This window comes from Megascapheus bottae, chromosome 12 (genome assembly GCF_031878675.1).
Source record: "Megascapheus bottae isolate mThoBot1 chromosome 12, mThoBot2.hap1, whole genome shotgun sequence".
In the NCBI taxonomy this organism is placed as follows: Eukaryota; Metazoa; Chordata; class Mammalia; order Rodentia; family Geomyidae; genus Megascapheus; species Megascapheus bottae.
Window position 1 is genome coordinate 22685145 of NC_143520.1, and position 143433 is coordinate 22828577.

A 143433-nucleotide genomic window follows, 5' to 3' on the forward strand; every position below is an offset into this window, starting at 1 on the left:
TATTTTATTTTTTCCCAGTCGTGGGCTTGAACTCGGGGCCTGAGTACTATCTTTGGGCTTTCTCAAGGCTAGAGTTCTACCACTTGAGCCACAGCACCACTTCTGGCTTTTTTCTATGTATATGGTTCTGAGGAATTGAACCTGGGTTTTTGTGCATGCTAGGCAAGCACTCTATCACTAGGCCAAACTCCCAGCCCCTGTCCTTGGGCTTTCTTAAGACTAGGGCTCTACCTCTTGAGCCACATCACCACTTCAGAATTTTTCTGTGTATGTGGTACTGAGGAATCAAACCCAGGGCTTTGTGCATGCTAGGCAAGCACTCTACCATTAGGCCAAACTCTTTGCCCTAGGAAAACATTTATTTATTTATTTATTTATTATTTTATTTTATTTTATTTTTGGGGTAATGTATAGATATTCATCAGGCAGTGGGTGTGTTACTTCTTGAACACTGATACCCCTTCCCATGTTTTGTCCCCCTTCCTTCCCCTTACCCCTCCCAGTCATCCTTATTTCCCCCTTTCCTTCCCTTCAAATAAACAAATAGACATAATACAATACAGCAGGTGACAAAGTTACATGCAGTAACTAAATGAGATTAACCCTAAGGGGAAAAAAGAGAAAAGAAAACTTCACAGACTTAGAAAAAAATCATATTAAGTGAAGTAAGCTAAACTCAAAGGAACATAGGCTCAATGTTTTCCCTCATTTGTCATAATCAGTAGAAACCTGGGCTCTCCCAGCAGAGATTTACAATAGAGTAAAACCTTGATACAGAAGGCCATATAGTAGGACACTAAATGAAAGGATCTCTAGGATATAGAAACAAAAGCCATATAATGAGTGATTGTTGTCCTTAATGTACTATGTTATCTCTCATCTCTTTTGCTGTCCCTTGGTTATCTCATATTGTTATAGTATTTCACCTTGTTATCTGATATATTGTACATATGCATATTTGGTTTTTTGAAATAGGATAGGGAAGGGGGAAAAACAAGATGAGGGGTGGGGGTGGGGGAAGGGAAATGGGAACCAAGACATGAGAAAGGGTATCAATGTATGTGAAGTAATGCACCTTTTATCTGGTGAATACAATGTAACCCTTCTAATAATTACAATAAAAATATACAAAAAAAGAAATAACTTTACATAGTACATTGACAAAAACAATCACAAAGATAAACCTCCTGTTTAAGAAAACATTTTTAAGCAGAAGATTTTATTAGCAATTTGCAAATGTGAATAATTAAGTAGGAAAAATAAGAGTTTTACTATGGTGGCACTTAAAAAAATTTGATACCCCCTCGTTATTCATGTCCCCCCGAATGGGTTGGTTACTATGAAACTTGAGCCATGAGATAGGCTCAGTGAGAATGCTGGTTGAAATCTGTGTCAGTTAATCAGAAAAGAAGTGCAACTCAGTTTCTCATTGGCAGGATTGGTGGAATTAAACATGAGGTGAATGGGAATGATAGTGCCATGAATTTCTACCAGGTGATGAAAGGTTAGAGAAAGAAAACTCCAGAAAATGAGGAAAGATGAGACCTTGTTAGAGCATGGCAAACTAGTGTAGGGGCTTCCTCACCCTATGTTCACTCATGTTCCAAGACAAGTTGAGAAATTAATATGCAAAACAATGGAGTTTCTGGAAAGGATAATAATATAAGAAACTTGTAAGAAAAACTATCCAAACAATTGGGTGTTGGTGGTTCATGCCTGAAATCCTAGCTACTCAGGAGGCTGAGCTTTGAGGATCACAGCTGATAGCAAAATTGGGTAAGAGAGTTCAAAGGACCATTATCGTTAATTAATGGCCAGAAATGTGGAAGTAGAACTGTGGTTCAAATGGATGAGCATGAGCCTTGAGCTTAAAGTTCAGGGACAGTACTCAGGCCTTGAGTCCAAGCTCTAATTCACATACAAAGAATGTTTAAACAACTAAACTCAATAAGTAGTCCTTTTTGAAGTTTAGATACACACACACGCACACACACATGTCTGTTTATTAATTAGTGATTTCTGCAAATGTTTTATATCCTTACAGTTTAAAGTTCATATATTTTCCTCTCTTGCAAAGTTACTCACACAGTCTGTTTTGCTGAGAGGTTATGAACCCTTCACTTATATCCTTGTTTTCTTCTGGGTATGAGAATACAGAAATCATGGTATTCTGTTGCTATGGCAATAGATACATACAAGTAGATGGTTAAGAGAAGGGGGATGTTAAATCTTGAGAAACATATTTGCATGTAAATTTCTTCCTAGTGAAATGGAAAAATCTTGCAGATTTTTTGATTGTTTACGAAAATATGAAAGACATGTTATATTACATCTTGAATGATATGTTTCTGTTGCTTATATTAAATACTAGGGGGAGCTCAGTACTTTACGAGGAGTATTTTCTTAAGGAAAGTTTAGTTTTAAAGGGTGTTGGAGTACGAGTGGATTACTATTGTAAAGGCATGCATATGTGTGTAAAAATATATTTAAGGGTCTTTCTTGTTTATCATGAAGATAACATTAGGATGGAACTATACCAGAAGTATTAATAATTTACCAGCTTTGGGGATCCAGTACACTGAGAGTAGTTAGCATTTTACTTCAAAACATTCATAGAACTGACTTTGGAACAGACATAAAAGGATGAGAAATATGACATTTGAAGATCTGTTCAGAATTATTTATAAATAAATAATGTTGACATGTAAACTTCTGCATTGTGTTACAGAACTTTGCACCAAGAATTCAGAATTCCTGACTTCTTCATTGGCTGAAGTAATTGCTATCTTCATTTGTGGCAGCAAGACAAGACACCTAACTCCTTTAAAAAACAACAAAAAAACCCCAAAACAACAACAAAAAAACAACAAAAACCTGGACGCCAGTGACTCATGCCTGTAATCGAAACTACTGGAAGGCTGAGATCTGAGAATCAAGGTGCAAAGCCAAAGATGACCACGAGACTCTTATATCCAATTAGCCACTAGAAAACCAGAAGTGTTTCTGTGGCTCAAGTGATAGAATGCTGACCTTGAGCTAAAGTGCTCAGAGACAGCACCCAGGCCCAGAGTTCAAACCCCATAACTGACAAAAATAAATAAATAATAACATTATAGTCTTAAGAAAAAAATACCTTTTAACATCTAATAGGAATTCTTTAGGAGTATCCAAATTACACATGTGAGGGATATATGTAATTTGCAAGTTTGTTGTAGTACATAATGCACTATAGCAATATAGATATTATATCATATATTAGATATATATTAATAGGTTATAATTGTATATATTTTTCATATATTATATGTTAAAGGTATATTATATTTATGATATATAGAAATATATAATTTATATATATTTATGATATATCAATATAGAGTACACACACATATATAACATGTTACAATACAGTGAAAAACAATGTGCCATCACTACAACAAATATAACAACACTTTCTTTTAGAATATCTGTGGGAGGACCTGCCAGAAGTGGTTTCAATTAGCTCTCATTTATATGTAAGTATATGTAAATAGAAGGTGTATTTTAAAGATAATAAGAGTATTACTAGACTATATAATTGTACTTGTTTTGCTTCTATGTAGCTAGTAGTGTATAGGCTTATTTATACCAGCATCATACCATAAGTGAGTGGTGCATTGTGCTATAATATTGCAATATGATATTATTAGCTAATAGGAAGTTTTCAGTTCCTTTATAATCTTCAGGAACCGCTGTCATGAGGTCCATCATTGACTGAAATGCTGTTACACTAAAATCAAGCGAATGAGCTTTCGTACAAGCTGTCCCATCATTTCATTTTGATTTGGAAGCAATATAAAAATTGATAATGATATATTTCTCATTTTTGTACTGTGTCTATGAACTCTGGTATGTAGTTGACATTTGCAGCACGTGTTGCCAGGTTGGTGCTGATGCATTTACAAGCGCTTACTATGCACATGTAGCTAATGGATGCTAATGAAAATGCACCACTAGACTAAGCAGAGATCACTGAGTTGGTTCAGAATATTGAGGGTGTTCAACACTAGATTTCCTGGGATAATAATCTTGCTTTCTTGGAAAACAAGAGCTTCCTTATCTGTGACAGATGTTGCTTTCTCTATTCAGGACAAGATAATCATGGGACTAGTGAATACCTGGCATTAGTTTAATGCCTATGATTTAATAGTACTCTCACATACCATACCCTTTTGATTTGATCATAGTTCTGAGAAATTAGAATGAAGTTCTAATGTTCAGAAAAAGACCCAGGAGCGCATTCAAGTTCTAAGTCTCATGATCCAAATGCAGATTACCAAGAGCAAGCCAAGACAGCTCAAGTATTATATTGCCTGGCACTTTCCTGGCTTGTTAAAAAAAAAAATCTCTTTTGTGGACGTATGGAAGGGCTCAGAGAATGAGCCCTTCTATTATTCATTTGAATCAAATTCATATGAATCATAATCAAATATTGATTCATTCAAGGTGTTGGAGGAAGGGAAGAGAGTTTCTGGACTGATACCTTCGTGCCTCAAAGTCTTATGACCATCTTATTTTAACAATCTCTCTCTCTCTCTCTCTCTCTCTCTCTCTCTCTCTCTCTCTCTCTCTCTCTCTCTTACACATACACACACACACACACACACACACACACACACACACACACACACACACACACACACAGAGGTACAGAGACTGAGACAGAGAAGGGAGAGATCCCATGACAGTAAGAGATAGAAAGGGATTATTTGATGGTAAGGATATTTCACCATAGGGCATTTGCAGACTATGGAATGAATACTAGTTATATAGTGCTGAGTAAGTCATCTCTTTAAGGAAATTAATTTGTATCACTCACTTTTTAGAGAACCTACTAATACAGTATCAGTATTCTTTCTTGCTCTCCCCCTCCTTCTTCTCTCCCTCTCTCCATCCCCCCCACCCCAGCTCTCCTCCCCTTGCACCGTGTTGCTCAGGTGAAAATAATTCCAGTTATGATCAGTCATCATGAGTGAATTGGGTTTAGGCTAATCCCTGTTCATTGGCGACGATGTCCTTATGTTTTGAATCACAGTCTAGGCAGCATTTGACAATCCATCTCTAGGAATATAAATAGTACTCCAACAAGTGTCTGTGACTTTAATAGTCCTTCCCCTCTGCTCAAGCATGCGTAGGATCCCTTTCTCCTTCTCCCTAGGTTTTCAATTGCTGTAACTGTAGCTGTGGAAACATCCTCCATTGGTCTGAATCTTTACCCACTTTACTCTTTGCAGATGGTCTGGTCTCCTGTCTCAGGTGGTTCGGCTTTGTGTAGAGGGGGATAGTAAGGCATCCTGTTCAGGAATGAAGTTTGTTAAGGCAACACTTTAGGTCGTGAAGGCCTTGGGACAATTGGTGGTTCCCAGAGATGGACAGAGAGGGCGCATGTCGGGTTCTCAGGAGCTGGAACAGCCAGGGTGTTGAGGAATAACGCGGTGTATGCTCACAGAGTAGGGGAAAATACCTAGTAATCTACAAAGATGCATCATTGGCTGGAAGCTGTAGAATAGATCGCCAGCAGGCAGTTTTAAGTTTCCCTAAGGTGTCTTGTCCCGACCCTCTGGTCGTCTTGGGGCTCCCTGCCATGCTCCATGTCACTTTGCGTCTTCGCCCCCGCTCTGGGCCACGTCACGGCCCAGCCATCGTGCCTCCTTTGCCCGTCTGCCCCACAGCCCCAGCGCCCTGGGCTGGGTAGCTGGCAGCGGGCGTAGGGGTGGAGGCGCGGCAGGGGCGGGCTCTGTCCCCCTCCCCCTTCCAGCCTGCGGCAGGGGCCAGTGGCAGGAGCGCAGCGCACCGCCCGCCCGCCGTGGGGGGCGTGGGATGGGGGCCGCCGAAGTGCCGAGCGCCCGCCCCGACTAGAGCCAAGCGCACACTTGGAGAGGGTGTCAGGCTGCGCTCCCCTCCCCGCGCCCCGGGAACTTCCAGAGCGGGTTCACACTGCCCTGGCTGTCCCGCTGAGCTCCAGGGCCTGGCTGAGCCTCGGCGTGGCCGCCTGGTGGCCATGAACCTGATGCTCTGCTCAGCGCTACGCCACGCTTTCCTGCTGTTTGCCTTGGCCGCCAAGCTCTCGGCAGGTAGAGTGGGTGTTTCTCCACCTGCGCTCTGGAGGGTGGGAGTTGGCGATCATCTGTGGGTGAGCCAGGAGGTGGGCGGGAGAGAGGCAAGGGAAAGAGAGTGCTCAGAAGACCCTGGCTGTCCACCAGGCGGAGGGTGCCGCGCCAGTTGGGTAGAGGGGGCTTGGGAGAGCGCGCAGCGCAGCGTGGGCACCTGACGTCTGGCAGATGTAGGACTAGACAGGTGTTCTGTGGACGAAACCACCGGGAGGAAGGGGGAAGGAGACGGAATGGTGGGGGTATGGATTGCTGGGAGGAGGTGGGTGAGTAATTTAGGGCACTTTGCCGCTGAGGGAGAATTTGGTGGTGCTTGCTTGGCTGGGATGGGGTAGCTTCGCGAGTTCACCTTGCAGAGACTTGCTGAGCTGCAGGTGCACTTTGGGGTCTCTGTGCCAAGCCCCTGAGAGCTGCTCAAGGACAGTGGCTTGGTGGTGACCAGGAGGTGGGGTCTTAGTCTGAGTTTCAGAAGGTTCCCTGTATCTCAGAGGCCTTATGATGGTGTCAGCCTAGCTAGGTATGAGTGGGAAGCTTAAATCTGCGTGTTTTGCCATGCACATTGCTTTCGAGGTACGATCTTTACTCTGAGTTTCAGGAAAAAATAATTCTGTCAAGCGCTCCAACGTTAATAACAGGTCTGTGCCTTGATAAGCTGAATAGAGCCCTCAAACAAAGCTAGAATCCACAAGTTCTTTATTATGTTTACTAGAAACTGGGGCAAATGGGCCTTTGGTAAAATCATATCCAGCTATGAGTAAAAACCTGTAGCTCTGAAACTGTTTTCATTACATGGTCCTGGATTCCATAGACCAGGAACTGCCTCCTTGTTCTCTGGTTCCTTAAACATTTCAACCAGACTTTGAAGACATTTGTTCATAAAACCTGGTGTTTTTCCATAGAGCTGTGCTTTGTCCGAAGCTGATTTTGATGCATTTTTATTTTCCCAGATGACAATCTGTTTGACATTAATAGCCATACTTGGGTGGGGGTAGTTTTCCTCCCTGGTGACATGTGCAGGGGACTGTTTTGAATAGTATGATTGCTGGCATGTGTAGGTATCTGTGTTTCAGATGATCTCCGGGAGTCACTAAGTAAATATTCAAGGAAAAATTGCATTGAAGAGGGCTAGTGAATAAGGTCTGATGAATAAAGCATTCCAATTTTTTTTTAAGAAAATTGATTACTCGGAGATTGCAAAAAGAAAAAAAATGGGAAGATGGGGGAAGTGACATATGTGCATGTAGCATGAGAGAATTCATCAATGAAAAGAAATAACTGTGAGAGTCTTTATGAAAAATAGCAAAAAATCCTGCCAGCTTTGTATAGTGAAGGTAATTCTGTCCATTTAATAGACTCTACCCCAGAACCACAGGTCTCTAAAAATAGTCTTCCAGACTGCCTCCATAGGTTGACTGTAACCCTATTTATTTTGGGGTGCTGTACACATTGGAAAAAAGAAACCAACATTCTTTTTATATAGGCTTGAAAGGTATGTTTTGCCTTGCAACAGAATCTTTAGAAAGTACCAGAAGCCCTGGGCATACCAACATAACGAAACATATATCATTATGTTGATAATGTTCCAAACACTAAAATGTGGGGGCGGGGGCAGGAGAGAAACACACACACACACACACACACACACACACACACACACACACCCCAGGATGAACTTTTCAGTCCGAATGTGTCCTCAAAATGTGGAATCTAGAAAAAATACTTATGGAACCCATGTGTCAACAAAGCAGAGATGTAGTTATTAAAGTTGTTCTATGAACTTTTCTGTCAGAAATTATTCTCGAATTTTCTTATGTACCAAATAAATAATGACTATTATCAGCTAAATTATTTGCTCTCAAGTGTTACACATATTTTTTGTATGTGTATCTAGTAAAGGCATTCGAGATAGCCTCACTCCCTGTCTTTTAAATTGGTTTTCTCTTGTAGTTATCTGACCACATTTTGACCAGGCTACTTTTATAAATCCTATCATTAAACACATCGGCCACTTATGAATATGTACTTACCATTGTCACAATGCTGTCACAATGACACAGACAGTGAACATGACAGAAAGTGTTAATGTCTCACTTGGCTCAACTGCCAGGGCCAGGACCTTCAACACATGAATACATGGTAAACCAGTTAACCCTTTCGTGTTTAGTCACTCTCCTTCAGCATTTCTCATCTTCTAGGTATATATTAACCACCACACAGAGATCATTGCCCTTAGTTGAGACTCTCAGAAAGTAACAACTGCTAGAAACTTGGAAAGATTATTTATTGGTATGAAGTAGGTGAAGAAAATTAGGCTGCCTGGTCTGAGTGTCTCTAATATCTAGGTTTTGGATTTCTTGATGATATTTGATAACACATGGCCTCACAAGGAAGAACTGGCAGAAAATATCATAAGACTCTCTACTCTGAAGTTGTGCTTTGAATATTATATGGAATTACATATTGTGCATTTTTTAAATAATTTCATGATATTGTCTTTGGTCAGGGAAGATTTATTGAGTCTAGAGAGTGATATGATATGCTTTACTAAAAAGTGGAAATAGAGAGGATTCCCTTAATAGAGAATGGAAGTGGGGATTTTAGCAACAATTAGCAGTTCTCAAGAAGAGTTTCAGATGGTCTTCAGTTGGAAGTGAAAGTATAAGACTGGTGCTAACTAGAAGAGATGTTGTCACCTTTACCCTTCTTTAAACGCAGTCATTTATTGGTTAATTAGTGGAAATGGACCACTAGCCACCATGATTCCAAGAAAGATACTTCTAGCATTGTAGAAACTGTTGACACTCCTGGGGAGCTTACTCATTGCCTCTGTTGTCCAAGCCAACTATCCAGCTGCAAACCTACAGGCATGTGTAATGGAGAGTTTTTCTGAATCAATAAACTTATAGGAAAAAAATTAAGAGTGTGCCCTGGGAACATAGCCTAGTGGTAGAGTGCTCAGCTAGCATGCCCCAAGCCCTGGGTTCAATTCCTTGGCACCATATCCAGAAGTGGCACTGTGGCTCAAGTGGCAGAGCACTAGCCTTAAGGAAAAGTGTCCAAGAACAATACCCAGGGCCTGGGTTCAAGCCCCATGACTGGCAAATAACTAACTAAATAAATAAAAATATAAATAATAGAATAAAAGTTAAGAGTGTGAGTGGGGAGAAAAAGTGAGTTATTACAGTTGGCATTACATTTTTGATCCAAGCAATAGATGAGTGAGACTTTAATTAGTGTAACACAGAGTGCAAAAGGTGCTGTTCTGGGAGAGGAAAGAGCTGGTGGAAGATAGCAGCTCAGTTGGGCATTGAGTTAACTCAAATGAGTTGAAAATGTCCATAAGCCACAAGTGGAGTCCTCAAGGAAGCCATTGATTTTATAGGTCTGGAGTTCAAGAGAGATGTCTAGGCTGAAGGTTAAAGAAAGAAAGAAAAAAAACCAGCAGCAGCAAGACAGCATTAACAGCTGATTTTGAAAGATGCATCAAATCGCCACTCAGATTTAGCAAGTAGAGCACAGAATGTTCATTTACATTGAATTACAGGCAAAGAGTGATACTATTTTTTAAAGTATGTGTGTCCAGAATATGACAAAGAAGGGACACACACACACACACACATACACACACACAGAGTGCTGGCTAATTCAATTTAACTCCATGTGGAAAAACCACCATTCTGAAATGAGCTGTTCCTGATGCAGCATGCATCCATTTCCACCTCATGTCTATCAGAACTTCTGTGTTAGCTCTGCTGCTGTTGCCACAAGAAATGTATTCCAAGCTTTTTGAATAGGAAATCTCACTGTGTAAACCAGAGCCCACTTAGTCCTTCTCAACACAACATGAAATTGTATGTAAGGGCTATGAAGAGCTCAATAAGTCTCTTTGTATGCTGGAAGCAATTATATGACATAAAGTCCACCCCACCTCAAATTGGTGAAGTGATTGTTATTTACAGATACATGTTGAAAGTATTTTCCTTTTAAATAAAATTTCAATGTTCCTCTCTTAGGGGAAATACTTCCAGGTAATATGGACCCACTTTTATTCTCCTCAGTAGTGCTTTCAGATAAGAGGAGGGGCAATAGGGCAGAGTCATAGTTGGGTGGCTGTGGGTTCCTACAAGATCTGCTAATCAGATACAATTCCTAGCTTTGGAGTCTGACATCAAGGGAGTGATTATGAGTCTCTTGAGAAAGGGACTGACCGGCATAAAGGTCAGCCAAAAGCAGTTCAGTCCCTGCCCTAGTTTAGTCTTCTTGAATTTGCTGTTACCAGCTATTTGGTATCATCTTCATCTTGCGGTTTGAAGGAGAAAATGTGAATCAATGGACATTGGTAATCATAGATCTTTAATGAGCTCTTAGAGATTTGTTCACAGTACATAGGTAAGTTGAAACAGATAATCAAATGACAGAACCGATTTTCAAATTTTCACAACTAAGCAGAAAAAGAGTAAAAATTTCTAACCTTGTGCCCTGAGCTCTTCAGCTCAAGGCTACCACTTGAGCCACAGTGCCACTTTTAGTTTTCTGGTGGTTGATTGGACATGAGAGTCTCAAGGACTTTAGTGCCTGACCTGGCATTGAACTGTGATCCTCAGATCTCAGCCTCCTGAGTAGCTAGGATTACAGATGTGAGCCATCAGCGCCTGGCTATTTTTTATTTTATTTTATTTTTATGTACTTAATTTCTTTCACATCTGAAATTTTATTCTGGGTTTTCCATAAACCCAAAAACTTCAGTCAATAGAAAATATATATTTAAATATTGTATTGGCTTAGTCATGGTTAAGAAATATCTAGAAAAAGGAGGTAAAGCAATACAAAGGGGTTTCTGGTTAACTGGTATTTTGCTACTCAATTACATAGCAGAACTCTAATACACTTCACTCCCTTAAACCCTAACTAACTAAATAGGCACAGATAAATGAAATAACTGTCCTGATAAGTCAGAATTCTGATACTATACTATAGAAAAGCCATTAAATGCCTGACAGAATGGAGCCAGAGAGACAGCAGAACATGAAATATTTCCCCTCTAAATCCTATATTAGTCTACCTCTCATGGAAATCTCATTTAGGAGGTAATTTTAGAGGTGTCTGCTAAGTGTAGAAAATATAGAGAATGCATGGAAAGAAATGGCTGGATCTTCTCTGAGGATGAAGGTCTTACCATCCCTTACATCATGGAAAGGAGGTAGAAGATAAGGCCCAGATCATGAACTTTGTACCTTTCTCCTTTAAAAGTTGAAGAAGGGGAACATAATGTGTGAGAAGCAATGCACCTTCTATCTGGCGAATATAACTGTAACCCCTTTATATATTACAATAAAAATTTTCAAAAAAGAAGTTGGATTTCTGAGATGTGGGCAATTTGGACACTAAAATCTGTTCAATACCAATCACTACTCCCATACCTAGGGATCTAAGAAAAGCTTTAGGTGAGAGGTGGCGAATATGAGTATGTAACAGACAAGGAAGACTTTTCATAAAAGCTCACACTGCTGCTTCCCATCATGCTTCTCTTTAGTTCACTGGCTCCATTTAGCCAAACACTCTATAAAGGTTCTACGATACATTGATTCTTCATTTGGTTTCCCTCTATAATAACTTCTTTTTTCTGTTGTTTTCCTGTCTTTAAGAGAGTGGGCATATGAAGATATTGTTTCTTTAGAGATGTTTTAAATTAATCCCCTCAAGAATTCATGGGTGAATCATTCAGTATGACTCAAAAGCTTGCTTATTATTTTTTAAAACAATTTAAATTCACAATGACTTAAATATCTCAAATTAGATCAATCCATTTTTATCAAACTTTTCACATCAAGAAAAATAATTAGGATGCTCAATTTTTTGAAAGTGAAACACCATTTTCCCATTCAATCTGTTTTGTCATCTTTAACTCAGGGCAAGGTACAAGGACTGTATGTTGATTAAATATCCTATAATTATGTGCAATTCCATAATTTATTGAACTAAAGTCTCCATAGACAAAAAATTGGGATTAGAAAATATCCAATCTATCAGGGCTGGAATAGTGATTATTTTAATTTAAAATATTAAGTTTTATAAACACATGCATGTCCTAGAGATGTTAACACAGAGTGATAATCTAGATTAACACAGTCTTTAAGAAAGCAGATTGTTTTAAAACAGAGCCAGAATATATTAAAGAGTATTAACTCATCACATCTCACAATTTTACCAGATGACATTTTCTTGGCCTGCTCCCCTAGAAATGTTTCTTTTCCCCTTTTCTCTTTTACCATCTCTCTTATCATTCTCCATGAGTAAGTATTCTACTCTGTGAACATTTGCCTGCTTTGATAGTCATAGTATGATTGAGCTCTCACTTAAATTTCACTTACAATCTGTAGTGTGTATTTCCAGAAAGGAGACAATACACTTATCTTGAGAGAGTGGAAGAATAGTTACATAATTAGAAGATTTCTTAAGATAATAAATGTGTAATTGAATGAAACTCTTAAAAAATCTTTATTTCCTGTGGCTGTTCTCTAGCTGTATTATATGAATAGGCATCACATTTTGTAGAATGAAGAAAGTTGACTTAAAATAGACAACTGGCCCGTTTAAAAGATTTACAAGTTGTGCGAGTTCAAGATGAAGATGCTCTTACATGATTCCTTCTACCACACTATGCTTGAAATATTGCCACTAACACTGTACAGAGTTTTTCATAGTACTCCCTTACTTTTTTTTTTAATCTGTTGGTGTATAAGGGATGCCCCTTTATATTGCTAACTTTGGAAGTTTGATTTTTTTCCTTTTCTTTATTAGTCAGTTTAACTGTAGCTTAATGAATTGTATTAATATTTTTCCATAACTCGCTGTGTATCTTACTGATTTCAGCTTATTTTCTCCTTTTAGCTTCATCATTTTCTTTCCCTAATTTGGGCTTAATTTATTCACTTTTCATTGTAGCTTTTTCAGATGGTACCATAGATTGAGCACTGGCAAATTTTCTTGAAAGGTCAGATAGTATATTTCATACTTGACAACAAGGGAGTATCTTTTGCGTCTAACTAATTCTGACTTTGTCTTATAAAAGTAGTTTGATGAGGGCCGGGAGGTTGGCCTAGTTGTAGAGTGCTTGCCTAGCATGCACGAAGACCTGGGTTTGATTTCTCGGTAACACATACATAGAAAAAAAGTCAGAAGTGGTGCTGATAGTATATTCAACCTTTTTTTCCCCCAGTCATGGGGCTTGAACTCAAGGCCTGAGCACTGTACTTTCTAAAGGTTAGAGCTCTACCTCTTGAGCCACAGCACCATTTCTGGCTTTTTTTTCTATCTATGTGGTACCGAGAAATCAAATTTGGGTCTTCGTGCATGCTAGGTAAGCACTTTACCACTAGGCCAAATTCCTGTCCCTGATAATATATTAGAAAATAATGTGTATTTTGGTTTTGATAGGTCCAGTGTTCCATTATTTAAAAATTTGTTATTGTAAAGTTGAAATACAGAGGGTTATAGTTACATGAATCGAGTAATCCGTACAATTCTTTTTGAACCATGTCTTCCCTTCCCTGGCTCCCAGGTTTTTCCTCCTGTTCCCATCCTGGGGATATACAGTCATTTTCAACAGTGTCTAGTGAGTACATCTTTTGCACTTGTTTACCCTTTGCTCTATCTTTTCTGTGCCCTAACCCTTTATCCACCAAAATACAAACAAAGAAACAAGGGAACTGGATTGATTCTCTGTCTTGGCTGTGATACACAATGCTGTAATGAACATGGTTGTGCTGGTAGCTTTAGTGTGGCATTATATGTGTTCTATTGGATAGATGCTCAAGAGTGGGATTGTTGGGTCACAGTGTAGCTCTATGTTTAATCTTTGCTGTGAGTGTGTGCCAGTCCTTGAACTCAGGGCCTGAACACTGTCCTTGGGCTTTTCCCTCAAAGCTAGCACTCTGCCACTTGGGCCACAGCACCACTTCTGGCTTTTTCTATGTATGTGGTACTAAAAAATTGAACCCAGGTCTTTGTGCATGCTAGGAAAGCACTCTACCACTAGGCCAAACTCCCCACCCCATATGTTTAGTCTTTTAAGTAACCTCCATACTACTTTCCAGAGCAGTTGAACAAGTTTCTATTCCCCCCATAGGGTACTAGACTTCCCTTTTGGCCGCATGCTGCCTAACATTGGGTATGGTTAGTTTGGTGAAACTGTTCTGGAAAGTTTTAACTGTACTTTTGTTTTTCTCCATAGAACCTTATGATTGGCACTCATATCTACTAGTATCATTTAATGACATTTGGGTAGTAATCAATTTATTCCTCTGACCATATATATATGTATATATATACATATCTTTAATTAATGGTACAAAGTACCATTTAACATAGAAATTTATGAATACAATGTATATCAATGAGTGCCACTCCCTTCAATATTCTCACCTCCCTTCAATTTACCCCTTAATACATTCTATTTCTTATAAATTTCTTCTCTCTCTCCCCCTTTCTTTCTCTCCTTTCTTTCTCTTTCCCTCTCTCCTTTCCCTTCCTTCCTTGCTTCCTTCCTTGCTTCCTTCCTTCCTTCCTTCCTTCCTTCCTTGTTACTAGCCATGAGGCTTAAACTCAGAGACTGTCTATTGTCCCTGAGTTTTTTTGCTCAAGACTAGCACTCTATCAATTGAGCTATAGCACCTCTTCTGGCCTTTTACCCTAGTCATTTCTCAGTGCTAGCTATTTGTGCATACAGTTTTGTAAATAGCAATTTGGTGAAACTTGGGCACTTTCCTACTCAGATTGTACTTTTACTAAGGGAGAATATTGAAAATTCCAACTTTGCTTGTGGATTTGTTTGATTTTCATTTAACCTGCCAGTTTTTATTTCATGTATTTTGAGATTCTCCTAAATTAGGGACATACATAGTTATAATGTGCTCTTGATAGAATGAGCATTTATTATTAAAAGATAATCATTTTATCTAAGTTATGGTCATTAACTTGGATTCTATTGTCTAATATTACTAAAGCTCTATTAACTTTATAATACTTAATATCTTTTTTCATATATTTTTTATTGTAATTAATAGAAGGGTTACATGATATTTGCCAGATAGATAGTGCATTAATTCCCATACATTGATACCCTTTCACATGTCTTGGTCCCTATTTCCCTCCCCCCACCTGTACCCCTCATCTTGTTTTCCCCCCTTCCTTATCCAATTTCAAATAATCAAATACAAATATATCTGATATATCAGGTAACAAAGTGAGATACTGTAACAATATGAGATAACCAAGGGATAGCAAAAGAGATGAGAGATAACATAGTACCTTAAAAAGAACAATCATTCATTATATGGCTTATGTTTCTATATCCTAGAGATACTTTCATTTAGCGTCCTACTATATGGCCTTCTGTATCAAGGTTTTGCTCTATTGCAAATCTCTGCTAGGAGAGCCCAAGGTTTCTACTGATTATGACAAATGAGGGAAACTGTTGAGCCTAAGTTCCTTTGAGTCTGGCTTACATCACTTAATATGATCTTTCCTGTCTTTCCATTTCCTAACAAATGGGGCAATGTCATTCTTTCTGACAGCAGCATAGAATTCCATTGTGTACAAATACCACATCTTGTTGATCCACTCATCAACTGAGGGACATCTAGGTTGGTTCCATATCTTTGCTATGGTAAATAGTGCTGCAATGAACATCATTGTGCTAGTGGATTTAGTATGTCCTTGTTTCTGGACGATTGGGTAAATGCCAAGTAGTGGAATTGCTGGGTCATAGGGGCACTCTATGTTTAGTCTTTTGAGGAACTGCCATACTGCTTTCCATAGTGGTTGTACAAGTTTGCACTCCCACCAACAGTGTAGTAGTGATCCCTCCTGGCCACATCCTCTCCAGCATCTGTTCTTATTAGTTTTCTTGATCCTGGCCATTCTAACTGGAGCGAGGTGGAATCTTAGAGTTGTTTTGATTTGCATTTCTTTTATGACCGGAGATGTTGAGCATTTCTTCATGTGTCTATAGGCCATTTTTGTTTCTTCTTCAGAGAAGATTCTCTTTAAGTCTTTGGCCCATCTTTTAATGGGATGGTTGTTACTTTGGAGATTAGTTTTGGATTGATTCAATTTTTTGAGATGTTGATATTAAACCACAGACCTATGGCCACCTAATCTTTGACAAGGGAGCCAAAAAAATAGAACGGAAGAAAGATAGCCTCTTCAACAAGTGGTGCTGGCAGAACTGGTTAAGCACCTGCAGAAAACTAAAGTTGGATCTTTCTTTGTCACCCTATACTAGAATTAACTCCAAATGGATCAAAGACTTCATGGTAAAAGCCAACACACTGAAAACTTTACAAGAAAGAATAGGAGATACACTAGGCCTCCTTGGCACAGGTTGAAACTTTCTTAATAAGGACAAAGAATCACAACAAATCAGAGAAAGGCTGGATAAGTGGGACTGCATTAAACTGCAGAGCTTTTGTATGGCAAAGGACATAGCTAGTAAATTAATTAGGAAGCCTACAGAGTGGGAGAAGATCTTCACCAACCATATAACGGACAATCCTTAATATCTCAATCTATATTTTCTCCATCTTTTTATTTACAACCTGTAAATTTTTTATTGGAATTACATCTTTTGTATATAGTATATAGTTGACTCTTTGTTTTTGTTCTTTAGTAGTATATCTGTAGTTGCCTTAATTACCATAATTTGCTCATTTATATTCAGTCTAATAATTGATGGGATTTTAAGCCACTCATTTGTTTTTGTGTTATTTATTTTTATTTTTATTTTTTTGCCAGTCCTGGGCTTGAGCTCAGGGCCTGAGCACTGTCCTTGGACTTTCTCAAGGCTAGAGCTCTACCACTTGAGCCTCAGCACCACTTCCGGCTTTTTTCTATGTATGTGGTACTGAGGAATTGAACCCGGGTCTTCATGCATGCTAGGCAAGCACTTTAACCACTATGCCAAACTCCTGGCCCTGTTTTTGTGTTATTTTTGCCATTCTTTTTGCCTTTCTTTGGCTAGTCATTTTTTTTATTTCCTTATTTTATCCTTTTATTGATTGCTTAATCTACCATTTATTTTTTTAATAGTTGTTCTTAGCCTAATTCTATTCTTTCTTAATGTTTATTTTGGGTCAGTATTGGAGTATTTCATGTCTTTCTCTTTTCATTGAACATCATATTCAAATGTAAAAACCTTATGATAGCATAATTAACTTATGAGGTGCTTATTTACATCAGAACAAAAGTTATAAAACACAATCAAGAAAGTGACTTTCAGTTTTAAGAGACTAGATAATTGATTTAAATATGTTGGAAATGTTATAATTTTAGGTAGTTAATAAAAATATGTGTTGTAGAAGAAATGGGAAATATGCATGATCAAATGTCACGTCTCAAAAATATGAAATATAAGGAAGAGATAAATGGAAATGCTAGATCTGAAAAAATAGGAAACAAACACTTCTGATGTGCCTACTATTAGACTTGACCAGCCCAAGAAAGAATCATGAATTTGAGACTGATCAGTAGAAACAACCTATAGAACAATTTTTATACTATTATACAATCATAAACAGAATATTCAAGAGATGTGGTGCAATATCAAGTGGTATATTTGTATAAATATTTAATAGAATTATAGTATATTATCAGAAATCACTCAAAACTGAAATTGATTAAATGATAACTTTATAAGGCAGCAATTAAAATTGTCAACTAAATGTTTTTATTACATGAATTTGTCTTTTAAAATGAAGAAAGACAAAATTTTAGATTACTAACAAGCAAGAGAATTCTTGCACTGAATGAAAATTTCAATAAACTTTTTAAGACAAAATATATACAATATTACATAGAATCCTGAATCTACCCAGAGAAATAAAGATATATAGAATGGCTAACATGGAGGTAAATTACATGACTTTCTTAAATTTAATAATTGTCAAAGGACATTGGCTATAGCAAAAATAATAGTGAATTTACAACATTACATAGTTAAAACTGAGGCCTTAAGCACTAAAGATGAGGAGAAATTTGGAGTATACAAATTCAGGTTTCTTGTATCACATATGAAATACTCTAATATTATCTGAAGGCATGTTTGGTATACTGTGATTCACTGAAGATGAATATTTTATTTACAAGGACAACCTACCATATTTCAAATGAGATCAACAAGTAATGTACATAAATAGAATAAAAATAATTGAATTAGCTTGAAAGCAATATGACAAAATGGCAAAGTCACCTAAAACTGCTGGAGAAGATAGAAAGAAGTTAAAAATGGGCAACCACAATAACAACTATAAGTAGTTTTAAATATGGCAATTGAACAAGTCAGATTGTCAGATTGAGTAAAAAAAGAGACTCAAACATATATTGTTGTAAGAGCTCCACTATCATTATATGAAATGCATTTTCTGTATAAGTAATAAATAGGTTAAAAGTGTCAAGTATAATTTTAGGCTAACAATTATTTTTTAAAAAAAAGTTGGATTCAAGGACCAGTAGCTCACACCTGTTATGTTAGCTACTCAGGAGGTCAAGATCTGAGGATCAAGGTTCAAAGCCAGCTCAGGCACAAAAGAACCTGAGACTCTTATCATCAATAAACCTCTAGAAAACAGAATGTGGGGCTGGGCTCAAGGACAGAGCAGTAGCCTTGAACTGAAGACCTCGGAGACAATGCCTAAGCCCAGATTTAGGGTGATGGTCTTGAGCTGAAGACCTCAGGGATAGCACCCAGGCTGAGTTCAAGCCCCATGACCCACAAAACTACAACAGCAACAACAACAACAAACACATAAAGTAAAAGTGCTAAAACCAATAAAGAAAGCATAGAAACCTATAATTAAAATTATAATTCTATTGAGTGTTCACGAGGTAAATAAAATTTTAGAAGATATGAAAAAATGTTTATTACAAGATCTGAAAAATAGTCTTAGTGAACTTGACCAAGTGGACTTTAATGCACATAAACAATATTAATTACCACTACACCATGCACTATTATGGTATTATTTTAATGTGCAAATCAAATCTTAACAGATAGGCCATATTGTGCCATAGAGAAAGCAAACATTTAAAACAGTTTGAAGTATACAGAGGTATGCTTTGAATAGAGTGGAAACAGACTAGAAATCAGTACTAATAGTTTAGCTGAAAAATCCTCAGTGAGCAGAAAACTTCTAAATACTTGTAACATAAAAAAGAAGTAAAAAATATTAGAAAAAGCATTTTGAATTCAAGGCCTGTAATTGCTACCAAAGCACACTACCACCTCAACAGAAAAAGGCCAAAATTCCACATATAATAGTTTTCACTTTTATCTTCCAGTGCTGCATTTATTTTATAGTGTAACTAAATGTTTTTCAAAAGTGGTTTCTTTGAAAAACTGATGATTTCTTTATTTTTAAATTTTCATTTATTTATTTATTTTTGTGGGTCATGGGGCTTGAACTCAGCCTGAGCACTGTCTTTGAGCTCTTCAGCTCAAGGCTACTACCCTACCCTGGAGCCAAACTGCACTTCCTGTTTCCTAGAGGTTAATTGGAGATAAGATTTTCAGGTTCTTTTATGCCCAGGCTGGCTTTGAACCTCGATTCTCAGATCTCAGCTTCCTGAGTAGCTAGGATTACAGGTGTTAGCCACCTCATCTGGCAAAACTGGTGATTTCTAAAGCTGCCTTTTTTTGTTGTTGTTGTTAATGCACACTGATAAGCACTCAGATATGCAGTAGCAGAGACATTTAAGGATTTCCATGTGTGAGTAGGCTAATATTTGTAATTTGTGCTTTCTTTCTGAATAATGTTGATTTTAAGATTTTTTTCATGATTACCTCTTATTCTCTTCATGCAAACATTTAATATTTTGTGTTCAAATACAATTAGAAAATCTGAGTGTCCATTACATCCTACAGTTTTAATACATGCTTACTCAATATTTCTTGATAATTATATTTTTACATGTGCATTCTAGAAATGTATATGGACTTTCACTATAAGTATTTTAGGGCTACCATTTCATGGCTTCTTGCATTTTTATCTCCTTTAGAGTCTTCTGTAATATGAATATTAATATTTTGCCAAGGAATTATATGACATGTTATTGTGGCATTCTTTCCCCCCATATTAAATAGCCATTTTGCTACTTTCCAGCAGTACCATATTATTGCAATGTAGAAGTGACATATGTTGGCATAGTAGAACTTACTAAAACTACATAATTTTTCCATAAATTATTTCAAACATGTATATTTTTTTAATTTAAGGAATATTTTTTGCCATGTATATTCAAATATCATTTTCTTGATGTTATAGAATTATTCCTTTCAGTAGAAAACTGGATATGGTAGACTCAGCAGGTCCTGTGACACATACATAATTATCTAGACCTGGACAATTATATGTGTCACATGGCTCTTTGGCTAGTTCAAAGTCACATTTAAACTTCACCCTATTTTTCTTTAACACTAAATTCAGTATCTTTAGAGAGGAATGCATGAGGTCTGGTGGTAACTACACTAAATATGGACTATGGGAACCAAAACAAGTCCTGTTATGTGAAACCTTCTTTCATTTAATAAGTTCATTGTTTTATTTTCTACCAATATTTATTTATTTATTTTATTTATTGCCAGTTCTGGAGCTTGAACTCAGGTCCTGAGCACTGTCCTTGGGCTTTCTCAAGGCTAGCCATCTACCACTTGAGCCATACCAATATTTTTAAATATACATCAGTGCATCTTGTCAGATAAACCTTACCTTTTGAGTAAGCTAAATAATGCAAAGTACATTTCTTTTAGCTTATTTTACTAGTATGGAGCTTTGATAAGTCACTAATCAACTTCTGTAATGGACAAAGGATCCATGTATCATGTGTGTGTCTTTTCAGATTTTCAAATTTTTAAGATGTCAGGCTGAGAGTTCAGCCTTGTGGTAGAGTGCTTGCCTAGCATGCACAAAGGCCTAGGTTCAATTCCTATTACCACATACACAGAAAAAGCCAGAAGTGGTACTATTGCTGAAATGGTAGAGCTCTACCCTTGAGAAAGCCTAAGGACATTGCTCAGGCCCTGAGTTCAAGCCCCAGGACTGGCAAAAATTTTTAAATGCTAAATATTTTCATGGTTACTAGTAGTAATCCTGAAAATATTCGAAGAGGTTTTGAAAGCCAGAGGTGTTTAACAACCTCAACTTGTGCATCCATGATGTATAATAAAGAATTTCAAACAGAAAATACTCTAATCCAATATTGCTTTACTGGGAAATTCAATTAAAAATTGGGGGTAGGTCTGGTCTACACAACATTTTGTAGAATTTGGAAGCAGAAAGAAGACCTTTCTGCTTGTGTTATAAAGGCCATTGTTAGCCAGAAACCAAAATTAAGCAAACATACTATAATAAAATAAAACATTAGCTAATATTTTTCATAGAAATGCAAAGTTATTAGCAAAATATTATGCAATTTAAATAATAACCTAAAAAATAAGTCATAATCAGTAGCTTACCCTGGAAATTCAAGGCTGTCTAAACATTAAAAAATTTTATATATAAATTAACCATTGCAATAGGCTAAAAGAAGAAAAACTAGCCAGGCTTAGTGTCTCATGTTTGTAACACTAGCTACTCGGGAGGCTGAGATCTGGGGATCCTGATTCTAAGTCAGCCTGGGCACTAAACACTGTAAGACTTTACCTTCAACTAACAACTAGAAAACCGGAAGTGGCTGTGTGGCTATAGGAGTAGGGCCATAACCTTGGTCTGAAGAGCTCAGGGACAGCATCTAGGCCCAGAGTTCAAGCCCCACAACAGAAAAACAAAAACAAAACAAACAAAACCAGAAAACAGAAAAACAAAGCAAACAAAAACAAACAAAAAAGAGCAATGATGACAATATCAGTAAATGCATACTTAGCTGCAAAACTCAGTTGAAAGAAGGTAAAAATCAAAATAAAGAAATTATTATATTTGCACAACTGAAGGTTCAACTAAACAGGTTTAGCCTGTTTGAGACAGAGTCTCATTCTCTAGCTCAATCTGACTTTGAATTCACTATGTCATCCAGATTAACCTCCAACTCTTTTTTTTCTTGTCTCAATATTAATAGTGCTGAGAATACAGGCAAACAGCAACATTTGTGTTAATTATTTAATTGTTTCTGAAATGGCCTATAAAATTAATGTAATTATAAATTCCTAAAATAAATTTGTGCTGAATTTGACAAACTGATTCTAAAATTTATATAAAAAGGCAAAGGATTTAGTATAATTACATTCTGGAGGAAAATGTTCACAGTGATCCTATTTCAAGACCTTTAACTTTATAGTAATATTTATGAGGATGTAATTCAATGGTAGAGCACTTGCTTTGCATGACCAAGGATCTTTGTTCAGTCCTCAGTACTGTGAAGATAAACTGAACACCAACAAGCAAAAAGCTACAGTTATTGAAACATTTTGGTATTGGCCAACGGAAAGCCACACTGGTAACTGGAATAGAAGAGAAGCCAGGGAAGAATCATACATGCATGTCAATTGCTTTTTGATGAAGATATAACATAATGGGAAATGATTAAATTTTTCAATAAATGATAGTGGAAATTGGGTGTTCTTAAGCAATCAAAATAAAACACAACAAATTCTTTAAACCAGGTATTATTACATGCCTGTAAAAGTTAACTCAGGAGAGACAATGGACCTAAAAGTAAAATCTAAAACTACAAATAAAAACAGAAACAAATCTTCAAAGACAATCTTTTGATTTTAGGTTAGGCATTATTTCTAGAATTTCAAAAATTACCATTCACTACTTTGTTAAATGGCACCTCCTTTGCAAAACTGCTTAAAGATAATTAAAAATAAAATAAAATTAGATTTCATCAAAATTAAAAAGTCTTGGGCTCTGATGATACTATTCACAGAAGGAAGGAACCATCATAGCTAGGGACAGGACTTGTGAACTATGTGCCTGATAAACCATGTACATACAAAATGTATAGAGATCTCTCAGAACTAAAAGACATGAACAACTGAATAAGAAATTACAAAGGGTAAAAGTAACTGAAACTGTCATGCGTGTCTGTGAGAATATAAAACAGTTTGGCAATCTGATCTAAAGTTGAACATATACCTTCTATACAACATATTTAACATGAATTCCATTCATAGATACTTTTCAAAGAGAAATGAAACTTATTTCACCTAAATATCTGTATACTAATGTGTTTATTATTGTTCTGTTAATACCAAAACTCCTTTAATTGAATAATGAATGGATAGTTATACATTCATTCAAAAAACTACTGAGGTAGAAAGCATAAATAAATCTCAGATGACTTAAGCCAAATGAAATAAGGCTGGACTTTAAGGGTGTATTTGCCTTTCCAGAAGATGAAAGTGTAGAAACAAAATTTTAGTGCTTGCCTGCAGCTTGGTGGGAATGGAGTTGCATGAAATTTTATAAATAGATTGATCCAGTCTGATGACCTTGCCATAACATTTCTATAACATTTCTCATCTTTTAGTTTCCTTGGGAGAGTGTTAAAACACATGGCAAGTTTCCCTACATTCAGAAGGCAGTCATGAATCAGTATGAGGAGGTCTGTGGGGAGGAATGATTGAACAGTGGTACCCAAACCCTATACAAGTAGGTATTAAAAGGGATGAATGTTTCAAATGTATATTTGATATCAATAAACTTGACTCTTCTCTTCCAATTGGAGGTTATGTTAACTTCTAAATTTCATTATATAAGCAACAAAATTAGCAGACATTGTTTCAAATGGTTAATCAAGAGCAGTTATATATATTTACTGTTCTTAACCCAAGATAATATTCTAAAAAATGACAACCAAAATAAGTAAAAGTGAGTGCCTTTGGAAAAGAAGACTAGGAAAATATTGGTCACTAGAAAGATGCTTTATATTTTAATTTTTCCTGTCTTTGCCCTATACTATTTTCTAGTGTATTTCTTCTGATACACACATTTATGAGCTTGATTAAATAAAATACTTAAAAATTAAAAAATTGATTTGCCTTTTTATAAAACTGTTTAAGCAAGGAATTTCTATACATGTGAAAAGATTTCTCTATATGTACCACCTTCAATCTGTAATATGGCATGAAACAGGTAGAGATAAAATTAGAATATGTTAGGTTCTGTTTAACTTGTTAGTATGGCATACTTAGCTACCTTAGCAAAGGAAATTGCAACTCAGGGACATAACTAATATACATCGATAAAGCTCATTGTAAATGCAACATTGCTCACTGGCTCATTTGAAGGTGAAAGTACTTGCTTCAACTTGAAAGGCCATTTGTCACCTACCAGGGAGCACTTATGAGCTATTTAGGTTCCTTTGCTGTAGCATTAAGCTGCTATGGGTGATTTTGCTTGTGTCTGCAGTCTCTACATTGGCTCATTAATGCCTTTAACAAACCTCAATTTGCTGAGTCAGATTTAGAGGGGCTCCTTGTTCAATGTAGGAACATCACATAGTGGGCAGTCAGCAATTTTGTGCCTTTCTTCTACGGTCAGAGAAAATTATTATGTCTGCTCTTACCCTCTCCCAAGGTAATTCAAAGATGTGAGGGACTGTAAAGATCAAGCAGGCAAAGTCAATGGTTAATTTAATCAGGTAAGTTTCTATATAGAATTGGAATTACTTGTGATAGCCATATATGTGCATTTTTAAGGACAGTCTCACTTTTTAATACATTAATTTCATTTTAGATCAACTCCAGCTTTCGCACTTGAACACAAGGCTGGCATGACTGTGACACAGTTCTGTAGGGGTTCTGTACTTTCCATTCAGAGGACTTTGCAAAATGGTGGGACTGAAGAGATTCTAAAGAATTGCTTCCCTTTCTGAGAATTAAAGACTTTAACAGAGCAAAAAATGACTAACAAAATAATATTCACTTCTGATAACACAATTAATATATATATATATTTAGTATAGGAAATAACAAAAATTCTGAAAATGTAAAAACCATTTCAAGCCCTATTTTTCAGGACTATTCTTTTGATATATTTACTAGTCTTTAAAAAACACATGTATACATTAAGCTCATATCATAGATCTTATTCCTACACTTTTTCATTTAACACAGTGAGCAATATCCATTCAATTAAATGCCAATAATGAGCGAGATTATACAACACGATAGCACTAAATTTATTTGAATATTATGATATTGAGATGCCTAACCCGTTTCCATTTTTTTATTTTGATAAGTAAGTACAGTAGGAATTTTAAACAATTCTGTGTGTGAGAGTAAAAGAGGTGACGATGATGGGAGAAGGGGACATACAGATATAAAGATAATAAATATTTTTAGGACTCTTGAGGAAAATATTTCAGATTGCTTTTCTAAAAGTTTGTGCTTACTGATATTCAACTGTGTATGAAGAGGAATTTTCATTGATCATTGGGAGAGTTTTCCCAATTTCTGTGTGTTGTAATTTTAAAGAGGTTTCGAATTGGTCAAATAAAAATTACTTTATATTTTTTCCCTTGGAAACATTAGTGAGATTAAAACTTTTCATATTTATTGGTAGATTTTCTTTTTGAGTAGGTTTTGTTTACTTCTTTGAAATACTGTTCATTTTATTTTATTTTTACTTATCACAGTAGTCACAGCAAAACACTAAATAGGCTGCCTTAGACTCTTTCTTTTTATTTTTGCTAATGCTTTGACATCTCTCAGAGCTCCAGTTACTTTCTTGTATTTCTCATTTCAGCTTTGGCATATATTTTTGTAGCTGCAAAGGGGACAATTACTCTGTATAATAATGCCTTGATAGACAAAGGAATCAGGAGAGGTGGTGCAACTTTTCTTTGAAAGGAGCCAAAATAATTTCTACCAGGCAGAGAATTATAATTTTCAAACTAATTTTTAAATTGTGGATTTGAGGAAGTTATCACTCACTCATCATCTCTTTTGAAAGAGAAGGGCAGAAGATTCTTCCCCTTTCTTTTGCACAGTACAAATCAATCATATTATCTACGGTAAGTCTTTGAACATAGGTCAATGCTGGGAAAAGGCACAGCTGTTATCAGTCTTGCCATACACGTGCACACATGCGCGCACATGCGCGTGCGCACACACACACATACACACACACACACGCGCGCATATACACACACACTTCCAAATCACTTGTCCTCCTCTTTCTTTTTCAATTCCTCATTTGCCACTCTTTTTTTCCATGTATTTTATATTGTAATTAATAGAAGGATTACATTATATTCATCTGCTGTCAAAAAGAACAACATCACTCCATTTATAAGGAAATGGAAAGACGTAGAAAAAATCATATTAAGTGAAGTAAGCTAGACTCAAAGGAACATAGGCTCAATGGTTTTCCTCATTTGTCTTTGGCTCTCCTAGCAGAGATTTACAGTAGATACATAAAGCCATATAGAATGATGCTAAATGAAAGGACCTCCAGGATATAGAAACAAAAGCCACTCTATTTTTATATAGATTAGTTTCTTACTTTAGGTAGTATCCGTTTATTTCTAGATTGAGAATAGTCTATTTTTTCATATATTTTTATTGTAATTAATGGAAGGGTTACATGATATTTGCCAGATAGATGGTGCATTAATTCCCATACATTGATATCCTTTCACCTGTCTTGGTCCCTATTTCCCTCCCCCCCCACCCCTCATCTTGTTTTCCCCCCTTCCCTATCCAATTTCAAATAACCAAATACAAATATATCCAATATATCAGATAGCAAAGTGAGATACTGTAACAATGTGAGATAACCAAGGGACAGCAAAAGAGATGAACAACTATCATTCATTATATGGCTTATGTTTCTATATCCTAGAGATACTTTCATTTAGCGTCCTACTATATGGCCTTTTGTATCAAGGTTTTGCTCTATTGCAAATCTCTGCTAGGAGAGCCCAAGGTTTCTACTGATTATGTCAAATGAGGGAAACCATTGAGCCTAAGTTCCTTTGAGTCTGGCTTACTTCACTTAATATGATCTTTTCTAAGTCTTTCCATTTCCTAACAAACGGGGCAATGTCATTCTTTCTGACAAATCAAAACAACTATAAGATTCCACCTTGTTCCAGTTAGAATGGCCAGGATCAAGAAAACTAATAACAACAGATGCTGGAGGGGATGTGGCCAGGAGGGATCACTACTACACTGTTGGTGGGAGTGCAAACTCATTCAACTACTATGGAAAGCAGTATGGCAGTTCCTCAAAAGACTAAACATAGAGCTCCCCTATGACCCAGCAATTCCACTACTTGGCATTTACCCAATCGTCCAGAAACAAGGACCTACTAAATCCACTAGCACAATGATGTTCATTGCAGCACTATTTACCATAGCAAAGATATGGAACCAACCTAGATGTCCCTCAGTTGATGAGTGGATCAACAAGATGTGGTATTTGTACACAAGAGAATAGTCTATTTTTTAACCATATCTGATCATATTAACATATAAATGTGTGATGGTGGATTGTGATAAAAAATTTGACTGAACTCTTGAGAACTTCAGCTTTACAATTTACTTTGCTACTAAGCTTGAGAAAATTTTTCCTATGTATTCTATTATTCCCATAGTTTGGCTATTTCATTATAGATGACTCTTTTTAAAAATTGCTTTAAACAAGACACAATTTTTGGTTTCTTTCAAAAATTAGCTTTTTTTTGGCTATTAACTTTCAGTGTCTGGTGCCCCAGATGATCAAATACACTGCAAGCAATATTCTCCTCTTGCAACTAAACTCTCTGTGATATTTTTCTATTTAGTATTTTTTCTGGACTTTAGTGGAGATTGAAAAACTCAACACTATAGTCCTACAACTTAAAAGACCTCCAAAGAAATTATTAGTTCTTATTGTTAGCTCCAGGCTGTAGTAAAGTAAATTTCTGAACCATTTCTTCCTAAACTGTGCTCCAGGATTACAGCATCCTATCTCTCTGGAGAGTCAATCACGCACACGGCTCTTACTTCATGGTTCTTTATACTAATTAGAGATTGTGCAGTTGAATTATTTCTGGGGCAAATCAGTTGAAAACACAAGTCTCAAAGGCCATGTACCAAGAACAAAGGTTAGAACTACCAATCTCATGAACTTTTATCCATAAATGTTCTAGATAAATCAAAACTCTAGCAATGCTTTTATTTTTTTAACCTAATTTTAATTCTCCTTATAAAAGAAGTAGCAATTGTTCCTTATCACAATCTGCTGCTGCTGCTGAGTATTATATCCAGAAGTTGGTTGTAGTGTCTGATTGTTCTCTGGAAACAATGTTACAATTGTATTATATGTTACCCATTAAGAGTTTATAGTAAATTAAATCAGATATGATAAAATATAAGCTGATAAGATATGTTGGGAGTGTGGCCTAGTGGTAGAGTTCCTGCTTAGAACTCTGGGTTCAATTCCTCAGTATCACATAAACAGAAAAATGCTGGAAGTGGTGCTGTGACTCAAGTGGTAGAGTTCTAGGCCTTTGAGAAAGCTCAAGGATGATGCCAAGTCTGTGAGGTCAAGTCCCAAGACTGGCAAATAAAATAAAACAAAATTCACAGATATACTGTTAAGATCTGTGCTCCAGGGCCGATATTGACTTTAATAACTGAATTTCTGTCACATAACTATATGCATAGAACAGTGTCATTGATCCAGGCAAGTCTAACAACTGCCTGGAACAAGGCAGTCCCCTTGTTTGCCCAATATCCAGTCAGTCACTATTAGATTTCTTTGTACATTAGCATGAATGTTTATTATTTATCATTATCATTTTATTGGCTTCTTAGACCATTTCATATGGAATGAAAATTGTGCCATAGTCAATTGTTACTTCTATTTGGCATACTGTTTTCATGTGGAGTATGCCTTTGAAGGTGAACCAAACACTTCTTAGATACTGAAGCTACACTTTCTGACACAGCAACCTAAGATTTGCCACTTATACTAGAAAAAGGCAATCAAAAGAAAAATAAAATGTTAAAATAAAAAATTTAATAACATTTATCTCAAAAAGATATTCTTTATCATGGAAAATCCAGTTCTCAACTCAAAGTGATATGTTCCATTAATATAATAATAATTGCTCTATCTTTGTTTTTCTCTCTCTTCTTTCTCCCTCCCTCTGCTTCTCTTTTCCCTCCTTTCTCTGTTCTTTCCTGTCTTCCTTCCCTCCTTCCTTCTCTTTTCCCTCTTATTTTCTTTTGAGCTATTCTTTTTTTAAATTAACATTATTTTAAATTAATACAACATAATTATAATCATTCATGGTATGCAATGTAATGCTTCGGTATATGTATATAATTTATATTGATTAAACCAAATTAAATAACCATTTTTGTAGTACTGAGGATTGAACTCAGGGCCTTGCACTTGCTAGGAAGATCTTCACTGCTTGAGCTATGCCTACAGTCCACTCTTACATTGGTTATTGTTGAGATAGATCTCTTTTTATGCCTAGGCCTTGGTAGGCCATGATCTTCCTCTGTCCCTAGAACGACAGACCTGTACCAGTGTAACTCAGATATCATGCTTCCCCATAGCTGGAAGAAGAGTTATGTGCCACTGATCCCAGTCATCATTTGAGATTAAGTGTCTTGTATACACTGACAGTTTATGCCTTCAACCAGGAACTCCTTTTCTCTGTGTCCCCAGGAGCTAGGATTTGAAGATTGAGCTAGATGTCTGGCTAAAAGATGATAACCAACTCCCTCAGGTACCATTTTATGTGAGCAAAACTGTAATAGGTATATAGTTTCTATGATGATGGAATCTAAAGGAACAAATAAACCATAGCAAGTGTTATGATTTAAATATTAGTTTTTCTCTTCTTCGTATAAGTTACAAAGACTTTACTATCAATATTTCCATAGCTAGGATCTTTGATACTATCCAGAAATCTCTCTGTCTTAAATACCTGTCCAGCAAGCAAAGCAAGAAAGCTTTCAAAGCATCTTTCTAGGAGCACAACGGGATTTTCAAGAGCATTAGAGTACCCGTGTGGAGGAGGGGACAGTGCAGTTCTTTTCCAATTGGAAAAACATATTCAAGTCATGACTATTGAGTTGATAGGTTTCTAGATGAGGAATTTGACTCAAATTTCAGGTAACAGAAAGCTGAAAGTGTTAGGCTATTTTCTTTGAGGAGAAATGGCAAATGCCTACTGCCTGCCTCTCCTGTAACTAGATGGTACCTAAGTGCGTCTGGAATCATTCAGGGGAACATGGCTCCATCCGTGTTGGAGTTACCTGAGCAGATGGACATGTGACCTGGAGAAGTTGGCGGGCAGAAGTCATTCTTAATAAATCTAGATTTGAACTAAGCTTCCCTGTGACCGCAGGGATCTGGAAATCGATCAGGAAGCAGACGTTCCTAGTTCCTGGACCTGTTGTTGGGCAGTGAGACCCAACCTTAATTTACAAAGGTAACAGAATGGCTGACCCCTCTGCATAGTCCACAGTCCCTCAGGGAAATGGCTGGGATGAGGAGGTGCTTGTGGGGGTGGGCAGTGGGCTGGATGCTGGGATTGGAGTTGCAGCTGGAAGGTAGGTGTGACAGATGCCTTTGGCAAAGTGAGGGCAGGTTACTGCCCATATAGCAGCAGGAGCTGTACTCAGCCTCTCCACAGGAGATACTTCCACACTGCCTGGTAGGCAAGATTGCCATTGATTCCCCATGTGCTGGATGCTGGTTGGATGGTGTTTGGACTGCTGAGAGCGAGCTCTGGACTGGCCGGGTAAATTAGAACTTGCTGGATGGGGAGCAGATGTGTACCATAGCACTCCTCTCACAGAAACCTTGGGCCCTGCCCCTACCGCCCTGGCTGAAGCAGTGTCCCACTGTGCCGCGTTTTACCACACTTCTGACATCTTTTGACCTCCTGGGCAAAGGTCCCTAAAATGTGTTTTTCCTCTCTCCTTTTTCCTTCTTAACTCTGGAAGGGTGAGAATACAGTTACAGTAAAATACGCTTTGAATAATGAATTTAAATCTCCTTTTTTAACATCTAAGGGCTTAGGCAAAGTAATTCCTTCATAATCTGTCAAAGAGATTTGTGCATTTTTCTTAATATGAATAATCTAAGTCCCAATTTTATGTGAATTGAAGATATAGCTAACAGAGCTAATAATAAACTGGAGGTAAAGAACATCAAATATTTAGAAAACATCAGGATGGAGGATTTGCTAGGCTTTAAGGCAAAGTAAGAAATTATGTAGTACCAAATTTAAAGAGTTGATATTTATATTATTAGTAGGATTTCAATTAATATCTCACTATGTGAATTTATACATCAAAATTCTACAGAGAAAAATTTGCAGATACTATTAATATTAATGGTAATCATTTGAAGAATATATGTGAATAAGGACAATTCATTTTCTTTTACTTCCTTTATATTGTGTTTTACTTGATTTTATTTTGACAAGTGGAAGTTTTTTTATATTGACTAGTGGAATTATCCTTTAAAAAAAACCCCTCAAAATCAATTAGAGCATTTGCCTAGCATTTGAAAAGTAGTGGATCCATCCCCAACCCTGAGACAAACAAACAGACTGAAGATAATATGTTGAGAGGAAGCAAAATAATAGAAAAGCTTTACTTTACCAAGAGCTCTTTCAGATCGAGAAGAAACCTTAACACTTAACCCAAAGATCAATACCTTGGAAGAAAGAATTTACTTAGGAGGAAAGATGAAGAAATATTTGAGGTAAATTTAAATTGTTTTAGAATGAAAATAAAAATTAATATAAAATACAACATCTGTTATTTTATTAAGGTTTTGTTGATTCTACATAATGCTAACAAATGCATTATAAAACTTTTTTTGTATAAAACCAATGGAAATCTTAATTGTTGAAACTTCTGTAGAAAGATATCTGACAATAGCTAAGAAGAATGTCTTAGGTACTTTTAATTCTGTGATTCTAAGGCAATATCCAATATGATGTTAATTAATTGCAAAATGAAGACCTAAATGTAAGGAAATCTTCATACTGTCATTGACGACAAATAGTTACACACTATTAGATAATCAGAAAAAAGACATTTAAAACCCAGAATACAACACTGAAAAAAAAAATATATATACACATATAGTGTGTGTGGGGGGGTGAGGGTAGTCAGGGGGCTTGAACTTGGCCTGGGTGCTGTCCCTGAGCTCTTCAGCTCAAGGCTACCACCCTACCCCTGGGCCTGGGCATTGTCCCAGAGCTCTTCAGCTCAAAGCTACAGCCCTACCCTTGAGCCAAGCCCCACTTCCTGTTTTCTAGTGGTTAACTGGAGATAAGAATCTCAGGTGCTTTTGTGCACCATCTGGCTTTGAACCTTGATCCTCAGCTCTCAGCTTCCTGAATAGCTAGGATTACAGGTGTGAGCCCTGGCTTGAAAAAAATATTTTTTAAAACATTTAAAATTGTGTTTATGAGTTTAGTTTTACTATGATAAACAAATAGGAAAAGAACTTAGAGAAAATATGATGAAAATAGTTGTGGGGTTGAGTCTTTTAGTTTTGATTTTTTTTGTAATTTTCAATTTAAAAACATCTGTATGGGATTTTTACTCCACTGTTAGACTTTGTTCTAGGTGTTAGGAATATGCTCTCTTCTACACAGTAAAGGATAAAAGGATATAGAGGAAAGGGATTGAGATGAGGATGAAGGGAAAGCAGATATAGGAGGAAAGGCTTAGATTTAAAGTTTTCTTGATGGAAAAAATTAGAAAGGCAGCTTCCAGATATAGTGATAGGATATTGTATATAGTCTATAGATCAGTAGGGGAGAATAATGATTATTGAGTTTTCCACAAATTCCTAAAATTTCTTTCATGAAAAGAAAATTGCTGGAAGTTCTTGCCATCACAAAGTGTATACTATTATGGGGCCTATAAAATAAATGAACTAATTAGGAACTGAGTCAGGAAAGAGTTCTCTGAAGTGGTGACATTTGATCCAAGACCTGAAGGATTACAAAGAGAAAAGAGCAGAGACAAAGGGAATGAGAGAAGAGGCAAAGATAGAAAAAAAATTATGTTGGCACTATGAAGAAAAATCCTGCAGCGTGAAGGTCATGATAAAGAGATGAAGGTTCAAAGACAACAGGAGCTGAATCTCTTGTCTATTAAGCTATAATAACAGTTGTGAAGTTGCTTTAAATATGATTGAAACCCATTGAGCTTTACTGTCTCTTAAATGGAAGCTAATACCTCAAAAAAAAAAACCCACACAAAACTGAAGAAACGGTTTTCTGAGAAAATATTCAGGCTGTTTGTATAGAGAATGACCTTGCTTATTATATAAAAGGGTGGCCAAGGGAATGTGTCTGTGACTAGACCAGCCAGCCCTTTGCTGTGGATATGATGCTTTCAAATAGAAGGCTTCAAAAATGTCATTCTTTCTAATGTTACCACAAGGCCTGAGTGTGGCCACCGGCCCTTGGGTAGTCCCATTTTCCCTAAAGGAACAAGAATTTAAATTTCTCTGCTCTGTACATGTATACTTAACCAGGCACCTGGTTTCCACTAATACCTGACATCCTAGGGTAGGAAGGAAAAGTCTCTTATTCCCTTACCATTCTCTTCTTGCATTTTCATCTGTTCTAAGGAATAGTCTAGAGACAGGTCATCTTGTCACATCATGTTAATTACGTTATACACTTTTATGCTTGTTTTACATATATAGCACACACTGGAAGCTAATGGTATTAATAGTAATTTTAGAAAAGGCCTTTTAGAAAAGAATTTTTCAGGTAGTAACTATGATGACAAGCAAAATGCCCAAATGACCATTTTACTCTCACAAAGTTTTAAAATTGCATGGGAAAGCATTATGGTATTGTGCCATCTTAATAATCTATTCTGTATCTACCAAAATATTAAGGCCATATGAAAATAAAAATATCCCAGCCCATTTTCTTCCTTTTTATTTTATATTATCGTCGGGATAATGTATAGAGGGGTTAGAGTTACATTTGTCAAGTACTGGGTGCATTATGTCTCACACATTGATATCCCTTCTCATGTTTCTGTCTCCGTTCACCCCGCCCCTGTTCCCTCCCAATCATCCTATTTCCCCACTTCCTTTCCTTAATTCTAATAAACAAATAAATGTATGTACAATATATCAGGTAACAAAGTCAGAAATAGAAACCACATAAGATTAACCACAATGGGAAAAAATAGAGAAAGGAAATAAGAACAACAATCACAAGGATTCCCATATCCTACAGATATTTTTATTTAGTCTCATCCTATATGACTTTTATGTGCATAGATTTTGAGCTATTGTGATCCTCTGCTAGGAAAGTCCCAGATGTGTACTAATTATTAAAAATGAGGGAAACTGTTGTGCCTATGTTCCTTTGGGTATGGCTCACTTCACTTAATATGATTGTTTTTGAAGTCTTTCCATTTCCTTACTAATGGGCCGATGTCATTCTTTGCATAGAATTCCATTGTGTATAAGTACCACATCTTCTTGATCCATTCATCCACTGAGGGACATTTAGGTTGGTTCCACGTCTTAGCTATGGTATATAATGTTGCAATGAACATCATTGTGCTAGTGGTTTTAGCATGTCTTTTGTTTCTGTACATTTGGGTACATGCCAAGGACTGAGATTGCTGGGTCATAGGGGAGCTCTATGTTTAGCCTTTTGAGGAACTGCCATACTGCTTTCCAGAGTGTTTAAACTAGTTTACATTCTCAACAACAGTGTAGTAGCGATCTATCCTGACCACATCCCCACAAGCATCTGTTGTTATTAGATTTCTTGATCATGGTCATTCTAACTGGAGTGAGGTGGAATCTCAAGTTTGCTCTTTTTTAAAAAAATATTTTTATTGTCAAGATAATGTATAGAGGGGTCACAGTTACATTCGCCAGGTAGTAAGTGCTTCTCACACATCGATACCCCTTCTTATGTTTTTGTCCCTATTAAAGTTGTTTTGATTGCCATTTCTTTTATGGCCAGAAATGTCTAGCATTTCTTCATGTGTCAATATGCCATTCTTATTTCTTCTTCAGAGAAGTCTCTCTTTAAATCTTTAGCCCACTTTTTAATTGGATAGTTGTTTCTTTGAGGATTTGTTTTTGAGAGACTGTTTTTTTGTGCTGTAGATACATTTTAGATATGAGGCCCTTGTCTGTTCTATGGATAGTGGAAATCTTCTCTCACTCTGTGGGGTTTCTATTTAACATACTAGCTATGTCCTTTGCCATACAGAAGCTCTGCAGTTCAATACTGTCCCATTTGTCCAAACTTTGTTTACTTTGTTGTGTTTCTGGGTCTTTATTAAGAAAATTTCGACCTGTGCCAAGGAGTCCTAGTATATCTCCTATTCCTTCTTGGGAAGTTTTCAGGATAACTTCTTTTACCTCATGGTCTTTGATGCATTTGGAGTTAATTCTGTTGCAGGGAGACATATAAGGATCCAGCTTTAATTTTCTTCAGGTGTTTAACCAATTCTGTTAGCATCACTTGTTGAAGAGGCTATCTTTCTTCCATCCTATTTTGTTTTGGCTCCCTTATTAAAGATTATGTGGCTGTATGTCTGTGGGTTAATGTCTGGGTCCTCAGTTCTATTCCATTTGTCCCTAGGCCTGTTCTTGTCTGTTCTTGCACCAGTACCTAGCTGTTTTGGTTACTATAGCTCTGTAATAGAGTCTAAAGTTTGGTATTGATATTTCCCCAGCACCATTCTTTCTGCATAGGATTGTTTTGCTACATGGGGTCTTTTTGTTTTTGCCAGTCTTGGGCTTGAACTCAGGGCCTGAGCACTGTCCTTGGGCTTTCTCAAGGCTAGAGCTCTACCACTTGAGCCACAGCACCACTTCTGGCTTTTATCTATGTATGTAGTGGTGAGGAATCGAACCTGCGTCTTCATGCATACTAGGCCTGCAGTCTAACACTAGGCCAATCTCCCGACCCGACATGGTGTCTTTTATTATTCCATATAAATTTTTGGATTGCTTCCTCTCTTTCATTAAAGAATGAAATTGGGATATTGATGGGTATTGCATTGGATCTATGGATAGTCCTTGGCAGGATTGCCATTTTCATGGTATTAATTCTTCCAATCCAGAAGCATGGGAGGGTTTTCCACTTCCTCAGTTCTGTCTTTATTTCATTTTTCAGGCTTTTAATGTTTTCATCATAAAGGTCCTTTACATACTTAGTTAATTCCTAAGTACTGTATTTTCTTTGAGGCTAATGTAAAAGGAGTTGCTTTCCTGATTTCTGCCTTGCTCTTCTCATTGTTGGCATACAAGAAAGCAGTTGATTTTTTAGGGTTAATTTTATAGTCTGCTACTTTGCCAAAATTTTGTTTTTGCCAGTCCTGGGCTTGAGCTCAAGGCATGAGCACTGTCCTTGGACTTTCTCAAGGCTAGAGCTCTTCCACTTGAGCCTCAGCACCACTTCCGGCTTTTTTTCTATGTATGTGGTACCAAGGAATCGAACCCAGATCTTCGTGCATGCTAGGCAAGCACTCTACCACTAAGCCAAACTCCCAGCCCTTTGCCAAAATTTTGAATCAGCTCAAGCAACGTGGGAGTGGAGTCTATAGGGTTCTTTAAATCTGAATCATTTTATCTTCAAAGAGGGAAATTTTCACTTCTTCTTTCCCTATTTGGATGTTTGCTTCTTGCCTTACTGCTATGGCCAGGAATTCTAATTCTATATTAAAGAGAAGTGGAGAGAGAAGTGGAGAAAGTAGGCATGCTTGTCTTGCTCCTGATTTTAGAGAAATGGGTTTAGCTTTTTGCCATTGCTGTTTGGTTTGTCATACCCAGCCTTTATTATAATGAGGAATGTTCCATGGATTCCTAGTTCCTCCAAAACTTGTAGCATAAATGAGTGTCGGAGCTTGTCAAAAGCTTTTGGCATCAGCTGAGATAGTCACATGATACTTGTCTTTGCTCCTGTTGATGTGATGAATTATATCAATTGACCGGCATATATTGAACTACCTTTGCATCCCTGTGATGAATCCTTTTTGATCATAGTGTATAATTTTTTGAAGAGTTTTGGAAGATGATGGCTAGTAATTTGTTGAGAAGTTTTGCATCAATGTTCATTTAAAAATGGGTCTATACTTCTCTTTCTTTGATGAGTCTCTGTCTGGTTTTTGGATGAGGGTTATGCTGGCTTCATAAAATGAGTTTGGCAAAGAGCCCTCACTTTCAATTTCATTGAAGAGTTTGAGGAGTATTGGTGTGAGATTTGTTTGAAGGCCTTATAGAATTCAGCTGTGAATCCATTAGGTCCTGAGATTTTCTTGGATGGGAGGTCTCTTATTGATATTTCTATTTCATTACTTGAAATAGAAATAGTTGGTTTAGATCTTCTTGATTCTGTTTGGGTATGTCAATACTAGCTAGAAATTCATCCTCTCTTCTAGATTCTCAAATTTGTTGGCATAAAGATTTGAAAAGTATTCTGGATCTTGGAAATTTCCATCATGATATTTCCATTCTTGTCCATAATTTTGTTTATTTGGGTGTGCTTCCTTCTTTTTGTGGTAAGTTTTGCTGAGGGTCTGTCAATTTTTTTAATTTTTCAAAAAATGAACCCCTTTGTTTTTTTGATTCTTTCTATGCTTTTTAGACTCTAATTCATTCAATTCTGCTTTAATTTTAATAATTTGTTTCCTTATACTAGTATTAGGGTTGGTTTGTTGCTCTTCTTCCAAGAGCTTAAGGTGCAACAGTAAATTGCAGGTTTGCGATTTTTCCAATTTTTTAATGTAGGCACTCAGAGCTATAAATTTTCCTTTGAGTACTGCCTTTGTTGTACCCTAATGGAGCTGGTACTTTGTGTTCTCCTTTTTTAAAAATAACATAAACTGTTGAATTTTGTTCTGATCTCTTCAATGACCCACTGGTGATTCAACAATGTGTTGTTCAATCTCTGTGAGTTACAGAGTTTTCCTTGGTGGAAATTGGTGTTCAGTTCCAATTTTATACCACTGTGATCTGAGAGAATGCAGAGAATAATTTCAATATTTCTGAATTTGCACAGGTTTGCTTTATGCCCTACAATATGGCCTATTTTAGAAAATGTTGCTGAAAAATAGGAATATTCTGGTGTTTTGGGGTGGAATAATCTTCAGATGTCTGTTAGGTCTAGTTGGTCTATGCAATTATTCAATTCTTAGGTTTCTCTGTTGAGCTTTTGCCTACTTGGTCTATCCAGAGATGACAATTGTGTGTTAAAGTCACCAACAATCACTGTGTTTGGATTTATGGGTGGTTTTAGTGTAAGTGAAGTTTGTCTGATGAAGTTGGGTACTCCGACATTAGGTGTGTAGAAATTTTGGATGGTTATGTCCTCCTGAAGTAGAGAGTATGTAATAACCTTCTTTGTTTCTTCTCATTAATTTTAGTTTGAAGTCTGTTTTATCTTATATGGGGATGGCTACTCTAGCCTGTTTATGGGGGCCATTGGATTGATGGATTTTATTCCAGCCTCTCACTCTCAGAATATGTTTGTGGGGCAAGATGTGTCTCTTGAAGACAGCAGAAAGATGGATCTTGCTTTTTGATCCAGCTAGACAGTATATGTCATTGAGTTGGACAGTTAAGCCCATTGATATTGAGGGTTAGGATCGAAAAATATTTACTAGTTCCTGACATTTTTCTGTTTTGCTAGGGCCTATGATTTGTCAATTTTTGCTGTAATAAGCTGGTGTGCTTTTTAGGTGCCATTTCTCTGTCAATATCATATTTGTGCAGATTTTCAATGTGTAGAGCATCTTTGAGAATTTTCTGTAATACTGGTTTGATCTATACATACTATTTCATACCTTCCTTGATATGGAAGGTTTTTAATGTTCCCTCAGCTATGAACAAGAGCTTAGCTGGTTACTATATTCTTGGTTGGTAGTTATTCATCTTTAGGATATGATAAATATCATTCCAGGCTCTTCTTGTCTGCATGGTCTCTACTGAGAAATCTGTGGTTATTCTAACTGATTTTCCTTAGTGGGTTATTGTTCTCCTTTCCCTGGCTGCTTTAAGAATCCTTTTCTTGGCCTCTATTGGTCCTGTACAGATTATAGTGTGGTGGTTGTGATGTCCTTTTCTGGTCAGATCTCTTTGGGGTTCTAAAAGTTTCTTGTTTATGAATGGGTCTGTTCTTCTGGATATTTGGGAAGTTCTCTGAGATGATTTCCTGAAGTATATTTCCAATTCCATTAATCTTTTTCTCCAGGCCCTCCTCAATACTGATTAGCCTTGAATTAGGCTTCCTACTAGTATCTTGGAGCTCTTGAATAGATCAGTCATATTTCTTGGACTTACTTTGAATCATTTTCTATCTTCCTTTATGAATTCTAGGCTATTTTCAGCTCTGGAGATTCTCTCTTCTGCATTGTCTAACTTGCTATCAATACTTTCTACTTTGTTCTTCATATCCGTTCTTTCTAGTTGGTCATTTTTGATGGCTTGCATCACTTGTTTTAAACCTTGTATGAACTTCTTTACCTCACTGATTTTTTTTTTGCCAGTCCTGGGCTTGAGCTCAGGGCCTGAGCACTGTCCTTGGACTTTCTCAAGGTTAGAGCTCTACCACTTGAGTCTCAGCACCACTTCCAGCTTTTTCTATATATGTGGTACCAAGGAATTGAACCCGGGTCTTCGTGCATGCTAGGCAAGCACTTTAACCACTAGGCCAAGTTCCTGGCCCTACCTCACTGATTTTGATTAGAGGGCTGTGTTTAGCTCTGAGGCTTACTCTCCTCTCATTGGATTTTTGTTGGAATTCATTCAGCTTTATATTTGAAGATTCTATGAATTCCTCCATTATTCTTTGATTAGCTTCATCCGGTTCATGTTCACATTCACGTATATTCTTCTTCATACTTTCATTTTTTTTAATTTTATTTTAATGTGTAGAGAGTTTACAGTTATATTCACCAGATAGAAGGTGCATTATTTCTCACACGTTGATACCGCTTCTCATGGGTTTCTCCCCACTTCCCTCCCCTAATCTTTTTTCCTCTCCTATTTCAAATAAACAAACATATGTATAATATAACAGGTAACAAAGTCAGATACTGTAACAATATGAAATTAACCAAAGGGCAACACAAGAGAATAGAGAAAAAACAGTACATTAAGAACAACAGTCACTCGTAATTAAGCTCTTGTTTCCATGTTATTGAGGGCCATTAATTTGGCCTCATCCTCTATGGCCTTATGTATCTAGTATGACAAACCCACAGCAAGCATTATACTTAATGGTGAAAAGTTGAAGCCATGTCCTTTAAAATCAGGAATGAGACAAGGATGGCCACTCTCACTACTTCTCTTTAGCATAGTATTAGAATTACTAGCTAGAGCAATAAGGCAAGAAGGAAGCATAAAAGCGATCCTTATTCATGTTTTGAAACATTTCATTGATCATGTTTACCAGTAGCATTTGTAGAGCATTTAGAGGACTTTCCTCTAGGTTCTCCATTGACTGCTCTGTTGCCTGTTTATTTTGAGTGGGAGATGCAATTCTTTAACTTGCCATTTTTCTTGAGTTTCTTGTTTTGTCCATTTGGAAAAGGGAGCAAGACTAATAAAACTCATGATTATAATTTTAAGATAATAGCCAACCTACTTCTCTATAGCTCCCCTGACTATAGAGTTTCACAATCTTAGCCTGGTGTCTTCACTCTCTTTCTCCTTTTGTGCATTTACAAACAAACCCAAGCCCATCACCGAACACAGTTTTATGACATAAAATAAACAATAAATCACTCTGGACCTACACTGTCTGGGTCAACAACAATCAACTGTAGATGCATGAGTGAAGATAACTGTGACCTAAAATGCGAGGAAGGGAAAATAAATAAATAAAAAATTTAAAAAATTAAACTTAAAAAATGAAAAGACTAATAAAAAGCATATATAAAGAAAAAAGAAAAAATATAAAAGAGATCAATAATTTTCAAAAACTCACAATTGAGTACTTAAAGAAGAAATACAAAGATTAAAGAAACATAAGATTAAAAAAACGGGGCTGAGTCAATAAAAATATAACCTGAAACCAGTATGTACATAATGACTGAGCACATCTGCTAATTGCTATTGCTATGTTTCTAGGCTTGAACAGATCTACAAGGGAAAAAAATAGAGGGAAAAATGATGGTGAAAAAATGGCAAAAAAAGGAACAAGTAAAAATGAAAACAATGAAAAAATTGTAAAATTTAAAAAATTTTGATTAAAAACAATATTCTTCAGTTTTTTGAGGGGAAACTTATGTCTCCACTGAATCTGGACCCAGTGTATATATGAAGTCTCTTATCTCCTGTGATGATTCCTTTTCCTTGGGCTTAGTTGGTTTTTCCAATCAATTTGTTTGATTAGGCAGACAAAGTTCTGCCTTACAGACTTGAGGTCTTTGTGACTTGCCACCCAGGTTAATTTACTGGCAAGGCCATGAGCTTTATGTGTCCTGCAGGAGAAAGTTAGCTGTTTTCAGTAGCTTCAGTGTGAATGGAGGTGTATTGGGTAGTCAATAGCGAACTTCAGACTTCACTCTCATCCTGTCTGGAGCCTTAATTGTTTTTACCAATTCAGCTGAAATTGGCCTAGGGTGGAGCTTCTTCTGGCTTTGTTTACTGGGAGAGAAAAGCTGTCCTGCCCAGGGAGGAATTGTCCCCTCCAGGACAATCCTGGAGGAATTTCCCTGCTGACACCACTTCTCAGGCTCCAGTTAAAATCCAGAACTGTTGCCTAATCCTTTAATCATAATATATACATAGTCACAAAGACACCATGCAGCACCAAGACTGGTTCAAAGGAGTTGAATACTGGAGTAATCTGACTGATTACTTTGTGATGTAGAAATAAAGTGTTGAACACAATACACAGGAATATTAGTGTTTTTAGGATCTCATCATTTTTCCTCCTGTTCCCCCTAAATTGCATGATGTTGGAAAGAATGTTACATTTTCATGTGATAGATATTGGAGAAGATAAATTCTCTTTAATATTAACTGGAGAAGATTTTGCTGAGTGATAAATTAGAAGGATTTTTTCTTCACTTGAAATACTAGACTGGGTTTGAGAGTCAAACTGTCCTGTAGGCACTTATTTCCATATCTATTCCTTTCTTCTCACCTACCATAGGTAAAGTAATGCTTAAGTTACTTATACTGAGAATCTTGCCATTGGAAAGAGGAAATTCCAAGTGGTTAGAATAAATCCACAGTAAACTGTGTTCTTCCTAAATTGGATTAGAAGTTAGGACATTTCTCTTATGTTTTTCTAAGCAATGTGGTTCCATTTCTTCTTAGCTATAGAGGCAGTATGGAGGTTCTTTAAAAGACTAAACATAGAGCTTTTCTATGATCCAACAATCCCACAACTAGGCTTTTACCCAAATGTCCACAAACAAGGACACACTAAAGTTACCAGAATAACCATGAATATTTCAGCATTATTTGCCATAGCTAAGGACCAAACCAGATGCCCATCAGTACATGAACAGATCAAGATACACACACACACACACACACACACACACACACACACACACACACACACACACTTAGTGGAGTTTTATGTTTCCTCTTTAAAGAATAACATTCCTCCATTCTTAGGGAAATTGAAAGACCTGGACAAACTGTCTTCTTAAGAAGTCTGCCTGACTTTTTCCTCTCTGACTGAGCTTCTACTACAGCTTGTTGGTGTCACTCTTCAGCTATTAACTTTCCACTAGAATGCTAAAACTGGTATCTTGGTGAGAGCTCAGTTAAGCTTACTTTGAACCTCCTCCATCATCCCAGAATCCTCACCCAGTCTGTTTTCAATTCTATTCTTATCATCCACTTAAATGTTACTTGCAAACACTTTATTTCTACATTGCAAAGTAATCAGTCAAATTACTACAGTATGCAACTCCTTTGAACCACTCCAAGAATTGGAAACAAGAGGTTCTTATGTAGTACAAGAGGTCCTGCTTGTAGTTTTCCCCTCCCCCATCCTGCATCTTAGTTTTCTGTACCTTCTGTCAATAAGTTTATTTGTGGAAGAGAAAGGGAATCACAGAAACAGCAGGATAAAGGATGAATTCATGCAACATTAATACTCACTTGACACTGTGTTGGAAATGATTCTCTACAACCTGTGGGTTGGGGTATAGGGAGGGGTAAGCAGGAGAACATGAGAGATGGGGTAATAGTGTTTAAAAGCAAATGTACTTATTTCCTTACTTGTGTAACTGTAACACCCCCCGTCCCTGTTCATCACCTTTTCAATAAAGATTCAAAAGAATTCAATGTATATCCTAAAAGTTAAGAAAAGTGAGGGAAGGGTTGGGTAGGAGAGGGATAACTGAGAATGTTGAGAAGAATGACACTGATCAAGATGCAATATATTCACAAACTGCTTTGTTCAATGACAACTCTTTTGTAAAAGTACTTAAAGATAATAAAATATATTTTGAAAACAGGAGGCCTCATAAAAAAGGAGAATAGCTCCCATTTGGCACAAAAGGGCAATTTCCTTTGTGCTGTGTGTATTCTTATAATATTGGATGCATTGCCTGTATTTTATTAACATTTCTTTCTTCATTATTCTTTTTTTTACCATTAAAAGAAACAAAGCCAAGCATGGCATCATGTATCTGTAGTCTCAGTATCTGTGAAGCTGAGGTAATACAATCACATGAGCTCAGCAGTTAGACATTAGGCTGGGCAACATAGCTTCCATCTCTCCCAAAAAGAATAAGAGAAAAATAAGAAAAGAAAAGAAAAATTGATTATTTGAAATAGAGTATCTGCCAATGAAAAATGTGCTTTTTCAGGATAGATGTATTTTAGATATTCAAACTAAATAAATTATCTAAATAAATTGACTATGGTTTATTTCAAACAAACCCAAAAATAAACAACAAAAAAATCCAGAAGGTAAGAAGAAAGACGAATGCTTGTTTTAAAATGTGTGGTTTTCCTTCAGATACATAAGTGCTGTTTCTTTCCTGTTCACATGAGAGAGAGAGAGAGAGAGCGCGCAGTTTGAATGGCTCCCTTTGTTCATTCAGAAGCCTGTAAGTGATAGAAAGGTTATGTATGCAGCGTCAGACCTGTCACACTCTTTACAAATTAAAAGAATTCATGTTTGATAGTCTGGTCTAAAATTAGAGATGTTGATTAAAAGTATTTAGGTATCTTACATCTGGAAAACAGGAAGAGGTGTGTGTCAGACAGTTACATTGAACCTTGGTTAATAGATACTTTGGCAGTAGGTTTAAAAATATAGGAAAGAGGAACTATGAAAGCAACTTAATGAAAATAGTATCCAGCCCCAAACAACTATTATTTGCCAAGAAAATATTCACACACTCTCTCTCTCTCTCTCTCTCTCTCTCTCTCTCTCTCTCTCTCTCTCTCTCTCTCTCTCTCCCACAAACACACACACACACACACACACACACACACACACACACACACACGCACACACACACTTCTGTATACCAGGGTGTGCTAGTCTTCTCATGTAAATATGGATGAAACTTTATTTCCTAGTTGATTAGGAATGTGTACATCCTATGGTGGATATGGGTGACAGATGTCTTGTGAGTAACAGATGTCTTGGCTTTTACAGACTAATTGGCAAAGAGAGAGAGAGAAAGGGAGCTAATTAAAGGGGTGGGAGGAGACACAAGAAAAGTGCAGTCTTCCTTGTGGGGAATGATCTAATAAACCTTCTAATTGTGAGTAATTGTCTCATTCTTCATCCTCCTTTGCTATCTCTTTCTATATAACTCAAGTATATCATAATGAGAAAGAGTAAGATTAAAAAATCAGAAGGTAGCATCTTGAATTGATCCTGTCATGGAATAGTCTAGTATAATTGACTCAAACATCAAATTTTGAAAACCAAATAGGAAAGCGTAAGTCTAATCATTAATAGCAACTTAAATTTTAATTGGCAGCACTAAGATTCTATGTTGAGGGTGGCTGCTATAAATACAGTTCAATTATATGCCAAATGTGACTTTCTAGTGTACTGGTGAGAAATGAAAAATGTGAGACTGAATATGTCATATATTACTCATTCATGGTAGGACTTGTTCTATTTGTTAGTATGATGGTAATACCAATTGACCCGAAATGAATGTGAACATTTGTCAGATGTTTGGACCCATTATCATTAACAAATCTTCAACTTTGTCATTTGTTTTCCCTCATGCAAGATGTAAAGTCAGCTGTCATTTTCTATGTCTTATCACCTAGGTCTGTATCATTCTTGTTGGTACCTTTGGGCTTAAAACTGAAGGAACTAGACTGGGAGTTTGGCCTAGTGGTAAAGTGCTTGCCTAGCATGCATGAAGACCCACGTTCAATTCCCCATTACTGCATACATAGAAAATAGCTGGAAGTGATAAAAATCTGAATTGTCAATTATTAGTTATCTGCTATGTTTTTGTTACTGCATTAGAAGAATTGCATCTTATTTTCAGTTTCTAGGGACTAGTGGGATGCTTAAATGCTTTTTGAAGAATTGGCAGCTGTGAAATAGAACAGATATTGCTTGTGTAATCTAGAGACTGTTACATTAAGTTGATTAGTTGATATTTTGGGCTTCATTTCATATCTACAAAATGGAGATAGCGATAACTGATTTCCACAATTGTGCTGGGATTTTTATATGCCACGATGAATGCACATGAAATGAACACATATGTAGTTAAGTTTATTATGGTATCTATTTTTCCATTTTTATTTTTATTTTCGGAGTGATGTACAGAGGGGTTATAATTACATATGGAAGGTACTGTTCTTCTTGAACATTGTTGGTCTTTTGAAGAACTCCATATTGCTTTCCAGATCATTATGGTAACTTATGAGCATAAAATTAGCTGCAATTTGAATGATTAGCCACTTAAAGACTAGTTTTATTTGTAATGGCTCCATGATGAAACTTTGGACACTCAGATAATTATAGGGACACACATAATTTGACAAAAGTTTTGTGACTAATATAGACATTATTTAGAATTGTATCATGTAGAAATAAAATATTAATAAAATATGAATAATTTACTCACAAGATTCTTCATACTAACAGATATTTCACATAGAAAATGCTGCACTATTTTGCATGTGAAGGAGTATGGATTATTGTGTGGGGGAGGTGTGGTAAGCAAGGAATGTTGCGATATGAGCAAGGCAACTAATTAATTTAGCAAATATAATTTTTGCAAGTATTACAGTTATAGGTACATTCAGTTTTGTTTTTGATGTGGCTTGCTTTGTGGAGTAGTTGTGAGATTTGGAGAACATCACCTCAAGGTCATGCTGTATCTTTGAAAGACTATCATTCTGAGATAAATTATTTAATGAAGTGGCAGTGTAATGGCTCATTATTATCTTCAACATTACCATCACAATAATAATTATGTTAAAATGTCAGAGAATGTAAATACTAAGAGTGTTAACTCTTACTAAAGTTATACATTTCTCCAGATAGTATTTAGCCTGTTCCTCCAAGTCAAAAGGAAAATGGGTAAGTGAGCAGAGCACACTGGCTTGCTTGGCTGCACAGCTGCTGTTAGCACAGATGAATGTTTTACGAGTGATGCCAGACAGCACCTCTTGCTGGCATTTCCTAGCATTTCCCAGGACTTACTGATTTACGGGCGAACTAATTGAGCTCATGAAGGGTCTAGAGTACAATCTAGAGGAAAATATATTAAAAATCACAAAGATAGTAGCAATATTCAATGACTGTTGGGTAGCCTATCCAATTGAACATTAATTGTTATTTATTTAAAGCCTTCTTTCATTTCCCTTAAGACTCAGTTTCCATTTCAGCTACCATAGAATCACATTGTATGATACCGTTTCCATTTTAAAACATTTTGATTTACTCTTTCAGGATTGAAGTGTGTGTGCCTTTTGTGTGACTCCTCAAACTTCACCTGCCAAACAGAGGGAGCCTGCTGGGCTTCGGTCATGCTAACCAATGGGAAAGAGCAGGTGATCAAATCTTGTGTGTCTCTCCCAGAGTTAAATGCACAAGTCTTCTGTCATAGTTCCAACAATGTTACCAAAACTGAATGCTGCTTCACAGATTTTTGCAACAACATAACTCTACATCTTCCAACAGGTAAGGAGTTTATCTTCATTCCCAATGTGATTTTACTCTTGCAAAACTATAAACACAGTAGAAATCAAACTGTCTTATGTTTCTTTAAATAGGGAAATCTGTTGTACAGTTTCCACTCCTATCTCTTTGAGGGCTGATAATATTATTTAGAGTATATCTGAGCTTGATTTTTCTTCCTTTTTACGTTGCACGTCAATGTCAAAACATTGACAATAGCATGACAATTTGAGAGAAATTTGTCCACATGAGTGGTATTTTTTATGTGATTAATAAGCTTGAAGTAAAATGTGTCTTGTGGATTTTTGAATGGTATTATTATCTTTATATAGTTGTACTAAAGAATTTCCATTTAATGAAGCAGTTTATGAATGCAATGCATCTAGAACAGTGTTAACCCCTTTCAATTTTCTTACCCAGCCCTCTCCTAATCACCTTTCTCTCATTCTTCTTAATTTTGTAGGATATGCATTGGATTCTTTCTTTCTTCTGTTTTTTTCTTTTTGCCATCTTGGGGTTTGGACTCAAGGATGCTGTCCCTGATGAACTCTTGCACTGTCCCTGAGAGCTTTAGCTCAAGGCTACCACCCTACCCCTTGAGCCACAGCACCACTTTCAGTTTTCCTGGTTCACTGGAAATAAGAGTCTCATGGACTTTTAATGCCCATGCTAAACCCAGATCCTCAGATCTCAGCCTCCCAAGTAGCTAAGATTATAAGCGTGAGCCACCACGCCTGGTTTCCCTGACCATTTTTGCTCAAAACTCTACCAGTTTTCTGGTGGTTAATTGGAGGTAAGTGTCTTATGGATTTTCCTGCCTGAACAGGCCTCAATCCATAATCCTCAGATCTCAACCTCCTGAGTAGTTAGGATTACAGGTGTGAGCCACTGGTGCCTGGCTACATTGAATTCTTGACTGCATTATCCCTTGCTTTTGCTTTTCTTCTTTTTTTTTTTTTTTGCCAGTCCTGGGCTTGAGCTCAGGGCCTGAGCACTGTCCTTGGACTTTCTCAAGGCTAGAGCCCTACCACTTGAGCCTCAGCACCATTTCTGGCTTTTTTCTATGTATGTGGTACCGAGGAATCAAACCCGGATCTTCATGCATGCTAGGCAAGCACTCTATCACTAGGCCAAACTCTTGGCCCTGCCTTGCTTTTCTTCTTCATTTGTCTCTTCTTCTCCCTATGATCCCATCCTTCCTCTTGCAAGTATCCATTTCCTGTTTTTTATTGGTGGGCTTTGACTTTGTCTTTCTACATCATTACACTACTTAGATTAACCTTGAATCTACTAGACTAACTGAATCTACCATTCAGTTAAGACATTTGTAACCACAATGTACTAATAGATTTACAGGCTAATTCTAGCAACCACAAATGAGGGAAATCATGCAACCTTTGTCTCTCTATGATGTGTGCTAAGATAAAAAGAACATAAAAAAGAAATAAATAATGTACAGTCATTAAAAAATATACCATCAGTATAGCACTGGAATTAGTGGAGCAGGCTGAGAATACTGAGGTGATAGAACTGCAGTGTTGGTCCACTTCATATGGGTGCACCAAATTTTCTCTACTTGCTTGATAGACTTTTTTCTAGGTTGGCCTAATAGCTCCAATCCTCCCAATCTCAGTCTCCTTCTTATATCAGGTTTAATTTAATTTAATTTATTTTTTTTGTAGTGCTTGGAGACAAACTTCCTGGTAAGCAAGTATTCTACTACTTAGCTGCACCTCCATTCCTTAGTACAGTGTCTATTAAAAATTGGGCTAGTTATCTTATACTTAAAATATGAAACTATTTTAGCCATTTTGATACTGATTCACTATTAGGTATATATATTTTGATTATTTCTCTTTTTCTCTGCATTGCCATTTGGTTTTATGTTAAGCCATTCTTTTCATAGAAACATAGAATAAACATTTGATAGACTGATTTATTGTTATTGTTATTATTTCTTTCAAGTTTTGAGAAGTCTTTTTCTACCCAAAGTTTATGTGTGTGTGTGTATATATATATATATATATATATATACACACACACACAAAACACACACACACACACACACATATTCTTCTAAAAGTTTTAACATTTCGGGTTTTATATCTAGGTCTATGCTCAGCAAATATCAGTGAGGTAAAGGTGAAACTTTGACAATTTTCTTGGAAATAAAATGTGTGTGTGTGTGTGTGTGTGTGTGTGTGTGTGTGTGTATCTGGCCTCTTTAGTAATTTAGCTGGTCTCTAGGGCTTAGGTCACTATTGAACTATTCTGATTATTAGAGCTTAATAGTAAGTATTGAAATTAGATTGGGTGACCACTCCAAAATTGTTTTAAAAACTGACATAGTCATTATTCTATTTAGTCATTATTTATATTTTGTTTTAAATTTTCTAAATAGTTTGAATATTTCCACAAATCACATGCTGAAATTTTGACTAGATTAGTTGAATCTATAGATTGAGAATATGGGTATAGTATGTTTCATACTTATTTGGTCAGTCCTTCAGTTACTCTTAGTGTTCTGCAGTTACGAGGGCCATACATGTATTTCATTGAAGTTTTTCTGCTTGTGGATGCTGATTTATATAGTTTTTTGTTTACTATCTGCTTCTAAATGCTAACTTCTACTATATAAAAATCAGTTTTCTATATTAATCTTATATCTTAAACTACTGAGGAAAGAATTTATATTGTCAAAATTTTTTCACACAGTATAGGGTCTTAAAATCAGATTTCTTGATCAGGGCTGGCATTCTACCACTTGAATCTCATCTCCTGTCTGGTATTTTGCTGGTTAATTGGAAATGAAGACTTTCCTGCTTGTGATGGCTTTGAATGAATTTTGTATAACTAGCATTACAAAATCTATGGATGTCTGGCTAGTTCTAGCAATTAAAACATTTATTTGTGTGCTTGCTTTAGTCTCCAAATGGTTGTACAAGAGTGGTACAATTAAACATGTCAATTTATGTGTCCAGGGCATCTTGAGCAGAGTCATTCCTTCCATCATTATTTCCCATCTCATGTACCTCTTCCAACATCAGTCATATCAGGTTTCCCACTTCCTCTTTCATTCTAGCATTTTTTTACATACACAATTATCTGTGAATACAGGCATTCTTACAAACGAGTGTGATATGTATTGTGATATATATCATATATATATCAAAAGTACACTCACACACACATGCATAGACACACACACACACTTGATATCCATTTTTTGAGTTTTTGCATTGTACACTGTGATGCCTACTAGATCTCTACTTATCTTTATCATGGTTCTAAGAGAATGCATTCAATCTGTTGCCACTACTTATGATAGGCACTAGAGTTCCTAAGTTCTTTATATGACCTAAAGGGATTTCCTTTTGCATTTAATTTAGTGAAAGGTGTTTAACTATCTTAGGTAGATGCACAGCCTTCAGCTGGAGACCTCATGGACAGTGTCCAGACTCAGAGTTCAAGCCCTACAACCAACAAAAAAAAATCTTGAGTAGACATTAAATTTTTGAGCATTTTTATGACCATTTTGAGGTTATTTTTATGAGTTGGTATTGGTTTTGTTGGGGCTTTTTTTGTTTGCTTTGTTTTGTTTTTGATTTTGGCACTTGTGAGGCTTGAATTCAGGTCCAGGAGCTTTCCACTTTGAGCTACTTTGCCACTTCCTGTTTACTAGTGGTTAATCAGCAGCAAGAGCTACACACTCTCTTACACTGGTTGGCTTTGAACCTCATTCCTCAAATCTCAGCCTCCTGAGTAGCTATCCTGACAAATCTCAGCCTCCTGAGTAGCTATACTTATAGACATGAGCTACCAGTGTCCAACTGATGATTTTTCTTTAAGTATGTTGAGATACTATATCAATTGAACTTTAAATGTTACTTATAATAAGTAAGATGTGTGTTTTCTAGCTCCTAGTTAATATGTGTATAAGAACTACCATATAACAATTCATTGAATTCAAATTTCTCTATTTCAACTAAGAAGTTGTTTCTTTTAGTGTCATCACATGGGAAATGAAGATTAAATGTAAAGGAATGTGGACATGTAGTACCTGTGCGGTGGTGGCACAGGTAGATGCCTATTAGGTGTCTGTAAAATGGTAGCTCTTTGGGCAAAGGTTGCTTCCAGACTGGGCCCTCACACACCCAGGCCCAGCAACATCACTGTGTATCATCAGTGAGTATGACTGGTGTCCCTATCATTTCGGATCTCATTGTGGATGTATGAAAGATAGAAAAGCACTCCGACAAATAGTGATATTTGTGCAGTGTTTGATGGTCAATATGGTTCATGTGCTCAATCATAGAAGAAAAAGTCAGGAGTTGACAAGAAGGGGCTGAGTAAACTGGGAGACTTTCCTAAAGATGAGGTGAAGTTTTGCCTTTTTGGCTCTTTCATCCATTGCCCCAAATGGCCAGCACATTTCTGGATAGCCAGTGCAATATAAATGAAGTGATTTGGATGTGTCATGCTTCAGTTGCCCCCCTTCTACTTGTAATGATTGGGCACTCGTCTTCATTTCTTTGTGATACAATTTCTTTTCCTTCCTTCCTTCCTTCCTTCCTTCCTTCCTTCCTTCCTTCCTTCCTTCCTCCCTCCCTCCCTCCCTCCCTCCCTCCCTCCCTTCCTTCCTTCCTTCCGTCCTTCCTTCCTTCCTTCCTTGCTTCCTTCTTTCCTTCCTTTCTTCCTTCCTTCCTTCCTTCCTTCCTTCCTTCCTTCCTTCCTTCCTTCCTTCTTTCCTTATTTTCTTCCATTCTTTCCTCTCTTTGCATCTCCCTCCTTCTATCTCTCCCTCTCATTCACTCAGGGCCTGGGTACTGTCCCTAAGCTCTTTGCTCAATGCCAACATTCTACCACTTTGAGCCACTTCCCTTTGTTTTTGGGTGGTGGTGATGGTGGTTAATTGGAGATAGAGTCTCACAGATTTTCCTGCTTGGACTGGCTTTCAACTGTGATTTTCAGAAATCAACCTCTTGAGTAGCTAGGATTACATATATAATTTCTACCTTAATACAACTCATGCCTCCCTGCCCAGTGCCCTCGCAGTTGGCAGCCTAGAAACTTAGGAGCTGGAGAAATGCTGGCAATTACTCTTGGCCTCCTGAAAACTCCTTTCAAGCAGTTTGACACTGCTTGGTACAGGATTCTTTTGGTACAGAAAGAAGCTCCTCTAACACAGCTTCTACTGACTCACATGTACTTGAATTCTGCAAACCATGATCACTTTCAAAATGTGAGATATAGGGGCAGGGAGTTTGGTCTAGTGGTAGAGTGCTTGCCTAGTATGCATGAAGACCCAGGTTCAATTCCTTGGTACCACACACATAGAAAAAAGCTGGAAGTGGTGCTGTGGCTCAAGTGGTAGAGCTCTAGCCTTGAGAAAAACCCAAGGACAGTGCTCAGGTGCTGAGCCCAAGCCTATGATTGCCAAAAAAATTTGAGATATATTTTGAATTTTGCTATTTCAATAAATAAGAATACTGATTTTAGAAGGGGTATCAATGTGTGAGAAGTAATGCACCTACTACCTGGTAAATGTAACTGTAACCTCTCTATACATTACCCTGACAATAAAAAGTAAAAAAAAAAATCTTAAAAAAAGAAAAAAAGAATACTGATTAGACTACACTAAGAAATTTGTTCACAGTTTAAAACACTACTTTAATTAATATTGAAATGTAGAATTTTTCCATTAAAGGAAATTTATTTTAACCTGTTATTAATGTGATCAATTTTTATTTTTTATTAGTAAATTATTATTCATTTGTTAGTTTACTTCTAAACTGGTAGAATGTATCAAAATATATAGTTACTGTTTTAGTTTCATGCTTTTTTCTTCTTAAGTTTTGTGATTCTGAGGTTGCATGAACTTTGCTTGCTAGATAGGTGCTTGAGCATTTGATCCATGACCTTAGTCCTTTTGAACAGGGTACCAAATTTGAATGAGGTCTAGCTGGAATGGCAGTTGCATACCACTACAACCAAATGGTTTTTTTTGTTTTGTTTTGTTTTTGTATTTTTGCCAGTTCCAGGACAAAACTCAGCTGATTATCATAAATACTTAGTTTTAAGTATTAAAGCAATGACAATTTCCCATTGACCCATTTATTTGACTAGTACTTCAAGTTCAGGTCTTCATAAACAATGTCATCAATACGTTATCACAATAAATGTTATTACAAAAAACAAGTGTAGTTTTACACATTTAAAAATTGAACGTTGGTTATGTTAATCCATTGAATAAGAAAAACTTATTTTTTATGGATTCCTGTACATAGGGTCTATTACTTTGCTGTTTATTTTTGAGCAGGTAAGAGGAACTTTCTTCTCTTTGAGAAATATCTACCCACCTCTGTGGATATTATTTTTATTTAGTTCCTGTAGACTCTGTCACATTTCTTTCACAGTCATAACCTGGTCAGGACTATCCACTTCCAGCTTCATCTGAGATGAGAAGAGCAGCTACTTTGCTTAGAAAAAAAATCATTTAACACTTCGAGAATATTTCCATCTCCAAAAGAAAGCACTTACTTGCACAAGTGACTGTGCACAAAGGAGGAAATCAAGTAAACGAATAATAGGTGAAAAACTTCTGTATTCAGTGGGAGAAAATTGAAATACTTGTCTCTCCAGTGAATTCTATCTGTGAGTTTTATGAATTCTGAAATCCATCCCTTTACTAATTTGGTACACATTGGGCCATCTGTTTTTATCCTCTATGTCTCTCACATTTTTCTTTCATATTTTCTAGTCTATAAATTTGATACTTTTAATGTGTACAGTTTCTCTGTGTTGAATTCTTCCATTTTGATTTTGCGCAATCATATTTTTGCTGGCTGCTGCCCTTCTTCATTTTGGGAATTTTGAGTATGAGATTATGTTTTCCTGTCCCTTATTGAGAAGAAACTCTGAAAGCCTATATTTAAAATTTGTTCCCTCAGAGAAGATTTGCATTAGTTCCACCCCCACAGGGATCTGAGGGATATTTATTAGTTTTTTTGAGACAACATCCAGAGTGAATTCTCACCCCTAACCCTGCCTAGAAGAATATATCACAGTGGTAAGGACATTTTAGAATTTTTTTCTACTACCCAGTAAGAGCTGAAATAGAATTATATTCCCTGACTATATAGACCATTGTTTACTTTATTTTGTTTTCAAATAATCACCATTCAGAGTTGCCAGACTTGTGCAAGGATCTCTGACTAACCCTTGAATTGTTCCAGAAGAACTGGAAAATGCCTCCAGAATAAATGCTATCTCCATTGTTCCAGAGCCTTTCTAGATTTTTGCTGTATTTTTGGCTGCTAAGCCATTCATATTTTTTTACGAGCTAGATTATAAAATAGATTTTTTCTTTTATATTTTCTTTAGCATTTTTCTTGTGTACTGTACCAGGGAGGGTTTATGTGGACATCTAAAGTGTAAGTTGGCACAAATGGAAATTCTAGAGTGGTTTATTTTTGAAATGATACTGGCATAATTATCTATCCATCTGGAGGAAACCAGGGTTGGACCACAGTGTCACACCATATACGAAAATAAATTACAGCCTGATTAAATATCTAATTGTGACATATAAAACAATTTAAATGTCAAAGAAAAATTTAGAAAAGAAAGGATTTTTATGACTCTATAGTATGGAGGCTGTTCTTAAATAAGACAGGAAACTGTGCTACTATAAAAGGACATGGCAGATATAAATGTCTATGTGGAAACTAAAATAAAAATGAATGCTAAAAGGGAATATAAATAAAACTAAAAGATAAATTAAATATTGGATGAAAATCTTTAGGACATCTATGTCTTGAAAAGTAAGTATTAGAAAAAGAAATTGAGAGTAGTGTGTGTGTGTGTGTGTATGTGTGTGTGTGGTGTGTGTGTGTGTATCTGTAATTGCAGTGATGGGAGAGGGACCCAGGAGGGTACTAAATGAAAAAATGAGAAAAAGGTCTAAGTATAAACTGTATTGAAGAGGAAATCCACATGATCATGTATTAAAATAATGTATAATCTTACTAATAGCTTGAGAGATGGAAATTAAAATTACCATATACCATTTTTCCCATCCATTAGACTGGTAAATGTTAAAAAAAAAAACAACAGATGATGAATCAGTCAGGATGTTTTCAACTAAGAGTATCAGAAAATTAGATGATAATGTCTTAAATAACAAACTAATTTTTTGACTAATAGGATAAGAACTTTGAAAGCAGTCTGGTTCTATGGTTTATTAATACAGACTTTCAATAATGTTATCTGACTGCTTTTAGATGTCTTGTTTCTCAGTGAATACTTTTTATTTCTTAATACATTTACTAATAATTTTCTGATAATTTTCATCTGATTTTTTGACTCATATCTGTCCTTATGTATGAGGCAAAAGTTTAGTTTATTTTTAAGAAGCTTAAGTTTCAAGGAAGAATCATGGTTTGATCAGAATAGGTAGTGTAATAGAATTACCTATGATCAGTTGGGCTATCAAAGATCTTACTCCTTATTGCAAATCTACACCAGATATATAAACTCTCCTTCTAACACCAGGGTGAATATTTGAGTTTCTTACTAATCAAATGAGAAAAAATTAAAACAATAATAGAAGACAAAGATAACTTTTTGTTTCTGTTTTTTTATTATTATCAGGGTGATGTATAGAGGGGTTATAGTTACATTGGTAAGGTAGTGAGTATATTACTTCTTGCTTTCCCCTTCCCACGTTTTTCTCCAACTTCCCCTCCCCCAATCCCTTCCAAGTTGTAAAGTTCATTTGCAACATATAGTCTTGTAAATATTGCTATTACACTGGTTCATCCTTTGTTCTATGTCTCATCATCTTGTTTTTCCCCTTCCATCCCCTGATTCAAATAGACAAATAAATGTCTGTACAATGCACCAGGTACCAAAATCAGATATAGCAACAACAGAGGATAAACCATAAGGGAAAGAAAAATGAGTGAAGAAATAACTTCACATACTATGTTAGGCCCATAAACTTGGCCAAACAATCATGTAGACTTCAGGACTGAGTTTCTATTGGCTAAGGACTTTCCTAATGGAAACTTTCTTTGAGTGACTTCAGTGGCTTACGATTTTAATTTCAGTTACTTGGGAAATGGAGTTATTTTTGCCAGCTCAGGAAAAAAGTTTGTGAGATCTCCATTTTAACCAATTAAATGCTGAGTGTTGCTTCATTTTTGCAAAGAGAAGAAAGAAGGATTGTGGTCCAGGCCCCTAGGTTATGAGTTAGAGACAATTCAGTGAAAGCAATAAGGAATGGGGAAATGGCTTTCAAGCAGTAGAGAACCTTCCTGGGAAGCAGAAGGCCCTGAATTCAAACTCTACTACTACTACAAAACACATTCCTTTTATTTTGTTATTTTGGCACTAGCACTGGTGCTTGAACTCAGGGCCCGAAGCTCTTACTTGGCTTTTTTTTTTTTTTCTCAAGATTAACCCTTTACCACTGGAACTATGGATCCACTTATGGCTTTTTGGTCATCAATTGGAGATAAGTGTCTCACTGACTTTCCTGCCCAGGTTGGCTTTGAATCATAATCCTTGTATCTCAGCCTCCTGAGCCCTTAGGATTAGAGGAGTGAATCACCAGTGTCTGAGCAAAAAACTGTAAAGTAGAGATTTGGTATCTCTGAGATCTCCCTCAAAGGGTTAGCAGAAACTGAATAGTAACAAAGTTGTCCCTTTGGGACAACCTTCCAACTTTCATTCACTTTCATTTAATATGTACTAAGCTTATGTTCACTTCCCTAGAGGTAGTTTAGTGAATCAGCAGCCTAGTGAGTGAATTTTCTTTTTTAACATAGTGAAGTGGTGTATTTAATATAACTTTAAACCATACTTGTTTTCCTTAAACACATAGTTTTTCCTATATAGAGGGAATGCCTTATGTTTTCTAACTTGTGACTGGCTTACATTTCAGTTTATAACAAGTTTATTTCAGGTGGCATTAGAAGCATATCTAGAGGAAATAACTGCCATAACAAACATTAGCAACACTAAAACTGTCCACTAGTTTTCATCTAGCAGATCAGAAAGCCTGATTTAGGAAAGCTGATTATAATGGGGTTAATTTTGATAGGAATTTCAATTTAGTTTATACTCATATTAATTATATCCCTTCACATGGAAATAGATTATTTAGCCTTCAGGTTCCAGGTGTCTTTGTTCCTGTTTGCTGCCGAACACAATGACTGAAGGTATAGAATTATTCCTGATTTTTTCTCTTTCAGTTTTTTCAATACATTATTTTAATAATGCTATTGTATTTTTGGTATTTTAAATAATTACTTTCAATAAAGGCATACAGACATAGCATTAAAACATGGGAGTTTTGTTAACTTTTCATTCAGTTCTTATCACCTTGCTCTGGTCTCCATTGTATAAAGATTATTGTTTCTTTAGGTCTACAATGCATATTGATTAGGTGCCACATACTTGTCTGAATTAGATTTTCATTTGAAATGACATGTTAGCATTTCAAAAAAGATGAACTGGCTAAACAATTAAACTTATCAAGAATCAGACAATGGACAAAGTGCAAACCAATGCAACAGCAATACTCACAAGACAATGTGTTGGAAATGAACTTGGTAGGGGGTTGGGAAGAGGGAAAGTGGGAGAAAATGAGGGAGAGGTAATAATGTTCAATAAGAAATGTACTCATTACCTGTGTATATAACTGTTGTAACCCTTCTGTACATCACCTGGATAATAAAATTAAATAAAAAGGAGAACCAGCCATTTAAAAACATGTCATAATTTAAACCCTGCATATCCAAGAAGTGGTATCCTTTCTAAGTCTTGTAATCTTCATGCCTTTAAAATTATTCATAGAAGTTTTTTTGAGGCACAGTTTTGTTGCTGTAGTCTAAGATGACATATGCATGTTGAGAACTCCTCACTAGACCCCTTTTGGAATTCTACTGCCACCACATGAACAAATCCATTTATAGCTCACTCTCTGAGGATTCCATGCACACCTGACAGGTGTGCCAAACAGCCTGTTTTTTTTCTTCATAAAGTGAAAGGTGCTATAATTTTTATTTTTTTGTAGCAAGTATTCTGAAATCTAAGCATAAAAAGAAGTCAAACTTGTATTCTTAAAAGCTTAAGATAGGAAGCATTTCTGACTCCCCCAAAACAAGAAAATTGATTTAAATTATAAACATGTTATTCAAAAGGACATGATGAGAAATGCAAAGTCAAATTTAGTACCAACTATAAATCGAGAATTCTATATTATGTAAGGTTCTGCTTTCTCAGTCATGTAAATACCATTACATGTTTGCTAAAATGTTTTGAATAGTTATCAATGACAGGACACTGATCTAGCGAAAATATGATTATTCCACACCTATCTTTTCCAAGGGAAAAAGCTGCTTTGTGGAATATATTAACTATGGGAGAAGTTACACTAACATTGACTTGAGGACAGAGAAATGTAACTTTTCTCTTGTCATCAATATTTTAAATATTGTCCTTGAAAAAGAAAGCTTTATGCAATGTCCTGGAGTGACAGGAGTATGAGACATGTGTGCAAAGTCCAAGGGACTTTGATTCTTCTATAAAGGACAGATTTAAAGGAAAAGAGTGGAATGTTCCTTGAATAAGTACCATCTAATTTCATCAAAACAGGCATTATTTGAAAATAAATGTTTTGATGATAGAAATGAAAAGACCATCCATTTGTGTGTGTGTGTGCGTGTGTGTATTGGGAGGTGTATGCCAGTATTGGGGTTTGATCTCAGAGCTTCCTGTGTTTACTCTGCTTTTTCACTCAAGGCTAGCACTCTCACACTCAAACCATGCTTCCATTTCTGGATTTTTGCAGGTTAATTGGAGACAAGAATCTAGTAGATTTGTCTGCCTGGCTGACTTTCAATTTGGATTCTCAAAATTCTGCCTCTTGACTAGTGAGGATTATAGGAATGTGTTACCAGTAACTGGCAAGACATCTATTTATTACCTTTAAATGAAAGAAAATGAATTATGGAAGTTATTTGACTTCTCCCTCCAGTATTTTATTAATTTTACCTCCTTTTCAATGGAGTTTTTTTTTTTTGTTTTGTTTTGTTTTTTTTTTTTTTTGCCAGTCCTGGGCTTGAGCTCAGGGCCTGAGCACTGTCCTTGGGCTTTCTCAAGGCTAGATCTCTACCACTTGAGCCTTAGCACCACTTTCGGCTTTTTTCTATGTATTTGGTACCAAGGAATTGAACCTGGGTCTTCGTGCATGCCAGGCAAGCACTCTACCAGTAGAGCAAACTCCTGGCCCCATTCAATAGAAATTTTTATACCTCTTAAGTCAATGTCAAAGCATTCTTCAAACCAATATTCCCATTTCCTTAAGACAATCATTATGTCTTAACGTTACGTCTGCCCACCATACACTGCCAGAAAACCAGCAGTATAAGGTGAAGCTGTCCTGAAAATATTTTTATTGGTGGTGTTTTTTGCCTAAATGCAAAATTAAGCAACTGGTCAGATAAAGAAAGGTCACAAAAATAACAATCTACAGATTCTGCAACACACAATAGAATGGCCTCTTGATAGCATACCTGATTCAGCTAAACACTAGAAATTATTGTCCTTTTATTTTTATCCCAGTCACTGATGGTAGAATTTCTAGATTAGAAAATTTCTTGTCCTTGTTCACTCTGGGAGGTTCACATTGTTCACAACCCTTGACATGATTATTGTCGCTCAGTGCAGTAGGAAGGCCATTTGCAGCTACTGACCCTGGCACACTCTGGAGTTGCCCCACCTGTGACTCAGTTATTTCTAATCAGTTTTATAATGGCCACTAGGAAGAAGTAGTAGTGGAAGTAGCCGAATGGGACTATTGCCAGTGAGGCGTCCATATCTGTGGGTTCTGTATCCCTAGGGTTACTGGCTGCAGACTGAAAACATTTAGAAAATATTGTGGTGAGGCTGAGCAGATGACTTTCACACTATGTTTACGCTGTTTTAGCTATTACAAGTGATTTAGAGATGACTGGAAGTTTAGGGGAGGTGGTGCGTAGGTTATATACATACTTTGGTACTGTAGGTACTTGTGAATTTTGAATACTGTGAATACCAAAGGCCAGCTGTCCTTCTCTTTGCACATTCTTAGTTTGGATCTAACTCAAGAGTTGACAGAAAGGAGACATTTGAAGGGCAATTAGGGTAGCACGGTAGCACTTTCTACCTATCACCCCCACCCTTAACCATTCAATTAGCTCAAGAGTGAAATACCTTGGTTTAGCAATGTGGCACTCAGACAACCCCTCCCCCGCCAACCCCTGCTCTATTCTCACCAACTTTAGTATTTAAAGTATCCTCTTATGGAGTTGCTTTCCATGGAAAATGCATATTCTTATTCTCTGATCTAAAAATGATCAAATAGTGAAAGTTCTGTGACCAGGGATGTAGAATGTGAGTCAGACAGTTGGTAGCTCATGCCTGTAATCCTAGCTATTCCAGAGGCTATCTGCGAGTCATAGGTTCCAAGCTATCCTGGGCAGGAAACTCCATGAGACTATTATCTGCAATCAATCACCAAAAAGCCAGAATGAAACTTAGCTCAAGTAATAGGGTAGTGCCAGGCTTGAACAAAAAAGCTAAGGGATAGCACCCATCCTCTGGGTTGAAGGTACACACACACACACACACACACACACACACACACACACACAGGAATGTGGAACCTTTTAGAAAATTAGTATGTCCATCACTAGTATCTATTATTAAAATACATTCTTAGCTCCTAGCTACATTATTGTCTTTTCCTACTATGATTCTCTGGTGGACATTACACAATACTTTTTTCTACATTTCTCTCCAACAGAGATTATGATAGCCATTTAGCTTAAAGAATACTTTTTCAAATGTTTGCTTTTGAAATTGCTCAGTGTTTAAGGAGATCTTTCTGGATGGCACTGTTTTTTTTCCAGTTGAGTAAATTTTTTTCTTAGTATCTCATGTTAGTAAATTTGTTAACAAATGCAGAAGCACTGGCCATGGCAATAAATATTTCTAAAAGCAGCTCCAGGGCCTGAGCCTTGTGCTTGTACTGAGATGACTGTATTGCCAGGCTTCCGGATCTTTTGCTTCTTTATTAGTTGCTATAGCAGCCATCTGAGCTCAGCTTAGTAGAGTTTTACTAAATGAAGACAATAAATATTCCTTTTAAGCTAAGGTTTATATTTGTAGTTCTTAATAACAATATTAAAAGAAAACCTATCTGTCGAAAGGTATTCAATAATGGAGTTTTATCTTTAAAACTATGTTTAAATAGGTGGCTTTAAAATACAATTAAATCAGGTTGATCCTAGTGCATTTTGTGAACATCTTAGAAAACCTAGAATTACTTTGTGAGTACTGTATAAAAGATCATTGTGAAATGGTCAATAAAATTCTTTTATCACAATACCCTTTAAGAGTGACAAAAACCATGGTTAATGATTTCCAAGGCAAAGTCATCACAGAAATCTAGTACCTGTCAAAGAGAATTCAAGGCTGTTCTGTCTGGTGTACAATCAGAATCCTGAAGCCAGGGGAAAGGAAGTTGGTGGGCAGTTATTACAATGTAAAGTTAAAAAGCTTGGATTATATTTCTGAAGTTTACCTAACAATTTAAAATATTTTTTATTGGTAATAGACTTTTATGTTTGTGGTGAAACATCTACGGACACATTTGTGAGAATACTATTTTCTCTTTTACAATGAAATGATATTTGTGGTTAAATGATATCTAGTTTTTATTCTGTTATTACATTTTTATGATCATTAAGTAGTTGCACAAAGGAATTGTTATTTAATGAAGCACTTATGAATACAATGCATCTTGATTATTGTCGCCCCTTTCAACCTTCTCACATCTCCCTTCTTTCACTCTTCTTAGTTTTATAGGATATACATTGTCATTGGTTTAGACTCAAAGGTACAGTTGTTATGTGATTATTTTCCTGCTCTGATCTCTAGCTTTGTCCTTGGGGCTGTGCAGAGACATCTGTGTGTGTGTGTGTGTGTGTGTGTGTGTGTGTGTGTGTGTGTGTGTGTGTTTACAGTTCACAGTGTTCACAGTGACAAAGGTGCAGCCCACAGTTGAGCCAATCTTCCCTTTCTCCAGAGATTACATTCTCTTGGTGTTTGGGAACCTAAGTTTCCTCAGTTCTGCTTCCATGTTCTATCACATCTTGTGGCTCATCAAACACAAAACCACACCCTTGATGTTAAGAGTGAGAACTAAACTGATGCTAAGGCTGGCTTCAATGGAAGAACAATGTAACAGTTTCACATGCTAAAAGAACTTCTTTGAAAATCATAGGAAATAGCTATCACCTTTTCTTTTTTAACCTATCACCCTTTTGTTAAATTGTTAAAAGATTTCTTAGGTGTATGATGAGGTTTACATTTAAAATGACTATGTGTGTTTAAAACTCAAAGTCTGAAGTATAATTATATTTTTCCCTCATTTGATTTTCATGATTATATTCATTTTACCTAGATGAAAAGTCTAATCCATTATGTAGTAGGAAATAGTAGAAGTTTGTGACCCTGACACTTAAGAAATATTCACTGATTAGCAACTACTTGTTAGGCATGGTTGTCAATCCTAGGAATGTACTTGGGAACCAGACCAGGCAAAGCCCTTGCTCTCCTAGAGCTTATGGTCTTTGGAGAAGATCAGGTAATAAATAAGCTAATATATGATAAGCCATGTGGTGATATTAGCCAGGAGAATTAAACATGACAAGGATCTAGAGAGTACATAATGAAAGTCCCTTTTTAAGTATTTTTTTATCCTTTGGTTTCTGAGACAGGGTTGACTTCAAACTTGAGATTCCTCTTTTCAGCCCCCCTGATTTGTAGGTAGGTTTGTCCATCACCTCCAACCTGGCTTATTGTGTTGGGTTTCCAGTGAGTCTCCTCGCTTTTGTTGTTGCTTCCCCAAGATCTCTTCACACAGTAGCCACTCGGAATAAAAGTTTGATTACATCTATGACCTACTCAAAACCTAGTAACAGTTTCTGTTTAGAATGAAAATTTAAAGCCATCCCATGAAGCCTTTGACAGAAGACCCTTCCATTCCTCCCTCATTCAGTGCACTAGGTGACACATTCCCAAGCACACAATCAGACTCCTGTCTTCCTGACCTGGCTTTCCACAACCAAAAGCATACATCCACGCACTGTTACTTGTAGCTGTCACTGCTTTATTTCATTCTTCTGCTTGATGCCTCCAAGAAAGTCCTTTCATAACCACTAAAGGGGCATCTTGCTGTTACTCTCTCTTTGCTGTTTCACCTTCATTGCATGAATCTCCACTCACCCTGTGCCAAGTTTCTCCACTTCATTGTACACAGGAGGGCACACACACTAGTAGAGCAGTGACTGGGGCTCTACTCACCATTACATCTCCAGCACCTGTATAATTGTGACACGTCACAAGAGCCAATCATTCTTTGCATCATGAAGGAATAAATGTGCTCTGATGGTGGATGGCTAGAGAATGGGGAGAGTATCAGAGACATAAAATTGTCAACTGTTTCTGAGGGTTTTTGGTTGTTGTTTTGTTTGTTCTGTGCCAGTCCTGCAGCTTGAATTCAGTGCCTTGGTGCCTTTCTCGAGCTTTATTGTACTCAAGGCTAGCATTCTACCACTTTGGACTTTTTGCTGATTGATTGGAAATAAGAGTCTCACTGAGTTTCCTGCCCAGGCTAAATTTAAACCAGAGCTCAGCTTCCTCAGCAGCTAGGGTTTCATGGGCAAGCTCCTGCACCCAGCCTCACTTCAGGGCTTTATATAGAAAAGGTTGGAGTGATAATGCTTTCCCTCAATGATGATTCTTCATGATTGTTCTTCACTGCAGCTGTGATCCTCACTCTCTTTTCCTACATTGGAATCTATCTGGATCTGAAATTGTGGTGCTGCACTTTCAGTCTCTGAGAGGTTGTGGATGGGATAGTTTATGGTACTATTCTTTCTTTCCCTCTCTCTTACTGCAGCATCACCACGAGCTCCCAAACTTGGACCCACAGAGCTGACCATTGTTATCACTGTGCCCATTTGCCTCCTGTCCATAGCTGCCATGCTCACAATATGGGCATGCCAAGACCAACAGTGCAGACACAGGAAGAAAAAGAGACCAAATGTGGAGGAAGCGCTTTCTGAGTGCAACCTGGGAAATGCTGGGAAAACCTTGAAAGACCTGATCTATGATGGGACAGCCTCAGGATCTGGCTCTGGTACGTGTCCAATCTCTATTTTCCTGTTAGAAAATCCTACCTTTAAATGGCCAAGTATTTTGACAATATAGTATCCAAAAACTGTAGGTGTCATTATTTAAGACGTCTGATGAGGCAAATGGTACACACTAGTATAGAGTTTACCATGATAGAAGGTGACGAGGAGAAAAGCCTGTCATGCTTTGAAAATAGTTTTGTGATTGTCCTTTGGAAGCTATGTGTTCAGATTTTGTTTTCTTATCCCTTCAACATTTATTCATATCATTTTATTTTATTATTTTACTTATGATTGCTGCTTCTCTGCTGAACTCCTTACATCTTCCACTATGGTTAATAATAATCACTGCTGTCTCTTGGCACTGTTTTATAGGCACAAAAGAGTGAGGGAAGGCAGTGAATTCTGGGAAAATGTGTTAGCTATGAAATGTAGCACACTTGGAGCACTTTTGCTGCTGGTTATGAAGGACTAAGAATCAGTAGAGGTTATCAAGGAATTGACCTAGAATTAGACAACAGTATGTTCTACATGAGTAAAATACAGGAGTTAAGTGGAGAAGCCCTGTTTTTCAGAGCTGGCTCCAATTCCCTGGTGGTCAACGGCAAGTTCTAGGCTGTAGTGTGGACTATGTGTGTCTTTCTCATAGCACAAAGTATTTGTGAAGCATCGAGCAATCTTCCCCATGAAAGAACAAACTCTCAAAGTGGTAGGGCATATATGCCAAGATATCTTGCCAGTGGTTAGTTAGCAGAAACACAAAGTCTCTAGTGTGTTTGCCTTGTTATAACAATCTTCTCTTTGTTGAATGTGAATTTAAATTATTTATATTCATTGAAATATTGAGGAAAATAACAGGTGGTGTGTACATGTTTCATTGCTCAGTTAAATGGAACTCTCTAGAGGACAAACTTAGGTAAGCTCCTTCAGAGGTCCCTGAATTTCTTCTTGCTTTCAAAAGATCATTAAGATCATTACATAATACATTTTGAAAAACTAGGTCAATGGCCTTTTGAAACATCGCAGCAGGCACAGACGATAAAGAGGCAAGTGATAAAGGGATGGTAAAAATCAGGCTTCATAGGAAATAACTTTGGGGTCATCCAAATGGATGAACATAATAGTCTCCAACAAAGCTAGAGTATTTGACTAGTTTGGGGGAAGATCTCCTAAATGCCTGTATCATTGTACAAATTAGGCTTTATGTTTTCAAAGGAGGAAAACTAGAAGAAAATCTCAAAAGGATCAAGTTTATAAACTAGAATAAAAGTTTTATCATTGATTAGAAAGCTGGCACTCTTTATTCCAATGTAATGCTTATTGGAATTCAGTGCTCTATTTTTTCATGCTACATTTTGAGATTCACTGTCCTGGAGTTTAGGCACAAACAACTTTAATGTGTGACTAATTTTTTGAAAATTTATATATTTTATTCACAAAGTTCAACTTATTAAATAAGTATTTAACCTTATCAGAACATTTTATAAATTTCATCTAAAGGTGTATGTTAAGAATTCATAATTTAGATCTACTCATTTAAATACATTCAGGATGACCAAAAACTTCTCTTTCAAAGGAACGTAATACAGACAAAAAATAAACCCATACATTGGATGTTTACTTAGCAAAAGTAGTCATGAGTTTGGCATAAGATAAAAAAATCATGTTAAAAGGTTTTTTTTTTTAATTTTGGGGGGGGTATTTAAATCTAAATCTAGATCTATTGACTTCTGAGCTCTTCCTTCTTAAATCATTCTAAGATCACTTTTAGAAATAAAGGAATAACCTTAACTAAGCACAATGATTTCTTTAAAAATACATTTGAAGGGATTTTAGGCATCTTTCCCCACCCTCCCAAAAACCCATACACAGTTGTATATGGAAATGGAACAGTGGGGGGGGTGGAGATATTGCTAGAGGGGCACACTTGATTAGAAGGCAGTGTAAATGTGTGGAGATGAAATGATGAACTTTCTTTATAACTAATATAATCTAAATAAACATCAATCAGCTGGCAGAGATTTGGTAGTAGTCCCTGGCTAAAAGTAATTGATGATCTATCTGCCTTCCATCACCATTCAGGCTTATGGGTCTTTCCACAGCAAAGCTTCAGCCACAAGAGCTCACCAGCAGGAGAAGATGGGCAGTCTGGGCCCTTTGCCTTTCCTAACTGGCCAGCGACCTTGAATGTGAAGCAGCTTTGTCAGATGTTGAGATACAAAAACAGTTAGTCCTTGACCTGGTCTGGGACACATTTGAGAAATACAGAGCCTACATAATAGGAAAATGAACTGATGCTTTACTGAACTAACATTGAGAGTGAATTGTGTCTCTGGTGGCTCTTGAGAGAGCAGGAAGTTTTTTCTCTTGTGGTATAACAGTTGTGAAGTATCATGTCACCAGCTAAGCTGCAATATCTACAAAATCCCTGGGGGGGATCAAAATGAATTTACAACAAAACCAAAATCTAGATATCTTTAAATGAACTCTAGAAAGAGAATATAAAAATTACACAGGTTATTTTGGTAGTTGCTTTGAAAGATACAGAGGCTACTTTCATTCTACTTTCCCAAATTAATAGTCTAAGAAGAATCTTACATGATTTCTTTATCATTGCTCTGTACCTTGGGTCACATGCCCAATCAAATGCAGTTTGAAAACATTGGCATATCTATTGTAATATCCATATGTTGTTTATAGTGATTTTTTGAGTGCATGGGTGTATGTGCATGTGTGTACACAAGATCTTGAGAGAGGAAAAAAGCAGATAGAAATTTGACCAAATAACTATTAATGTGAACTGTTAATTGTGTCCTCAGTTGAAAAAGGGACTCTAAGCTACAAAAATACTCTTTACCATTGCTATTGGAATCTTCCCACAAGGCATGACTGTAGTTGTGTCTGTTCACAGGAAGAGATTTTGGACCACACCAGTGTTTCAGGTCTGGGTCTGCCTCCCAGTGGCAGCACAGCCCTGGGCAAGTCAAATTATTACTGTTAGACCCCATTTTGCTCAAAATAAGATTTCAAAAGAACTTTCTGACTGGGGAGCTTCCTGACTAATTATTGAGGCTCATCCCAGCAAATTTCTACTCTGTGCCTATTTAGCCACAGTGGGTGGTTCTCACGAAGAGGAGAACATCTGAATAAACACTGGCTCTCTTTTTGAGAGTCAAGGCCAAAGTCCCCAGGAGCTTCAGAGTGCTGCTGTCACAGCCATCTGAAGATAATGACAATAACAAGAACAAGTTCTAGAATAAATTTATCGTATGGCCTCCAACTACATGTCTTCTGATAATAAGATTCTAAGAGCAATAAATTTTCAGTGTGGAAATTATGAAGATTCAGAAATGAGAAAGAATGTCCAATTCACCCAGCTTCCACCGCATGGTAATAACCATCATAACACATAGCACATTTCTTCTTGAATCTTTTTCCAACAGATTGTGAAAAGCTAGATGCAGGTATTTGCATGGATGAGTAAATTATATTATGTGATGTTTTCAATTGGCAGTGTAGTAAAAGTAGTTTCCCATGCCATGAAGAGTGCTACTGTATAAGTAGCTAAGATTAACATAGTATTAAAAGGATTATAATCATTGGCTAATACTATGACAGATACTGTGCTAGGTGCTCCATGATTATTAATTCTTACATTATCATGACACAGGCAATACTGTAGTCCTTATTTTTTTCTGTTTTCAGAGAAGGAAGCTAAAGTTCCTTTAAATAATTGAGAAGTTAAATAATTTGTAATTGGTTACCGAGTGGTGCAGCTGAGATTTGAACCCGTCTTGCTTATCTATGCTATATCTATACCATATTTCACAATGTTTCTCTTCTATTGTAGGAATCCTTACTGTTTACTATAAACAATAATGTAGGCATTTGACATAACTTTTCTGCATTTATTTACTTCCTTATTTATTTATTTATATATTTTGGTAGTGGTGGGGTTTGAACTCAGGGTTTGAACTTGCTGGGTAAATGCTTTATCACTTGAGCCACACCTTTAGCTCTCTTTGTCATAGGATATACTTTTTAAAATGGTGAATGTCTTTTAATTCAGCTATAGATGGTAGACAATACAGGCTTCCCAGATCACACAATGTTGGATTTTTTTTTTTCAGATAGGATTTTGAGCTTTGTGTCCCAGCAGGCCTTGGACCACGGTCCTCTTACCTATGCCTCCTGCATAGTTGGAATGACAGATGTGAACCACCACACTTGGCTAATTTGTTGAGGTAAAATATTGTTAGCTTTTTGCCTGGCTGGCCTTAAATCATACTCTTCCCAATCTCTATCTTCTGGGAAGCTGGGATAGAGGAAGTTAGCAAATATACCCTACCTTCACATTTTAACTTAAAAATTATTTAAATTAGATTTTTTTAGTTTTACATGTGATTTTCAAAATATAATTGATTATATATGCCCTCAGAATAAGGGGTTTTTTTTGAAACTTAATTTCACAGATAACGTATTTCAGTTTAGGTGACGTTATTTCATTGATTTTTTTTTTTTTTTTGGTTCTGGGGATTGAACCCAGGATGCAGCACTTGCTAGGCAAGTGCTTTACCACTGAGCTATATCTCCATCCTTTTTTTTTTCTTTTTAAAACTATGTCCAGAATTAATGAACTCGAAGCCTCAGGCACTCTATGACCAAGCTATATCACCAGTCCAAATTTGTTTCATTACTTTCAGATTTTAATATAGTTTTTTTAATTCATCAGTCTTTTACTTTCCTAATTGCACTAGGAATCACACACTTTAGTTTAATGTTAATAAAATACTTGTTTTCCTTCATGTCTTTAGTCATATAACTGGCTTTGATGGCCAATTCAGAATGATCTAGAACAATTCTAGGAGCTCAGATATTTCTAAGAGCAGGTTATGTTCAAAAATTTATTTTTGAATAGAAGAGAAATTAATAGTAGAGTATGTTTTTGAGCATGACTTGGTATTAAAGGTTGCTGTTGTGGTGTTTATTTCTTCAAAATGGGTTAAATTAAAGTGTTTTTGCTTTCTTTATGAGAAGAGGAGCAGGCAGAGCAGTTCTTTTCTGTGACAGTTGCTTTCAAAGATAATCCCAATTTTTCTTTCATCAGGTCTGCCCCTCTTGGTTCAAAGAACAATCGCGAGGACGATTGTGCTTCAGGAAATAGTAGGGAAAGGCAGATTTGGTGAGGTATGGCATGGTCGGTGGTGCGGTGAAGATGTGGCTGTGAAGATATTCTCCTCCAGAGATGAGAGATCTTGGTTCCGAGAAGCAGAAATCTACCAGACGGTTATGCTGAGACATGAAAACATCCTTGGTTTCATTGCTGCTGACAACAAAGGTATGGTCAAATAAAAATGTCAGGTGCACTTTCAAATGAGACCAAATCTTTTTCTGTTTTGTTTTGTTTTTGTTTTTCTGGTTGTGGGGCTTGAATTTAGGGCGTGGTGCTGTCTCATAGCTTTTTAGTTAAAGCTAGCTCTACCACTTGAACTACAACTCCATTTCTGGCTATTTGGTGGTTAATTGGACATAATGAACTCCATAGACTTTGCTATTTTGGCAGTCTTGGAACAATGAACCTCAGATTTCAGACTCCTGAGAACCAAGGATTGCAGGTGTGAGCCCCTGACACCTGGCTAATATTTTTTTTCATGAAAACTATATAAAAGTCGAATTTCTTTATTGGGGAAAGAAAGTTTTTTCTTCTTTTCCTCAACTACATTCACACTAAAATAAAACAAGTGACTGATCAAAAATCATAATGATAACATGATCGAGTGGCAGTTTAAAAAACATTTCATGACTAGTATGGAATGTGGACCAACCATCACAACAGAAGTCTTGGCTGTGGCCCTAATCATAGAAGTCCTCATCATGTCAGATTTCAGTTTTTCAGTGGCTGCTGGATAATGGAAAGATCTGGAGTCATCTTGAAAGGCAAGAGCCATGAGATGTCTAGGGCAAAGTTCCGTCAGAGTATTGAAGAGCAGCTGTTTACCAACCAAGATGCAAACAACTTCAGTATTTTACCAAGAGATACAAGCATATTAGTGGATGCAAACTGAATGATAACCTTTGTCAAGAATCTATTTTTTTTTATCTGTACAACAGGCTTCTTCAGGACCAAGTTTTCAACAAATGTTATTTATAGAGTCTGTTAGAATGAGAGCAGGCAAGACAATTTAAGTGACAACTTTTACTAGTGTTGCTTTGAGCATGATTTACATTAAGAAATGATAAACTGTTAATTTTTATAGCTCACCAGAACAAAAAGAGAGCATCAGCTTTGTAGTATTTTTAACAGTTCTAAAATATTTCATATATCTGAGTAATCAGTAGGAAGCTTGAATCTTTCTATCTTTCAACAAAGATTTTTCTTACTCAAGTATTCAAGGAAAAGTAATTAGGAACAAAAGTGAGTGAACTTGATCCAGTCCAATTTGAATTTAATTGATTATATCAGTAATAATGAAGAAATTTAATGGATTCACAGTTACAACCTTATTAAAAAATAAAGGTTAAAATGAATAATTCATGTGTATTAGGCATCTACCAGTGCCTGTACAAATTAGAAAACCTATGATTATTTTGATCAGATATAATGAGAACATATATAATGACAAATATAATGAGAAAATATATTTGTCATATATTTTGGCTTATGGTAGCCTTTCCTGATGATTTTCTCATCTCTGGCTTACTTGGGAGAAATATAGTAAAGCCAAGATGAACTTGAAGAATAAGTTCTTCCCAAATTCTTAACACCCTTTACTTAAAAACTACATCCAGATTTGAAAAAAGAGACATTTCTTGTTTGGTTACCAGGCAAATTTACCCCTTTTAATCTTGTTCTGGTGTTACCTGCTGGTTAGGATGATTTACAATGCTATCAGCTCCAACTTGGCTGTGACTATTGTGAGGTGTTTCATCCCAATGGACTAATATAATCAGGATGTTTGTTGGTTTAAACAATATGGAGGGGCCGGGAGTTTGGCCTAGTGGTAGAGTGCTTACCTAGCATACACGAAGATCAGGTTTCGATTCCTTGGTACCACATACATAGAAAAAACCTGGAAGTGATGCTGAGGCTCAAGTGGTAGAACTCTAACCTTGAGAAATCCCAAGGAAAATGCTCAGGCCCTGAGCTCAAGCCCAGGACTGGCAGAATAAATAAAACAATATGGAAAGGAGATAATTATTTTCCCCCAGTTTAATTGGTCTACTTTTGTCTGGCTCTATCCTTACTTGCAACCTATTTCTCTAATATTCTTTTGCCTTCATGAATTCCCTTATCTTCTTCAACACCTGCAGTTTCACTTGTTAGTTAACTGTCTGACAAAGGTTCTATGCAGAAAGGGCAAAAATAGCCACTACTCATCAATCAAGGAGAGAATGTAAGGCTGAGCTTTTCATGGGATCAGTTATTTTTTAAAATGTTTGTATCATTATGCTGGTGTTTGTGTTCCTAGGAAATCTTATGGTTAACTGGGTTTGGAAAGGAAGTATTTTAGCAATAAAGAGCTCCTGTAACATAGCATCAAGCAAAATGGATACTCAGGAAATATTTATTATAGATTCCATTCATTGAGTACTAGAACTGGTCAGGACGACTGAGATTATTGTATATATTTTATTTCGAAAAGTAATGTTGGCTCTGGATGTGTGCTCTAATACTTAGAGAAGTGTTAGACTAAATTCTCTTTTAAAAGTTATTAAGAACATGAGTAGATTAACTGGGTTAATGAAGTAAATTATCTGAAAATGCCTATCATTTGAGTTTGACTATTTGTATCTGGGTTTAGGAAAAGTCAAAGGTTTCATATTTTGAAAGGATCATAAATATGCCCATTCATTGTTTGAATATTAGAAAGTTTGTGATAGTAAAAATACTTTTTGTAAATTTGTTGCATTTATCATTTTCATTAACACATCTTTCTTAAAACCTGACATAAATTATAACAGTGCTGAGACCATGAAAACCTGGCAGTTATACTTCTTACCATTGATTACTATTGCTAGCAGGTACTGATTAGAGGGAATAAGGCATGTATGGTTTAGTTGTTAGCATTATTGTTTCACAATTTCTGATTTCAATGGAGGGTTCTCACATCCCAGCAACATCAGTGATTCATTGAGAATTTTGCACATTACTTTTTTGTATGATGTTCTGTAAGCCTCCCTTACTAAATGAACTTGCCTCTGCTGACAAAAAAAATAATGTTAAATACTGATATTTATCTGCATGCTTTTTGATACTTTCTTAACATATATTAACAGTGTACATTATGTTTTCCTGTTAGATAATGGAACCTGGACTCAACTGTGGCTTGTATCTGAATATCATGAGCAGGGATCCCTGTATGACTACTTAAACAGAAACATCGTGACTGAAGCTGGAATGGTCAGACTTGCACTTTCAATAGCTAGTGGTCTGGCGCATCTCCATATGGAGATTGTTGGGACACAAGGTACATAGCTTCTTTCAAATATCTTCTGCTCAACTAGAAGAAAGACTATTAAGTTGTTAGAGTAGTCCAATTGTTTTAGTATTTAATTGTACTTTAGTTCCTTAAGACTATACCAAATACAAAGGAAAATAAAGATAATTTATGATCATAAAGTACTTATCAAAAATGATAGTGCCACCATATATATGTATATATATGTATATATATATAGGTGGCAAAAGCTCTGTATTCAAGATTAAAATAATATAAATTTCCTCTTAAAATTAAAAAGTCAGAAAAAAAATCATAAAAGAGTATTTGAATATCAACTAAAGGCCAAATAATATTAACTGTTTTCTTAATTCATTGACTTAAAATTGTCTGTATCAAGTCACAGTTTCCACAGATTAATTGTTCTCAAGTTTTGGACTCATGAAAATTTTACACTCAAAATTTATTACAAGCTCTGAGAAAGCTTTTGAGTATGTAGCCTACATTAATACTTGCTATAATAGAATTAAGATTGAGAGACTAAACAAATAATATTATTGTCAAAGTAACAACAATTAACTGTTAATGTAAGAATGTTTTTTAAACCCCATATCATATTTTGTGATACAGAAAAACCTATGTAATGAAAATAATATTTTGTTTACATTTTTGCATACCTGTTTAATGGCTGAATTATGGACTAGATTTTCAGACCTGTCTTTATTTTTTCTGATAAATCAATTTTTATTTAAAGCAAAGATTTCATATAGAGGAATTCCTAGGATGAAGGCTGCTTTGCATGGCTCTAGATGATTCTGTTGTTGTTCGCTCTTTTACCAAGGCTGACATGCAGGAGTCAGGCTTATTTTTATATACTGTAGAAATGATCCCTGAAAGTATAGTCTTTCAGACTTGGTTTTAATTATGCCTTTGTGTTTGAGTTGAAATGAAGAAAAAGCAGTATCTCACAAATAATGTAGTTAGAAAATACTCTCAAGTATGACCACAGTCTTAGTTCACATTTGGGAATCACCAATCTAGGGTAGTAAAACTTTGAATTTGATTTAACCCAGGACTGGCCCCTCTCCCTGAGGTTTTTCATCAAGGCTCATATTCTATCACTTGAGCTGCATCTCACTTTCAGCTTTACTTGGTGCTTACTTGGAGAAAAGAGTTTCACCGACTTTCCTGCCTGGGCTGGCTTCAAATCATGATCCTCAACCCTCAACCCTCTGAGAAGCTAGAATTACAGATGGGAACCGCTGTCACCCAGCCTTTGCTGTCATATTATGTACACATAGCAATGTTAATTCCTTCTATATTTTCTGAAAAAATGTATTGGTGCCTACCAAATGTCATTCAGCATTCTAAACAGTGGGGCATGATGACAAGACATAGTTCAGTGTGGAAACACAGATGGATAGACATGTTGACATGCTTCAGGATAAGTAGCACAATCCAGACAGCAATTAGAGCTATTAAGAAAGCAAGTGGGAGGGTGGAGCTGGTGGAGACAAACCTAAATCTCAGCATATTAAAAGATAGGAATAGGAAGATTATGGTTTGGGGTTAGACTATAAAAATTTAGTAACACCTAAGCACAAAAACAAACTAAAAGCTGAAATTCAAAGTCTTAAGTGCAGTCCCTAAGACCCACCAAGTTAAAATCGAATCAATCATTAATAAATGGGGTGTTCTCTATATTATCTCTCAGCTCTTTTGCTGTTCCTTGGTTATCTCATATTGTTACAGTATCTCACTTTGTTACCTGATATATTGGATATATTTGTATTTGGTTATTTGAAATTGGAAGGGGGGAAAATAAGATGAGAGGTGGGGGTGGGGGGAGGGAAATGGGGACCAAGACATGTGAAAGGGTATCAGTGTATGGGAATTAATGTACCATCTATCTGGCAAATATCATGTAACCCTTCTATTAATTACAATAAAAATATATGAAAAAAATAAATGGGATGTTCTGATGAAGGACTTCAAGCACAGGATAGGGTGTCAAGGAAACACTGTCTGAGAATGTGATAATTGAACTAAGTCTTTTTTAATTTTAATTTTATTATCAGGGTAATGGATAGAGGGGTTACAGTTACATTCACCAGATAGTAGGTGCATTACTTCTCATGCATTGATATCCCTTCTCATGGATTTTGTCCAAGTTAAGTCTTTACAATGATTTGGTTTGGAACAATTGCCTTCAGTATGAAGTGTTGAATATGTTTTCTTATGCTTTGTAGGTAAACCTGCCATTGCTCACCGTGATATAAAGTCAAAAAATATCTTAGTGAAAAAGTGTGAAACGTGTGCCATAGCTGACCTTGGGTTGGCTGTAAAGCATGATTCAATACTGAATACAATTGACATACCTCAGAACCCAAGGGTGGGAACCAAGAGGTAAGCAGGCCTACTGTGGGGAAAACAACAGCCACGGTGTGTAGGTCTCAAGTGAAGAAATAATAGACCCGAGAAAACAGCGGCTTTCCTTAACCACTGAGAAATCAGTGGATCCAAGAGATGACATGTTCAACCATACAAATAAGTCAGTTGAGTACTGAGTCCAATGCTGGGAACTGGGCAAAAAGGAGTATAAATTATGTTTTAAGTGCCACTTTCTCCAGGTGTATTTTCCTAGTAATAAGAAAAATCCTTCAGGAATGTATAGCTTTTCCAGAGCCTTTATGCTTCATAAGTAAACTAAATATCAGGGGTGGCTCTAAATGGTCACATTCCAAACAACATGTCTACCATTAATATATTGACAAGTTAGGGACTCTTTATAATACATATATTTGTGTGCTATTATACTTTCTTCATATTCAATTACATGGCCTAGCAATATATGCATTACTTACATTTGTACTTACCTTTATATTTTCTGAAGTGGTGTGTAGTAAAATAATGTAAGCTTGGACACAATTGCCATCTAAAGGAACCAAATTTATGGAACATCAGAACAGGCATGGTAATAATGACATACATAGCACAAGAGTCAGGACAGGCTCATGGTCATGGAATTTCTAGTGTGTTTCTCCTTCTGGACAGCAGGTGGCCACCCAGCCAATGAACTTCCACTTCCTCAAGTTTCAGTCTCCAGGTGGCTGTGACACATTTCCAGAGATCTTAACCTTGAAATCAAAATATTTTCTTCCAGTTGTTAAAAGCCCTGGAGAGAATCTAGTATATAGTTGCATTCTAAACTGTATTTGAGATCTCAGGAGAGTGTCCTTGAGATTAAAGAACCACTCCAAGAATTTAGATCGAATAACCCTAAAATTATTTTCTTATTTTTTAATTATTAAAAATGTTTATTAAACTAAGAGGTAGCAGTTACATAAGTCAGGCAAAGGGAACATTTTCTTTTAGTCAATGTCACCCCTTCCCTTGCTATCTCCCATTTTTCCCCTCCCATCCTACCCATAAATTGAATAGTTCATTTTCAACAATGGTTTCCAGTCATCATCACTGCTGCATTTTTTTGCCCTTTGTCCCGCATTTCTGTGCCTTCCGTTACACTCCTAAAATATATATAGACAAATAAGCAAAAGGAAAAGAAACAAAACAGCCTTAACTTCCCCCTGTGACTGACTCCACATCAGGGCTGCTTTTCTTCCATTGTTTCATTTTTTAATACCAATCCCAGGGCATGAACTCAGGATCTGGTGCTGTTCCTGAGCCTCTTTCTCAAGCTAGTTCTCTACCATTTGAGCTATATAGCTCCACTTCCAGCTGTTTTGTAGTTTAATGGAGACAGGAGTCTTACAAACTTTTCTGCCCAGGCTTGTTTCAAACCTTATCCTCCTGAGTAGCAAATGTTGCAGACATGATTGCAGTACTTGGTTGAGATGCGAATCAAATTAATTTATACATTATATCAAGTTTTATTAAGCTTTTATTTTGTTGGATTGCTAAAAATCATACACAGATTCTGACACATGTGTGGTTTTGAAGGTACATGGCTCCAGAAATGCTGGATGATACAATGAACTTGAGTATTTTTGAGTCCTTCAAAAGAGCTGACATCTATTCTGTTGGTCTGGTATACTGGGAAATAGCCCGAAGGTGTTCGGTTGGAGGTAAGTTTTTCTGAAAATATGCTTTGTGTCTGCTTTGCTTTTCCTTGATATTCTGAATACAAATATGACTATCTTTTCCACCCAAGCACTGTATCAAATCATTTTGAAACATTTAAGAGATTGCCTTTTGGTGATATCCTTTCAGGGATAAAAGTGGAGCATGCTGCTTTATATACTGGAGATTTTTATATTTTGAGTACTTCTGAAATGGAGATGACAGTTGTCCTGAAAATTATGATTCCTGTAATGCTGCTTTGTGAATCACTTGAAAATTATTTCACTTAAGTCTCTATGTAGTTATTTATAGCTTATATGTTGACAAAGTTTAATGACTTCTCAAGATCTTAGGACTTAAGCTACATTTTCATTTCCTAGCCTTTTCTTGTGTATCTTTTTTTTTAACCCCCCTTGATGTGATGAATGTGAAGAGAGTCTGGGGGAGTGACGAGGGGAGTATGTGAGCAAAGACAAACTTGTTGCCTCTACTTCTATCAGCAGTTAGAAATTAATAATGGGAAGAGAAAAATGAGTGTACAAAAACCTACACACACAGCCTGAAATGGATGCAACTATGGATAAAAGTTAAATGCTGGTAGAGTATGATTTATAGAATTTTTACTTTTTATTTTTGAGGTACTGGAGTTGATCCTTAAGGGCTTTCACTAGCAAGACACATGTTCTGCCACCTGAGCCAGCCTCTAGGCCTTTTTGTTTTAGTCTTGTTGTTGTTTTTTTCTTTTTTAAAACCATCTTTGATGATTCTACTTTTGTCTTCCACATAGGCGCACACATGTGATTCTGTTTATTGATGGCAAGATGGGATATCAGAATTAGAGCTGAAATCATGATTCTTCTTATTTCTACCTCCAAAATAAATGGAATTACAGATATTTAGGACACCATGTATAGAGTTTTTGTTTTTAGAAGAGATAGTCTTAGAATGAAGCTTTAGTTTAGCAACTCTTTGAATGGCAGACTTCAGGCAAGTCTCACTTTATCTTGAAGATGGCTTAAGGAATTAATTCATGTGAATCTTATATTATTACTGAGTAAACTTTCAGTGAAAATTGTCACTGCCTTTTTGCATTGTGTATTGATACCACTTCTGGTTACATTGATTTTATGTTAAAAAGCCTTGCATATTATACAAAAGATTCCAATGAGAAATACGACCCTCTTCTATTTTTTTCATAGATGAGTTATAAAACATTCAGGAACATAGAACTCTTTATAGCTGTGAGGAACAGGAAGTCTAGAATCAATCATCTGGATTTGGATTCCAGATCTGCCAGTTGCTAGGTGTATGTTCCCGAGCAAATTCACAAAATACTCTTCTAGGGTAATGTGATATCTTCATTGGCCCATGATTCCAGGGATACTTAGTTTACAAAATAATGCGGCACATCATTCATTACTAACACATTCATTACTTTTATTTTAAATTTTTATTATCTTTAAGTAGTTTTACAAAGGAAGTGCCACATAGCAAAGCAGTTTATGAATACAATGCACCTTGATTGGTGTTGCTTGCTTCAACCTTCTCAACCATCCCTCAGCATATACCTACCTACCTATTTTTTTTTTTAAGTTGTAAAACACATTGATGTTTGTCTAACTTTTCTTAGGCTACAATTCTGTTATTTATGTTTCTTGGGATGACAGGTCTATATGGCCAGATTTTTTGCAAAGTATCTTGAAAACTTTTTGTTCAAGCTGGTATGAACCCTCAATTTCCACAATGTTAGTCTTCTATGTAGCTGGAATGACAAGTTCAAGTCACCACACAGAGCTGTGGGTTTAAAAGGAGTCTTGCAAATTTTACTGTTCAGATTGACCTCAAATCAAAATCCCAACCTCCCAAGTAGCTAGAATTACATATATGAGCCACAGAGCTTGGTAAAAATGATTAATGTATTCATAAAAGTTGTAATATATATGTAATAAGTACATGTTCTTTTTTTTAAACATTTTTTTTGCCAGTCCTGGGCTTGAGCTCAGGGCCTGAGCACTGTCCTTGGACTTTCTCAAGGCTAGAGCTCTACCACTTGAGCCACAGCACCATTTCTGGCTTTTTTCTATGTATGTGGTACTGAGGAATCGAACCCGGGTCTTCGTGCATGCTAGACAAGCACTCTGCCACTAGGCCAAACTCCTAGCCCCTGAGTACATGTTCTTATACTTACTTTATTTTATTATTTTTGCCAGTCCTGGGCTTGTGCTCAGGGTCTGAGCATTGTCCTTGGACTTTCTCAAGGCTAGAGCTCTACCACTTGAGCCTCAGCACCATTTCCAGATTTTACTATGTATGTGGTACCAAGGAATCAAACCCGGATATTCATGCATGATAGACAAGCACTCTACCACTAGGCCAAACTCCCCTGTTCTTATATTTATAACTTTACATAATAACTTCAATGAGTGCCTTTAAACTGAAACCTTGGTTTTATAGTGATACATTATTTTAATGAATTGTCTTTCCAGTTTTCTAAGGTGGCACTTGTGCCTAGAAGACTGAATTTGTATTCATTTGAAGTAGGCATCCTTATTGATTATATTGCAAGGAAACTGATTCTGCAAATCTCTTGTAGGAATTATTGAGGAGTATCAATTGCCTTATTATGACATGGTGCCTTCAGACCCCTCAATTGAGGAAATGAGGAAGGTTGTTTGTGACCAGAAGTTGCGACCCAGTATCCCGAACCAGTGGCAAAGCTGTGAAGTAAGGCTTTTATATTATTATTGCATTTAGAGCAAACTACCAGAAATCAAGCACAACATATGTTCTTATGAATTTTTTCTAATAGCTCCCCCTACTCCATTATATTATTTTAGGTGAGTATCACTATTGTATATTTTAATTATAATTCTTTCTATCTTTTTATTCTTGTGCTGGTGCTGGGGCTTGAACTCAGGGTCTTGGCACTGTCCTTGAGCTTTTCTTTTTGCTCAAGGCTAGCTCTCTACCACTTGAGCCACAGCCCCACTTCCCATTTTCTGGTGATTAACTGGAATCTCATGATACTTAGTGCCCAGGCTGGCTTTGAACCATGATCCTCAGATCTCAGCCTCCTTCATAGCTAGGATTACAGATGTCAACCACAGTGCCCAGCTTATATATTTTTTTGTTTATTTTTTGTCTTGGTTTTTTTAGACAGAATCTCACTCTAGCCCTGACTTGCAATCTTTCTAATTCAGCATCCTGATCACTGGCATTATGAAAGTACCAAACTCTAAAACTCTAAAAGCTAGCCATCTTACTATATTCCCAGACATCAATAGATCGAATTTTCACTTACACTGCTAATATTTGTGTCTTGATAAGAAATTTTGAAGAAACTTGATCCTAATGTTCTTCCCTTGTTGTTTAGGGTTCACTGTGTTTTTTTAGTTGCTGTTGTTTGCTTTTAAAAATAAATTTATTTTACTGTTGGGGTGATGTATAGAGGGGTTGCAGTTACATTCCTCAGGCAGTGGGTACATTACTTCTAGAATATTATTACCCCTTCCCATGTTCTCTCCCACTTTTCTTTCCTCTGCCCCTCCCACTGATCTTTTCCCCTTACCTTCCCATTTTTAAATACACAAATAATACTATATACAACATACCAGGTACCAAAGTCAGATACAGAAATAACATGAGATAAACCTTAAGGGGAAAAGAAGAAAGAAGAAATAGCTTCACCTAGTATATTAAGAACAACAATCACAAAGATAAACCTCTTGTTTCCATATCCTGGAAACATTTCCCTTAGCCTCATCCTATATGGGCATATATGAACATAGCTTTTGAGCTATTATCATCCTCTGTTAGGAGAATCCTAAATGTATACTAATTGTTACAATTGAGGGAAACCATGGAACATGTTTCTTTGGATCTGGCTTACTTCACTTAATATGATTTTTTCCCAAGTCTTTCCATTTCCTTTACAATAGGGCAATGTCATTCTTTCTGATGTTGTTTGATTTCTTTTTTTAATTTTGAGGTATAAATGGTATTTTTACAGTGTATTAGTTTGTTGTTTTTTATTGTAATAGAGGGGTTACAGTTATATTCACCAGATAGTAGGTGCATTACTTTTCACACATTGATATCCCTTCTCATGTTTTTGTCCCCATTTCCCTCCCCCTACCTCCTCTCAATCATCTTGTTTTCCCCCTTCCCTTTCTTATTTCAAATAAACAAATAAACGTATATACAATATGTCAGGTAACACAGTCAGAAACAGTAACAATATGAGATTAACCAAAGGGCAACAAAAAAGAAGAGAAAAAAACAGTACATTAAGAACAACAATCACACAAGATAAAGCTCTTGTTTTCTTTTTGTTGTTTTATTGTAATTAATAAAAGGGTTACATGATATTTGCCAGATAGAAGGTGCATTAATTCACATACGTTGATACCCTTTCACATGTCTTGGTACCCATTACCCTCCCTCCCACCCCCCCCCCACCCGTCTTGGTTTTCCCCCCTTCCCTATCAAATTTCAAATAACCAATTACAAATATATATCAGATAACAAAGTGAAAGCTCTTGTTTTCATATCCTGGAGATCTTTTCATTTAGCCTCATCTTGTTGTTTTAAGTTTTCCAAAGTTTAACATCAATTTTTGGGTCTGTGGTTTTGCTTCCCTGTTTCCTGAAAGTAGCTAAAACTTGGGATATTTTTCTCCTAAAGGCACTCCGAGTCATGGGAAGAATAATGCGTGAGTGCTGGTATGCCAATGGGGCAGCACGCCTGACAGCCCTTCGAATAAAGAAGACTATTTCTCAACTTTGTGTCAAGGAAGATTGCAAAGTCTAATTAGGATAACCACAAGGAAATCTCGCACAGCTTTCTTTTTTGCTTTTCTGATTTAAGTGTGTGTGTGTTTTATTTTTATTTTTTATTTTTTTGCTTTTTTGTTTTGTTTGATTTGGTTCTACCTCAAAGATAATTAAGAACAGTATCGAAGTGCCCAAAGGCAGCATGAAAAGATGACTTCAATTTATGCATGGACGGACGTGACTTTACCCAATCTCCATGTTGTCTTAGATTTTACTTTGAAAAGTGGCACATCAACTCATCTGTTTATTCAATGAGAAAGACATTATGAAAGTATAAAATAAGCTATATAAAATAATAAAAGTCATGAAAGGCTTTATTTTTTTACTTGAACCAAGAGCATATGAATGGAGACAAATGTAGAGTTTTTCTGAGATGAAAACATATTAATTAGAAATGTGAACTGGAATGTGTAGCTAGGTAGAATTTAAATCATGCAATCTATGCTTTTCCATGATTAAATTAACAGGATTCTGAAAAAAATAAACATTGCTTTGACTTGAATATATGAAACAGGTTCAGGTGTACAGAGTCCCGCTTGTTAGTTTGTTTGTCCTTGTTCCCACATTCTTCAAAACTGACTACTACCGCATTCCTTAAAGGCATAGTTTGAAAACCACATTAAGTCATTACTTTCTTTGGTTTATAAGCTTGACATCTGGAAATACTGATACGTGTTCCAATGTCATACCACGAATGACAGAGCTGGCAGTTGGTTTAAATCTTGTGGCAAATGACACCAGAGGACTAGCTCAAATGCACTCAAATTCACATAGTACTTTTCTCCCCATGTAGAAAATCCTTCAAATTATGACCGTGGTTTTATAGGAAGTATACTGACTAATTCTTCAGAATCACAATGACCCTTCAGGAAATCTCATAACCAAATCTATTAGCATTTTCCTCATAGAAATGACATAGTTACCCATTTAGTAATGAGCATTAATGTTTTGGAACACTTTCAAATGTGAATCAAACATGAATATCTATTGTATGAAGATATATGATTTTTTTAAAAAAAAACAAAAGAAATTCTGAGCTCCCTATTATTTCTGAACACACAAGGACTGAAAAAGAGGAAGTAAATATTTTCAGAAACATTAAGTAAATTGTTCAAAGATTGTAACAGTCAATCCCTACAAAAATATATCAGTATTCCCCATTTAGGAGAAGCAGGTGAATGCAGCCAATGTGGTGAATATTGAATGCAACACTAAACATTTCTTTTCAGTCTGTAATACTACTTTAGTGAAGGAGATTTAACACAACTTTTATTCTTCCTAAACTCTGCTCCTTAGAACAGTCTTTTGTTGAGATGATCTAAGAACAAAGGTACTCTTTCATAATGTCTTCAAGAGTGGAAAGGTACATTAGCATATCATGTGCTTTGAAGAATCTAGCAGAAAAGGTATTAGTTGATTTCTTATTTTTAAGACTGAATTTCTCAAGATTATTTGTTAATCATGGAATCCTTTCACTTAAAGCTAGTGAAAACGTAACTATCCCTTTTATAAGCACTGACAAAACACTGCTTGGGTAGCAGTATTATAAAAGGATATATACAATTTAGTGATTTTACTTAATTTCACTATGGAAATATATTACTGAACACATCTCTATTTGATTGACTTGAAATAAGAAAGGCAGAAAATTGACAGCTGTGGGGTTTGCATATACTTTCATTGTCATTCATTTATTCATCCATTTATTAAATAAAAATGGAGCACCCCATGTCTTGTGTGCCACAATATTGGGTACAAGTGGGAATAAAAAGATAGATAGGTCCTGCCCTCAGGGATTTTCAAGTCTAATTTGGGAATGGGAACAGAGATGCTCAAATGTGGAGGAAGAAAGTAAGGTGACAGATAAAATACAAAGTGGGATGTCTTGATTTCTATATGACAGTGGGTTTCTAGAATAGGTCTGAAAATCACTTTCAAATTGCAACACATTTAGCAAGTAACTTTATTTAGATATTACAGTTTAAATATATCATCACATTGTTAAAGTGCCTATGTGAAGGGATGCTAAAAAGAACTTATGTGAAAAGGTAATATTCCTTATGTTTGTTACTTTATTTCTCATAGATTGCTTCTTTGAGCAGGAGGATGAGATCATTTATTTACAATGGTGTACTAGTCTTAAATAACTAAGACTATGCTTTCCTGTTTTATTTGTTTTTGTTAGGTGAACATAGTGAGTTTTTGAAGTTAGTATTTGAATATCTCTATTTTCTTTATCATGTTATATAATTTATTTGAAGATGTTTAAAATTGCTTTGTACTTCATGCTGGAGATAATTGCATGTCCATATATTCTGAAAACTTTCTCTTGTTTTGCATTAACTATAACTCCTGAGTCATTTTACATTTCAATTACAAAAATAATTAAGAAAGGGTTACAACAACAAATATGAGGAAAATGTTAAATATTATAATTTCCCTTAACTGTAAACATGATCACACATAAAATTGCTTTTTTTATAAAAATAGGGAAAAGACAGATTTACTGTATATACTTACACTGTTGATTTCTATATAATTGATTTTAATGGTGTCCTATCGTATAATATTTGTTTCATTTAAATTTTGTTATGACCAAAAAAACACATTCTTCTTAGAACCCAAGTATCAGTGTACTTTTGCTGTTCTTGAGTATAAAACAAAGCTTAGGGGAGTGTTATTATGAATTTTTCTTACTGTGTCAAGTGGTGTTGGTATTTATATGTAGCATCACTTTCTGAAAATAAGAGAAATATTATTTGTTGCCAGTGTGTAAGCATGAATTTGTTGCCTCCTATATTATGCATTTAGGTTTGTAATTGGTACAATGTTGTATGCATTCTTCCATGTCTCAGATATTTGGCATGTCACATCTAGAATTCTTAATTTATGTTCTGACTTTAGAGTTAAGTGAAACATGACTGTCGTGCACTATTTTAGGCATAGCACTTGCTTCTCATCTTTATACTTTCAATTAACTTTGCATTTTAAATTTCCATGATTGTATGAAAATAGTAATCTGATTGCAGTGTCGAAAGAATTTGAAATCAGCTTTTATTTTTTAATATGAGGCTACAGCAAATTCATTAGATGAAAGTTTCACAATAATTTATTGTTTTTAGTACTTCTACCATTGTAGAAGAATTAAATGAAGGAAAACAAAGCTTCTGCCATTCTGGAATGCTACTGCAAGATTTCCTTGGGCAGATCAAGCTCAGGGCAATATTAAAATCCCCACATTGGAATTATGAAACCTAGTGAATCACCTGAATGCAAGGATCTGATATGTGCCACCATACGAAGTTAAAGTGAACAAGTTAAAAATTACTTGGGAGAGAATCATGATTGCTTATTGAAAATAAATAGGAATTTTTAGCCAGGTGTGGTAGTTCATGTCTGTAATCCTAGCTACTCAGGAGCCTGACGTCTGAGGATCCCAGTTCAAAGCCAGCTGGGACACTAAAGACCCTGAGACTCTTATCTCCAATTAATTAGAAAAGGCGAAGTAGGACTGTGGCTCAAGGTTTAGGGCGGTATCCTTGAGCTGTGGAGCTCAGGGACAGCACCCAGGTCCAGAGTTCAAGCCTCATGATCCGCCCCCAAAAAACAACAACAACAAAAAATTTATTTTAAATTTATTTAAAATATGGAAATTTTATTTCCCATGAAGAAATTAACTATCAATAACAAATGGATAAAAATAGGCATTGGAGGTTTCTTCATGACCATTTCCTTAGATCAATTGTCAAATACAATATTATAAGGAACATTTAGTGTTTGTGTCTTGGAAGAACTTTATTGGCTACTTAAAATCATAAATATCTTGTTTTTCTTATGTGAACACAGTACTTTCATAATAAATACTTGGTTCTGGCTTCAGATACTGATTCTTACCTAAATTTATTAATTGTTTTAGTGAAGACAGTAATTTCTTGTACTGATAACTTTATTTATTTATTCATTTATTTTGAAACAAAAACAAAAGAGGTCAGTAGAAATGTAAAATTCACATTACAGTAATAATACTTCTATGAAAAAGAAGTTTTCAAAGCACTTTAATGTAAACAGATACATGAAATTATTTCCCCATCAAGGTTTTCACTATTTTATTAAATTCCTCACCTTCTTCCAAAAATAGTTATTCCATGGAACTATCTTCCAAAATTATAATTCTTAACACATAGCTACTGTGCCAGGCACTGGTGGTACACACTTAAGTACCTACGCAGGAGGATGAAGTCTAACGATCATTATTTGAAGCCAGCATGGCAAGAAAGTTTGGGAGGTATTTATCCCTAATTAACTACCAAACCTGGAAGTGGAGCTCTTGCTTGAGTGGTAGACATGCCAGGCTTGAATGAAAAAGGTAAAGGACAATTCCTCCCCTCTCCCCCCTCCCACATACACCCAGGCCCTGAGTTCTAGTCCTAGTTCAGTACCCAGTACAGGTACATGAAAAATAAATAAAACATAGCAATTAACCTTAATCATTCTAGAAATTTAACCTTCAAATTAAGTGGATTCTCTTAATGGCCTAAATTATTTCAGATGTGTCATAGACAAAAATAAAAAAGAGAAAAAGAAAAAAAAACAAAAAGAAAAAGAAGGAAAAGAAAAAATGAAAATGGGGATTTGGGATTTAGAATCTGAGGTTTTCGATTTGATTCTAATATTTTATAGACCATAGATAAAAGATTAAATGATCTAGTTATAGAAACCTGGTGATGACACACCCATCACTGTGTTAATTTCACTAACTTTTACTCTAATTAAAAATGTATTTACCATGTACCAAAACAGGCCATGACTGCACATTAATATGCCTCCAGTGATGAGGGCTAAGGCTTCATCTTTTTACCTTTCTATTGAAATAATTCATTCAGACTAAGGTCAGTGATCGAAACTGAAACAGGTAAAGGAAAAAATTAAGTAATTGTTAAGGGAGGTTAAAAAAATCATAGGAGTCCTGACAAAATGTAGGAAGGACGGGCATGCAGAATTTCCTAGTGGAGTTTTTCAGTGGTCAGTGGTAACCCAGTGGGGAATGCTAGGGCGCTTGCCTACCATGTGCAATGATCTGGATTCCTCCCCCAGAATTATTATTATTTTAAGTCAGTATAAGTAATGATTGGAGAAGCTTCTAACTCTTCCCTTAGGGCCCCATGTCTATGGACTAGGGTAGGATGAAAAGTGCATTTCGGTAGATGAATCTGAGATTATGTGTAAGGGTGTATTATTTAAGTTCACTCTTTTCTCCCTCAATTTCTCATTAGCTTTATCATTAACATTCATTTTCTTTCAGTACATTTAGAAAAAAAAATCCTTGCCAGATCTCATCAACCCCAAATCACTCCATAATTCCTGTCTTTCTTTAGTTGTGCTCTAGCCCTGTCCAGATTGTTACACACTGAATTTCTTAACAAGATTTTAATTTCCCTACCCATGTATGAGAGGTTTCGCCTCATAATTTTACCAGTAATTATTCTCTTGGCACTATAAAAGAGGGTTTTGTTAATGGCAGAAATGACTTCCTTTTAAACTTTAAAAAGACTTGCTATATTTTCATTTTCAGCTACGGAATGAAGAACATTTACTTTTGCTTTAATCCCAAATTCTACTTGAGACAGACGTTGAAAGAGAATAGAAAATAATATGCCCCATTAAGTGGATGTTAAATTTATTTCTGTGATGTTTAACAATGGTATTATTGTTTGGTCTTGCTTTTGCCATTTTTTAAAAACAAATCCATTTTGCCATGTGGTCTGGATTTTATACCAAAATTTGATAATATTCTCTATTTTAAAATGTATCTATTAAGAAGAGCCAGAATACTTATCTACTGTGGGTGTGATGAACACAACACTTGGGAGAACACAAGTTCTACTTTGCCCTATCTTTGCTTCTTTCTTTTCTTTCTCTCTCTCTCTCTCTCCCTCCCTCCCTGTCTCTCTGTCTCTGTCTCTGTCTCTCTCTCTCCCTCCCTCTCTTTTTCTTTCTTTCTCTTACTTTTTTGTTGTTGACTTTATTTTATTTTGTTACCAGTCCTGGGGCTTGATCAGGACCTGAGCTCTGTCTCTAGGCTCCTTTTTAGCCAAAGCTAGCACTCCACAACTTGAGCCATATCTCCCCATTCTGCTTTTCTAGGGGGTAGTTTGTTTGAGATCTAAACCTCACAAATGTTTCTGCCCAGACTGACTTAGAACCACAATTCTCAGATTGCAGCCTCCTGAGTCCTAAGGTTACAGACATGAGCCACAGAGGTCTAATTTTAGTTTGGTTAGATATTACTGTATTTTCAAATTACTGGTCTATTTTGTACTTCAGGACTTGTTTTCTCCACAGACCTCATTGTGTTCATGATAAGATTATTTTTTGTAGGTCCTGGGGCTTGACCTCGGGTCTTGGAAGACTTGAACCTCTTTTTGCTCAAGGCTAGTGCTCTACCATTTGAGCCAAGCACAGCTTCCAGCTTTTTCTGTTTATGTGGTACTAAGGAATGGAACCCAGGGCTTCATCCATGCTAGGCAAGCACTAAGCCACAGTCTCAGCTCTCCATTTTTTTCTTTCCCTAGCCCTTCATGATAAGATTTTGGTCAAGGGCTTTATGGCTCTGCTTGTTAACATGGCCACTAAGAAATGTGAATGCAGAAGGAAATGAACCTCATATCCACCGTTACCACATTGATCTGGATTTGTTGTGCCATTTGTAAACATTCCTAGGAACTGCAGTTGTCTCTTCTATCCAGATGCTTTTATAATTTGAAGAAAATAATTCTACGTGCTCTTTTTGTCTTCAGGAAAATGACCCTCATTTTATAGCTTCAGGAAACAGCAATTAAAGCTTGAAAATGATTTTTTATATTTGTGAATCGAATAGAGAATTTAGAAGAAAAAATATCTTTTCTTCATCTTAACATTTCTAGGAAAACAAGGAGAGTTGTTTGCCCTGTTGCTGGTCCGTGTTAATGGAATATTTCAACCCAAACAATGTGAACCAAAGTACATGAATCCAACTTTTGACATCTCCTTTTGGATTCTATTCATTCCATACTTGACATTATTTATTGACTCTGTCTATCAAGACAGATAGTATGTCTAGGCTCTGTCTAACAAGTTCAAACATAAGATGAGATTTACCAACATTTCCATTTTTCCCATACTAAGTAGAAGTAAATAAGAAATTTCAAATAACACTTCTTTCCCTTTCATATAAAATGAGAACCTCTGAGCAAAACATTCAGTTCAATTTCATTTCTACAATGACTGATGTCAAGTTCATGTACTTTTCTGATCCCAGACTGGATATAATTATTCAAACTTGATCTGTGTTGTAGGTTTAAAAATGCCAGAAAAACAGAAAATTAGATTCAGATCTCCAAAAAAAGAATTTTGGATTGACTTTCAAAGTACTAATACTAATTATACTTTTCTCTTGGTAGTGTGACTCTTCTTATACCTAAGAACATATTACAAATGTCAAAACCATTGCATTTTGACATTGCAAAACATGCCTTGAACTCTTGAACTACTGTGAAAAAAGTCCCTATTGTAAAGACTTTAAAAGCTGGGCCAGGAGTTTGGCCTAGTGGTAGAGTGCTTGCCTAGCATGCACGAAGACCCAGGTTCAATTCCTTGGTACTACATACATTGAAATAAAGCTGGAAGTGGTGCTGTGGCTCTAGTGACAGAGAACTAGCCTTGAGAAAGCCCAAGGACAGTGTTCAGGCTCGAGTTCAAGTCCCAGGACTGGCAAAATAAATAAATAAATGCTAGCTGGTATTCTTTTTTTTTCCATATGTTATTCTTAAGTGTGTACAGAGACCTTTCCTTTCAATAGACAGGTCAAAATGAATGTATATAAACATATGAGAAAATAAACTTACCTTTTAAAATGAGAACTGGGCAATAAATTGTATCAAATATGTGCACATGAGACTTTCAGTATGAAGTTTCAATTGTTGAGAGTGAAGAGAACTGAAAATTCCAAAGAGAAATAATTGTTATTCAGATGGTTTATTAAGTCTGTGACGATATGCATTTTTTACTAATATATACTTATTTTATGTAGAAATAATGGTATTATAAAATTTAACAGAAAAAGAACTTAGTGATAGCCTTCATACAAAAACATTAAATTCTACTAACAGTAAGCCATAAGAGTATTTATTTTAAAGCTATTCAATATCATAGTGTAATTTTCATCAGCATCCAGATGTAAATATTTATCTGCCTAAATGTTATATTTTTATGTATGCATTTTCTGAAAATGTATTGTTTTGTAAAGTGGCAAAGATTATAATTAAGTATTCCTTGCACTTGTTTCTGTGAAGCACATAAAGCTCTATTTTAAATAAATGAGTGGTGTCATAATTTGCTTTCCATGTAATTATTTACAATTGTGCTTAGATTTATGTGCAGAGGATAGAGTAAATGTTAGAAATTTCAATGATAGCCCCGAGGACTAGGCTGGACTCCCTTCCTTCCTTCTTCCCTCCCTCCCTCTCTCCTTTTCCCTTCCATCATTCCCTCCTTTCTTCCTCCTAGAAGAGAGTTACAGAAATGTAGAATTTCTTAGATGGAACTTAACAGTTTCTCTCTATGTCATTTCCCCCCAGCATATTGTACTTTTTAAAACACTAATTGAAGGGCTCATTTGTTGAATTGCTCTCAAGCCTAAAATTGCCTATATCACAATAAAAATCACAAACAAATTCTCTACACTTCTTTTCAAAAGACAGTGTATATCTCTGCCTTCATTTCTGATACGCCCCAATCTCTGTCTCCATACTTTGGCTTCTTATTGTCCCTTGAATTTGGTGAATGCATATGTATTCCAAGGAGCTTTGCCAAGACTGTATTTGTGCTTGGAATATTATTCCCCCAGACATTTGCATGATGTATGTCAGTGGTAGAACACCACCTTTTCTAAAGTAGTATCCTCTATCTCACTTAGACTGTTTTGTTTCTATATTGCACAGTGTATTAATTGGTTTTTATTTCCTATCCTATATTGAATGGCATATAGTATCATTATGATTAAGTCCTGAGCATTGGAAATAGAGATTATTTCATTTATGCTAAGGATGTAATATTAAAACTTCAAAATAATATGTTTTACGCAGTGAAAAATATTTTATGGAACTTACTGGCCCCAAAATATCTGTAATGAAACATAACAGTTAATTAGAAACCCAATCAAGAGTAGTTTAGCCTAATTCATGTACTTGTTTCAGAAAGACATTATGAGATTTTTTCATATATTTTTATTGTAATTAATAGAAGGGTTACATGATATTTGCCAGATAGAAGGTGCCTTAATTCACATACATTGATACCCTTCCACCTGTCTTAGTCCCCATTTCCTTCCCCCCACCCCCATCTCTCTCTTGTTTTCCCCCCTTCCCTGTCCAATTTCAAATAACCAAATACAAATATATCCAATATATCAGATAACAAAGTGAGATACTGTAACAGTATGAGATAACCAAGGGACCGCAAAAGAGATAGGAGATAACATAGTACGGGAGATACCATGATCACGAGATTGTTTTGTTTATATGTCTAACCCTACAAAGTTGATGTTGAGACTTAGCACAAGCAAGACAAAGCGCTTAGTTTTATTTTTCATAAAATTTCTTAAGTCCCTTTAATAAATCTTTTTACTTTTCTGGGAGTAGTTTTATATGTTTGCTGATTATCTTGTATCCTGCTGTTACACAACAGATTCAAACATTAAGTTCTCAGGATCCTCTTAGGGTTATAGAGGCAAGTAAATTATTTATTGTTACATTAGTAGCAAATGATACTAATCAATTTATCAGATGAATTGGTTTCCATAGCATTAGCAATAACTTTTTCTTTAGCTATCACTCTACAAGGCCAATATTGAAGTTTTAAAATAAAATTTAGTAGGTAGGCATGCTGATCAAATGGCTTATCTGATGTGTGGACTTAATACTGGATAGTCACATTTTTTCCCCATCAGGGTAAATTTCTAGAGATTTAGAATCATTATACCTAGGCTGTTTTGTGCCACAATCTGGAAGTGATAATTAAAAAAGAAAATTCATGATGTTTAGAGAAAATAAGCCTGCTCAGGAAAGCGTTCCTTGATAGTGTCCAAATCAAAGATGGTCTTGCTCATAACAGTGAGTAACCTATAGAACTAAAATGGAGGGTTTGTCTGTTAAGATTCAAATTATGCAGTATTATGCTGGGTCCTGCCAGTTGTTGGAGACTGGATTTTTTTTTTCCTTTTTAAACAGTGATAATAATGTAAGGTTTGCAGTTTGTAGTTAGTAAAGGCAGCAAGGGGCAAGATCGAAAAAGTTTAGAAATCGTAGACAGATGAAGAATTGCAAGATAGCAAGGCATAGGTATCTTTTATATGATGCATTCCCCTTACTGTTTCTTAGAAGCAAAGCAACAATATTATTGTAAGGAAGAGAAGAAATGGAATATTTTATCTTTAATAATTTTAGTTTATTATGACTATAATCCTGGGATTTAAATACACACACACACACACACACACATACACACACACACTTTCACTTACAGAAACAATCATTGAAAAAGTCTAGCTTGTAATTCTATCGCTGCATGAAGAAATTTCCAGGTGCTACTGAACTATGCACATTAAATTTCAAATATAATCAAATCGGGTTTAGAAATACTAACGGCGATTTCATAGAAGAACCTTGCTTCAGCAACTTAGGAAATTACACTTGATTTTCTTTTGAGTGTTACTCAATTGTGCTTGAAATTGTTCATTCGAACCCTTCTAAACAAGAAGCAGGTGGTTAAATGCAGAGCTGTTTAACATTTACACAGAACATTCCAGGCACAATGCACTTTTGCCTTCTGAATGTCAACTGGATTCCTCTCCCCCACCATCCCCCATCCTGTCCTTCCATGGTCATTTGATTTGACCTTGTTGCATCCTTGAAAGGAGAATTGGCTCCAATGTAGTTACATGCTGGGGAGCATTAGTCTATTTTTATAGTCTTCCAGCTAAAGCTTTTAATGTAGTAACTGCTGGTTACTGAAGCAGTTGGAAAAAAAAATGGAATTGCTGAGTTTGCCTTTTATTTTTAAATGGAGAAACACAAGGTGACACAATCATATAAAATACAATTGAACCAGAACCAAAGGGGACAGATAGCCTTGATTTCCTGTACTGGAAAACAGCAAGAGTTTACAGAGGACATTCTAATTGCATAGTACAATGTGCATGTTTCCCTGGATAAAACACATGGAACTAGATCATGACACGTATTTTCTCTATGTCAACTCTTCTCTTACCAGAAATACACAATTGAGTTTTATAAACATCTGATGGAGAATCCCATCACTGTGAGGCATTTATTAAATATGAAACAAAACCTTTATGACCAGGTAGTAAGATGAACTATAGAATGCATGGACTGTATTCTTTCCTTTCTGAGAGCATATGATGTTTTCCCCATTCCCTGCCCATTCACGCTCCACTCCCTGCCACTGAACAGAAACTTTTGCTCTCTACTTGTTTGTTTGTTTGTTGTTTTGTACTAGTACTGGGGTTTGAACCCAGGAGCTCCCTACACTCAGCTTGGCTGGCACACTATCACTTGAGTCACACTTGAGTGTTAACGTTTTGATGGTTAATCAGTGGAGTCCTGCAGACCTTTCTACCTGGGCTGACTCTGGATTGCAGTCCTCCAGATCTCAGCTTCTTGAGCAGTTAGGACTACAGGGATGCACTACTCCACTGCTTCTCACACATTTTTTAAAGCTGCTTTCTCTGTGTTCATTGAGAACTGTAAACCAACCTAGTGCAAAGAATGTTTTCTCCTTTTTCACTTGGGCCTTTGTAAGTCTTTTTTTAAATAATAGAATATTTTCTCCAAGAATTATTTCTATTTATTTCCAACATATTTTTCTTTCTTCATATTTTTATTGTAATTAATAAAAGGGTTACATGATATTTGCCAGATAGAAGGTGCATTAATTCACATACATTGATACCCTTTCACATGTCTTGGTACCCTTTACCGTCCCCCCATCCCCCATCTTGGTTTTCCCCCCTTCCCTATCAAATTTCAAATAACCAAATACAAATATATATCTGATATATCAGATAACAAAGTGAGATACTGTAACAATATGAGATAACCAAGGGACAGCAAAAGAGATGAGAGATAACATAGTACATTCAGGACAACAATCATTCATTATATGGCTTTTGTTTCAATATCCTGGAGGTCCTTTCAATTAGCTTCATACTATATGGCCTTATGTATCAAGATTTTGCTCTAATGCAGATCTCTGCTAGTAGAGCCCAAGGTTTCTACTGATTATGATGAATGAGGGAAACTATTGAGCCTAAGTTCCTTTGAGTCTGGCTTACTTCACTTAATATGATTTTTTCTAAGACTTTCCATTTCCTTACAAATGGGGTGATGTCGTTCTTTCTGATAGCAGCATAGAATTTCATTGTGTACAAATACCACATCTTGTTGATCCACTCATCAACTGAGGGACATCTAGGTTGGTTCCATATCTTTGCTATGGTGAATAGTGCTGCAATGAACATTGTTGTGCTAGTGGATTTAGTATGTCCTTGTTTCTGGATGGTTGGGTAAATGCCAAGTAGTGGAATTGCTGGGTCATAGGGGAGTTCTATGTTTAGCCTTTTGAGGCACTGCCATACTGCTTTCCATAGTGGTTGAACAAGTTTGCACTCCCACCAACAGTGTAGTAGTGATCCCTCCTGGTCACATCCCCTCCAGCATCTTCGAACATATTTTTCTTCTTACTTTTTGTTTGCGTGTTTTCTCTCTCCCTCCCTTCCATCCTTTCTTCCTTCCCTCCCTCCCTCCCTCCCTCCCTCCACTCTCTGTCAGTACTAAGGCTGGAACTTAGAGCCTTGAGCTTTCACTGCCTTTTTTCAGGCACTTGAACATGTGAACAATACTTCTAGTTTCAGTGGGTTTTTTTGTTGTTTGTTTTGTAGGGTTTTTTAGATTGTTTCTCTCTTATTATAAAGATGATGTACAGAGGGGTTACAGTTACATAAGCAAAGTAATGAGTATATTTCTTTTTGAACAATGTTACCCTCTCTCTCCTTTTCTCCTGTTTCCCCTCATCCCTTCACAAGATATAAAGTTCATTTCCAACATAGTGTCTAGTGGGTATCACTGCTGAATTGGTTCATTCTTTGTCCCACAGATTCTGTGATTCACCTTCCTTTCCCCAAGTCAGATAAACTTATGAACAAGAAAAAGGTACTGAGATCAAAAATAGCAGTAACAGGGAATAAATCAAGGGGGGAAAGAAATAATGAATGAATGAGAGAGAAAAAAAGAGAAAGAGAAAGAAGAAAGAAACTGTGATCAGTACATGAGGAAAACCTTATTTCCATTAATTGGAGTTCATTTCAATCATCATCATTTTATCTTATATGCACACAGCTATTAGGCTATTGAGATCTTTTGTTAAGAATATCTTAGACATCTTCTAATTATTAAAAATGAGGAAGACCATGTACCCTATGTTTCTTTGGGTCTGGCTTATTTCGCTGAGTGTGGTATTTTCCAAGTCTTCTCATTTCCTTACAAATGGGGCAATGTCATTCTTTCTGATGGAAGCATGGCATTCCATTGTGTATGTATACCACATTGTCTTAGAGACAAGTTTTCTCTGCCCTGGCTGGATCCAAGCTGTGATCCTCTGAACCCAGTCTCCTGAGAAGCTAGGATTATAGGTGTGTGGCACCATCAGCCAACTCTAAAATATCATTTTCTTATTCTCCCTTTACGTTCCCTTCATTTTTTTCCCTGTTTTTCATTTATTTTCCTTTTTCTGTTTATAGTATTTTATTTCTTTTTAATGTACTTATATTTAACCAGAATGCTGACTGGGACCCTCTTCATGCTAAGTATGGCTCCTTAGTGAATTGCCTCTACACTTTTTTTGTTGTTCCTGAGGCTGGTGCCTTGGAAACCTACATATTTGTTTTATACTCTTCTGCCTGGATCCTGAAGTTCAGTACCCTCTGCATGTAGTCCCTTAGAGCTGGCAATGTCACATAAGACTCAAACATCAAAGTGTGCTTCTTTGTGTCTGCCTTCTTTTGCTTAACATATTGTTTTTGAAAATCAACCCTGTTGATAGATGTATCAGCAGCTTGTTCTTTTATATTGCTGGGTACAATTCTGGTCTAGGAGCATGCCAGCATTTTGTTTATCCATTCACTTCTTGAATATTCAGATTGTTTCTGGGTTGGAACTATTATGAATAAATCTGCTGGGAACATTCATGTGTGAGATTTTGGAGGAAGCATGTTTTCATTTATCTTGGGTAAATACTTAGGAGTATCATTGCTGGAGTTTAAATACCTAGGAATATAATTGGGTAAATAGCTAAGACCGTTAAGTGCAAACTATTTCCCAACACTTCCTATTATTTCGCAGCCTCCCTTTACTGCAATGCATGAGAAAAGCTGCTTCTGTCCTTTTCACTCCAGTCTGAAATGAGGATGCACTAGCATCTCATTGTTGTTTCAAATTCTACTTTGGGGATCATTAATTATATTGAGCTTCCTTTGAAAGGTTTTAATTGTTTACTTTTCTTATCTTTAAGTAGTTGTACAAAGGAGCTGCAATTTAACAAAGCAGAATTTATGGATTACAGCACATCTTGATCAGTGCCACTCCTTTCAATATTATCACATATCTGTCCCCTCCTCACTCCATCCCTCATTCTTTCTAACTGAATTCTTGACTGCATTCTCTTCCTCTTTCCTTCAGTCATCTACTCTTTCTCCCTTAATCACACACCACCACTGTCAAGTGCCCACGTCCTGTTGTTTATTTTATTGAACTTGGACTTCGCCTTTCTAAGAAATTATGCTTTTGAGTTGTCCCTTGTACTTGCCATGTTTTACTTAAGGCATTTGTGTACACTTGCATACCACCAAACATAATTTCGTTTAGCTATTGACTTAGGGAGTACATTAAAATGTTATGTTCACTTTTATTGGTGGTTTTCAGATTACTGAGTTGTATGTTTACATAGTCTGGATATAAATACTATCATAAGTAAACTTAATGTCTTTCAACTACGCATGGTTCTTCTGATCTACCCAACAACAGTGTCATATTGTTCCTACCTGAGTAAAATAACTCTCTCCTCTGACTTTCAGTCATTACTGTGCAGTAGAGGATTGCTGCTGCTCTTAACTTCAGGCCCTTACCAGTTCCTCTCTTGATATCTTGCTGTTATCTTTCTCTTATAGCTTCTTTATCTTCATTTCTACATTATATACTTCCTTCTCTTTAAAAAAAAACATTAGTCAGTGTTCTAAGTAGTGAGCACAATAATTTGAAATCATAAACATCAGCACATCCTATTCGTTAAAAATCATATTTAAGGCTTTCCATTTATGATAAGATTAGGACTTGATTCTAATAAATTTCCATTGATCTGTCCACTTTTAGGATCCTCTCTGTTTCTAATGTGTTTACCAAGCCCAATTATCAGAAGTGATAAACACTGAATGTTCTTCTCTGATTCTGGGATTTTACATAGTTCTCTTCTTTGTCTGTGTTTCTAATTAGTTTAAGAATGCTTTTCTTTTGGATATTCTCACACATATGCATTCTTGAGGTAGGCAGTTGGCTTAGTCTTTTTAAAAATCCCAAGGACTATGTACAATTCTGGTGACTTGTTGGGAGATACAGGGCTGGAGTGGTCAGGGTACAGCAACTGCACTAACATTATCTCCTTTAAGCAAATGAATGTTTAGGGTACATAAGTGAACTTGTATGTGTGATTGAATTCTTATACTACATATATGAAACATACAGGTGTCAAATTCAGTTATTAAAGACAGAATGCATTGTTTTGCAATTCATATGAAAAATTGAATTGGAACACTAGCCAATGATATCAAATAAAAAACAGACAGGAAAGGAAGAAATAAATGGTCAGATGAAATGAATATGAACATACAAAAGAAATCTGGTTTTGTGTCCTGACCCTAAAGTTGGAACTCAGGGTTCTGGCACAATCCCTGAGCTTTATGCTCAAGGCTACCACTCTACCACTTACGCTACAGCTTCAGTATCTGCTTTTTGGTGGTTAACCAGGGATAAGATTATCAAGGACTTTTTCTATCTAGGCTGGCTTTGAACCATGATCCTCAGCTCTCAGCCTCCACACTAGATAGGATTCTAGCTGTAGCCACTGACAGCTGGCCATATAAAAGTTTTAATAATGAGTAGAAGGCTACTAGAAGTAGCAACATTCATTCAGCAAAGTCACAAAACACAAAATTGATATGCAAAAAACACAATTTAACATGAATGGAATTGATAGAGCTTTACTCTGACTTATGTAAGCATTGGAGATATTTTCTTCTAATTTGTAATTTGCTTTATATTGATATGGTTTTCAAAGAGCAGAAAGCTTTAACACTGATGAAGTGAGTGAAGACCAGTTTATGGTATTTTTGGTGTGTGTTATGTGCTCCCTTTTCTGCCTAAAAGTCTGTCCACTTTATGATAATAAAATCTTGTTGTCTTGTGTTTAAGTTTTTAATCCCCTGCATTTTTATTTGATTTTTGTGTATCGTCTAAGGCAATGATCACATTCATATAGAAGCCAACATCTTTTGTGGAAAGGAAGATGGTTTCATATTGAAACACAAACATCTTTGTCCAAGTTTGATTTGCCATGCATTTATGGATTTGTTTCTTCTATATGTTAATAGTTTTATTACTTACATATTATCTGGATTATTTACATTTTATATGAGAATTGGAATGAAGGAAAGTACATCCTCCAATTTTGATCCATTTTTTTTGAAATTATTTTGTCCTGTGTCCTTAGTTTTCCTTTTTTCAGCTGAGGATTGAACTTAGGTCTCCTGCCTGCTAGGCAAGAACTCTACTGTTTGAGCCTTGCCTTTAATTCATTTTCACAAAGGTTCTTGCTTGTTTGCTCTGGGCTAGACTGGTTTTTCTCTTACCTTCACCTCCTTCAGTAAATAGGATCAAAGGCATGATTACAATACTCAGAGAGTCCTAGGATTTGTATATTTTAGAATATACAGGGTTTGCAATGTATAACTTTAATTTGTGATAGTCTATTCTGAAACATTAATAATCCAGTTTATATATAAAGTAGGGATACTAAAAAGTATGTTTTAATAATCTCTTTCATTCTTTTTTTGTTTTGTCATACATTTGCTTCTATAAATTCTGTACATTTTAGTAAATTTTGATTAAAGTTTTCTTTTAAATAGCCAATTAGGGCTGTAGTCACAGTAGTAGAATGCCTGACTAGTAATCACAATTCAAATGCCCCTGTTTCAAAGAGAAGAAGAAAATGAAGAAAGAAAAAAGGAAGAGGAGGAGGAGGAGGAGGAGGAGGAGGAGGAGGAGGAGGAAAAGAAGGAAGAGGAGGAGGAGGAGGAGAAAAAGGAAGAGGAGGAGGAGGAGGAGAAGGAACAAACTTTGATGAGAAAATAGCCAGTTAGACACACAAATAAATATATATATATATATATTACATAGATATAGACACACACACACACACACACACACATATGTCAGTTGTGGGGCTTGAATTCTGGGTTTGGATGCTGTCCAAACTCTTGAGTTCAAGGCTAGTGCTCTACCACTGTGAGCCATAGAGCTACTTTCAATTTTCTGGTGATTAATTGGAAGAGTATCATGGACTTCTGTGCCTGGGCTGGCTTTGAACCATGATCCTCAGATCTCACCCTCCTGAGTAGGTAGGATTACAGCCACTGGCACCCAGCCAGTCAGTTAAAGTTTTAATTAAAATTTAAGTAAAAATTTTTTTCCCCGTTTCCTCTGATGATAGTCATTTCATCATAGCTTTGAGGGCTTTAAACTTATTGTTTAACTGTTTATGTTGCTGTGTCTAGAGACATGGCCATCTGCATGTTAGGCAAGCACTCCCTCAAAAGACCACATCCCAGCTCAATTCTGAGTTTTGTTTTGACACTATCTTCTTCAAGTTTATTCTCTTGAATTAGTCCTTTTTTCTTGCAATTGTATTTTTCTAGTAATTTCCTATTAGATTCATGATATTGTAAAGGTTACACTATTGATTGTATGAAATATTTTCCTTTCTTTCTTGAAAGTTGAACTTTGCTTTGGAATTGACTCAAGAATAAATCATTCCTTTCCACTTTTATTTCTAATTTTTGTTAGGAAAGGTTTATAGAAACCTTAACTCGAGGAATAGCTTACTATTCCAATAGAACTGGGAACTTCTGGAATTTTGATCAATTTTCAATAACTCTAAACTCTGTTAGTACCCATTCATATTCCCTGCTCAGCTCCAACTCTACAAATAGATAGGTTTGTAGCTTCTGGTTATAGTTCTTGCCTTATTGAAAAAAGATTCACATAATTTTATACCATGTAACATTTAGAAAAAGACTCCGAGAGTAACCATATTTCTCTGTGAAGCATTTTCCTGCTTCTTTAACAACAAATTAATTATCTTTGTAGTGTCTGAGTCCTCAGCAAGCTTTGATGCCCAGAGGTTCTTCATGTCTTTTTCTTAGTGCCTCCAGGAAGAAATTCTGAACAATAATGAGGCTTGTTCCTATTGTTATTAATTTTAGAGATTATGATCCTGTACTGCCACCTCTTGTTCTGTTGTTGAATGTCTGAAGTACTTTTGACAACAAATACATATAAATAGATTATATATATAAATGACTTCAGACATTCTATATACAGTACATTATATGCTAAATTACATGAAATTATAATACATTATAAATTAAGTACATGAATTATAATGTAATGTAACATATCTAAGAACACCATAAAATCATTATATACAACTGTATATTATATATCATATGTACGTATATTCTATTATATACATATTATACTATATACATCTTATATATTATATTATATATATTATATAATATATTTAAAATTACATACATTATAAAACTATAGATAATGGTGGTATCTTACATATAATATTAAAACTATGTTTTGTGTTTTATGTATACCTGCTACATACAGAATCAATTAATTTAATTTATAGGAATACATGCATATGTATACATACCTTCAATTTTTAGTTGTTTATGACAGGAGAACAACTTTACTGCCAGATAGTCTTTCATGGGTAGAAGCAGAAGTCCTTGTGTTTACTTTTAAAAGTTCTAAACATACTATACATTTTGTGACAATTATTTACTCAAGTGTTTGTCTACTCAATGCATTAGATCTTTTGAGATGGAATCAAGTCCAAAACAACAGATGAGAAGTACTGAGAATAAAATAAAAATTTTAATATATCCAGTTCATTAAAGCATGTTTATATTCCTGGAGAGAAATGTCAAGGATAAAAGAAATGGCAATGAAAGAGTAAAAGATCATTTGAGCTTCACAATGGTTTGATCATTTTGAGCAATGGAGTGGTCAGATAGTGGGAAGTGAAGACTAGTAATTGTTGTGGATGGACAACTTCTAAGCATGACAGATGCCTCCCAAACTTCCACTACAATGTGCAATTTTATTGATAATATTTTTATTATATTCATGTAAGCATTCATTTTCTAGAATATTTGTCACTGTTTTATAGATCGTAGAAGAAAATAATTGATTATTGTTCTAAATGAATGTTTACATACACACATTAACTACTGCTATCTTATTTCTCACAGTTACAGTTTTTCTATTTTTGGATGGTTGGAAATTGGATTGACAGGGACCTGACATGCCCTCTTTATGACACTTGAGCTCTCCTTCTTACTCCCACCTTTTCTTTTCCTTTCTGATTCAGAGTTTTCTTCCATTCTCCAGGCTTTCTCACTTGAGAAGCATCATAGGAAGAAGTTGTCAGCACTGACTTAGAAGTAGGGGGAGACTTTGGTTGATTACTTGCTCCTTCACAGGAGGAAAAACTATTATTAACTGTAGTTGTTATTAACTATAAGTAATTATTTTTCACTAGTACAACACTGAGCACAATCTTAAGAGACTAGGATTATGAAACAAATGACTGTTGATTGACCTTTGAGTATGAACAACTCTAGGGACAGTTGCTACAGGGTCTAATGATGGTTTTTAGCTCTATCATCACATACATTTTGGTTACTTACTCTAAGGAAACAGGAATTGTGAAAGTTTCATTACTTTCCATTGAATTTTTAAAGACATGGTAAACAAAGGATACAATATATGTCTGCTTACATATGTGCAATGCATTTTCTATTGAACTCCAAACATGGTTAAAATTTTACTTATTTTTATACCAATTCAATTCTTCCTAGTAACTTCTGTGAACAAAACATCTGTAAAGCTGACTCTTGGTCATATAAAAAAATAGGTCTTTTCCTTGAAAGATATTTTTTAAATATTGGTTTCAATGATTCAAATCCTAGCATAACTATTACTTCTCTGTATATTGATGTTTTATAGACTCTAATGGAGTTCATAGCATCCAATGAGAAATTATACACACATACTTAGGAGCTTTATACTCAATCCAAAAGTCTTTAAATACCACATGTAACACTATGTTAAAGCAGTATTATAGAGGAAAATGGGCAAATAAGTGTGTTTGGAAGGAAACTGAGAAGTTGAGTACTTGTTTTTTTTTTTAATATAAATGAACACATTTGAAGTAGAATCCCTTTATCAAAACTCATTGGCAACAAGATTTTTGGTGTGCATAGTCTTCCAAAATGGTGCCACTTCCCAAGTGTGGAGCCCATTTTCTTCCCTTGAATGCACAGAGTCCATTAGATTAACTCAGAGAAAGGAATGCCGCAAAAGTGACCTTTTTCATTGTACTACTTTCAGTTCTTTTTCCTTTCTTTTTTTCCTTTGATGTATCCTCTTATGTTGCTGATTTTAATTTCTGCACCCTTTGTCTTGTATATAAGTTTATTCTCCAGGGGATGAAGGAGACTTATGGAAATGATGGGATAAACTATAAACCAATTCAACAGTGATACTCACTAGACACTATGTTGGAAATGAACTTTACAACTTGGGGGAAGGAGGGTTGGGAGGGGAAAAAGTGGGAGAAAATGAAGGAGGGAGTAACTATAATGTCTCTGTATAATAAAATCTACAATAAAATTAAAATTAAAGAGAAAAGTGAATTTAGCCCTCAGTATCTGAGTATCCCTACTTGCAGAGTTGAGCAGAGATGAACAATACCTACAAAATCTTCCACAAATTGCAGAATTTGAGTAAAATACATGTCATTCTTTTTCATATATTTTTATTGTAATTAATAGAAGGGTTACATTATATTAGCCAGAGAGAAGCTGCATTACTTCACATACATTGATACCCTTTCTCATGTTTTGGTCCCCAATTCCCTTCCCCCACCCCCGCCCCGCATCTTGTTTTCCCCTCTTTCCTATCATGTCATTCTTTTAGTCCGGTTGAATTTCAGATGGTTTTATGGACAATAGTAGGTAGCTAAACCACATTTTATGAAGTGCAGCCCAAATTCAATATACTATGTGGCAGCAGGTTTAGGTTCAGCCCACAAGTGGGGAGGCAGGGTACCTTTGAACCTCTAGCTGAGCTCCAAGGTCCTAATAGAAGAAATCTAATGGACCTCGAAAAGACTGATGGTGAGAATTTGGAAGAAAGAGAGTAAACTGCTATTACATGTAGGAAAAAAGGGGACTCTTGTTATCTACTGGCAGAAAGTTTAGCAACAATGTTTCCTGCAGTGAGGTGAAAACAGGAAACATACCTATTTTCTAGCTAAGGAATGTTACAGAAAAAGGATTGGGAGTGCTTTTCCCTTCTGTCTGTTTCTAGCTGCCTGTAGTAAAATGCAAGGAAGAAAGATGAGCTAAAGAAAGAACTGTTATATATAAAGTCTCCAGGACTTGCTGGGTTGGAAAAGAAAACTGCTTCTCATTCCCAGCCTTCCCAGATGGTAAATGATGCTAAATTAAGATGTGGCTTCTGAGTAGAGATCAAATCCAGGGTGCTGTCAAGAAACATGATCTAAAGATAAATACCTTTTGTTAAGGCCTCATAAAGTTTTGAAATAGTGTGTTAAAGACCATTTTGAACATTAAAAGGTCATATAAAGATTTATGATGTACCTCAATAATTCTGTCTTTGAAACAATCAGTTTCAGAGAAAGTATGAGAGGGTATTTTTAAAGAGAAAGTTTTATCACACTGATTTTAGGCATGTGGCCTTTGTGTAATGGTTTGATTACAAAGTGATTCACAAAAAACCCATGAAGTATCTAAAGAAACTCTATCACATTGTACTGAAAAGTATAGCAATGCAATATAACTAAAAGAAGCCTTTCAACCTCCAAATATCTGTGGGAAGGAAAGTACCAAGAAAAACTGGCTCAGCTACAAAGATGACCTACATTTTTGGAAAAAGTATACTACTGAGTTGATAAAATCCAAAGACAGAGCAAAACTCATGGAGAATTCATTGGTAGTAAGTCTGACCCTGAATCAAGGACCTGACTTAATGTATGTGGCTGTATTTTATAACTACTGTAGAACAGTGACTTTTGGGCTTTGTCTTCTCTCTCGATGATTTTTTCTATCACTTCATTGGATGCCTGGGGTTTGTGGAATAGAAAGATCACCTGTTAGATGAAAAATCTATTAGATTTTCCAGATTAAAAGGATTGTTAATTTAAATGGAAAACATAAGAACTTTTGTAAATCTTGACCTCAATCCTGAGTCTGATAAGCTTGAAAGACGAGTCAGGAGTAAAAAAAAATACATGCCTTTTCCATAGGAAACAGATGTGAATTGTTGTGGCTGAAACTGGATTATGGCAGATTTTACTTTCCAAGAATATCCTCCCCAATAATTTGGGTGCCTTTCCAGAATTTTGTCCTGTGACTGCAATATGTGCCCATTTCCTAAAACTGAGGGAAACTCTAAATTATTTCGAGTGGAATCCCATCACAGTGAAGGTGCATGACTTCTGAGGCTAGAGGATAGGAAGTTATACAACTTCCACATACCCATGCTTTCCCTCTGTATGCTTGTCTTTGGGATTCAGATCCCATATAGTGAAGAAGTTTAAGCTGGAGGCAGGGGCTGAGTGTAACTATTCTGCTTGAGGGCACTTGCTAAGACATCAGACAACAGCTAAAGGGAGTTGTCTGACTTGTGAGTAAGGGATGACCTTCACTGATTGGAGCAGGGACAAACTATTCCTAACAGACTCTCATCAGATTACAGAATTATAAGCATAGTAAACATTTTTTAAATTGCAAGATGGCTTAATTTTAATGATCTCTCACTACAGAGAAATTCTAGAAAGTCCTGAGTAAGCATAGTAAACATTTTAAGCCACCAAATTATGTGGTGGGTTTTCTATACAACAGTAAACAACTCACTAAGAGTGATACTCGTAAGACATTAGGTTGAAAATGAACTTTATAACTTGAGTGAGGAGGGAGGGGTTGAGGAGAGGAAAAGTGAGAGAAAAATCATGGAAGGGGGTAACAATGTTTGACAAGAAATGTACTCACTACCTTTTGTGTGTAATTGTAACCCCTCTGTACATTACCCCAACAATTAAATTAAATTAAATTAAAAAGAAAATTGAATTCAGTAGAACCAAGAGCACAGTTGTTACCTGTCAACACAGAGGTCTTCCCTGTTGGGAGGGGAAGATCATATTTGCCCTTGTATTTATAAACTTCCATGAGAATTTCAGCAATCTATATAATTTTTTACAAACAAATTTCCTCAACTGGGTGATAAGGATATAGTTTCAATGATGCAAAATTGCTTTAAGGAGTTAATTTTAACATGGAAATAAAAATAGTATTATTTGGCTGAAGAGCTTTCATTCAAAAGCCATGCTAGGAGAGGAGGTACTCTGACAATTCCTGAACAAAATGTCAACGCTGCACTTTTCCATTGTCCAGTTCTCTGTTAGATTCCTGCCATTCTTCCTAAACCTTCAGATGTTTGCTGACCTCAAGGCCTCTGGTATCAGAACTTCTCCTCTCCTCTCATACCACATTGCCCTGCCACAAGATTTTCTGCCTTGAAATTGAGCCAAATCTGATTATTATTTGTTATTAATAGCATTCAGTTGCTAATGAGGCATAACCCTATGAGAACTTTACACTTTAAAAGAACATCTCATTACCCACTCTGAAACTCTGATAGATTAGTGGGAGAGACAATTTGTTCCCAGAGTTCTTTGCCTACAATCTCTCTCCTCCTACAATATTCCTGAAAGTTACTTTGTAAAACCTCTCCATACGCTTTTTGGAAAACACTCTGTAACCTGAAAAAAAATCTAGTCATATTAACTGTGGAGAAATCTGAGGATGATAGCAAGTGCAAATTAATTTTATATTAAAATTTTGGTAATTATGGGCCGGGAGTTTGGCCTAGTGGTTAAAGTGCTTGCCTAGCATGCATGAAGACCCGGGTTCGATTCCTTGGTACCACATACATAGAAAAAAGCCAGAAGTGGTGCTGAGGCTCAAGTGGTAGAGCTCTAGCCTTGAGAAAGTCCAAGGACAGTGCTCAGGCCTTGAGCTCAAGCCCAGGACTGGCAAAAAAAAAATTTTTTTTTGGTAATTGTTTTCTACTCCTCATCCTTCTCAAAGAGTGAGTAGAACTGTGAAAGTTGGGGCAAACTAGAATTTATTTTTTGGCCATTTTGATATAATAGATGTTTGATGGATCTTATCTTTTGGCTCAGCTAACTTTTATCATTTTAGAAGTATATTTACTAGCAGGTGATTTAATGATCTCTAATTGATGGGGCATAGGAAAAGGATAAGCACGCTGTCCTTCTCACAATGGGAGTGACTTCACTCCACTATCACATCAAAGAATAAAAACATTTCTCAATTTTGTTGCACAAAGGCTCATGGGACAGAAACTGCATAAGGCATAAAAATGGAAGGTCTTTTGGGAAGACATTTTATTCACTTGTTAAGAATCATGCATGGGAGATTTTGACTGCTCAGAATAATAATGAGATGGAGAAAAAGTACAGGAGTAGATACAGCTTGTGTTGTATCACACATATTTGAATCGTTAATATTGTCTTCAAATTACACAAAATAAAATTTTAAAATGTATTATAAAGTATAATATATTATAAAAAGTATAAACACATTTTGGACAAAACAATATGGGCAGTCTCCACCCAAGTCCTTTTACTTATTTCTTAATCATACATAGTTATCAAATCCATTTTATTGCCTTTGGATTCATTACATTAACTCTGTAGCTTGCAGTAAATGAAGTCACAATTTTGTCACACAAATCTCCTATTTTGTTTAGTGTCAATCTGGTTCTTGTTGACCACTAATCCTAGTCCAGAACTTGTGCTTCATTACCCTTACCGTATGGTATAAGTACCTCTCAAGTTGCATGTTTGATTGGTTATCAGAGCTTGTAAAAATTACAAATATCTAAGGCCTACCATAATGTTCTTCATATCTGCCACATTATGACTGTCACTTACATCTAGAGCTCTGTTCCCTGGGATGTTATGCTTCATATTAAATAGCATGTCAAACACTTCTCCATCTCCCCAAGAAAAATACTTTTCTAGACAAATTTTTTGTAATGGTATATCACACATATTGTCTCAATGTTTAATAACTGTTTATGAATCTCTACTATCCTCAAGAATGCAGTTTGTGTAAAAATCTAAGGCTTCTAGTTGGCTACTGTATTATTTTCCAACATAGTGTATTTACTACTGATTTAACTTCATACAAGTACAGAAAATCTGCTAAAGTCTTTTGGTCAGTCTAGGCTGCTATAACAACATATAAAGACCTAATATCTATATTTATATCTCACAGCTCTGGACCTTGGGATGGGGAACGCAAACATTAGCTACTAGAAGGATCACTTTCTATTGAAGATCCCTCTACTAATGTACAGATGGCTGGCTGCTTCTGCATAGTAAAGAAAGGTAGCCTTGCTATCTCTTTCTCTTCTATTGGGATCAAATCCTATCATGGAATATGTACCTCATAACCTTAGTTTAATTTCTTACCAAGTTCCTCACCCCTTCCTAAAACAATTTGCATTGGGGCTCAGGCATCAACATGAATCACAGTGGAAACAAATATTCAGCGCACATCACCCTCCTTATCATTATAAGAAAATGACAGTCTTTCAAAGTGGCTTAATGAGATAAGACAGTTATTAAACATAGTAAAATGTTAATATATGAGGCATCTGAGTCAAGTACCATAACTAGGAATTACTTTTACTAGCAAATTTTGTGTAAGTCTGAAATTATTTCAGTATATACTTTTGTTTTATTAGACAAGGGTCTTGGTATATAGTGTAATTTGCTTTTAGAGTCACACCCTCATTACCTCAGCCTCCAGAGTTCAGCATAGATTTTTTTTTTTGCCAGGCCTGGGGCTTGAACTCAGGGCCCAGGCATTGTCCATGAGCTGCTTTTGCTCAAGGCTAGCATTCTACCACTTGAGCCACAGTACCATTTTTGGCTTTTTCTCTGTGTGTGGTACTCAGGAATTAGATCCAGGGCCTCAGGTATGCTAGCCAAGCACTCTACCACTAGGCCACATTCCCAGTCTAACATAGATATTTTTAAGCGACTATATGACACCAAAGAAATCACAGGAAGACATCCCTCTGTATTCAATATCTCTCAAAATGAACAAAAATAATTCATGGTAATATAAATTAGAGCAAGGTTTGACTTCATAGAGAATATTTAGAACAGAAAACTCTCTGGGGTGGTGTTCTGTACCTCAGGTAGACAGTGCAATTTCTAGACATATACATTTGTTAAAATTTTTGGCACACATTCTAATATGTCAATCAAATCTAGATCTCAGTTCTCTGCCTTCTTATTTTCGGTGAGGGCTCCTCACTGCTTGAACCATTTGGTGTCACAGAGCATGGAAGCTTTGCTAATGGAATCTGTACAGATCATCTTCCCAGGGCGTAAAGTAAGGAGAAAGAGAATGTATCTTATCTTCCTTTCTGGTGCTAGGGATCAAACACAGGACCATGAATGTATCCTAGCATTAAGCTACACTTCTAGCCTTATGCCATGTTTTTTATTCCACTCCTCATAGCACCATTTACAGGACTTTGATTCATCCTAGCACTAAGTTATACTACAGCCTTATGCCATGTTTTTTATCTCACCTCTCATAGCATTATTTACTTGTAATATTGATGGCTTGGCCAAAAGGTTGTACAATGTAGCGTGGGAAAGTAAGTTAAGGATAAATGAAGGAAAGGAATTGCAATGATGAAGTCTAATTTAAACTGCCTGATAATGAAAATAAGGATATGGTGGGGCAAGGGACCATATTGTTTCTACTGATAGACTCAATAGAATAGACAGCACAGAAGCATCAAAAGATTGCTAGAGTTAAGATACCAAGAAAGGTTTTGCAAAGGGATTATGGAGAGATTTCTATGAATAATAATGAGATGTCAAAGGTACATTCATGGAACCAGTAGACTATAAAACAATTGAAAGAAAGGAACCCAGAGAGGAATACTGCATCTATAAAGAAATCATTAAGAATCATGGTAGAATGGAGAGAAATACAAACATCTAGAGATTAAAAGCTCCAGAAAACAAAGATTGAAGCAGAGAGGGCGTTGAATATCCATAGAGTGGGTGGTGTTGAAGACTAAGACAACATCAATCCATCCTTGACTCCTGCCAATTTATTGCTATTTTCAATAGTAACTTCATTTCAATCACCAATAGAATTAACAAAAAAAATATTTCTCCTGTGTTGACACATTAGTTTTCTAATTGCTCTCCCCACAACTACTATTGTCAGTCAATTTTCTTCCCTGCAACCACTTAATTTTTCTGAATAAATTTCTGCATATCCTAAAAGCCTGTTTGCCTTCTTCTAATGTAGTACTTAATTTTTTTCACTTCATTTTGACTTTTCTTCACTGTTGGGACACAAATCCTTCATGGCAGGTAATCTGGCTTCAGTATACTTGTCCAATGTAATGTAGCCACATTTTTCTAGTTTTCTGTTTCCTGTTCTTTGCCTCTTCTTATTCTGCATACACTGCTTGCTTTGTCTGCAGTATGTTGCCCTCCGCTTCATCATGTTTATCCGAGTTAATTAATAGTCATCAGTTAAAACTCAGGTCAGGCATCTTCACTGAACAAACATCAAGTACGGCACTTCTCTGACGTCTAGTGAGACCCTGTATATATAGAGTGATGCGAATCCTTCTTAAAGGGGCCATTTAAAAATGATCTCTCATGAAAGAGATTTGAAATTTATTTGACTTGTCTATTTGTAAAGTTATGGTTAATCAGTTGCTGGGACAGAAGAGCCCAAATGGCTACAGCCCAAAGCTCCAGTGGAAGAGAGAAGGTTAGACAAGTAGATAATGTGTGTTGGAGGCTCCCTCTGATGCAGCCTAGTGATTTGAATTTGACTTTGAAGGAGGGCCAGTTTGGAGCTGGGTGCTTTTGTTCACTGTGGAAATGAGTTACATAGAATCTAAACCAACAGTTAGTTGAGTAGCAGCAACAACCATTACTAACAATGCACCAGTACAGTTATCTTAGACTATAATCATTTAAATCACTAAAGAAATTTGAACAAGATAACAATACTGATGATATCTTCACAAGTGTACAAATGTCTTTTAAAAGCATTAAATTGTATAATTAGAGTTTGTAAATTTTGTAGTATATAAATTACAGCAAATAAAAGCATAAAATTGGTCAAAATGCTTACCTCTACTTTGGCATCTAGTGACAGTACCTGGATATGGTCAAATGGTAAAAGCTGCCCAAGGAAACTTAGCAGCACCAAAGTAAGGAATGGATTTATTTATTTGTTTTTAATTAATATGAGGTGGGTTTATTGTGGTATTTCCATGCATACCCACAATTCACTTTGAACAATTTCCCTTTGCTCATTTTCTTCCCTTTTCTAAATAGTGTCTGAATGGCTTCATCTTACTTGTCTATCTCTGTTCCTTTTTGTTTCAGTCACTCTGTGTTTCTTCCCTTATTCACACATACTTTTGTAAGATCAGCTTACTGTATCAGGATCTGGATAGTCACACCATGGCTGTGTATAGTCAGAACAGTCAAGAAAACTTGTAGCTGCTCTGTCCAAGAAATGGGGAACCTTAGAAAAAGAGGAACCAATATTGTAACCCTTAGTCTGAGGGTGGAAACTGGGAAGTCCCTGGGAGAGTTGCTTTGAAAGTCTGAAGAATTGTAGTCTAAAGTCTAGATATGACAGAAGTAAGAAAAAATGTACATGGTACCCTCAAATAAGAAAGCAAAAGCTATAGGACTCCGTGTGTGTGTGTGTGTGTGTGTGTGTGTGTGTGTGTGTGTGTGTGTGTACATATTTGTGCAAAACAAAATGCAGAAATGCTAAACTAAAAACTAATGACTGAGTATCTATAGGGATTACAGGGGATGGAGTGAATAGAACAAGGCACTGAGAATAGGTAGAAAGAAACATTTCTCTGTGAATTTTCTGTTATTTTTGTGACATTTAGATTCAAGTAGTATTTTAAATTACTAAAAAAAGTAATATTAACTCAGATGTGTGGGAACACAAGTAGACTGCAGTAACCAAAGAATCTAACTATACTAGAAAATAACATCACAGCCACAAAAAATGGATTAAAAAGGAAACAAATATGCATAAGTAAAAGTAGAAAGCAGCATTTTCCTTTCTTCTTTCCTTTATTCCTTTCTTTCCTTTCTTGTCTTGTTTTCTTTTCCTTTTTTATTAATGGGGTTTTGCATTCTGAATCTTGCATCTTGCAGTTAGTATGCAGACAGGTGTCTTATTGTTGAGCTAAATTTACGTCCTGCTTCATTTAAACAATTGTAATTATTATTATAAAGGTGATATACAGAGGGGTTATAGTTACATAAGTCAGGTAAAGAATACATTTGTTTTGTTTTATTTTTATTGTATTTTATTGTCAGGGTGATGTATAGAGGGATTACACTTACATTCGTTTGGTCATGAGTACATTACTTCTTGAATATTGATACCCCTTTCCAAGTTTTTCTCCCACTTTCCCTCCCTCTACCCCTCCCAACCATCTACTTTTCCCTCTTCCCTTCCCTATTTCAAATAAACAAATAAATATATATATATATATATATAATATAGTAGGTACCAAAGTCAGATACAGTAACAATGTCAGATGAAGAAAACTAAAAGAAATAAGTTCACATAGTATATTAAGAACGTCAATCACAAAGATAAATCTCTTGTTTCTATACCTTATTGTTTACCTCTTCCTATATGGCCATTTGTATAGAGGTTTTAAGCTATTGTGAACTTCTGCTAGGAGAATCCTAGACATATACTAATTATTACAAATGAGAAAAAACATGGAGCCTATATTTCTTTGGATCTGGCTTACATCACTTAATATGATTTTTTCTAAGTCTTTCCATTTCCTTACAAATGGGGTGATGTCATTTTTTCTGATGGCAGCATAGAATTCCATTGTGTAGAAATACCATATCTTCTTGATCTATTCATCTACTGAGGGGCATCTGGGTTGGATCCATATCTTATCTATGGTAAATAGGCTGAAACATCATGTTGCTAGCTTTAGTATGGCCTTATTTCTGAACATTGGGTAAATGCCCAGGAGTGGGATTGCTGGATCATAGGGGAACTCTATGTTTAGTCTTTTGAGGAACCTCCATACTGCTTTTCAGAGTGGCTGGACAAGTTTACACTCCCACCAACAGTGGGAGTGTTCCCTTCTGACCACATCCCTGCCAGCATCTATTGTTATTAGATTTGTTAATAATGGCCATTTTAACTGGAGTGAGGTGGAATCTCAAAGTTGTTTTGATTTGCATTTCTTTTATGGCCAGACATGTGGAGTATTTCTTCATGTGTCTATTGGCTATTCTTATTTCCTCTTCAGCAAAGACTCTTTTTGAGTATTTAACTTACCTTTTAATAGGTTGGCTGTTTCTTTGAGGATTTGTTTTTGAGAGATTCAAATTTTTGAACTGTAGGTATATTTTAGATTTGAGGCCCTTGTCTCTTTTATGGCAAGTGAAGATATTCTCCTACTCTTTGGGCTTTCTATTTAACTTGCTAGCTATGCCCTTTGCCATACAGAAGCCCTGCAGTTTAATGCAGTCCCATTCGTCCAAACTTTCTTTGATTTGTTGTATTTCTGGACCTTTATTAAGGACGTTTTGACCTGTGCCCTAGTATATCTCTTATTCCTTCTCGTAAAGCTTCCAGGATATCTGCTTTTACCTCAAGGTCTTTGATCCATTTAGAATTACTTCTGGTGCAGGGTTACATATAGGGATTCATCTTTAGTATTTCTACAGGTGCTTAACCAATTCTGCCAGCACCATTTGTTGAAGAGGCTGTCTTTCTTCCATCCTATTTTTTTTTTGGCTCCCTTATTAAAGAATGGGTGGCTATAGGACTGTGCATTGATTTCTGGGTCTTCAATTCTATTCCATTGGTCCTCAGGCCTGTTCTTGTGCCAGTACCAAGCTGTTTTTATTACTAAAGCCCTGTAAAAGAGTCTGAAGTTTGGCTTTGATATTCCTTCAGTGCATTTTTTTCCTGCTAAGGATTTTTTTTCTGTATGGGATCTTTTATTATTCCATATGAATATATGGATTGCGTCTTCTATTTCATTAAAGAGTGACACTGGGATATTAATGGGTATTGCATTGAATTTGTAGACAGCCCTCGGCAGGATTGCCATTTTCACAATATAACTCTTCTAATCCAGGAGTATGGGAGGTTTTTCCACCTTTTCAGTTCTGCTTTCATTTCCTTTTTCAGGTTTTTAAAGTTTTCATCATAAAGGTCCTTTACTTCCGTGGTTATGTTAATGCCTAAGTATTTTATTTTGTTTGAGGCTATTGCAAAAGGAGTTGTTTTCCTAATTTCAGCCCCATTCATTTCAGTGTTGGCATATAGGAAAGCCATTAATTTTTTGAAACAATTCTTATTGTATTTTATTGTCAGGATAATGTATAAAGGGGTTGCAGTTATATTTGTCAGGTAGTGGGTACATTATTTCTTGGAACTTGGTAGACCCTCTCATGTTTTTGTCCCCCTTTCCTTTGCCCCTCCTCCTCCCAATCATCTTGTTTTCCTCCTTTCCCTTCCCTATTTCAAATGAACCAATAAGAGTGTATACAGTATACTAGCATACAAATTCAGATACAGTAACCTCATGAGATTAATCATAGTGAAAAAATAGAAAAGAGAGAAAGGAATAATTTTATATAGTACATTAAGAACACCAATCACAAGGATAAACCTCTTGTTTCATTAACCTAGAGTTCATTTGGTTAGTCTCATCCTGTATGACTTTATGTACATAATTTTTGAGCTATTGTGGTTCTCTGTTAGGAGAATCCTAAATGTGTACTAATTATCACAATTGAGGGAAACCATGAAGCTATGCTCCTTTGGGACTGGCTTACTTCACTTTATATGTTTTTTTTTTCCCCCAAGTCTTTCCATTTCCTTATGAATGGGGTAATGTCATTCTTGCTGATGGCAGCATAGAATTCCATTGTGTATAAGTACAACATCTTCTTGATCCATTCATCTACTGAGGGGCATTCTGGGTTGATTCCATTTCTTAGCTATGGTAAATATTGCTGCAATGAACATCATTGTGCTAGTAGCTTTAGTCTGGCCTTGCTTGTTGACATTTGGGTAAATGCCAAGGAGTGAGATTGCTGGGTCATAGGAGAACTCTATGTTTAGTCTTTTGAGGAATCACCATACTGGAAATCCATTAATTTTTGAGGGTTAATTTTATACCCTGCTACTTTGCCAAAGTTTTGAATCAGCTCAAGTAACGTGGGAGTGGAGTCTATAGGTTTCTTAATAGTTATTTCTTTTTAGACAATATCATCCCAGTTTTTCCATCCCATCCCTCACCCACAAGTTGTATAGTTGATTTTCCATTGGTATGTAGTGAGTACCGCAGATGCATTTGTTTACCCTTTCACCCTCCATTTCTATGCCTCCCCTATACTCTGAAAGACACATAAATAAACAAACAAGACATAAAGAAAATAATATAAAAAGAGCAGCAACAACAAAAATCCCATTTGGTTTTACCAATGAACAATGACAGTCCTCAAACCTCTATATCAGAGCATGTCTTTTCTTTGAATGAACCAACTATGGAGTGATTCTTGGATGCCATGTGGGTGTCCTAATTCCTAGTAACCTTAAACCAGTGTTTTTAACACCTAGTAATGAACCTTGTGCAAGTAAATTACTGCACTGCTAATTATAAGGTTATAAAATACAAGTACCAGTGCCATTATCTTGCTCAAGAAGGAAAACTGAGATACATTTTTATATTTCATAAAACAAATGCCAATTCAAAAATTTTTATATTGAGGATGTGACTCAAGTGGTAATGCTTTTGTCTGGCAAGCCTAAGGCCCTGGGTTTATCTCCTCCTCCTCCTCCTCCTCCTCCTCCTCCTCCTCCTCCTCCTCCTCCTCCTCCTCTTTCTCCTCATCTTCCTCCTCCTCTTTGTCCTCCTCCCCTTTCTCCTCCTCCTCCTCTTACTACTGCTATTGCTACTATTAAGCAACAGATTATAGACAAGACAATCACTGAAAATATGTAGTCTGTAATATAGTGATAATATAGACAGTCAAACCAAGACATTTTCCAAAACTGTGGCTCTAAAATTTCACAAAACAAAACAAAAACCAAATTTCTTGTTCCCATTTTCTGTTCATTTCAATAAATATTAATTTGTATGATCAGATGCACATAGACATTATGCCTTTGTATTCCTCTCCTAAGACTATCCTCCTTTGCTCTCAGTGTATGTGAATGCCTAGAGATCTACATAATTTATCATGTCTTGATATATTTTAGGTCTAGCTTTCTATATATGGGAGAAAACATGGTTTGTTTTTCTCTCTGAGCTTGGCTTATCTCACGTAACATGATTCCTTCTAGAATCATCTAGAATCATTTCCCTGCAATTGTCAAATCCTATTTCTTACTACTCATTTTGAGATAAGTTCTCTCTTCCTGCCTGGATAGTAGGCTTGTGTTAGATTTCCAGGCATAGCTAGAATATCAGGTGCTCAGCTCAGTACCACCTCCAGCTCTCTACTGAGAAAAGTTGTTTTGAATTTTCCACTCAGGAAAGCCTGAAGCATGATGCTTCTAACCTTATCCACACCACTCACCAAGATTACAGGTATAAGCCATCATAGTCTGTCTAGTATTGTCAATATTTTGTACAAAGACTCAAAAACTGTACTGTGCAGAAATATTGTACTCTAGTAAATTTGCTTTTCATGGGTATATGTTAGTGACTCGGATACTATTTTATATATACTCTAAGACTGAGTAAGTATGGTTTTCTTTCTGTAACAAAGGCCAGTTTCTAGTTGTTAGAGAAGAGTTACATTGAAGAAAATGAAAGGCTAGAACGAGACCTATGGATTAGAATTGGGAGTATGACACTGTTTGTGGGAGTGCAAACTCATTCAATCACTATGGAAAGCAGTGTGGCAGTTCCTCAAAAGACTAAACATAGAGCTCCCCTATGACCCAGCAATTCCACTACTTGGCATTTACCCAATCACCCAGAAACAAGGGCATACTAAATCCACTAGCACAACGAAGTTCATTGCAGCACTATTTACCATAGCAAAGATATGAAACCAACCCAGTTGCCCCTCAGTAGATGATTGGATCAAGAAGATATGGTATTTACCCACAATGTAATTCTATGCTGTCAGAAAGAATGACATCATTTGTAAGGAGATGGAAAGACTTGGAAAAAATATAAAGTGAAGTAAGCCAGACCCAAATGAACATAGGCTCAATGGTTTCCCTCATTTGTAATAATTAGTATAAACCGTGGACTCTCCTATCAGAGAATTATAATAGCTAAAAACCTAGATACATAAGGCCATATAGGATGAGGCTAAATGAAAGGACCTCCAGGATATGGAAACAAGAGCTATATACTGTGTGATTGTTGTCCTTAATGAACTATGTTATTTCTCATCTCTTTTGTTGTCCCTTGGTTATTCTTATATTGTTACAGTATCTTACCTTGTAATCTGGTATATTATATATATATACATATATATGTTTATTTGAAATAGGAAAGGGAAGTGGGGAAAACAAGAAAAGGGGAGGGGTGGGGTAGGAAAATGGGGACAAAAACATGAGAAGGGTATCAATGTGGGTAAAGTAATGTTCCTTCTATCTGGTAAAAATAATGTAACCCCTCTATTAATTACAATAATAAAGAATTAGGAGTATTGAAGTATCCTTTAGATTTTTATGTATACACTGGTTTTTAGTGTTTTCTGAATTTGTGTGTGTGTGTGTGTGTGTGTGTGTGTGTGTGAAAAGAGAGGGAGAGGCAGAGAGAGAGGGAGGAGAGAGAGAGAGAGAGAGAGAGAGAGAGAGAGAGAGAGAGAGAGAGAGAGAGAGAGAGAGAGGAGAGATTGGTGGGCTGGAGATCATTATCCCCTATCAATGACAGTAAAAATGATGACAGAGTAGGCCATGTAATAGAAGTGTTAAGTGTTCTCTAGGACAATGAGGAGATGCAGGGTAAGGTATAAGTCTAGATAAGTGGTGTGAATGCAGAAGTAGCCCTCTTGTGATCTGAAAAAGACTACAGGGAGAAATAGCAATTACTGAGGTCTATCTTAATTTCCTATGCAGCCTTTTCATCAGGATATTCCAAGAAGATAATAGGAGCTGTCTTTTTTTCCAGAATTCTTAAAATCATATGCCTTATGAAATGTGGTCATGAGGTAATGCAGAACTTTCTTTGGCATTTCCGGGGATATAACTTAGAACTCCTCAGTCAGGATTCCATGCTGGTTCAGATTCAGGTAAACAAGCACTGATGAATGGAATAACAGGTAACTCTTCACTGAGGCGCTGGATGGGTCTGGCTGGAGGCTGCAGCCAGCTGGCCATTGGTGGGAACATCCTGCCCTCTACTGGATCTGTCTAGATCTGGCCTGTTAAAGAATTAAGACTAGAGCCTTTTAATTTAATCTAAAAATAAATATTTGCTTGTGTTTAATATTGCCTGGTAATATTTGGATTTTATGGGGGTTTCAGATGGCCCAATTTTAAAAAAAACAACCTCATTATGCATGTACTTCTTTCTTCATAAACTTGGGATCCACAATAGATATGGTCAACATTTTGAAAGAAGTGACTATATGATTTTTAAAATACGTATGAATTTCTAAGTGAGACCTATTGCAGCACTTACAATTGTTTCAAATTTGATGAGTTTGTGACTCTGGATAAAAACAACAACAATAAAACTAAAATCCTTACCTTGCATGCTTAGAAGACAACAGCTTAAAGCCCTTCTGATTCATGAGAAAGTCGTACATTTTTGAGAAGCACAGTACCTATTAACTGGAGTTTATTGAGACTCAGGAGAAGGGTTTAGAAATGACATCAGTCACAACTTCTGTGTGGGGCTTGCCATTTTGTCACATAAAGTGAAACAATCAAGAAAAGGGCCCATGGAGAAAGGCTGTCTGCTTCACTCAACATGCTTGCTCATTCTCATTAATCATAGATATAGATTCATTATATAAACTGCTTAGCATGTAATTACTGATCTTAATTTTCCTTGTCTCCCATAGCAATTCTACAACACTGAAAGAGACAAGGATTACTCACAGGATAGCTTTGTTTATGGCATCAAAGAAGAAAGCACTTTAAATTTATATTCCTCAGTTCCTGTAATTGTAATAAGATTTATAGGTAAATTGAATTTTTTCCTTTTGTGTGTTTGTTCAGCACTTAGCACATTATGAGCATTCTGAAGAGCAGTGCACATTCCATTAAACAATTTGTCAAAGACAGAGGAGAGTATAAGTAAGTGTAAACAAATAGTGTAACCCAATGCATAGTGGCTGACAGGGCAAGCAGCACACCAGAGAGTAACGTAGTTCTCTCTGTTGGCATCCTCTATCTCTATCATCCTACACATAGTAGGTGCTCACAGTGAAGATGGGAGAGATTCAGAAAAAAATAAAGTCTATTTTCTAATGACTTTGCTTACAGTAGTCTATCTTAAGGGGTATATTAAGCTAGTGACTGATTTGGCCTTATGAATTAATATTTACAAAGTACTTTGGACTTCTTGGGAAAACAAATGGTATTTTTGTTGGCACTGTTTCATGTTTGCCATGGCACACAAATTTCTCCACCTTCTCTTCCTCTAGCTGCCAACATTGTGCCCTACCCCAGCTATATGAGGGTTCGGATCACTAGGGAAGCTGCCATTTCTGCCTTCCTCCAGCCAGCTCCAGTACTAGAACACAGGTAGAATGGAACAAAAATCAGAAAGGCTTCTTCAAGGTCTCCAAGGAAGCTGAGGAAGTAAAACTTGAATCTGTACTGTCGTAGAAGGATTCATGTTCAGAGTAAGACAGGTGCCAATGTGCAATCAGCCTGAAGCAATTAGAAAGACTGATTCCTTCATCAAGCTAGATTCTGAAGGGGACGAGAGAGAGAGAGAGAGAGAGAAGAGAGTGAGAGAGAGAGAGAGAGAGAGAGAGAGAGAGAGAGAGAGAGAGTATGAGAGAGAGAGAGAGAGAGAGAGAGAGAGAGAGAGGGAGAGAGTGAGAGAGAGAGAGAGAGAGAGAGAGAGAGGAAGAGGAGAAGAGAAGAGTGTGAGAGAGAGAGAGAGAGAGAGAGAGAGAGAGAGAGAGAGAGGAGGAAGAGGAGGAGAGGGGGTTGGGGGAGAGTTATTTAAGTATTTGGAGTGTATACTATAGATTGTTGGATTCTCATGTTTGTGTGGATGATATTCCTAATTCAAAACCTTGACTAGAAGATGGCAGCAGAATATGATGGTTCTATCACAAGAAACCAATTAGGACAACTCCCAGATTTCTTTGACATAGCAAAATTTTCAGCTATTATGATTTCCTTCTCTGTAAAAAAAATTACATGCATCAAGGTTTTGCTCTATTGCAAATCTCTGCTAGGAAAGCCCAAGGTTTCTACTGATTGTGACAAGTGAATCTGGCAAATATCATGTAACCCTTCTATTAATTACAATAAAAATATATGAAAAAAAAGAAACAGAAGAGGCAATCCAAAATTTCATATGCTATTTCATGTATATTATAGTATATTTCTTTAATAAAAAATTTACATGTATTTTATAGTGATATCTAGAAGGATTGCTCTGTGTCATATATGGTTGGTCTAGTCCACAAATTTCCACTACATTTGTTACTAATTTGACATTTATGCTTAGAAACTCAGTAATGAAATGTGATCTAGAGACCAAAGCCTGTTTTGGAAAAAAAAGAGACTACATATCCTTTATGAATAAGTTCAAGTCAAAATGATTCTATTTTCGGGATTTACAACCTGTTAATTTTTCAACTGATCTCACAATAAATATTTGAAAGTAATACAAGGGAAGCTAATTACAGGTTCAAAAAAAGGAAAATAAACCTGCCATTCTTGTGGCAGATCTTGCCTTAATGGAAAGAACAGCAGCTTCTATTTTCCACAATCTTAAACTGAGTTGTTTTTCAAACCAGATTATTAATCTTATATGGATTGAAACTTATTTATATGATAGTTGCTGTCCATGTGACACCATTTGCGCTCTCTCTCCCTCTCCCTCTCCCTCTCCCTCTCCCTCTCCCCTCCTCTCCCTCTCCCTCTCCCCTCTCCCTCTCCCTCTCCTCTCTCCCTCTCCCTCTCTCTCTCTCTCTCTCATCTCTCTCTCTCTCTCTCTCTCTCTCTCTCTCTCTCTCTCTCTCTCTCTCTGCTTTATAGAGAAATCAATGTTTCGTGGAGAAAAAACCAAGCACACTATTGTGTTAAAAAGAGAGACCACAAAACACTGGTGTGCGTAATGCATCCAAGAAAAAAAATTCAGGTTAGTGTGGTTTTAATTGAAGAGGACAAAGTTTTAAAGCAAAATTATAGAAGGAGAAGTACAACTGAAATATACACATTATTTACCTGCAAACAAAAGCAAGTGGAGGAAAATGTGTAGTTAGATTATGGTAAATATCATTTGAACTCTGAAAGCTTACAGTCTGTCTAAAAGCCATATTTAAAAACATTGTATCTGAGAGAGATTCCAGAGAAGTAATGGTTCCCTTCTGCTTTGGATTTATTATAGAATAAACCTCCCATTTGTACAATGCTTAGGAATGATATAAACATCACTGAAAGTTTTGTTGCTGCTTTTCTCTGTTTATGATTGTCTGACCATGTCATGAAAGAACTGGGAAATGATGTTAAAAAAAATGAGGCAGGCAGAACAAATTAGGGTGAGACTGTTCTTTTTCAGTATGTTATTGTTCTGTGGCATCATGGGGCTGTGAGTTCCTATGAGTTTGGTGACCAAGAAGTCTTGCTCACTGTGGTTTGCTGACTACATCTTTGGTAAGTTTGATTTTGAGATGTGTGGGTGGATTCTCATTGTTCCTTATTTTCTTAGCTCTCCTGAGGGAAAAGGAAGGGGAGATTTTTTTTCCATTTTTTCTATTTTGTTTTTTTAATTAAAGAATTTATTAAGATTAATTTTTACATCATATTTAAAATGTCATGTTTAACAAACAAGTATTCAAGAAGGGAATCTCTATACAATCACTGACACTTAGATTTTAGAACATAATTAAAATTAAGCTGAGGGTATGTATGTCATAGGTACATATTAATCCATATAATAAAACATTATTTCTATAAAGTATATATCCGATTCTAGATTTTTATGTCTATGTAGTTATGTTTGTTTCTCTAAGACCATGTCCATACCTTGGCTACCCAAATATTGAGTCATTGCTCTTGTACTGTTTGAATCTAACATCCACATATTAAAGATACCATGCGCCTTTTGTTCCTTTGGTCTTGACTTATCTCACTCAGTATGATTCACTCTAGCTTCATCCACTTCCCAGTGAATGCCATTATTTTATCTTGTCTGTTGGCTATGTAGAATTCCATTGTGTATATATATATATATATCACATTTTTATATCCATTCATTTGCAGTAGGGCATCTGGATTGTTTCCATTGCTTGGCTGTTGTGAATAGTGCAGAGATGAACATAGCTGAGCAGGTGTCCTTAGAATATCTTGGGTTATGATGTTCAGAATAGATGCCCAGGAGTAGTATGGCGGGTTCATAGGAAAGGTCTATTTTCAGTTCTTTAAGAAACCTCCAAACTACTTTCCAGAGTGGCTGTACTAGTTTATATTCCCACCAGCAATTCAATCGTGTTCCTCTTTCTCCACAACTCTGCCAGTATTCATCATTGTCTGAGTTCAGAATATTGGCCATTTTAATTGGGGTAATGTATTATCTTAGAGTTCTTTTTATTTGCATTTTCCTTATGACAATGGATGATGAGCATTTTCTCTTTTTTTTTTTTGGCCATTTTAGCCTCTTCTTTTGATAAGTCTCTCTTTAGTTCCCTTGCCCATTTAGTGATTGGATTAGTTTCTTGAGTTCCTTGCAGATTTTGGATATTAAGCATTTGTCTGATGTATTATTGGTAAATATCTTTTCCAGTTGGTTGGCTGTCTTTCAACTTCAGTAGCTAGGCTTTTATCTGTGCAGAAGCATTTTATTTTTAGGTAGTCCCATTTGTCGAGACTCTCTTTTATCTGTTATGACCCTGGAACTTTGATCAGGAAGTTTTGGCCTGTCCCTGTGAGTTCCAGTGTCTCTCCTACTCTATCATGTAATCATTTCAAGGTTTCAGGTCTAATATTGAGGGTTTTTTTTTATCCATTTTGCGTTAATGCTTGTGCACAGTAAAAGGCTAGGATCAATTTTTAGTTTTCTGCATGTGTCTGCCCAATTTTTGCCAGCACCAATAATTTTGGCAGTACAGCCATTTTCACTATATTGATTCCCCCTACCCATGAGTATGGGATGTCTTTCCATTTGCTGGTATCCTCTTTAATTTCTTTTGTTAGGCTTTTATAGTTTTCATAAAATAATTCCTTTACATCTATGGTTAAGCTAATTCCTAAGTATTTTATTCTTTTGGGATCATTTTTTTGATTTGGCCTTCTGTTTCTGTATTGTGGGCATATGGAAAAACTACTGACTTTTGCAGGTTAATTTTGTATCCTACCACTTTGCTAAAGTGGCTTATTAGTTCTAGGAGTTTGGAAGTGGAGTTTATTGGGTCGTTCAGGTATAGGATCATGTCATCTGCGTTTATCTCCAATTAACTACTTGAAAAAGCCCAACATGGATTTGTAGTTCAAGTGGTAGTCTTGAACAACAGCTCGAAAAAATACACAGGGACAGCACCCAGGCACAGTACAGTGCATGCGCAAAGGCACGAGAACAAAGGCACATCCCAAAGGTGCATGCTCTTATCTCCAATTAACTATTTGAAAAAGGTAAAAATATATCTTTAGCTGAAGTGGTAGTCTTGAAGAACAACAGGAAAAAAATACTTACTGACAGCATCCAGGCCCAGTTATGCGGGGCGGGAACAAAGGCACGCTTGCAAAAGGCGTATTGCAAAGGCCTGTGTGCTTATCTCCTGTTAACTATTTGAAAAAGGTCCCATTGCAGCCAGAGGTCCGCTGGCCAGGGCTCAGAACTGACCAACAGGTGGATGCTGAGGAGCCCAGGTTGGACTTAATTTTATTTTCATATCTGTCCCCAAGGTAGCTTAGATTGTAGTTGTGAATAGGACTAGGCTTATATTTTCTTCAAGAAAAGTGTGAGCTGAAAAAAGACTTTTGTTTTGAGTTGATGGCTATGGTTCTGCAATAAATTCCAAATGCATTTGTCATGTCTTTGTTTTGAAAGATTATATTAACAATGAATTTTACATCATATTTCAAATGTCATGTTTAACAAACAAGTATTCAAGACATGAACCTCTGTATGCAATCAGTGGCACATAGATTTTAGAACATAATTAAAATTAAGCTGACGGTTTGTATGTCATTTACGTTTAGTGATGGGAGGCCTATTATGTTTGCTAGGTTAGGGTTTAGCTAATTAATTTCAACCATTATTAGTTTTAGTGCAGTGAGGCATGTGAGGAATTTTCAATTAAAGCTATTTAGCCTCTTGATTTTGGGGGGTGTCTGATGTTAGTAGGGTTAGGTCTGTTAGGGTTTTCGTCATGTTATGTGTTGTTTGGGTCAGAGTTTTGGTAATTAGCATCAGGTGTTTTTAGGTTTAGTGCTGGCAGGGCTGTTGGACTGTTAGTGTAGGGAGGGTTAGTTTTAGGGCTTTTATCATTTGTGGGGTCAGTTTTCTTTAATAGCTTCAGGTGCTATTAGGTTTGTTAGGGAAAATAGACTTATTGATGTTATTAGGATTATGGTTTGGGAAATTAGCATCAGGTGTTTTTAGGGGTGTGGATGTTAGGGATGTTGATAAGGTTAGGATTGGCTGTATTAGCTTCAGGTATTATTAGGGTTGGAATTGTTAGCATAGTTATGTTCCTTAGGTTGTTAGGATGTTGGTTGTTAAAGCCTGTTAGTGTGCTTACGGTTTGAGTTTGGTTTACTAATGTTAAGTGTTATTAAGGTTAGGGTAATGAGGGCTGTTAATACTTTTTGGGTTGTAAGTACTAGGGTTAGGATTGCTAGGGCTCTTAGATTTGTTAGGGTTAAGGTTTTCTTTATTACTTTAAGGTGTTTTTAGGGTTATGCTTCCTAGGACAGTAGGGCAGCTAAGTTGTTAGGGTTATGTTTGTTTGGATTATCATTGTTCTTAGGGTTTGGTTTGGTAAAGAGCATCAGGTTTCATTAGCATGAGGGAAGTTAGAGCTCTTTAGACATTTAGGGCTTTGAGGGTGAAGTTTAGAGTTGTTGGTTTTAGGGTTATGATCAGCGTTTTCTCTGTTAGGTTTAGGTGTTATTCGTTGTAGATTTGTTAGGGCAGTTAAGCCTATTATGCTTGATACAGTTTGGATTTTGATAATTAGTCTAAGGTGTTACTCAGTTTATGTTGTTAGGGCTGTTAATGCTCTTACAGTTTTCAGGGTGAAGTCTATGATTCTTAAGGAATTTAAGGCTATTAATGTTTTCAGAATAAAGTTTATGTTGGTTAAAATTGTTAAGGTTTTTAGGGTTCATGTTTGTTTTATTACTGTCAGGTGTTATTAGGTTCAGGGCAGTTACAGTTGTTAGGGTTTTAGAATTAGGGTTATTAGGCCTATTTGGGTTGTTAGGGTCACAGGTTTTTAATTAGCAGCTGGTGTTATTGGGATTAGGGTTGTTTGGTTCTTAGGCCTGTTAGGGTTGTTTGGAACAGAGTTTTGGTAATTATCATCAGGTATTAATATATTTACACATTTATGGTTGTTGGACCGTTAGTGTAATGAAGGTTGGTGTTAGGATTTTATGCTTTGTAGTGTCAGTGTGTTTATTATCTTCAGATGCTCTTAGGTTGTTAGAGTTAATAGGTATCCAGGTTGTTAGGATTATGATTTTTTTTAGGAATATGGTTTTAAAATTAATGTCAGGTGTTTTTATGGGTTTGGACAGTAGGAATGATAGGGCTGTTAGATTTGACATGTTTGTGATTTGCTTTATTAGCTTCAGGTGTTATTTGGTTTAGGGTTCTTAAGATGGTTATGTCTGTTAATGTACTTAGAATTAGGGTTACTAGGTGTGTCAGGGTTTTTAGGATTTAGGTTTGTGTAAGTAGGGTCAGGTGTTATTAGGATGAGGGAAGTTAGTGCTGTTTCTAATGTTAGGATTTTGAGGGTTAAGGTTAGTGTTGTTATGGCTTTTAGGGTGATTAGTGTTAAGGTTTTATTTATTAACTTCAGTAGTTGAGGGTTTTAATTGTAAGATAGTTTATGACTGTTGGTTTGTTAGGCTTGGGGTTGTAGGGCCTGTTAAGTTTGTTAGGGTTAGAATATTAGTGGGTTAGGGCTGTTAGGACTGTTAGGTTTGTGTGAGTTAGAGTTAGGATTTGGGGGGCTTTCAGGATTTTTGTTTCAGGGTTTTCTCTAGTAGGTTCTGGTGGTATTAGGGTGAGGCTTGTTAGGGCAGTTAGGCTTGTTATGGTTGTTAAGGTTGGGTTTTGATAATTATAATCAGGTGTTATTCTGGTTTGGGCTGTTAATGCTGTTAGGGATTTGAGTTTATTTTATTGTTTGTTGCAGTTTTGTTAAGACAATTAAGGCACTATTGTTTTTAAATTTAGGATTAGGTACATTAAAAATGTTAAGGTTTGGGTCCCGGAGTTTGTCCTAGTAGTATATTGCTTGCCTAGCAAGCACACAGACCTTGGTTTGATTATTTGCTATTATAGACATATAAAAAGCCAGAATTGGTGCTGTGGCTCAAGTAATACAGTTCTAGTGCTGAGAAAACCCAAAGACCATGCGCAGCCTCTGATTGTATATAGTACTTACTCATAATAAAACATAAATGTGTATCTCTATGTATACCTGTATATGCATGCATTAATGTATACATAGTACAGTAATGTGATGGCCTGGTTCAGATAATAAAAAGGCCATAATAAATCATAATGATGTGTAATGTCATAAACAAAATCTAATTTGGTGGTAGGCAGAATGACAGTACTTGATATTAACTTTGCCAGGTAAGTAAAACTCGACTGACTCAGAAGGTGAAACTGTGTATAATTAAGCAAAAGGCTTGAATTAGGAATATTAGCCATCTTATGATGGCTTGAACATATTACAACGTGATCACTCAACACAATTCCAAGGTACTCTTATATTCATCAATCAATTGAGTTGACATTTTGAAAAATGGAATGGTTTGTACTGGATCACTCAATATAAACAGTGCATGAAGAGGCTAATCCAGATAATTTAGATAGTAGTTTTATTGCTTTTCCATCTTTGTGTTATCAAGCAATCACTTGGAGTAGATTGGTGGTACGTTACAATTTGTCTATTTGTGTATTTGTTACCTCGCCGATTCCTCAGAAATCACATGTGAAATGGTTTTAATGGTGCTTCTTAGCAGAGCTACTACTGTGAGGATTGATCATCAAACATGACCTGACAAAATGGTAGGTGGTCAAATAATGATGGCTACAGTGATCAGGTCTTTGCTCATTTCCCATGATTATTGTGATTATTCAATGTCCAATAACAATTTGCCATATTGGCCCATTGTTGGCTTGATAACATCCAGAGATGTTATAGCACTAGTAAAATGCTGTTTACAAACTACATTTAGGTCTATGGAACAGAAACAGAAAAACCAGAGTAAACAAAATTCCCTGAAATATTAGCATTTGGTGTTAACTCTGATGCTTCAATTTATGGACTACTTTTCTGGTAAGAAAAATAGGAGGGAAAACATTGAGGTTTGCTTACCATCTCTACCATTGAACAAGTAGATCAAGACTAAAAGAGAACAGAGAAAATTAAGTCACCCAAGAAATTAAAACAGTTTTAGGCTAAATGACAGCCTGATCACTCTACTCATCCTTCACATATAATTGCTGCAGCTATTATATCCAGCTTCTCTGTACCTCATACTTCATCTTGGTTGTCAGGAACTGAATCCATGATGTAGATTCCTTTACTCCTGGTGCTGCATTTTGGGGAGAGTTGCTGGCATCAGCTTCATGCCAGTGAGTTGGTTCAGAACTCCCTGACATTGCACTGAATTACCAGATGAGGATTTGATTTAATCGCCATCTATTTGATTTGCGATCACTGTTCCTTTCCTTTCTCTGGCCATTTTTCTCTTCTTTCATTACTTCCATGCAGGGTTGGTGGCAGATGTGAACAAATCAGAATTTGATGGATTTGATGGATTTCACTTTGTTCTCTTTTAGCAGCTCCTCTAATGGCTTTCCTTAGGAAAATCAATTAAACTATTGACTTAAATACTATTGTGGGATTGATTATAATTCCAATTAACTCTGCCATCTGGACTGCTCATTACTAGTCTTGGAAAATTTGTGATGGTGAGAAAATGTGTCTTGTATTCTCATCTTTATTCATCATTCAATCTTGGGTCTACTTGTAGATTCTGGGTCTACACCCTCAATACCCAAACACCTACTTGTCAACTGTCTGATGACACCTTAATCCTATTTCCAATAGTTTTTTACCTCTGGCCACCTAGAGCAGCAGAGAAGTTTAGCTAATTGCTTTATTATACAGCAGTCACTTTGCCAATGCATTTTGCATGCCTTATTTTTCTTTTCAGGTCCTTTGAGGTATATGATGTGCTTCTGCTCATTTAAAAAGGAAGACCCTAAATCTTGCAGAGGAAAAGCTCTGTGAACAAAGCCACCAGGGGTTCAAATTCATGTGTGAGTGACTTGGGAGCTTCCTCTCCATTTAGTTTGCAGTATTTCTCACTGGTCTGACCTGCATTGGCTGGCCTCCTTGGAGATTAACAAATTAGAGAAATGCCAGAATCTTTCTTTATGTTGATGTTCTCCAGCTGGGATTGCTGGCATAGCTGAAATCCCAGCAGGCAGGATTAAGCTGAGTCAGGAGGGTAAGTTTGAGGCCAACCTGGGCTACCAGGAAGAATTGTCTAGAAATTAAAAAATAGAGAGAGAAAGAAAAGATCCTCCAACACTTTTATCATTTGCAAGATTAAGATTCTCATACCTACTGTAACTCATCAAGGACCAGTACTGGACTCTCACCAAGGGGCTTACATTACAAATGTTTGAGATTTATTGTGGTGTCTTTCTTTTTAATGTATTTAAACAAAGACTTGCTGGAGACAGTGTCCTGACCACTGGTGGTCTGGCCCAAAATTGTAATAGACCTGATGGTGGCTTGACAGAATATCTTATCCTGCTCAGAGCTCTCTCCTTTTAGCTGGTGATTTGCTTTATTAAGTTTCAATGGTCTCTAGCTGAACTCTGATCACGTCTCCTAAGTTTGTTTCTCAGCATCTAAAGGCAACTGGTTTGCTGACTTTGAGTACATACAAAAATGGATATTCCACTGGATGAAAACATGCACCGATCATCTGTTCCTCAACAAATGACACAGAGAAGAAAGGGTAAGGGTGTACCAAGTCCTTGGGAAGGCCAGAGTAGATAGTAGATAAGTAAGTAGACATAAAGATGTATTTTCCTCACAAACTGACCTGATAAATTGAAATCCCTTTGTGTAATTACTTAAGAATAATAAAAAAGAAAAAGAAAATCAATTTTCTCTTTGTCATACATACTCTCTCTCTCTCTCTCTCTCTCTCTGTCTGTCTTTTTCTCTCACTTTTGTCCTGTCTAATTCATTCAAATGTCATGTTTGAGTTGTAGTACTTAATCTTGGCTTTGCCAGTTTCCTCCTTTCTCTTAATAAAAACCTTCAAGTTTTTCGACCAATCTCTTGTTTTTGTCCCTCTCCTTGCAAAGATGTCCTACTCATATTAAATAATCCAGATATAAAAATGTCGACATGTGGGCCGGGAATTTGGCCTAGTGGTAGAGTGCTTGCCTAGCATGCATGAAGACCTGGGTTCGATTCCTTGGTACCACATGCATTGAAAAAAGCTGGAAGTGGTGCTGAGGCTCAAGTGGTAGAGCTCTAGCCTTGAGAAAGTCCAAGGACAGGGGTCAGGCCCTGAGCTAAAAGCCCAGGGCTGGCAAAAAAAAAAAAATGTCGACATGTCCTAACTTCAACATTTCCCTTGACAGAAGACATTCCACTGCCTATAACAATGAAACAATGGAATAAATCTAATTCCAACAAGAAGAAACCAAGTTACTTAGAAAATAAAACCTCAAAAATCAGTTTTACTCATTAAATGGTTGAGTAAAAACATTCTCAACAATAAATTCCCTCAATATTTTTCCTACCTTCATATATAATTATTTAAAAAAAAAATCTCCAACCTTGTTTGTAGTACCAACGATTGAGTTAGGAGTCAGGGTGAGACAGAAGAGCAAAACACTCAGGCTCACTATGATCCCACTCAGGATGTCATTGCTGGTGTACCTGAAGTTGTTTCAGAGTCTTCCAGTTGCTCTCCTACTACCCCTTAGGCCAGGACTCACAAAATCCCAGTGCTCATTCTTCCACAGTGCCTCTTGATTCTACTTTTTATTTTTTTTTCTCCTCTACAGATAATACTCTTGTTCAAGTTTTTATTAACTATTTTTAAGATCATGGCACAAGTTGAACTCAACTTCAGCTCTCTCATCCTCAATTAACTTGTAACCCACTGCCAAGTCAATTTCCCTAAAATTAGTCAACTTATGTCTCTGCTTAAAAATTGGTAAGTTCCCTTTTATGGTAGAATCAAGTCCAAAGCATTTACTATAATATATAAAAGGCCTCTATCAGCCCCAGTAAGATGCTTGGTATTTAGCTCTGTAGCCACCCCCAATGTGCAGACCTACTATGTTACTGATATGTTCTTTCACTCTGTGTTCTCCACTCATTGATTCTGGCCACTGATTTTAATTGTTGAAATGGCGCTGCATCTCTAAACTTGTCTTTTTCCTTCAAAGGTAATGCTTATCACCATCTAAAGAAGAAATTCCCCTTTCTGCTAGATCCTTTGAATGACTTTGTGTCATTTTCCATCATGTGCTCTACAAAGGTGAAGTTTTTTAAAATTAATTTAATATTATTGTAAAAGTGATATATGGAGGCGTTATAGTTACATAAGTAAGGTAATGAGTACCTTTCTTGATGAACATTGTTACCTCCCTCAATTCCCCCCACTTTCCCTACCCCACAACTCCCTCCCTCCCCAAGTTGTGAAGTTCATTTCCAAGCATCTTGTGAGTGTCACTGTTGCATTGGTTTACCCTTTGCCCTTTGTCTTACTTATTATTCACCTTCTCTTCCCCAGATCAGATAAGTGTATATACAAGATACAGGGTACCAAAATCTAAAATAATTACAACAGGGGATAAACCAAAGGAAAAAAATGAAAGAAAAGAGAAATAAAGTGATGTTGCTTTTAAGACCTTTTCATGCAGAGCACAGGCAAGGCAGATTCAGCATCAGGTTCCCCTTAGAGATAAGTATTTAGTAGGGCTAGCACAATGTTGTTCTTTGGAATTAAGATTTTTGTAGGTTCTCTTTGGGAAGAAGTAATTTAATATAGGCCATTAACTTAAGACTCTCTGTATTAAAAGTATTATAAAGTAAATGTAGACTGTATATTTGTTACTTGACTCTTATTTTCTATATTAAAAATAAAAAACCAAAATGTGATTTCATAAAGTTTGTCATAAACATATGACAAAAATCAGTGATCAGTGACCTCAAAGTTTACAGCTTGAGTTTAGAATTGGATTCTTTTTTGTATATGACAGCTTAATAACTAATGGTTCTTATAGTCACACATCCTAAACATATTAATAATGTCAATGGACATTTATTAGGCTGGCCTGGGAATCCTTTAAATATTTTGATGCATACATGTTGTCCTTTCATTTTCCTCCTCTCCTTTTAGAACTTCACTTTATCATACAATACATTTATGAGAAAAGTGTAATATTTCTTAACTTTTCAACTAAAGGTACAAGATCCAACTATGTGTAAACTAGTTTAAGACTCAAGGAAACAATGTGTATTAAAGTAAAAACAAAAAGTGGGAATTCTAAAGAAAAGTGCTTTCTTTTGATTGTCACAAATCTTCCTTCTCATCTTCTAATGGTTTCTCATTGATTTTCCTTATATTTTATAGCTATATTTTGGGTAGTCTGTCATATTTCTGCCAGTACTTTTAGGCCTTATATAATTTTTTTGCTAATGCTATTCATAGCGGCCTACTTTTCAGACTCTGCGACACACTCCACTATGACTTTGGGTGCAGATCTTCCTTTAAAATCAGCAGGGGCTTTATGCACAGATGAGGAGTGCAGCAGGAAGGGAGGCATTTCTTACCTTCCTCCCTAGTGGACTCTTTCATCACTATGTAGCAATATTTTCCACTCTTCTGTAGATAAGAATCCTTTGTATAATTTTCTATATTTACACTCAGTGCTGTAAAACAGCCTCAGCCATTCTCACCACATGCATCCAGATTAGAAGTGAGTCAAAGGCAATTAGTCTGCTCTGGCAGGAACCACAAACTGATGTATTTTTTTTTTCTTTTTTGATCTTGTCTTTCAGCATGCTCTCTTCTGCAAAAGCCAAAAGATAAATTAAGACAACTTCCTTTTCCTCCCACCACTATTAAAAAATAGAATTAGCTATATTTCTCTTTTTCCCACATTCTCAGTCCTTTGCTGGTTGTTTAGAGGAGTTAAGCAAGAGTTCAGTGACACTCAGTGTTCAACTCTTCTTTGTAGTCACCGGGTTTCATTCACCCACTTCTGTAGACATCTTAACTGATGTGATATTTCAGATACTTCATAAATTTCCTAACAATGTCAATGTTGACTTTGCAGGAAAAGTGACACCTCACACTTGCATGTAATCATATTCACTTTGTTCTTCTCTGGGTGTTTGAGACATGACCTTCCTCTTCCTCTACAGACAATAGAAAGACTGATAGCATGGTCTACTCTGCAAGTCTCAGCTTCTTGGTAACTTCGTTGTTTGAATTATCTTTCAGATCTGTACAACTTATGAAAGGCTACATGAAATAAACTAAATGTTGAAAGCTGAGCTTCAGTTTTCCCAGTTAGGAATTCAAGGATCTGAAAAGATAATTCTGTGATGGCTTTTATAAAAGAAATTCTCAGGGTTCCTATATGTATGGTGTTGAACACTTGAATATTTATTTTTCTAAACATTCAGGTTTATAAATTATAATTACTGTTAAATGAATTTAAAATTTTCTCTGCAACTAAGAAAATTTTGTTTTGTAATGTATTTATGTTTTCTAATTTACTTAGGATTATTTTCTCTGTGTTACTAGGCAAATTTTTCCATTGGAAAAGGATAAAATTTTACTGGGAAGCTTTAGCAAAAATTACTTCAAACGACATCAACCCATTTGTTAGGAAATGGAAAGACTTAGAAAAAATCATCTTAAGTGAAGTAAGCCAGACTCAAAGGAACTTAGGCTCAATGCTTTCCCTCGTTTGTCATAATCGGTAGAAACCTAGGGTCCTCCTAGCAGAGATTTGCAATAGAGCAAAATCTTGATACATAAGGCCATATAGTATGAAGCTAATTGAAAGGACCTCCAGGATATAGAAACAAAAGCCATATAATGAATGATTGTTGTCCTTAATGTACTATGTTATCTCTCATCTCTTTTGCTGTCCCTTGGTTATATCATATTGTTACAGTATCTCACTTTGTTATCTGATATATCGGATATATTTGTATTTGGTTATTTGAAATTGGATAGGCAAGGGGGGAAAACCAAGATGGGGGGTGGGGGGAGGGTAATGGGGACCAAGACATGTGAAAAGGTATCAATGTATGTGAATTAATGCACCTTCTATCTGGCAAATATCATGTAACTCTTTTATTAATTACAAAAAAATATTATAAAAATTACTTCAAATAGCTCCTTTTTATAGAGACTGAGCTAAAAAAACCAAAAACAAAAAAGATAATTCGTGTGTGCATCTTGAATTCAATTTTTGCTTGATATTTCATTTTATTTTCCACTAAAAATCCACTTGTACGTTAATCTATATCACATTTTGTACTTCACTCTAGAAACTAATACAAAACCATATATTAGATTTGCTTATTTATTTATAACAGGAAATACAAAATCAGTATTACATTACTGTTTCCTTTTGGATCTTTTCTATGTACCTGAAGAATGAAACATGTGTATACACATTTAAAAAAAACTTACTTTACTCTAATTATGTTTTATTATTGAAGATTTGTCAGAAAAGTTTTATGGCAATTTGGTAGATGTTGTAAAATCAATCAGTCTTTAAGAATTTTGTCCTGCCAAGTCTGTGAAATACATTCCTACATATTCATTTTTGATTTGATGGATGGATGACAGGCAGTAGGCAGCAAGAATGAGTATTAAACAGTTCGGTGTCAGGCTTCCGAAATCTTAGCAATCTGATCTGTAGCACATGAAAAAGTGTAGGAAAAGAGCAAAACCAGAAATATGTATGGGAATTTGGGTCTTACATCAGAAAATAGCAGCAGAGAATTATTTTTACTATGCAAAAATGAAAAAAAATAGTAAAGCTAAAAGGCTGGAATGTTTGAGGGCATTATGAATAAATGATCTGATGTTTTATCAAAAAGTGATCTGTTATGTTAGACAATATCGACATCTTAGACCATAGTTGAAAGAGAAGAAAAATGATTGAAAGGTTGGAAGACTACATCTATAAAGACAGTTGAGAAAAAAAGCACTATCTTCTAGGTAAAGGCAGTGTCAAATAGTTCAAGAAGCCAAAGTCCAGGAAGGAGAAGGCTAGATTCTTGTCCTACAGTTACTTCTTCTAAAGATAGGTTGTGTCTCCAAGCAACTCTGTCAAACAGACCATTTCAATAAAGTAAAGGCAATGTATCAGATCATGCTTTTATGCTCCAGACTAGCACTTAAACCCCCCTCCCCTCTCCTCAGAGCCACAAGTCCACTCCCAGCTTTTTTTTGAGCTTAATTGGAGATAACAGTCTCACAAACTTGTCTAATCTCACTAGTTTCGAACTGTGAGCTTCAGATCTCAGCCTCTTGAGTAGCTAATATGATAGGTGACTGGCCCCTGGAGAATCAGGAGATTTTTAATTTTCTCGAATCTCAAATTGTATAATGACATCTCATTTACCAGGAAAACAAACCAAGAAGACCTCTGCACATTTGCAGAATATATGGGAGTCAGTGTGGTTAAGAAGAAAAATTACAGCATTTTTAAAGTTAAGAAGAAACACTAAGAATTTGAAGAACGTTATTCAATCTAGAATGTTGACATTTAGGTTCATTACTTGCCTTCTTTCCTTTGCCTCTCCAGAGTTCACTGTATCTTTCTCATTCACAGCCATATTCAAGCACCAACTCTAAAAAAGAAAGAATTAAAAGTTTAAAAAATTAATGCAAGTGAAAATTCTTTTGGGGCATCCATTGGTTTCCTCTCAGCATGCCCTACTTTTTCTTAAACCTGGCTTGCATGCCAATTTGACATATTTCTTTGCAAATCCTGTTAGAGATTTTGTAAAAAGTTAAAAAAAAAAGAAAAGGAAAAGAAGCAGAATGACAATTACAACATTGAATAGAACTTCCAGGCAACCAATACATTAAAACAAACTAACAGAATTGTGTTTTTCTCAGTATCCAAGAACTTCAAGAGCCCACAAAAATGTATATATCTAACATCTATATACTAGGAAAAAGATGAAAGTACTTCAGGGTTTTAGAACAAGCACTAGACGATCTTCAATGGCACATGTAATAATAGTACCAAAGGGTCCAGGAGTTTGGCCTAGTGTTAGAGTGCTTGACTAGTTACTGTGCATGAAGACCTGCGTTTGATTCCTTGGTACCACATATATAGAAAAAAAGCCAGAAGTGATGCTGTGGCTCAAGTGGTAGAGCTCTGGCCTTGAGAAAACCTAAGAACAATGCTCAAGTCCTAAGTTCAAGCCCCAGGACTGGCAAAAGAAGTACTAGAGTATGATTCCTGCTTCAGATGCAAACAGAAAATTAGACAAAGCAAAGTTATTTACCAGAAAATGTTTACTTGTGTACTTATGAGTCTATAAATACTCTTAATATTTAAGGCTCTATTGGTAGAGTGTTAGCCAATGAGCAAAGAAAAAAAAGAAAGACAGAAAGAAAAAAGAGAGAAAGAAAAAAATAGAAAAAAGAAAGAAAAGAAATAACTCACAACATTGCATACAAATAGATCTCTACCAACCATCAGTTCAATAGGTTTTGGTTTTCCAACTTCATGAAAAAGTCTTCACTCAAAAAGCTATGCCATTAGGGATATAGTAAAATATAAGATATCTATAATAGTATGAGCATTTATGTACTATTCAGTATTTCAAATAGCAATAGATAAAACAATTAAATTGTGGCTATCACCTCTGATCATGTATTTACCTACACTGGAGAGAATATTTCAAAAGCTTCTATTTTAAAAATTCTCCATGGAGAGATGGGGACAGATAGTAAACTGACTTGCTCATACAGGGAAGGAAGGGAGAGGATTAATAGATTGGCACACCCATTGCAAAACCTTGCTTCTTGGGTAAAAAGCTTGGGTCTGTAATGCAGGGTGAAGTAGTAAGGAAACATTTTTTTTAAATTGATTTTTACTCTTTATTTCATGAATGTCACACAGATAGCTTCTCATATTTTTAAACACTTTTATATTCTAGAAATACTTTATACTATATATTTGAAAATCATAAGCAAGTAAATTTTAAAAAAACATTCTTTTTGTGGTTATTCATTTGTGTATAATAAATAATTTTGCCAGGTGTTATAAATAAGGCAAAATATGATTCAGGGAGATGAAGGATAAGAGCATAAGAAAGATTGAGGAATATTAGCAATCTGCTTACCTACAAGTGAAAATGGTTTTCTACATGCTGATTATGGAGTTGAATATCATATCATGGATAGGAGTGACAGATCAATACAATCTGGCTGTTCCTTCATTCTGTTTCTTAGCTCATGGCTAAGAGCCAGTGATATATTTTTGCTGTCTTTGTTCTGAACCACACATGTGCTCTGGTAAGCAGCTGCTGTGTCTTCCTTTTGGTGCCCAGCCACGTTTAGTGAGGTCCTAGGGAGAATTTTCATCAGTCCTGGCCAGTAATTACTGTCTCTCTCTCTAGACACATCCCTTACACATCCTGCATTTTAATTCTCCTCCAGTGTTGTGGAGTGGGATGGGGCTGAAATTCTCATTACAGAGCTTGAAGTTGTACGACCAGCAGGAAAGACACAGTATGCTTCAGTCTCACTTCCTATAAATCAAATGAAGTCTCCTTTTTGTGTTTTTATTTAATTATGTATTGCTGTTTTGTGGGACTGTAATTAAGTAATTATACAAAGAGATTATAACAACGTAAATCAGATTATGGATACAGTGTATCTTGATCAATATCATTCCTTCCATTGTTTGCCTTCATTTCCCTACTCCCATTCCTACCCTTAAGTTACTCGGTTCAACTTTCATAGAATGTACCTTACATATAATGATCGTATTTGCTCACCCCTCCTCTCTCCTTTCATGTAGTCTCTTTTCCTGATTTTTGCTGACCTAAAACACAATTATTTGAGAGTTTGCAAATACCTTATTTTTCTTCTTCTTGACCAAAGAATATTTATAAAATATTTTTATATTAGGACTTCACTTAGAGATGAGGTCCCAACAATGGTCAAAATGTCAAAGATTAGAGATAGAAAGAGAGTTATTGAAACAAAGAACATTTTATGTCATGACTCTGGTGTTTAATGGTGCAAGGTGAGATCATCAGAAGAAGGATCTTGGACCAGTAAGACAATATATTTTTATTGCAAGTTAATATTGGAAAGTTACATAACAGTTAAATTAAATTATAAATGAATTTGGATGCTAGGCTAAGAAGTCCAAATTAATTCAACAGTTAGTGGGACAGGATACATTAGGTATGGAGAGTTAGGCTGGGAATACTATATAAACAGAGTCCATTTGCTGTCTATTATATTGTGTTGAGGACTAAGCATAATGCCTGAACTAGGAAGAAGCTGCTATGGTAATGAGGTGAATGATGTCAGAAATACCAGAGGAAGAAGTGATAGACCATGAAATGAAGATGTCTGGGACAAATGCAAAGGAAGATTGTATCCTTCCCTACAGAATAGGCCTGGCAAGTCTTATTCTTTCTACAGTTAATTATCTGTGTCTTGGTGCACGGAAGGGGGATGTGCTAAGAGACAAGTGCACAGGCTCAATCCTGATGTGCATCTTCTCCAATTTAACATTTCTGAAATTAGGATTCTTCTAGACATCTACAGACACCTTTAATGTGAACTATTTTCTTAAAAAGCAGTCAGTAAATCAAGACTGCATATTTTACTTGATGGCACTTCATACAAAGAAATAATGTAAAAGGTATATGATTATCCTATTTGAGATTTGCTTTCTAGAGAAAATTATTTCATACTCATTATAATTTACCCAAACAACTCAGCAGGTATGAATTACATTTGAGTACTAAAACCATCATAAATATTATTCAACAAACACCTACATTGCCCCAAGTAAAGAGTCTGTGGGAAGATAAATCAACTTTCAGAGCTTTGGGCAGATTATCAATACATTCATCTAATGTGAGTATGCTAATAAAATCACTGTTAAGTTCTAGAGGGACACAAAAAGAATAGGGAAGTACTCTGGGTTGAAATAGGGAAGAGAAGTTGGAACACTGGGGAAAAGAGGCATATATAAATATAAAATAGCAATGAGAAAAGTACGATTAATCATATGAGAACTATGTTAGGTATGCTTGGGTTACCTGAGAAGGAACTGCTATAGCTGCCTGAAACTCAGGTGCAGCTCTGTGAAAGATGTGGCATTGCATTTGGATCTGAGAAAGTGGGTACCAACACTATAAAAGTGTTACAAAAGTAAAAAAAAAAACGTAGAAAGAACTATGTATGTTCAGAGAACAGAGCCATCTGGAGTAGCTGGAGAGAAACAATGTGAGAAATAACTGGGAGAAATAATAGTAATAACAACAGGAAGTCTTGCTGAACAATGTCACACGGTGGACACTCCTAGATCTCACTGGAAACAGGCAGCCAGCCAGTGAAACAGAAATGAGTTGAGTAATTCTCTCAGAGGCCTACGAGTCCTTGCTTAACTGATGGGCCTTACTCCTTTTACATGTGAGGTCAAAGGCATGCCCACAGGAACACGCAGCTGTGACAGGATGCTAGACACAGATCAGGGGAAGTATTACAGAATATCTAAGAGAATGAGAACCTCATCGTGTGGGTGAAGTGACGACATTCTCTGAATTTTGTAATGGAATTAGATTGTAATGGTCTTAGTAATAGGGTATTAGGGAAGTGTAGGTTATGTATCAAATTCTATCATTCTCCAGGGAATTTTTAAACTCTTACCTTTTTGTAAGAGTTTATATTATCAAACATTTTTTCCATTTTTATGTCTTTTTCATCTCATCTTTATAATAATGTGGTGTTGGGGAGACATAGTCTAAATTGCTATTGACCTTATCAAAGGTCAGTGATTGGGAAGTTGGTAGGGAATGAAACAAGGTCTCTGGGGCCTAGGTGACTGCTGCAGTCTTCCAGTCCTCTCCTCTTTTCACCTAGTTTTATCTTGATATCCCTTTTTTACAATCAGAGTTGTAAATGGATATAGTTTTCCTGGACTCTGGAAATAAATACTTGTGTGTAGAAGAAAGGATATAGGAGAAATGGACTCCTGCTTACAACTGGCAGGGGAAGCCAGATGTTTTGGCTAGACAGACAGTACGAGTGTACTATACTTTTCTTCTTGGAAGCACAAGGAAGAAGCAGACTTGGCTGGAAGCCCAGTATCTGGATTGCATGGCAAACCCCATAGGCTTCTGATTTTAAAAGTAGTCTAGATGTTCAACTGTCCTAGCTATTTCACAACTTCCCCACCCACTGCTCTACTCAGTGAGTAGATGGTTCCAGTGCTTGACCAAAAAGTAAACATCATTTAAAAAAAATAACTTGACTTCACCATATAATTTATATGTTTATAAAATTTCAGATAACTTTCTGATGTGTTTTGGTCAGTAACTTTTGGTGGACAGCACATTTCACTTCTCATACTGTCTTATATGTAAGTAATAGGAATAATGGAGAATATGTGAATCTTCTAGGGTTTCCACAATATATTAACAAAAAGTTTAGTAGCTCCAAACAACAGAAATCTAGTCTTTCAGAGTTCTAGAAGGGAAAAGTCTGAAACTGAGACATCAGTAAGAATGAGTTTCTGAGACCCTAGGTAGAATTCTTCCTGCTTCACATTGTAACTCTTAAAGCTTTGTGCTCCTTTGCTTGCTAACAGGGTTTATGATCAAAATTTGCCCAACATTACATGTGGTTTTTCTCTTCTTGTGGTATCACCAATCATAATGGATCAGGGGTCCTTTAATGACCTCCTGTTAACCTGATTACATCTGCACTGATCTTCATTCTAAACTTCATCGTAAGTGTTGTTTTAAAAAAAATCTTATTGTAATGAATAAAAGGGTTACATTATATTCACCAGATAGAAGGTACATTTCTTAACAATTATTGCTACCACTTCTAAGTGTTAAGATTTTAACTTATTTTTTATGAGTCTCAGTTTAATCCATATGTAACTAGTGATTTTTATCATTTTATAATGACTACTTGTTCCCTGATCACATCACTTTATTAAGTCTATAAATTTCTTAGAGGTTCAAAGTGAGCTACAATAGAGAAAACATTTTAATCCCCTTTGGTACATCCACATTATTTCTCAGAACCATCATTTCATTGTATTAATCGCATTGCAATTTTTTGTTGTAATATTGCAGCATGGTCAGTCATTCAATTCTAACCCTGACTGTCTTGGGAATGGCTATGGATTCCTTTGGCAAGTATTTTAGCTTCAGTATCCTCATCTGGGAAAGAACGATAACTATAGTATTATTCTCATGGTTGGTATGAAATTAACCACAGTTAGAACATTGCTTTGCTTATTCTGATTATAGTCTCAGTAAAAGCTTGTACTTCAACTAAAGGAGTTAAATAAGAAGACTGCTGTTCTATAAATTCAGGTAGTAACATGCTTTCAAAGGGGAGACAGCTGGGTAGCAGATGAGTGAGGGAGAAAAAGATCAATAGACAGATATCATTGATTATATTGTGTGGTGGAGGTTCTAAAAATAATATAGATTTATTAAAGAGGAACATACTATTTTGGGTTTTGTATTGTGCTTAATACTTTGTAGTGCATTTGTTTGGCTTATTATTTTAATTAAGTAAAATTTTAGAAATATTTCTTGATTCTTGCTCTAAGTCCTCCTCATCCTCTTCCTACTCTAAGTCTTCTCTGTCCTAAGAGACCAACAGAAATGATTAGTACACTTTCTCAAAATAATTGAGATTTTGTATCTATTTTAAAAGATGTAGTTGGTTGAGGTAGAAATAAATGAGAGGATTCTAGTTGTCTGAGAAATTACTTTATTGCCTGTCTGTAGTTCCTTCTGTTACACACCCAGGCAGGTGTGTACATGTGTGCCTGTACACATACACACACACACACACACACACACACACACACACACACACACACACCTTCCAGAATGTGAAGAAAATGGGATGGTGAGGCACCTTGCTTCTTGTTGGCCCTTCCTGGCTTATTCTATCACTGTGATCAAAGGCAATTTCTCTACAGGTGGCAGAGTTAATCCAGGCGGCAGATGGAGAACAGACTGGAGGGAGGACTATTTAGTGAATACTAAGGGAAAAGCTTTCCCTGGAGCTGTTCCTTTTGGAACCGCTTAACACCTTTATCCATTCATTTGGATTGAGTTGGTGCCTCTCTGCTTCTCTAGCCCTGAGAAATGAATGGAGAGGCAAGTGCAGTAGCTTCCAGCAGCAGTGTGTGGGCAGAATGAGGGAGTGGGAAAGTCCTGAAATGGAGCTGCTTTCTGTTAAAGGCATGGAAGGAAAGAATGTGACCAGGATTTGGTGGGATATGTGGTCATGAGACCTACCAGAACATGCTGCACCTCAAACAAGTTTGGCTATGATGTTTATGAGCTTATTCAAAGGCTGAGGGGAAAATTCATATTTTTTATTCTCTCCTATGCATCACACAAAATTTAAGTCCCCAAACAAGTTCCTTTCTGTTGTCCTGAAGCTTTGTCTAGTTGTGCAGGGTCTGTTGTCTACACTAAAGTGCGAGGGTTAGAGTAAGTACAAGCCTAGCCTGAGTGCTGGAGCTAGAAGAAATTGAAGGAATACTACTCCTGTCACTTGTTTACTTTGAATTTTGATAAAATACTTGGTTTTGCCTTGTAACTCTGTTCCTATCAAGGTGGAGAATAAGGGTAATGAATGACCTATAAGAAATGAATTAGATACTAAACAGCCCCTATAGAAAGGGAAGATTTCCATAGCAGAAGACGATGTCTGTCCATAAAAATGAATGGCCTGTGACTGCTCATTCCTAATTTCTACTGAATTACTTTTGGATGTCTCAGGAGGACTTTCTGATGAAGAATTGCTATTTCACTGATAGAAAATGATGAAGAAGCATGATATTGTGTAAAAGTATATATAAAACAAAAACCAAATCCAATTAAAAAAAAGTTCTTAAGGCTGTCAACAAACACCAGACATCAGTGGCTATACCAATAATTCTCACTCGGAAGCATAAACACAAGTTTGTGGACCTATAAAATAATGTTACTATCAAGAAAATGTAATTGACTTTTCTCTGTGATTTTTTGAGATTTTTAGTTTATCAAATAATATGTAAAATACATTACTATGCATCAAGTTTGTGGAAAAGATTCTAGCCTTACATAACATAAACTCCTTTCCACCCCTACCAACCATCAGTATTCTCCTCACCTTCGGTCTTCAGCTTCTCTGCCCATCTAATGCCCAGAGCTACCTCGATGGACCCAGACATTATTTCCCTTGCCCTCACCCTATCCCAAGGGCAAGATAGCTCCACTAATCAACTTGCTTATACTTCTCCTTTTGTCCTACCTTCCTGTGGTGTGGTGTGAGGGTTTTCTTATACCAACAACAGGCTTTCTACTCTTTTTAAAGTCTGTATATGCTAGTGCACATCGCATATCCTCAATAAAAGAGCATACCCAACTGCCGGGGGCTCAAGTCTGTAATCAAACTACTCAGGTGGCTAAGATTTGAGGATGGTGATTCAAAGCTAGACAGGGCAGGGAAGTCCATGAGACTCTTATCTCCATTCAATCACAGCAACAACAAAAAACCTGGAAGTGAAACTTTGAGGAGAAAAAATTGAATGCTCAGGGACATTATCTAGACACTAAATTCAAAGCTCAAGATGACCCCCCCACAAATCATAAATAGAATTATCAGATCACACCAGACATATTACGTTTTTCCCAATTTTGTTTTAACTATCTTTATCAGCTGTGAGTTTGGCCTATTGGTAGAGTGGTTGCATAGTATGCATAAAGACATGGGTTGGATTCCTGGATACCACATTACATAGAGAAAGCTGGAACTGATGCTGTGGATCAAGTGGTAGAACTCTAGCCTTGAGAATATCCAAGGATAGTGTTCAGGCCCTGAGCTTAAGCCTAGAACAGGCAAAAATAAAGAAAGAAAGAAAGAAAGAACGAAAGAAAGAAAGAAAGAAAGAAAGAAAGAAAGATCTTCATCAGCAAATGAATATTTGTATATCATTTTAATAAGCACTAAGTATTCTAAGGATTTGTGTAAATTATTTAATAGTATTATGTAATAAATATTTAAAATTTCACATTTCTGAAATTACAAATAATTCTACATTAATTATTCTTATAGAATTTTGTAGAGGTAGGAGTAGTTTTGTAAGAGTACTTAAAAATTACTGATGTAATATTTTACATTTTGATGATGTTAATTATTCTATTAATAGGGGTTTATTGATTTACATTCTTATAAAAGTGTTTAATTTCTCATTTTGTTGCAATTTTGCTAATACTGGTTAACATCAAT

At 36.1% G+C, this 143433-nt stretch overlaps 1 protein-coding gene and 1 pseudogene across 2 annotated transcripts; one reads left to right on the forward strand and one right to left on the reverse strand.

Moving 5' to 3' along the window:
- Positions 1 to 5886: 5886 nt before the first annotated feature.
- Acvr1c (activin A receptor type 1C) lies at positions 5887 to 90224 on the forward strand. 2 transcript variants are annotated; one of them, XM_090342803.1, is made up of 9 exons: positions 5887 to 6113; positions 47028 to 47258; positions 64270 to 64509; positions 69612 to 69842; positions 72805 to 72972; positions 75192 to 75348; positions 76903 to 77027; positions 79616 to 79746; positions 81706 to 90224. In XM_090342803.1, exons 1-9 carry the CDS (start codon positions 6041 to 6043, stop codon positions 81829 to 81831), a joined length of 1482 nt encoding a protein of 493 aa, XP_090198929.1. In that variant the 5' UTR covers positions 5887 to 6040; the 3' UTR covers positions 81832 to 90224. The 2 variants fall into 2 exon arrangements, with proteins under 2 accessions (XP_090198929.1, XP_090198930.1); XM_090342804.1 differs by having other exon boundaries at positions 64348 to 64509.
- LOC150056332 (small nucleolar RNA U3) lies at positions 73693 to 73848 on the reverse strand (annotated as a pseudogene).
- Positions 90225 to 143433: the final 53209 nt, after the last annotated feature.

Bases quoted from the DNA above. Each gene is read 5' to 3' on its own strand.
- Acvr1c (XM_090342803.1), top strand. From the start codon at position 6,041: ATGAACCTGATGCTCTGCTCAGCGCTACGCCACGCTTTCCTGCTGTTT. The intron at 6,114-47,027 runs GTAGAGTGGGTG...TTACTCTTTCAG, and splicing joins GGCCGCCAAGCTCTCGGCAG to GATTGAAGTGTGTGTGCCTT. The intron at 79,747-81,705 runs GTAAGGCTTTTA...TTTCTCCTAAAG, and splicing joins ACCAGTGGCAAAGCTGTGAA to GCACTCCGAGTCATGGGAAG.